The sequence below is a fragment of the Chiloscyllium plagiosum genome, unplaced genomic scaffold, assembly GCF_037043375.1.
Source record: "Chiloscyllium plagiosum isolate Xiang-an unplaced genomic scaffold, Cpla_swu_hap1 HiC_scaffold_28, whole genome shotgun sequence".
NCBI lineage: Eukaryota > Metazoa > Chordata > Chondrichthyes > Orectolobiformes > Hemiscylliidae > Chiloscyllium > Chiloscyllium plagiosum.
Window position 1 is genome coordinate 29,152,597 of NW_028270166.1, and position 144,179 is coordinate 29,296,775.

The 144,179-nt window shown below is 41.4% G+C and overlaps 1 protein-coding gene across 1 annotated transcript; it reads right to left on the minus strand.

Moving 5' to 3' along the window:
- Positions 1-2,295: 2,295 nt before the first annotated feature.
- On the minus strand, positions 2,296-100,844 carry slc1a6 (solute carrier family 1 member 6). Its single transcript, XM_043721091.2, has 10 exons — positions 100,476-100,844; positions 63,180-63,429; positions 56,867-57,004; positions 30,101-30,305; positions 28,792-28,834; positions 24,593-24,903; positions 11,065-11,298; positions 10,699-10,893; positions 6,579-6,713; positions 2,296-4,499 (listed from the first exon to the last, which is right to left on the minus strand). The coding sequence occupies exons 2-10, from the start codon at positions 63,394-63,396 to the stop codon at positions 4,301-4,303; spliced, it is 1,677 nt and encodes a 558-aa protein (XP_043577026.1). The 5' UTR covers positions 63,397-63,429; positions 100,476-100,844; the 3' UTR covers positions 2,296-4,300.
- Positions 100,845-144,179: the final 43,335 nt, after the last annotated feature.

Here is a 144,179-nt window from a genome sequence, read left to right on the forward strand (position 1 = left end):
GGCTTTGAGACCAGATTCTGCCAGTCTGGCCTGAACCACTGCTGTTTCCAAAGTCTGGAGAACAGCCATCAATTCAGGAAAAAGGTCAATGACATTCTAGGATCCACAAAGGGTAAGTGCCACCATCTTCTCTCTGCTACCTCACACCCACGCTATCTCTGCTACTGCACACATCTCCCACCAGACTCATGATCTACCACTCTCACCATCACATGCAACATTTTCCCTCACTTCCTTGCACCCCCTCAATCCACTCACACCACTAAACCTGCTAACTCTCTGTGCAACCTTCTGACTTAGTGAGGATGCGTCACCACCTTTCCTACACTAACAATTGTGACACCTATTTTCATCTCATTTAATCCTTCCCTTTATCTCATTCCAGGAGAAAATGCCCACAATAGAATAGAAAGAGCCAAGATGGTGGGGTGCCCAACATTTGAATTCTCGCCCCATGTGAGTAGAGGATCTTGAAGCTTACTCCCCAAGCAGCTAACTGATTGTGCCCAAACCCCGGGACTGAAATTCAGGTTGCTATTGACTTACTGTGTTAGGACCCCCAGACTGTCTTCCTTGACTGGACTAGAGACTACTTCTCTTAGGCTTTGAGACATGGCCATTTTGGTGAAGCACACGCAGTGAGTGCTTTTTGCCACATACACATGGGGTAGGTGTTAGATTGATGAGTATGATGCCATCCCCTTGACTGACCATTGCAAATAACTATGACAAGCTGCCTGGCTTTGTACCTGAGCTCAAAGGCAAGGCAGGGATGCAGTGAACATCCAAGTAGACAGAAAGTGGACGAGCGCTAAGACAGCAAGTAAAGAACACTGAGATGCACCCTGCTTAAATCCATGAGTTGGATGTTTGTTCCTATGCGTAAAATGTTATGGCAGCAACATTGCAGTGAAAGATGTGTGCTCCAAAGTGCATCAATGAACTGTAGAACTGAACTGTCAGTGGATGGGAAATGTATAATGAGGGTGCAGTGAGGTTGGTGTGTCTCCAGTGCCAACATCTGTGGACTCAGTGGGGCTAAATGACCTCCTTCTGCTTCTGTTTCTTTTAGTCAGTACTTGCAGTCGCTGCTTTGAGATATTGTTGCTTGGTGTCCAAGATGAAAAAGCCAGGTGTTCACTCTGACTTTCATGTCTGGAATTGTTGATGTCCAAGGGTGGGAGGGTGGGAAACTGCATATCAATGAGGATGAGATTAACTAATAATGAGCAAGATTCTCATCTCATTATTCAACACTTGGTTGGAGAATGGGATTTTTTGCTCTCAATGTCAGGAATCTCCTTACTGCTGATCTCAACTGATTTTTCCAACTTTTCTGGGAATGCCCACATAGTTCAATGACTGGGAAGATCCTGCCCATCATATGCCAACTTTCAAAAAAAACTAATTATTTAAAAATCTGGATTAAAAAAAGTCATTTGGTGACTTTAACAGAGATATTGAACACCATTACAAATATGTATTAAGGTCAGATAGTTTGTTCAGAAGTATTACTCAATTATTACTCAGTAAAACACGTTACATTTTGTTGAACAAGCCTTAATTTTTAAAATGTATTTTTAACTGTAATGCTAAAGTGGAAAAGGGGATATTCTCACTTATTCAACTTTTCACTAGTTGCTGGCTCAGGTGGGGGATGTCCACAGCTCAGCTTTTATTGGAAATTGAGTGAATGATAGATCACAACTTCACTTTTCTGTGTTTATTTGTGCTTAAGCTAAACCCCAAAGCTGTTTTCAGATTCAGTGTGCTGAGCGAGAAAGCTGCCAATTTGCCACTAAAACGTCCACAAATTTCAGGCAGTATTCTGTAACATCCAGATAGGATTGATTGTTGTAGCCACCCAGAAGAATAATATCGTTCTCAGAACTAGCCTTCATTCTGGTATGAAAAAATATATGGAGAATAACAATTTTTAAAAATTCCAAAGCACAGGCTGCTTTGTTTAAAATTTCACATTTATTTTCCCTTTTTCAAGGAAAGCCTGATAACCTCTGTTAAACAATAAAGCTTTATCTAATTTTGTGGATGCCTGGGAAGGTATAACATTGAGAAAGAAGCAAGGCAAGTAATGGTAACTTATTCTTGAGCTAGGGTCTACCTATGTCTCAATGCTTTTCAAATTTGTTACCAGCCTAAATGCCATTTGAAATGGACTGAGTGCTCCAAACAACATTATAGAAGACAGGATAAATCTGAAAATTCTAGAAAATACAATGTTTGCAGGAATTAAATATTTAAATAAACTAAGATGCACACCCAAACTCAGTGTAATGGAGGAACAGTGGAGACTTTACTCAGAAGTGAGTCAGTGATATGGAAGTACAATGCCTTGTTTGAATTGAGTACACGTTTCTGATCTTAAGCCACATATCATTTAGAGATTAGAAGTACATCACAGATATTGTACATTTTACATAATCTGACAATGAGAACATCGGAAGGTTTGGAAACATTATGTTTAGAATGTCTAAAGGTTTTCTACCTCTTCTGATGCTGGGAGTGTGCATACAGTTTACTGAGTCTAATTGATGCAGTATAGCTGGAGTTACTCAAAGGATCTATTTTAGTGTTATTATTAGGGCTTCCTAAGATTATGTGTCTGCATCACCCTGGCAGATTAATGAATTGAGGTGTGCCTGCTACAATAACTAGCTAATAATATGTTGTTCAGTTTTATTTTACTTCTCTGGTCTCATGATGGTAAATAACAATAATTGGAGCAGAGCAGTTTTGTGAAAGAGGAGACATTGTGCACTTCCTCCTTTTAGGCCGGATCACCTGAAGAGTATCAGAAATGGGATAGGATGATGTAGGAGAGAAGAAGAGTCATACCAGACTCAAAACATTAACTCTGTTTCTCTTTCTACAGATGCTGCCAGACCTGCTGAGTCTCTGAGTTTATTTGAATACAGAGACTTGTGGGAGGAATTTCCTCAAACATTCCCACTTCGCCACACTTTCAATGTGGTTATAGTGGAATCCACCACGCCTCCCTACCCCTGCCCCAATAAGAAAACTGCAGGAGTTTGACATTAATATGCAGTAGTACTGATCCAAGGCCTCATGTGTCCCTTTCCTCCTCTTACATTGTATCTAAAATGGCAGAAATTAACGCCCTATGTAACTGGATAATTGAGATCCTTCTGGGTTTCAATGGAAACAAAAATTGTAAGCGATATAAAATATTTTTGCCAGTTTACCATCATCAATTTTACACTATAGCACAAAATCGGTCCCAACACTCAAATGGATCTAGCACCACATCTTAACCTTTTAGGCATGACTTGCGTCAGATGAAGAAAATCAGCCCCTTGTTAGATGTCTGCCAAGACATCAAAACTCTGAAAAACATAACCAGCTTGACACAGGAGTATGTCCCAATAGCATTGTGGAAATCTCAGAACAGATGGAGACTATTTCAGTACTGTTTTTTGTTATTGCTCCATATCAGATCTACCTACTACTACCCCATTTCCCTGCACTTTCTCTGTCCCTTTGAATTTTTTTTGTTCTTCATCAAGTATTTTTAATGGAAGTTAATCCTTTTCTGACAGTGGGAGATTTCTTGTGTGCTGAGTATAGCAAAATCAGTGATATTTTTACTATTTCACTGCACCCTACATACAGCAGAAATCATGTCCCAGTTAGGAAAGTGCTACTGAGGCATCCACCTGGTTTAAAAGGCAACCAATTCCAGTTAAGGACAACTCCACGTACATGCATGTATAAAGGCACACACATGTAGAGACCTGTACACATGAATATGTATAAATACTGTCACACATGAGGACACAACTTTCCAAATTCAAACTGACTTGAGTGTGTGTTTATGCTTACATACTGTCTGAGATAGTCTCTATGTGCATGTCTGTGTGTGGATATATGTGTCTTTGTGTGTGCATATGTATGTGTGTGCGTGCATAAATATGCATGGGTATATGTGAGAGAGTGTGAGTGCTTTGTGTGTGTGTGTGTATGTGCATGCGCGTGTCTGTCTGTCTATAATCAAAATGCACACAAACACAGATGGAGACATTCATTCATGAAAATCCACACAAACATGGACATCCATATGTACATGAAAACACTCATATGTATACGCACACATGGGGATACACATGCATACAGGTCTGCTCTTACATTGAGAGTTTCTCACTGAATTAGGCTATTTTAGACATTCTTTTGTTGACTAGTTTGGTTAGAAATGCACAGACACAAAATTTACATGGTGGTATGTTTTTATCTCTACAGTACTAAGCCTGTCTTAGTTTCAGGGTCACATCATGGTCTCGCTATCCAAATGTTTCTGGTTTTCATGCTCTTGGCAGATGAGCTGATAAGGTTTCTCATTTTCTTCAATGACAGAATTTCCAACTTCTGCATCTGTTCTATGCAGTTCATGCCTCGACAGGTGCTCCACAATGCCTGCTCCCAGTGAATCGCCGAGTACATTTGTGGTGGTTCGCAAACGATCCCTGAGAAATAAAAGCAGCATTAATTTCCTTAGATTCAAGGAAAACCTGATAACCTCTGTTGGACAATAAAGCTTTATCTATTTTTGTGTATGCCTGGGAATATGTTGTGAATTAAATTCTGGTAATCTTACACTGTTTACAACAGGAGAATATTCTTTCATTGAGGGCGTCAACGGAAGATAATATTCTGGCCTTTGATTTCATCCATCAGACCTACTCCTTGGGATAAAATCCTTCCTCACAAAAACAACAGATTGGATTGCAGTCTTTCAGCTTTGTGTTTGATGCCAGTCAGAATGTAACTGGTTGAAAGGAAACTTTGTGGCAAGTATATCAATGTCTTCAGAAATGCTGGGTAATTTTGCCATGACAGATTTTTCAGGGTGCCAAGCTTATTTTGTCTATTCCCAGGTAACCTGAACATTAAATGCACTTTTTGATGCTTTTGATCACACCTGCCAATGGCTCTACTGCAGGGTAACTACAGTTTATTATCAAACAGGGAATCTTTCCTTTGGTATAGTTTATGAATAAGCAACTTTGTAACTGAATGATGGGGCTCTTTGTATGTGTTTCACTATTTCTTGTTTTTTTTTCCCTCATAAGAATACCATTGTCACTAAGAATACCATTACCCCTTTAACTTGGAGTTTCAACCCCTGTATCATATGCATTTGAGAAACTGTCGCTGAGGAGCTGAGTCGAGCCGGGAGTTTTCTCTCCGTATTTAAATAAATTAACTCTGAAAGATTCCACTAGTTCATTTTTGCTTTGGATACATAGTAAGGTCATAGAAAATCAGATTCATAGTTCAGACTCCTGTACCAGAAAATTATTTATTGCCCTTCCCTACTTGCCCTTGAGCAGGTCATGGTGAAGCACCTTCTTAAGCTGGTATGTTTTGTGCGGTGAACGTACTCCCATGGTGTTACTAAAAAGGGAGTTCCAGGATTTTAACCTAGTGATAAAGCAGGAATAGCAGTATTCTTCCAAGTCAGCAGAAAAATCGACGTTTCAGGCAATTTTCCTGCTCCTTGGATGCTGCCTGACCTGCTGTGCTTTTCCAGCACCACACTAATCTTGACTCTAATCTCCAGCATCTGCAGTCCCCACTTCTGCCTAAATGATTTCTTCCAATTCAGGGCAGGCTGTCACTTTGAAGCAACCTTTCAGGTGGTGGTGTTCTCATGTGTATGCGTCCCTTCTTGGTGGTAGAAGCCACATGCTTGGTGAACATTGTCGAAGAAGCTTTGGTGATTCAGTGATGGTAATGCCTCTGCATATCAAGGAGAGATGGTGATAGTCTCTCTTATTGGAGGTGGTCATTGCCTGGCACTTACGGCATGAATGACAGTTATCCCTTATTATCCTAAGCCTGAATGTATTCCAAATCTTGTTGCTTAAGGATACAAATTGTTTCAGTATCTGAGGAATCATGAATAGTGTTGAACATTGAGCAATCACCAGTGATTATCCCCACTTCTGTCTTTATAACGGAGAAAAATCATTGATGGAACACTAAACTAAACAAAGATGAGTAGGTTATTGTTGAGTAAATGCTGTTTGATAACACAGACAACAACACCTTCCATCGCTTTGACAATGATTGAAAGCTGGCCAGATTGGATTCATCCTGCTTTCAATGAACAGGTAGACCCTGGGAAATCCTCTTTGTGGTTAGATACCAGTGTTGGAGCTGTGCTGGAATAGCTTGGCGAGAGCTGCAGCCACTACGAGAACATAATGCTACAAGTATTTAATTTGCAATGTGACTATTATGAAAATGCTTCTGAGTACTATCTCTTATCAAGTGTCAGACGACATCATCGTAATATTCCATTCCCTGAGGTACTTGACGTTTAGCAAACTAGCTTAACTGTATTAACTCCAAAAGAAAAATCATGTTACTTCTGTTGCAAGAAGCTATGTTCAACTGGGTTAACAAAATTGTCTCTTATATTAAGTAATTCTCAAGCTGATTAATCACTACAAAATAGTCTCCTGTTGAATCTTTCTAGGTAATAGTTTAGCACAAGTACTGTAAAGTTAAAAGACAAAAACAATACTGAGCCTTCGTACAGGAACCAGTCCACCGCGATGATCAGGGTGATGTCCTCCGTGGGAAGTCCAACGGATGTCAACACTATCACCATGGTAACAAGGCCAGCCTGTGGTATTCCTGCAGCTCCAATGCTGGCTGCTGTTGCAGTGATACTACATAGTGAAATATTTAAGTTGAATAAACACTTCACACAATTGAAATTACTACAGTTTTTATTACAAGAACAGCAATAAACTATTCAATCCTCAAGCATGTTCTGCTATTTAACTAACTTATGATTGATCTGCAACCGACTCCAGTTTCACACTTTCTCTCCATATCCTTTGATATCATTTCTGATAAAACAGTAGAAAATTTCAAGTAATTCGTCATCTCATTTGAGGAATGGGAGTTCTATTATTATTACTATCCATACAGGATGAAAAGAGCTCATGAATTTTAAAGATCATTATTACTGGTTCTTATGGGAACTCCTGTGGCTTAGATCCAGTATACCAGGGTTCCTGCACCAGTGCTGGAAGAGCAGAATAAAGGTATTTCAAGATATTGATAGGTGAAATAAATGGGCACAACGGATTATAATGTGGGAAAATGCAAAGTTGTTCATTTTGGAAAGGAAAGGAAAAGAAATTACTTAAAATCATCAGGAAGTGACATCACGTAGGCACTTGTGCACAGAACACAGAAAGCTAGCACACAGTACAGCCCTTATTTTAAGGGAGTTGGACAATAAGAGGAGGGAAGTCTTAATGCTACTGTAGAAAGTGATGCTGAGACCACGTCTGGAGTACTGTGAGCAATTTTGGTCTCCTTAGTGAAGGAAAGATATCATTTCATTGGAGGCAGTTCAGAGAAGGATCACTAGGATGATCCCTGATATGGAGGGATTGTCTTATGATCAAAGATTAAACAGGTTGGGAGTCTACTCACGAGAGTTTAGAAGAATGTGTGATAATCTCATTAAAATATATAGGATTCTAAAGGGGCTTGACAGTATAAATGCTAACAGGATGTTTCTCCTCATAAGAGAGTCTAGGACCAGAGGGCATCAAATCAGAATTTAAGACAGAAGAGGGGAATTTTTCCTCTCAAGAGGATTATGAGTCTTTGTAACTTGCTACAGACAGCTATGGGGACCAAGTCCTTGTTTATGTTTTAAGGCTGAGATAGATAGATTCTTAAGCAATAGGGAAATTACAAGGAAAGGGCAAAAAAGTGGACTTTAGGAATATTAGATCAGCCATGAAAGTATGAATGGCAGAGCAGGCTTGAAGGCCTGAACACCCTACTCTTGTCCTTATTTCTTATGGTCACCTATGGCTATTGATAGAGACCTTGATCTGGCAACTGGGTCAGCATAAGGTGTCAGAATAACAGCCTGCAGATTTACAGGTTTTACAGAGGTGACTATCCTGACAACAGTTAGAAAATGTTTTTTGTAGAATCTGAGAATGGATTAGAGCAGGAGAAGACCATTATACTCATCTTAGCCATGCCTGATCATTGATAGAACCTCCTTCCTGACATTTTTTTTAGATTAGATTACTTACAATGTAGGAACAGGCCCTTCGGCCCAACAAGTCCACACCAACCCTCCAAAGACCAACCCACCCAGACCCATTCCCCTACATTTACCCCTACACCTAACATTACGGGCAATTTAGCACGGCCAATTCACCAAACCTGCACATTTTTGGACTGTGGGAGGAAACCGGAGCACCCGGAGGGGACTCACGCAGACACGGGGAGAATGTGCAGACTCCACACAGACAGTTGCCTGAGGCAGGAATTGAACCCGGGTCTCTGGCGCTGTGAGGCAGCAGTGCTAACCTTTATGCCACTGTGCCGCCCATTTTCTCTGTATCGATGAAATATCAACCATTTATCTAATTCTCTTTTGAATGATAATATTGAATCTGTTTCAACTATCTTTCAGACAATGCATTTCAGATCATAAGCCCTAACTAGCTTTTTAAAAAAAGATTCCTAATGTCTCCTCTTGTTTCTTTGCTGAACATCTTAAATCTGTGCCCTCTAGTTAATGACCTTATTGCCACGGGAAATAGTCTTTATTTATTTTCTTTATCAAAGTCATATTTGTCCCTTTCCCCAAATGTTGTTCACAATCTTTTAGACTGTGCTGTTGTGATGATAGTATATGACAGGTTTTAGCTATGTATGAAGCTGAGATTTTGAAAGATTTTTGATGTCAAATCTTGTGCAACCCTCACAGAGAAGCTGGATGTTTTGGCCACATCTTGAGTTTTATTCAGCATTTGTACTGCAGCTCCATGATGCTTGTAAGGATAACACTGATTGAGATTCTTTGAGAAAGATATTGTGTTATCCATTGTCATTGATCTCGTTCAATGTTTTCGTCAATGATGTGTTAATAAATGATGGATGGTATGTTTGTTCAAATAGACTGGACACATAAATATGCAAATAAAGGGAACAGAGAACCAAGAAGCATGAGAGAGAATTGTGCACAATAAAACAATGATAACTAAAGTAACAATAACGAAAGAGGAAAATACATTAGAGCAAGACATGAGTTTTAATAAAAATGAAAGCAAATGAAAGAAAATATAAGTGAAATAGGATGGATCTACTAATTATACAAAAGAATAAAGGATCGTATTATAATCCAAACAAAAAAATCTAAAGAATTATGGATGCTGTAAATCAGAAAGGTAAATAGAAATTGCTGGAAAAGCTCTGGTCTGGCAACATTTGTGGAGAGAAAGCAGACTTTAAGTTTTCGGTCCCCAACACTTGCCATGAGTGGACCTTGAGGGTCCATGCAAATGTAAGGAAACGTTATAGAACACATTGAGTGCCAGTGAATTATTGTTTCACTTGGAATAAATATAAGGTATGGGAGAAATTAAATGAATAATGTGCTGTGTCCTCAGCTGCTGCACAGGCAAGTGGCAATAAAATTGACACTGGAACTAAGGATAATCTAAGGAATGATAAAATACTCTTGCTAAAAGTTGAAGCGAAGGAGATATGTGTCTAGCTGTGAGATATTTTGTAAATGGCGGAAGAGGACATGTGAACACAGAGATTGCTTTGATGGAAGGCACAAGCTATGAGAGGGATAATGGATAAGACCAGAGGCTTAAGAAATAGGGTGGACACAGTTAAATATAATAAAGATAGTTGTGGGTGTCAGTGGTTTGTGGTGTTGTCAGCAGCAAGCCCAATCATCAGAATAAACCATACATAAGGTGAAAGAGAATCAAAGAATGGAACAGCTAGAAACAGTTACTTTGCAAAGATTAGTAGAAATGAGAAACGTTGCTAAAGAAACACTCCAAAAAAGGAAGGAGGAAGTGGCACTCATACAACTAGCAATATAATAGAAGAATTTATTTGGAAATGGACCAGTGTCAGGCTAGAGCAATGTTCCAGAGAGTCAACCAAATAACAGGCATGACTGGGTTAATGCAGCTTCCCACAGAAATGCATTTTATCAGCACGATGTGAATGAAGCTACCAGAAGTTGTTCAAGGTAAAAATAAGTTCAGTTAAGTGACGAAAGTGATTGTAGATAGGGACTCGTTCTATGACCGTTCAAGGTTGAAGTGAATGGTCCAGTTGGAGATGGAGTGTATAATGGAACTGGTGAAAAGGAAGTAACAGGCTGGAGGATGTACAACAGCAGAGACAGCCTGGATGTGTGTGACATTCCTAATGATCTAAAAGGATCAGAATAGTTTCATTTCAACATCTAGCCAAATACTTCCTGATACAACCCAGTACTTGATGGCACTAGCTTCACATTAACATCAAGCATTCCTAAATTGATCCCCTTGGTTTAGATGTCTTTGAACAGTTTCAATTCTTTGTTTCTGTCACCTAGATGTATAATTTGATGTCTTAAGTAGATAATGTATCTGGACAATAAGTACTTTCCTGGTATTCTTTTCTGAACATTGGATATAAATTCATTATGTTTATTTCATTTGCAGGAGCTTTCTAGATCACATGATAGCTATACAGCTCAGTGGCACACAAGCAAATGAGATAAGTGTTAGCTGTAAATGTCAATGAACTGCAAAACTGAATCCAAATTGAACTTGAGATTTGGACTAACATTGATTTCAATTCAACTGCACTCTGAAATTCTACCTGATAGTTATGATTTGTCCGAAGTTTAGATCATAATTGTTGACTTGTGCAATAAAAATGGCAGCCAGGGCTTCATAAAGTGCTGTGCCGTCCATATTAATAGTAGCTCCAACAGGAAGGACAAAGCGAGTAACATGCTTGTCTACACCGTTATTTTCTTCCAAACACTTGAAGGTGATTGGGAGAGTTGCTGAGCTGCAAAACAAATGGACTAATCAACTTAATTCATATTGATAGATGCAGAGGATCAGAGATGGGCAATTAGAAAGATTTGCAGAGAGAATAAGAGGAATATAAATTGATAAAGAGAAAAGGAATCAATGTTTCTCGACAGTAACAGATTATATTTAGGATGGACAATCTTACCTGGATGAAGTGCCAAGGGCAGTAATCAAAGCTTGCAACAACCCGCCAATAAAAACCCAAGGATTCTTGTGGGTGACTATGAAATAAAGAAGTGGCAGGACAACGAGTGCGTGAATGAGCAGCCCAATTATCACTGTCACAGTATACATTCCCAGTTGTCCACCCATCACAGTAAGGTCTTTCATTTCCATGATTTTGCCTGCAATCAGGAAGAGGATACCTATAGGGGCATACCTGTAATACAAGAACACAAAGCATTTTCTCAGTTTAGCACCAGCTGAGTTTGGCTATGATTGTAAACAGTAAGGGACACAATGAAGGTTTAAACTGGGTGGAGGTTGGATAGTGGAATCCCTAAAATGATGAGGGAAACCACTTCATTCCTGCCTCTGATCCAGTCAATACTGGCTTTGGAAGAGCCTTCCATGACAGAGTCACATGGTTGTGTTAGGCAGTGGGCCCTTAAAAGGTGCAAATCAGGGTCCTATGATGTTCACAGGTCCTAGACAAATATTTTCAACAGTATTGGTTGGTGCAGCTACAGTGTATGGAGGTATGGCGCAAGAGGTGTCCAGCAAGTGATATTTATTTTAATTTAGTTCCTGGCACCATGAGTATCAGAGCTGCTCCACTGGGAGCAAAAATCTAGCTGGCTCACACTCAGAACCCCATTTCCTAAAGATGGGTTGTCACAGATCTACACTTTTTCGGCCCAGTTTGTCCCAATGACAACAACTCTGAGCCAGTGGTCATCTTAGGACCATTTATTTCCCAGTTGCAGGCTGCCAGCCCTGTGCAAATGAAATTTGGTCCTTAAAATGGACTGGGCCTCCCGTCACTGTTTCTGGGCAGTGTATAGGTACCATCCACTGGCGCAACAACTAAAAACCCACCTGCAGCCAAAAGTCTATCTTTGAAACCTGTGGCAGAGATTCCAGAATTCAGCACTGAAAGCTAACCAGAAATATTGAGAGATGTTGCTGAAATGCATCAGGTCTATATTAAAACAACACATTTGTATTCATGATAATAAGAGCTAATTTATTTCAGTAGCATGACCAGAGGTAACCTTGGAGAGACAGTTGGCATAAGGAAAAAAGAATAAGATTTTATACCCTACCTGAGGCTTCATTCTCTAAAGCAGTCAGAAATGTACCGTGTATAGGGCGGCATGTAAAATTGATAGTGCTCTGGATCCTGTCAGTCTGCTGACTGGCAGAGTTAGGTTAAACTTACCTGTGTGAGACGTACACAAATGGGTGGAATAATTTTAAAACATAAATCTAATATTCAATACAGGGTTCACACCTACCACCTGGAAAAAACAGTAGGAGTCCCAGACTGAACACTTTTGGGAGATGCCAGGCAATTTTTGTAGGAAATCAGTCACTTACTGGGCCATTGTTGGGCTTGCCACTGACTTAAGTCCTAAGGGGATTAGGAGCTGCTAGCCAATCTGAAGCTGACAGGTCTCATGTACCAGCTGTGCCCGTGTGGGTGCTGGACATCGCTGGTACTACACTTGGTCCCCTACCAGGGACTGGCGATGGAGCCCTAGAGAGAAATAGGTGTTTGAGGAAGGGGAATCCCAGTGAGGTGGGGTGGAGTGGTTGGACAGGAAGGGCAGTGAGATATATTTTCTTCCATTCCTGATGTTGGATTGGGAATAGTGTAGCTGAATAGGAGGGCTCCTTGCCCTCAACAGACTGCAGGTGTGATTTTCCCAATGGTGAGGTCCCCACTGGCCAATCGGAGTGCTCTTAAGCAACTGCTTAAAGGAATCAATTGACATCTGGACAGCAAGTGCTTGATCCATCCTGTACCCTCCTGCCCAATCAAATGCCCTTCCTGATTCTAAGGATGTTTGCTGGGGCATGGAATTTCACTTCAATCATGTGCAATCTTGTTCACCTTTTGTCAGTTTAGACATGGAACCATTAAGAGGATTCGTATAGGAGTGACTAGGCTGACTCTCCACCTTGGGACACCGAAGGGCAGTATTTTATACACCTCCTTGTCCCCTGTGAGTACGTTGAAGCCTGCTCATCCTGGACCCACCACTTGGCAACAACCACTTACCGTCCTGGCTGCAGCTGTGCAGATGGCAGCAGGTGGGTGACCACAGTGCCAAGGGAGGAGGGACAAGGTATTGGCTTCAGGTGGGAAAGATGGAGTAAGTGCCTCCTCCATGAGCAGTCTCTTGTAATTGTGTCCCCACCCCCATCCAGCAGTGGCCCCCGAAGGTTGTCTCTTTCAGTGAGTCAGATGTCCAGCAGTTCTTGGAGGCAGGACATCCTCCTTAAATAAGGGCAGGGAGCCCAACTCCAGCCTGGCAATGCCCCTCAGGAGGGCTGAAGTAAGCATCAGGGGTACCTTTCCTACTTGCCTGCTGGTAGAATTGCCAAACCTTGGTAATGGTCCTAAACCTCCAGGAATTAAAGACCAATTTCCAGGGTTAGGCTGACAACAACTCAGGGGAAAAAAATCAGTGGAGCATCCAAATAAAATAATGTTTTCTTTTAATTTTCTTTGTGCTTTTTTGCTTATTTGGCATAAAAATATTGAGATATTGATATAACATTATGAGGGCAAAGGTAAGGTAGACAGGAAGGAACATTTTCCCTTGGTATAGGGATCAATGACCAGACGGCATACATTTAAGGAAAGGGACAGGAGATTTAGAGATTATGTGAGGAAACACAGTGGTGATAGGTATCGGGAGCTCACTGCCTATGGAGGCAGATATCCTCATAAGAAGAATTTGTGAGGTCAAGACATACAAGGCTATGGGCGTAATGCTGGAAAATGAGATTGGAATAGTTAAATTCTTGTTCATGACCGACACGGACTCGATGGGCCAAAGAGCCTTTATCTGTGATATAGAACTCAATGACTCTAAGAATCACCAATAAAATGGCTATGTGCTGTGCAATTGGTATGTGAAGCTAATGCACAGCATGAGGAGGAGAGTTGGACAAGCCAATGGTATGACTGTAGCTGGGGGGGTGGATGGACCAGAGGTAACTGTTCCAGAGATGGTAACCATATTTGTTGGGGCTCACGTAACTGAGAGCAGAAAGCGTGCCCTTTTTGGCACTACCAGCCTAAGTGCAGCCAGTGATAAAGTTGATCAGTTTGTAAGATGTACAGGATGGCAGTTGTGCTCAAGAGGAGGGGAAAAAAACACCATAAAAGAGATCTGTTCCTTGGAAACCACTGCCAGATTGATCAGTGTATTGTTCCTATTTGAGGATGCAGCCTATTGGTGTCTAAGTAGATTATTAATGCCAAATATTTGCAAAAAACTTTGTCCAGTTGTACAAAGGTAGTGGGAGATTAGGACAAGAAGAGAACTCGATCAAAAATTTCAGAATGCATGGTTCAAGTTAATAACAATTGAAATGCTCCCTAAAGAATCTAGGCAGTGAAACATTAAGGAAATGTATTGTGGTGCAGTGGTAATGTCTCTGCCTCTAGGTCAAAAGTTGTAGGTTTGAATCCTATAAGAAGACTTGATTACTGGGGAAGGTGAGTTCATAATGTGGACAAACTGGCTGATAATCAAAACCTAAGTTCTTTCAGTGTGCCTATGGCAGGCAATAGAGCAGGAGACTATCTTAGTCAGCCATGTTTGATGCTGAATGGTACTCTTCAAGTTATAGCCCCTGACATCCAGTTCCAGAATAAACCACGTTTGAAAACAAACATGAACATGTGCTTTAACTGCTTCATGTGTCACCAGACACAGAAAGCTTCTAAGAAACATTGATTTTGTAACTATTGGGATGTTTATGTATAAAACAAATCTGAGCAATTTTAACTTTCCCTTCCAATTTGGCACAGTTGGACACCTCACACTGGATTATGGATGTTCAATGCTCTTTGAACTTGGGCTATGCCTCTTGCATCTTCCATGAAATAGTTGGCTCATTTGATGCAGAGATTGTTTTGCAGACTACTGGATTCCAGGAAAACCAAACTTGACAAACAGAGTTCAATGCAACTGCTGTGAGCATATATGCTTGCCAAAATCTTTGGAACTCCCAATAAGCCTCATGAAAGTAGTGTCTGTGAAAACTATGTAAATAATTAGGAGTTGTCATTATGTTTAACTATGCCTCATTCATCTCCTGCTTCTTATGGCTTGGAGCTGTTTAAAATAAAAACTGATTTTCTCGAAATTTATTGCTGCTTTTCAGCTTCATTTCTGCCTTGCCTTTTTTTTTGTCTTTGTGCTATAAATAAAGGCTAAATATTGCTTAGTAAACTCAATTTTTAACTTCGCAAAGGACACTGTCAGTCTTTTAAGAATGGTTCCAGTACCTAATTTCAACTAAAGTAAAGATTGAGAGAAAATTTGATACAGCTCTTCAAAAGTGATGAAAGATGAACTTGACATGAATATGTGATTCATCTGGTCCAATTAATAGAGTCACAGAGCTTTCCAGCATGGGAAAAGGCCCTCCGGCCATCATGTCTGTGCTGACCATTAAGCATCTATCTATAATAATCTCATTTTCCAGCACTTGGTCTGTAGCTTTTATGACATTTGTAGTGCTCATCTAAATACTTCTCAAATGTTGTGAGGATTACTGCCTTTACTATTCTTTGAGGCACTGTGATCCAAATATCCACCACCCTCTGCATGAAAACCTCTTGCTAAAATCCCCTTCAAACCTGCTACTCCCTACCTTAAAACTGTACACCTGGTTGTTGACCCCTCTACCAAGTGGAAAGGTTTCTCCCTATCTACCCCCTCTATGCCCATCATTACTCTGTACACCTCTATCAAGACTGCCCCCCACCCCACAACTATCCAGAACCTTTTCTGCTCTAAGGAAAACAAGGACAGCTTATCTAGGCTTTGATCTTTGCTGAATCGTTCCAGCCCAGGCAACATCATGGTAAATCTCCTCTGCCCCCTCTCTAGTCAATTACAACCCTCCTATACAGTGGTGCCAGAAACTAGGCACAGTACGTATATAGAATCAGACAACAAGAGCAAAGTTTGGAAGTCCCGAGCAAAGTTGTAGATTACAAAACTTTATACCATCACCAGAATCAGAAAAAATGTTGATGGTTTCAATCTAAATCGACACATTTAAATGCAGCTGATTTGGTTAAGAATCATAGGAATACTCAAGAAACTTTGCTTCATTTTTTTAAACAGGGAACATAGAGGGAAAAAACTAATCTTCTGTGAAGGAGGTCAACAGATGATGGGAATGAGGACTCCAGACAGATTAGTTTTACAGTGATTTTTGGATGGAGTAGTTAACTAGTCGTCTACTGATCTGAATTTTTTAAGGAGCCTCCAAAATGATCTATGTTAGTTTTACCATAGACTGCAGCCTAATATATCTAAGAATAAAGTATCAGACATATTAGAAATTAACTGATGCAGAATAATGGGAAATGCATTCTGCAATACTTTATTAGACATACTGCAGTTCATTAGAAATTAGAAATCTGTTAGAAATACTAACAGATAGACTGCAAATCTGTAGAAGCTGATTGATAATTATCAACGATATGAGGCTTTCAAGTTCGATCCTCTCAGACAGGCTAGGATGAAGGGAGGTGTAAACCTCACGTGCACATATTTCATTGTGTCTACATCTCTGCAACCCCATAATTTTCTAGAGGGTAAAATGCATAATGTCTTAAATGAAACCCATTCAGGCCATAAGACATAGGAGCAGAAGTACCATTTGGTCCATTGAGTCTGCTCTGTCATTTAATGAGACTGTGGCTGATCTGATCATCCTCAAATCCACTTTCCTGCTTTAGCCAATAAGTCTTGATTCCCTTACTGATTAAGAATCTGTCAATCTCAGCCTTAAATATTCTTAACCATCCAGTCTTAATAGCTCCTTGTTGTAAAGAATTCCACGGATTCACTAATAGAACAAAGAACATTACAGTGCAGTACAGGCCCCTTGACCCTCGATGTTGCGCTAATCTGTGGAACCAATCTGAAGCCCATCTAACCTACACTATTCCATTCTCGTTCATATACCTATCCAATAACAATTTAAATGCCCTTAAAGTTGGCGAGTCTACTACTATTGCAGGCAGTGCGTTCCATGCCCTACTACTCTCTGAGTAAAGAAACTACCTCTGACATCTGTCCTGTATCTATCACTCCTCAATTTAAAGCTATGTCGCTTTATGCGAGCCATCGCCATCCGAGGAAAAAGGCTTTCACTCTCCAACCTATCTAACCCTCTGATTATCTTACATGTCTCAATTAAGTCAGCTCTCAACCTTCTTCGCTCTAACAAAAACAGCTTCAAGTCCCTCAGCCTTTCCTCATAAGACCTTCCCTCCATACCAGGCAAAATCCTAGTAAATCTCTTCTGAACATTTTCCAAAGCTTCCACATCCTTCCTATAATGCCGTGACCAGAACTGTACGCAATACTCCAAATATGGCCGCATCGGAGTTTTGTACAGCTGCAGCAAGACCTCATGGTTCCGAAACTCAATCCCTCTACCAATAAAAGCTAACACACCATATGCCTTCTTAACAGCCCTATCAACCTTCATGGCAACTTTCAAGGATCTACATACATGAACACCGAGATCTCTCTGCTCATCTGCACTACCAAGAATCTTACCATAACCCAGTACTCTGCATTCCTGTTACTCCTTCCAAAGTGAATCACCTCACAATTTTTCACATTAAACACCATTTGCCACCTCTCAGCCCAGCTCTGCAGCTTATCTATGTCTCCGTGTGACCTACATCATCCTTCCATGCTATCCACAACTCTACCAACCTTAGTGTCATCCGCAAATTTACTAACCCATCTTCTATGCCCTCATCCAGCTCATTTATAAAAATGACAAACAACAATCGACCCAAAACAGATCCTTGCGGTACCCCAATAGTAACTCCAGCATGAATATTTCCCATCAACTGCCACCCTCTGTTTTCTTTCAGCTAGCCAATTTCTGATCCAAACCACTAATCAACTTCAATCATGTGCCTCCGTATTTTGTGCAATAGCCTACTGTGGGGAACCTTATCTAATGCCTTACTGAAAACCATGTACACCACATCAACTGCTTTATCCTCATCCACCTGTTTGGCCACCTTCTCAAAGAACTTAGTAAGGTTTGTGAGGCATGACCGACCTTTCACAAGGTAGTAGCTGGTCCTTGAATAAGATCTACATTTCAACTGTGCCCATCCCCTGCAGTTTCCTTCCCTATCCTATGCATCCTAAATCTTGCCTAATCACATAGTAATTGCCTTTCCCCCAGCTATAGTTTTTGCCCTGCAGTATATACCTATCCCTTTCCATCACTAAAGTAAACATAACCGAATTGTGGTCACTATCTCCAAAGTGCTCACCTACCTCCAAATCTAACACCTGGCTGGTTTCATCACCCAGTACCAATCTAACACAGCCTTGCCCCTCGTTGCCTATCTACATTCTATGTCAGGAAACCCTTCCGTACACATTGGACAAAAACTGACCCATTTAAAGTACTTGAACTATAGTATTCCCAGTCAATATTTTGGAAAGTTAAAGATCCCCCTAACAACTACCCTGTCACACTCACTCCTATAGAGAATCATCTTTGCTATCTTATCCTCAACATCTCTGGAACTATTTGGAGGCCGATAGAAAACTCCCAACAGGGTGACTTCTCCTTTCCTGTTTCTAATGCCAGCCCATACTACCTCAGTAGACGAGTCCTTAAATGTCCTTTCTGCAACCTTAATACTGTCCTTGACTAACAGTGCCACCCCCCCCACCCCCCACCCCCCCCACCCCCCCTCCCTCCTTTTAGCACTTTCTCTGTTCTAAATCCTGGAACCTGCAATAGCCACTATTGTCCCTGCTCTACCCATGTCTCTGAAATGGCCACAACATCGAAATCCCAGGTACCAACCCATGCTGCAAGTACATCTACCTTATTCCGGATAATTCTGGCTTTGAAGTAGACACTCTTCAAACATCTAAGAAATTCCTTCTTGTCTTTGACTTCAAAAGCCAACTTCCTATCTGAGATTTTGCTATCTGGTCCTAGACTTTTCCACAAGGAGAAACAATATCCCCATACCATCCTGTCAAGCCCCCTAAGAATCTTTTGTGTTATAATAAGGTCGTCTCCCATCCTTCTAAACTCCAATGAGTTTTTTACAACCTACTTAACTTTTCCCCTTAAGAAAATCTTTCCACATCCAGGATCAGCTGAGAGAACCCTTTCGGGAAGCCTGCAATGCTAGTGTTTCTTTCCCCAGATAAAGGGACCAAAACTGTCCCCAGTATTCCGGATATGCTCTGATTAGTGCCTTATATAGCCAGAGTCCCCTACTTTACTTTATTATCTGAGATATGGAATACAAGATCAAGGAGGATATGCTGGAATTTGTATAAAATGCTGGTTAGTTTGCTGCTGGAGTACTGCATGTAATTCTGGTCACCACATTAAGGGAGGATGTGATTACACTTGAAAGGGTACAGAAGAACTTTGCTAGGATGATGTCTGGGTTGGAGGTTCTGAGCTCTGAGGAAAGATTGGATAGGCAGAGCTTGTGTTCCTTGAAGCAATGAAAGTTGAGGGGATCTGACAGAGATGTACAGAATTATGAGGGGCACAATGGGTTGGGTACAAAGGCACTTTTCCTATCAGTAAAGAGGTTAGTTACAAGTTACCAATAGATTTAAGGTCAAAGATAGAAAGCTAAGAGGAAAATTGAGGAGAAATCATTTCACTTGATGCTTGGTGGAATTCTGGAATTCACTCCTTGAAGGGTTTATGAATCATAAAGTCTCATAATATTTAAGTGGCAGTTAGATATTCACTTGCATTGCTTTAGCCTCCAGGAATGTAGGGCAAATGCTGGAAAATGAGATTGGTGTAGTCAGATCTTCGATAACTGGCTTGGATGTGATAGGCATGTTCGTTAATCTTAAATCGCAAATTCTCCTTCAAGCACTGTATTCAATCCTTTTAAAGACCATCGATTTCACTGAACTCACCGCAAACCTTTGCTTGTCCCTCTGCAACAATAAGGTTCCATCCCTTGTTTTCTTTTTCTCTCCAAAGTTCGTGAACAAGTCACCCAACCTTTCACTGTTTGCAGATCTTCAATCCAACTTCCATCCCTTTACAGCTCAATACCAAACTTACCCATTCAAAATCACAAACTACATTATTTGTGATTGTTTTATTCCTTCTCAATCCCTCTGCAGCATTTGATACAGTCAACAATATAATCCTTTCTAAACACTCCTCTGTTGACTAGCTCCTTCAGACTGCTCTCAGCTGTTTAATTATAGCTAGCAATCGCTTTTTCCCTAACCTTATATCTGTTCTCTAATTTTTTTGACGTACAGTATTGTTACATTGATTCCTGTTGAACTTCATCTACTATTGTTTCATCCATGACATATTTTGTCCAAGCCACTTTGTTGATCTGTGTTTTCTCTTTAAATTCAATTGTTCCTTCCTGACTAGCTGTGACTGAGTATTGTTTGACTGCAAGTTTTGTTTTGATGCAAGAGTAAATGTCCAGATGTTCATTAACATTGTCTAACTAGGTAAAACTGAGTAGAGGGCTTCTCTTTGATCCACATCTCTCTGGCGCACATTATATCCTTACCCTCTGAGGGAATACCACAATGTGTGCAAACCTAACATCTGCTTAATGTAAAGAGGTTAGAGAATGATGATGTTATAAGGGTCAGTTTCAGTCTTTGTGGGGAAGAATGTAGAACTTCTGGAAGGGAATTTGGGGCTTATTTGGTTATTAAAATTCCAGGACATTGGTCAAAGAACTGACTGAGCCACTTTCTGAACTGCACAGCATTTTGTGCATCAAAACTTCATGATGGACATGTCTGCCTTTCATATTTTGGAATGTCAATCTGATAAACTGTGATCAAGACTTTCTCATGAACTGTATTAGTAGAGAACGGTTTGTGTGCATGTTTGGGGGATTGTGGGACAGCTCTGCTTACCAAAGATCCTTAGATAGCACCTTCCAAACCCACAACGACTTCACCTAGAAGGACAATGACAGCAGATACTTGGGAACCCCATCACCTGCAAGCTCCCCACCAAGCCACTCAACATCCTGACTTGGAAATATATCACTGTTCCTTCACTGTCGCTGGATCAACATCCTGGAATTCCCTCCGTAAGGGCATTGTGGGTTAACCTACAACACATGGACTGCAGCAATTCAAGAAGGCAGCTCACCACCACTTTCTTAAGGGCAACTAGGAATGGGCTAAAAATGCTGGCTGACCAGTGATACCCACATCCCACAAGTAAATTAAAATAATAAAATCCACGGTATTCCATTCCTACCTCACCTCCCCTGCCATTTGATTAATTGGGCTCAGAGGAATTTCAATATTTCAGATGGGCCACATAGTCAGCCATTCATTGCATCAAAGTGATACTCATTTCAGGTGGTAGGAAGGAATTTGGTTTGACACCCGAAAGCAAATTGGTCTGCAGAACTAGCTAAGGTTTTATTAATTAATAATTTGCCTGTTTCAAAGTCTGGAAAGTGGCAACTTAAAATTGGTTCACATTTTAATATACTTGCCTAACAGATACATCAGATTCCTGTTGTCGCTTCTGAGGAATAATGTAAGAAGTAGTGAGGATCAAAGTACTTTGCTTTGCCCACTATTCTTCCTCCAGCTACCTGGAAATTTTGTAACCATAACAAGCCACATGATTCTAGATTATAGAATGAAATTAATACTTTCAGAAAATCCAATACTTACCTGAAACAGTGAGGCTTAGAATTGGACTTGGAAGCACCCATTAATTGTACACAGCTGATATAAAATGCACCAGAAACCATGTTAGTCAAGAGTTATTCCACATCGCTAAATCCATAGGAAACAGCAGAACCAGGAGATAGGGACATCAATCAGCATACAGTTCAATTTTGGAGCTCATCACTCCCGTTTGATCCTCTCCTAACCTCCCACACACATTGACCATTAAAGACCCATCCAACAAACTCGACACAAAGTGACCACCAACCAGTTATGAATTATTAGCTGATTACTTCTTCTAGATGCTGCTGCTATTCTGCACATTTTGTATTGTGCCATATGTGTGAAAAGTTTCACTTGCTACAAGATGCATTTGAGTCATGGTGAAATAATTTTTTCACAGCTTATGCACACATCTATTTCTTCCATACAGGAGTGGCTGAAAAGAAGGGACCATGTGGGTGGTACGAGCAGAGGTCACACAGGGCAGGACAAGCTGCGAGAAGAGGAAGGAAGAGAACAGGAAGCAGGGTCTTAAGCAGAAGGCCACACCTACCCAGAGTTTTCAGGTCACAAATATACTAACTCAACATCAGTGACTACCAATGTTCGGGATCTCTAAGGGGGTCCTCACTGAACTCTGTCAACTGCTGCAGCCTCAACTCCAACCTCAAAGCAAGGCAAGAATCACATTGTCTTTGCCTGTGAAGGTGACTGTCGCAATGAAGTTTAATGACTGGCCTCCTTCTAAACTGGAGTTTATTAACAACACCTTGCATTTTGCAGGGTACTGCCAACGGGGGAAGTCACTGTAAGAAGACAAATGGTTTCATCAAATTTTGTCTTGCCACACAGAAGATGCCCAGTTTTAACCCAATCAAACCCACCAATGGCACAGGGTTAAAACTGGGTCCAAGCAATCAGAGTGAGAATGAAAGCTGGCAGGTGTTGTGGACTTTAGCAGGCCACATAGTGTCATTAACTGTGTGCCAATGACTCCACATGAATGTTGCTTCTTATTCACTCAAGTCAACACTGTTATATATCTGAACAGAAAATAATTTCATTTCCTGAACATGCAATTGCTATGTTTCTATGCACATTGCATTATACAGGACAGTATCTGGTATCCTAGTCACAGTCAAAATGCATTCAATCTGCAGCAGTCCTCTGTGACTGTTGGCTTTCAATCACTACAGCCTTTGATGATATAATCCATAACGAATGACCCATAGACATGAATGAAGCTGGCAGAAAATAGGAGACATAAAGCCACAAGATACCTGATAGTGCAGATTACTGCACTGTGGACACAATGATTCTACTACCTTTACTGCTGCAGTGTTAGAATACTTGGTTTAACAGGTCTCAAGATTTGGGATCCTTCATGCTGGAAAAACTTGCCATCATCATCAAAGCATATGTTCCAATCCAACTGAATCATCGTACAAGAATAAATTTGAGTATTACAGATAAAAACAGATATGGTGTCAAAACCTTTTATATTGCAGTGTTCAGGACAGTTTCACAAGAATACCAAATTTCAAAGGAAATGACAATTTGTGCTGCATGGGAAGAGGGTGTTGATTGGTTGGCAACTGGACTCCGATTGGTAACGGCATTGCCATGGAGATTGGACTCGGGAATAATTCAATTCCCAGCTATGTTTAAATTTAAACCAGATAAGTCAATTCTGATTGGTCATGGCATTGCCATGGGAAAGTAAAAAGGGAATGGCTGTTTCCCAAGCGAGGATAAACCAATTACCATTGTACAGCTAATAAACTAAAATAGATATAGGGAAGAGGAACATGTGGGATTTTAGAAAGAGGATTAGTGATGAGTGTACTCTCTTCTTCAATGGATTCCGTACCCACTCTGACAATAGCCTCAGAAAAACCCTTCTAATAATGGACTGTCCCCAGCACCATCTCCTCTATAGAGAATAGAATGTCCAGGTTTTTGTGTCCCTGTTTGTTAAGCTCCTGCTGCTTTCAGTTGTGTGACATCCTCTCCTGGAAAAGAAAAGGAGGTATGCCAACAAGTACATGGCTGAATTGCTGACAGTGTGTTCAAGTTGTGAGATGTGGGCATGAGGATTGCAACTGTGCTGAATGTGTGAAGATGAAGTGAACCATACAGCGTTAGTTATAAGTCCTGATTGGGAGCTGAAAGGTGGGATGTGGTGATTTAAGCAGTGATGAGGTAAGTAATGCACTTGGTGGGATATGGTGTTTGGAGATGCATTCACTGATTTTGACCACTCATTTGAGGGCGTTAAGCTTCCTGAGATCAATCCTTGGAGCTATACTCCTGACATTAACCTCTGCAGTTCCTTGTTCCTACTGCCTTTCATCTACATCTCCTCTACCAAGACGAGCAGTGCAGAATCCAAACATCTGGGGATTGGGACTGCATTCTCCCATGGTCTGCACTCTTCTCCCCTTTCTCTTCTTCTACTCTTTCCAGGTGAAGTTCAATTTTGGAATGATTTCTGGCACCTGCTGCAGCCAGAGTGCTCTTTTGAGTGTGGGATAGCTTTAAGAAGTGCAAGTTACCAACAACAGTGCGTCTCCGGCTAATGTGTCAAGTCAATGAACAGTATATGAAGTTCGGTCTGAACCTACAGAGCATCATAATGAGCAGTCGTCAAACTGCTCGCATTCCACTCAACACAACCAGGTAACCCGTGTGCTGTAATCCCCCACCTATTTTCGGATACTAACCAATTATAGCCCTGAATTCTAATTAAACAACAAAATACAAACATACCAGATTATAATTGCAACCAGTCTCATGATGGCTTCATTAAGGCAGTCAAAAAACTCCTTCAGTGCCCGGCCTTGCTGTTTCATATTGCCGATTACCAAACCGAAAGCAATGGAGAAGACAACGAGGCCCAATGCATTCACTGCATTGGAAGAACCAGCAACTGGAATAACCTCCTCAACAAACATCAACTCCTCTAAATTTTTGAATGCTTCAGTTATGTTTTCTATCATGGATGGTTCAGTGGTGGTTGTAAAATTGATAGATGATGATGTCGGTCTCAAGATTTTTCGTGTGCCATAATTTGTTTTGTACTGCAAAAGACAAAATATTATGAGTGTTACCATTCAGAGACTTACATTTCTTCTACTTTTCCCCTATTTATCTCTTTCTTACTTTGGAACATGGGGAAGGAAAAGAACATTCCGTACTCTTGAACCAACTCTATCAGTCAAGTAGATCATGGCTGATCTGTACTTTTATTCCATTTACCCAACTTACCTCCATCGTCCCAACACTGGACTAGCAAAATGAATTAACATTACTCCTCTCTGGAAATTAGTTTCAAGAACTGAAATGGGAGCAAGTGTCATGGACTCACAAAGCACATTAGGTGGCTGGGAACAATATCAACAAATGGATTCAGATGAAAATGAAGGCTAGAACCTGTCTTCCAATTCTTCTTTAACCAGGTTCCCTATAGCACCATTTCTTAACTTCTCAGGCAATTGCCGAAGTTTATTTTCTTTAAACCTCCTGAGAGTATGAAAATAATTTTCTGTCCTGATTTTACATCTTGCCAAACATTTCCAAACCTTGTTTGAATTGTGACACCCACTCTGCTACCCCCTTTCAGGCTTTGTCTCTTCTGTTGCCACTTCTTCCTGTGTTATAGTTTGCCTCCATTTGTCTTGTTGAATCTCAGTGGATTTAACATTGTCGAGGAGACTGTGTATGGCTTGTTTCAGAGGGCATTCTGTTCTCCTTATACTGCCAAACATTGTTCTAATGTGCAAGTGGTTGTTTCTTTAAAGGAAATATAACACACATATTCTATTCTTATGTGTATAGCTGACACTTTCCAGTATGATCATTTTGTTTGGCACAGCTTCTTCAGCGGGCAAGTTCATCATGCTGATGGTAATGATAATAGCTTGCTGTGTTGAGGTTAACTGAAGGCTGCTGTTGATGGAACACGTCTCTCTAGGAGTGTCTGGAGAACTGCAAAGCCCTTTAGATTTTAAGATGTTGTTCATCACACTCTAGTAGAGTCTGAATATGAAACTAATTAATGTGGTGCCAATAACATTCTTAAGGCAGCAAATATACATGTAATCCCCTATGATTGTCTGATCACTCCCTGTGATGTACATATGGACAGTTATTGAAATAACTCAGCTAATACTAAATATTATACAGTCGAGATATGGATTTGAATGTATGTGTTAGATTTCTGTATGTTCATATCTGCAATGTAATTTCAAGGCTCAGGTCGTTTCTCTCTGTTTTTAATTGGCAAAAATGTCACAATTGCATTAACAATAATATCAGGTGCTACTGTACTATACCTGGTTGGGATTATTTTGAATGCATTAATACATGGCTATTACAATGATGCTACAATTATCAGTACTGTACAAGTCGTTCTGCAATAATGCATGTTTCGTTAATGCGAATTTGCTGTAATGCGATTGATAAATTGGGGACACTGTTTCTAAAGCGCAAACTTTTAAAGCATGTATTAGTTATAATGTGATTCCGGTCCCATTTGTTTAAATGGTGCTAATGTTACACAATTTTCTTAGAATTTGGATTTGCTTGAGAATGGAACCACTGCATTATAGCAGGACCAATTGTACTAGTATTTCTGCAACTGTAAAGGACTAAGGATTAAAACATATGGCATGGCTACGGGAAACTGACTTAAAAATTACATTTAGTAAAATCTACAGTAAGATGAATTCTTTCTCAGGATAGAAATGGCAAGGTTTAACATGATTAACTCTCTTCACAACAACTGCTGATAAAGAATACATACACCTAAAAGTCACTATCCTGGAGATCATTATGATAACAGCTAGCACTTGAGTACAATGTCAATTCAGATAAGTAAAACCACAATCTGATAATGGGACCTACGCACCAAGTCTTATTAACTTTTTGGACGCAATGCCTTTGTGAAACAGACTGCCCAGAATGATTGTGGCCGAGCCCTAGTTTTTCAAGAACAAGTTAAAAAAAACTGTTCTTGGAAGTTGGCCAGGCAACTAAATTACAATGGGAAGGCCTTCTCACTCAATGTGGGATAATGATTAGTAATGGTCTATAATTGAAGCAATGACCAAGCCACCTATAATCATACGACACCAAAAGATACATGGCAAAGATCACAACCTAATCTAAATGATTACATATGTTAGAACAGAGATGTAGGTATCAGTCACCTCCAGGTCAAACTCTTTGTGAACATAATAAGTATCACCCACTTGAGCATTAAAATATATATCGCCTTGATGTTTGAGAGCCTTTTTAAAAAAAATCTAGTTTTTGTAATAAGATTGAAGATTCAATTCTCTTGTAGAAATTAGAGCTAATTATCTGCTATTTTCAAAAGATTATTTAGCTTTGTGATTTATACTCTCAGTATAATTATATGCTTTCTTATAATATTAAAGTTCGGTGTTTACTTACAATTTAAATTGTCTCATCTAATCTTCTGTTGGTGGGGGATTTCTGACGACCTTTGCAATGTTTGGGAAAGTTACAATCTAGCTTAAAAAAATGCTTTTCAGACTATAGCGAAGAAGCCTTGACTGATTTCCTTCCTGGGGTGGAGAGCTAATTGGACTCTGAGGGTTCAGATAGCATGTCCTACAGTCAGCTCCTTCTGGCTGAAGTTGTGGGAAATTAGTTGAGAGGTACATCTGATCTTTTTGGCTCCAGGTGAGAACTTATGATTATAAAAACATTTTGCAACAACCTTTCTGCACTTTACTTTAAAATCACCAAAGACTTTTCAGGGGGAGTAAAAGAGGGAAATTTTGATATTGATTGATAGTATAAGGGTATAGTTTGACACAAGAGTTAAAATGATAGGAGAGAGAAAGCAAAATAGAGACAGAACGGTCACAGACAGGAATTTCTGAGAGCACTGCGTGGATTATATAGCCAATGTGCTGAAGTGGGACACTCTGGAGGCCAAGATCATAAGACTGAAGGCTACAGGAAGGAAAGTGAACCCTGAAGAGACGAGTGAGGCCATAGAGAGTTTTGAATATGAGGACAACTATTTAATATTGGATATGTTGAAAGGCCGGGAGCCATGTAGGCGAATGAGAACTGAGATGACTGAGGAGCTTGATTCTACATGGGACAAGGTACAAGTTGGTTGGAACTTACCAAGCGCAGTCAAAGTGAAACCAGCCAGAGGGCATTATAGTAATCAGGGTGAATTAACTGTCATATGTTAAGGGAAATATAATTGAGTTATAATGTTTTCCTGCATAACAACAGTGGAGTACACAGCAATGTGTGAAGTAACGTCAACAAAAACAAGAAACATTTACTGAATAGTTTTCAACGGTAATTTTTTTGGAATGCTTAGAAGAGCTAGATGATGAAATCTCAAGGACATGAAATGTTAACTCTGTTTCTTTCTTTCCAGCTGCTGTCTGACCTGTTGAGTACTTCCAGTATATTTTGTTGTCAGATTGCCAACAACCACAGAATTTTGATTTTTTTTTCCATAAGTTTTCGAATAGTTTCTGGAAGAAGAAATATACTGGGTTCCAAACTCTAATTGGAACTGGAATGGATTATATGCCTCCCTAAGTCTAGATATCCTTAAGCTGCATCTTCAATCTACTGGTGACAAAATCAGAGTTGGAATATGATGTGTTGATTAAAGATAGTGAGCTTTGGAATGTTCAGCAAAAAACATATTTAAAAATGTCAGTGCCCAGTGGACGATCTGTTGAATGTAATTGATTCCTTTGTGGAATCAATACGATTGTTTAGAAGGATTTGGGCACCCTTCCAGGAGGGAAACATTGCCAGTTCTTGGTATAGGTACATCTGAGGACTTTAAAGGGTATACTAGCTTGAACCATCTCAACCCCCCGAGAAGTTTCCCTCCTCAAGAAAAGACTAGGAATCATTTCGAAACAGATAAAAATTTGAGGCTTTGTTTAGTAACTACTCACCTGTTTGAAACAAGCCTCAACTAGATTGGGTGGGAACATATTCCTGTTGAATATAAAAGGGGAGAATTAGTACAGTGATAAGAGTTATGCATTTGTTTTTCAGTCCGTGCTGTGATATGTATGCTGTTGCCCTACACATTGGATTAAGAGAATGATGAGAGCATATTGAGAAGTATAGGGCTGCCTTGGACGGTTATATCAAACCAATCTAAAGCTATCATTAAGCAAGTCTTAAGTAAAATATTTTAAAACATATTTTTTAGATTACTTACGGTGTGGAAACAGGCCCTTCAGCCCAACAAGTCCACACTAACCCTCCAAAGGGCAACCCAACCACAGAATGTCCTGAATTCCAGGAGCTATGCCTGTTGCGAGCAGTGTAAAGTAGGATTTCAATGCAGCAGCTTGCTACTCCATCATTGGAAATTGGCTACAACAAACACAGAAAATGCTGGAGAAGCTCAGCAGGTCTGGTAGTACCTTTGAAGAGAGAAACAAGAGTTAACATTTTGAATCCAGAACGACTTATTCATCTGAAGAAGAGTCATGCAGACTTGAAATGTTTCTTTAACTCTATTTCTTTCTACATAGATGCTGCCAGACTTGCTGAGTTTCTCCAGCACTTTCTTTGTTTGTTTCAGATTTTCAGTATGCACACTTACTTTTGCCAAAGTCATCAATGGGACTTAGTCAATTTGTTGGCTGCTCCTTTATTTAGCTGCCTTTCAGTTGCTGTTTGGATATATTGTGGCACCCATTGCTGTTGTACATCATATACACTTACTTCACTCAGAAGTAAAGAAAAATTGCTAGTGTGATTTTGTATGAAAGCAAGAATTTGCCATTGTTTGCACACTGAGCAGAACTTATAGGTTTTCTGGAGAAAATCCACTAATTCAGCCTGTATTGGGACTGACAATGGAAAGGTTGTTGAGTGGAAGAAGCACTCAGCTCCTGTCCGGTTGGAATCTCTCCAAGTCACCAGAAGGAGGCACAAACCTGATAGAGTCATAGAATTGTAGAGTCATCCAGCATGGAAACAGACCCTTCAGTCCAACTCGTCCACGCTGACCATGTTCCCAAATCAAACTACTTCCACTTGCCTGTGTTTGGCCCACATCTTTTCAAACCTTTCCCATTCAGGTTCAGCCCCAAATTCCAGTCAAAAGATCAAAGGATCGCATCTTAGTGCCTTAAGTCTGTTCTTCAATTCAAAACCAGCTCCACAAAATATAAGTCCATTGAAGCCGCTAATTATATACTTATCTGATTATTACACAAATTACTTTTCATTTAGAGATTCACTGACCTGATTAGGTCCATGAAAGCATCCGCAGCCTGCACCTTCTCAATCTTTCCTTCCCGATGTAGGTCAACTTTTGATCCTTTGCCAGGATGGATGATCATTACCATGACAATTCCAATAAACACAGCGATGATAGTGGTTACCATGTAGAAAACAACAGCTCGGATTCCCATTTTACCAGATGCTTTGCTGTCCAGAGCTGCCATTCCTGATCGATAAAAGGTCAAGACAACAACTCAGATGTAGACTAGTCTGGAAAGTACTGGCAGAAACTATAGGGTTACATTAACACTAGAAGCACTCGATCATTATTACAAAATTACTTGAAGCTTGCTCATTACATTCACTATAAAGAGTCGAAAAGTGTGGTGCTGGAAAAGCTCAGCCAGTCAGGAAGCATCCAAGGAGCAGGAGAGTCAATGTTTCAAGCATAAGCTCTTCATCAGGAATGTGGGGGGCCCCCAATGGGGCTGAGAGGCAAATGGGAGTGAGGTGCGGCTTGGGGGGAGATAGCTAGGGAATGTGATAGGTAGATGAAGGTGCAGGGTGATGGTGATAGACCAGAGCAGAGGGTGGAGTGGATAGGTGGGAAGGAAGATGGACAGGTAGGACAATTCAAGAGAGCAGTGACGAGTTGGAGGGTTGGATCGGGAATAATGTGGGGGGATGGGAGATGAGGAAACCGGTGAAATAGATATTGATTCCATGTGGTTGGAGGGTCCTGAGATGGCAGATTAGGTGTTCTTCCTCCAGGCGTCGGGTGGCTAGGATTTGGCGGTGGAGGAGGCCCAGGACTTGCATGTCCTTGGCGGAGTTGGAGGGGGAGTTGAAGTGGTCGGCCACAGGGTGGTGGGGTTGTTTAGTGCACATGTCTTGGAGATGTTCTCTGAGACATTCTGCAAGTTGGCATCCTGTCTCCCCAATGTAGAGGAGACCACATTGAGAGCAATGGACACTGTAGTTGAGATGTGTGGATGTGCAGGAAAATCTCTGCAGGATGTGGAAGGATCCTTTGGGGGCTAGGATTTGGTGGTGGAGGAGGCCCAGGACTTGCATGTCCTTGGTGGAGTGGGAGGGGGAGTTGAAGTGATCAGCCACAGGGCGATGGGATTTCTGCCTTTGGACCCTCCAACCACACGGAATCAATGTTGATTTCACCAGCTTCCTCATCTCCCCTCCCCCCACGTTATCCCAGATCCAATCCTCCAACATTGCACCGCCCTCTTGAACTGTCCTACCTGTACATCTTCCTTCCCACCTATCTGCTCCACCCTGTGCTCCGACCTATCAACATCGCCACTCCCCACTTTCATTTACCTATCGCATTGCTAGCTACGTTCACCCCAGCCGCACCTCCCTCCCATTTATCTTTCAGCCCCCTTGGGACCCTCCACACTCCTGATGAAGAGCCTATGCTCGAAACTTCGACTCTCCTGCTCCTCAGATGCTGCTTGACCTGTTGTGCTTTTCTAGTGCTACAACTTTTGACTCTGATGTCCAGCACCTGCAGTCCTCACTTTCCCCGACATTCACTATGAAAGCAATCTGTTTTGTAACCTGTTCAGAATTAGCCTTGATGGAACTGATGTCAATGTCACTGGAGTAATAATCTCAGAACCAAAGGCTCATGTTCTAGGTGACATGGGTACAAATCCCACCATGGCAGATAGTGAAAATTGAATGGAACAACTGTCTGGAGCAAAAAACTAGTGCCCACATCCACGAATAAATTTAAAAAACATTGCTTTCCTAAACAACCCACTCACTATCACACAATTTGTAGAATCATTTACACTTAGCATGAGGTAATTTGGGCCATCAAGTCCATGCTGTCCAGTCCAGTTTGTCCCACCCACCTTGATCATCTCAACTCTGCAACTTCATTTCCTTCAACCCCTCTCCAATTTCCTTTCAGAATCAATGATTGTGTCCGCTTTCAACATCCTCATGGGCAATCAGTCCTGGCTCCTTGTGTAAAAAGTTATTTCTCACATTACCCCTTGGCTCTTATTCCATCATCTCAAGGGAAAAGATTTTCCTCATCTAGATTTTATAAGCCTGTCATAAGCTAGTACACCACAATCGAATCTTGCGTCAGTCTCCTTTATTTCAAGGAAAACAGCTCCAGCTTCACCAACCCCTAACTTATGAATTACCGGCCTCTCATCCCAGACATTATTTTTGTAAATCTCCCCTGCGTTCTCTCAAGCACTTTCATATCTCTGTTGAAGTGTGGTGGCAAGAACAGTGTACAATACTCTAGTTGGTACCTAACTAGAGTTTTAAGTTTCAGCATTTCTGCCTGACCTTTATTTGTATAAAGGTGCAAGGGCCCGAAAGGGTTACTGATGAGGAGTGCATTAAGCATCATCCAATATGAGGATGTCACATGAAACTGGGACAAAAAATAGAGCTGGATCTTGAAGGAAGTTGATGTAACATTGTAGATCTCCCCCAAGTCTCAGTTGCAGTGACTATCACATCAAGGTAACTTGAACTAATTATTATTATTTAATCAACAATAAACTGTTCAAGACTAAAGTGTCTTTTCATTAGGCTACCAACCATTTTACCTCTGCCAGACTAGATTGAGCAGACCATGTAGATCCTATCCAGGAAAGAGAAGAGTGGCAACAAATCTACCAGATGGATTGAACAACATGAAGAGCTACGCTGAGGATTCATCTTACAACATCTTTGACTCATTGTCCAAGATCCCATAAAGTTTACCAACAACTCTTCCAATATCTCCTTCCAGCTTCAAAGATTGATTGATACTCATGAACCCACTAGTTTCTTGTGCATACTTTTTATAAATCTATAATTAAGTCTCTGTTGCTTCTTTCCATCTCAACTGCCAAACTGCATCACCTCACATTTCCCTGTGAAATTCAGTTTGCCTTATAAAATTAATATGATTTACTTAAATTTTTAACACTTAAACTTAAACACTATCATTTAACTTTCACCCCTAACTTAAACTTATGGATTAGTACCATACTTCCCTTTACAATTGTGCTTCCCTCCAACATTATCTGGTTGCTGCTACAATATACTCAAACACAATTTGCTGCTATGAACTAACTGACACAAACTGTATACAAAAGATGTAACTCTATAACTCTACACATCCAAGAAATAATGTTGTAGCTTTAGGCATGGGTACCAAACAGAAGGAGCTACTTACTGTAATTCTCAAAAAAAATATTTTTCTTTGTCATTGATCTCTGTTTCCCATCATTTAAATAACTACTGGAGACTATTACATTTTCGATTGAGGAAATGATTTATAATGAGAAATCTTTGCTTCCTTACAGAACAGGGAATGTGCAAATGGAAGAGCCCAGATTGGGAGAAATGTAAAATGAGGCACCATATAAAATATCTGGTTCCACAAATTAACTTCTACCGCTGATATCAACTGACTTAGAAGGTTTGATTAGATTTCTCTGCCTGTTAATATCTCAAAATAGCCTGAGGCGGGAATTGAACCTGGGTCTCTGGCACTGTGAGGCAGCAGTGCTAACCACTGTGCCACCATTCTGCCCAGGGCAATTCACAGGAGAAATATTAAACAAACTTTGAGATCTCAGCTTCCTTGCATTTTTGCCACTGGATCTTTCCAAATAGCTTCAGGTGACCTCTGTCAAATTTGCCAGGCTATAGTTCATTACTATCTAAAGGGCATTAATGTTTTATAGCTCATAACTGTATAAATGAAACCTGTAAAACAAAAATATTGCACAGTCAAATTCTACGTATTGACGGTGTACCCATGTTGAAAGGCATACTGTCTTGGAAGTTTCAATATAACAACCCTCTATATTTCTGGCCCTGGCTGACCTGCTCTTTGTTGAGCAGTATACCGTGAGGAACAAGGATTGATTTGGATTGGCGAATTGCAACAGGCAAACTAGACAGCCCTGTCTTTCCTCAATGTATCGACCTCCTACTGCTCTGAAGTTCAATTGGCTTTACTGGAGGCACCCCAATCATGCCAGGGACTGCAGTGGTTCAAGAAGGCAACTCCCCACCACCTCTTCATGGGCAACAAGAGACAGGAATCAACACCTGCCCAGCTAGCGATGCCCACATCCCATGAGTGAATTAGAAAAAAAAGGTGCTCATTGTATTCTCAAAACCCCAGATTTGGGATGGGATCCGGCCAAAGACAAATGGGTAGATAGAAATCTTGCCTCGCTGTACTTATTCTGGTGGAATATAGCATGTGGAATGTATACACTGTTGAATGTTGAGATTACCTAACATACCAAAGGATGAACCTTTACAGTTACCACTGGGCGGAAAGTGACTGTTACAGCAGTGTGCCCCAAAATGAAAATTAATCACCTTTGTTACTTTCAATTCCATCCTTAACTAGTTTTGCCTGTTTCATGCTGTACATGAGCTGCCTATTTTAGCTTCTTGTTTGTTTTTAATTAAATCAGTCATTGTCCAAACAGAAATCTTTTTTATTCAATACATTATTTAACTTCTGAGTTACTTCTGCTCATTCCATGGACTCTCTTGGTTTAGGAACATCTTAAAAATGTAGTGAATTCACAATGAGTTTCTGAATCCAGTTCATTAGTGTAAACTAGAAATAGAGATATTTCCACTGCTGAGCCTGGGTCTCTGCATGAGTATTTCCCCCACCCTGATTTAATTTCGATAATAAGTAATCTTTGTTTTCCATCCTTCAGCCAAGTTATTATTCATTCCAAACACATTAACTCTCAGCTACGAAGCATAATAACAATCATTTGGACAGTAACGTTGTCATCCATAATCTGTAATAATGACAGTTTTTTGGAGAGTAACACTGACACATTTTGAAATAAAGACAAATATTCAGATGCTTGGAGTTGGCTTTTCTGATCCAGCAGGGTTCCTGCTAGAAATGGGTCAGGGCAGGCCCCAATTTGATTCTAGTAAATTTTATGGGGTCAGATTCTTTATTGCAACAAGGGCACAGCACCAGCTCTTTTAGCACTGACTAATGGAGGGAGGCATGGGAAATCCGGTGCTTTTGAAGTATTAACATAGGCAACAGCTTATTTAGCAGCTGGGAGTATAGACTTTGGACAGTGAGATAAAGAGCACTGTGGCTGTGGATCCTGCAGCAGGACACTGAGCTTCAAGTTCAGAAGCTGTTTTGTGGAAACACTTTGTTCCATGTAAGAGACAGAAGGCAGCAAATGCTTGTGGAGCATGGGAGGGAGCCACAAGGTGGAATTGATCAGATTCAGAAGGAGGGAGGTCAATTGGTATTCAGTGCCATCTCCACCAACATCAAATGGCAGTTTCATTGTCAGAAATCTTATGATCTTGCCAGGACAGATGAGGGCAAAGAGGTGTTCAAACCTTGTGACTATTTGCATCAATCAGTATCATTGGAAGGAGAGTGCCCAACACTTGTGACATCCAAGCTGGATGTCAGGCAAGATTGGATGTTTTAGCATTTTTCTTAATGAATCAAGTTTCTCACTCATATAGTCAACATGGTAACGTGTCGGGCATTGCACTGCCAATCCCTCCTTTGCTTATCCTTGCCATTGATTGCTAACTTCTGTCTCTTACTCCTTTCTAGATCCAAAAGTCAATTTAGGCAATTGTAGGAGTCTTTTGACAGGAGGAAAAAAAGGCAATGTTACTGCTCTCATTCTTTAAGAAGTAGACAGATCATAGTCATAGAGATGTACAGCATGGAAACAGACCCTTCAGTCCAACCCGTCCATGCCGACCAGATATCCCAACCCAATCTAGTCCCACCTGCCAGCACCTGGCCCATATCCCTTCAAACCCTTCCTATTCATATACCCATCCAGATGCCTTTTAAATGTTGCAATTGCACTAGCCTCCACCACTTCCTCCAGCAACTCATTCCATACACGTACCATCCTCTGAGTGAGAAAGTTGCTTCTTAGGTCTCTTTTTATATCTTTCCCCTCTTACCCTAAACCCTATAGTTCTGGACTCCCCGACCCCAGGGAAAAGACTTTGTCTATTTACCCTATCCATGCCACTCATAATTTTGTAAACCTCTATAAGATCACCCCTCAGCCTCCAACGCTCCAGGGAAAACAGCCCCAGCCTGTTCAGTCTCTCCCTGTAGCTCAGATCCCTGGCAGCATCCTTGTAAATCTTTTCTGAACCCTTTCAAATTTCACAACATCTTTCCGATAGGAAGGATTCCAGAATTGCACGCAATATTCCAAAAGTGGCCTAACCAATGTCCTGTACAGATCAGAGTGGTGCTGGAAAAGTACAGCAGGTCAGGCAGCATCCGAGGAGCAGGAAAGTCGACATTTTGGGCAAAAGCCCTTCATCAGGAAGGGCCTTCAATCCTGATGAAGGGCTTTTGCCTGAAACGTCGACTTTCCTGCTCCCTGGATGCTGCCTGACCTTCTGTGCTTTTCCAGGACCACTCTAATCTAAACTCTGATTTCCAGCATCTGCAGTCCTCACTTTTGCCCAATGTCCTGTACAGCCGCAACATGACCTCCCAACTCCTGTACTCAATACTATGACCAATAAAGGAAAGCATACCAAACATCATCTTCACCATCCTATCTACCTGCGATTGCACTTTCAAGGAGCTATGGACCTGCACTCCAAGGTCTCTTTGTTCAGCAACACTCCCTAGGACCTTATTATTAAGTGTATAAGTCCTGCTAAGATTTGCTTTCCCAAAAAGCAGAACCTCACATTTATCGAGATTAAACTCCATCTGCCACTTCTCAGCCCTTTGGCCCACCTGATCAAGATCCCGTTGTAATCTGAGGTAACCTTCCTTGCTGTCCACTACACCTTCAATTTTGGTGGCATCAGCAAACTTACAACCATACCTCTTATGCTCGCATCCAAATCATTTATACAAATGATGGAAGGTAGTGGACCCAGCACCGATCCTTGTGGCAATCCACTGGTCACAGGCCTCCAGCCTGAAAAACAACCCTCCACCACCACCCACTGTCTTCTACCTTTGAGCCAGTTCTGTATCCAAATGGCGAGTTCTCCCTGTATTCCATGAGATCTAACTTTGCTCACCAGTCTGGGATAGCAATATAAGTGTTGAGAGATAAGTGTCTAGAGATAAGGCGTATGTGTCAGCAATGGCTCAGTCGATAGCTCTTGCACCTCTCAGATAGAAACCTTTAGGTTTAAGTCCCACTTAAGAATACAAAATTAAGGCCGGCACTCTAATGCAGTACTGTGTGAGGGCTGCATTGTCATGAATGTTGTCTTTTAGATGAGGTGTTAAACTGAGGCCCTATTGTCTTCACAGGTGTCCTGGTCAATACTTACCCTTTGACTAACAGCAGAAAAATCAATTTGTTGGTCATTATCACATTGTTGTTTGTGGGAGTTTGCTGTATGCAAATTTGCTGCAGTGTTTTCTCCAACAGTGGCCATGCTCATGGATATTCTGCAATGCAAAGTGATGCCAACAGTGCAGGTTCAATTCCAGTACTGGCTGAGGTCACCATGGTGACTGTGCTTCTCTCCCTCGTCCCTCCCTGAGGCACTGTGACCTCTGGGTTAAACTCACCACCAGTCATCACTCTCCAATCAGGGAACAGCAAATGGTCCTCTGGAAAGTGGCAACTTTTACTTTTATGATTAGTGGTGCTGGAAGAGCACAGCAGTTCAGGCAGCATCCAAGGAGCTTCGAAATCGATTGGTATGGCGAAAGATGCTATTTAAATACAAGTCTTTCTTTTGATGTGATCTCCTGGACTGGGTTCAATCACCTGAGGGAATTGGAAAGGAACTTTCCTGAATATTATTTCTGTTATCACCCTGACATTGTGTCTGTGAATTTTAGTTTTGTCCCTTTTGGGGGATGGGTGAGAGAGAGGAAGGAAAGAAAGTGTTCATCATGGTATGGAGTTGGGGTAGTGAATCACTGGTTTCCCACAATTCCTTAATTTTGTGTTCTGAGGAAAGGTCACCAGACACGAAACGTTAACTTTGATTTCTCTTCATAGATGCTGCCAGACCTTCTGCGCTTTTACAGCAATTTCTGTTTTCAGTCATACAGTCATAGAGATGTACAGCATGGAAACAGGTCCTTCAGTCCAACCCGTCCTTGCCGACCAGATATCCTAACCTAATCTAGTTCTACTTGCCAGCAGCCGGCCCATATCCCTCCAAACTCGTCCTTATTCATATACCCATCCAGATGCCTTTTAAATTTTGCAATTGTACCAGCCTCCACCACTTCCTCTAGCAGCTCATTCCATACATGCACCACCCTCTGCATGAAAATGTTGCTCCTTAGTTCCCTTTTATATCTTTCCCCTCTCACCCTATGCCCTCTAGTTCTGGACTCCCCCAATCCAGGGAGAAGACCTTGTCTGTTTACCCTAATCCATGCCCTTCATGATTTTATAAACCTCTAAAAGGTCACCCCTCAGCCTACACACTCCAGGGAAAACAGCCCCAACCTATTCAACCTCTCCCTATAGCTCAAATCCTCCAACCCTGGCATCATCCTTGTAAATCTTTTCTGAACCCTTTCAACTCTCACAACATCCTTCCAATAGGAAGGAGACCAGAATTGTACACAATATTCCAAAAGTGGCCTTACCAATGTCCTGTACAGCTGCAACATGACCTCCCATCTCCTATATTCAATACTCTGACCAATAAAGGAAAGCATACCAAATGCCTTCTTCACTATCCTATTCTACCTGCGACTCTACTTCCAAGGAGCTGTGAACCTACACTCCAAAGTCTCTTTGTTCAGCAACGCTCCCCTTAAATTTTGTGTGTTCGTTTGTTCTAAGCAGCAACACAGCAATCAGCCAAGCATCCTGCAGTGACTAAGAAGGATTGATGGTCGATGATTCACACAGTAGAACTGAGCAAGGGCACTAACAAGTGAAAAGAATGGCGCAGCAATCAGTTCACTGGAGGACAAAGTTTGTGTTCTAGTGCTGCTGAAAGGAGAGTGATACAGGATTTTGGAGCCGAGACATTAAAAGAAAGTGCCTTTCCATGGACTCACAATTGCTGAATGTGTTGGACTGCCAGCTAAGTCTGCCAATAACTGGTCAGTCAGAAAACCTGTGTCCTCGTGACAACAAGTATTACCAAGATTTTCTTCCTTCTACTTTGAAATCATTTAATGCATTTGCCTTTGTCGCGCTCTCTTGTTCAAGTGCTCCTGTTCATCTGCACATCTAAATGTCATTTCCATCCCTCCCAACCTATGGCAAGAAACCGTAAAATAGCTGGAGATACAAGGACCACCTGATAGTATCACATGTGGCTAGATAAAAGCCCACCTTGCTACTACGTTGGCTACTATAGGAAATCCAGCCACAAACCACCAGCTTGAACCTTTCAGGTTACCCGTGCTCTCAGCAGAAGTTGCTGTCTATGGATCTCACTGCAGAAAGCTTTCAGTTGCACAACTCGAGTGAGTGAAAGTGCACGGTATGCTTCCGATGGTGCATCTGCAATAAGGAAAGTTCAATCGCACCACTTTCACCTGCAGTACATAATGGGTCTGTTTCCATGCTGTTTTTCTCAATGACTATGACTCAATGACAGGTATATAACCATGAAGGGGGATGTGACATAAACACTCAGCCTGGCATTAGGCAATAAGAGAAATAATCAAGATAAATTCAGTGTTACTCTTCCAGAAATGTTTTGTATATTGTCCAAAGTGTTAAGATAGAAGATTTCCTGACAACTCAAAGACAGCAGACATCGAATCAGCAAGCATCCAACCGTTCTGTACACCATAGCCATATGTGATTTAAATTAAACCTGATTCTTATGAATGAAATATTTATCGGTCCAGCGCTGATTAATGTAATTGCTGCGGACTCTCTGAATGTTAATTATCGTTTGGAACAAAGAATTCTGTACGTCTGATTGAGGACAGTCAACGTTTGAGGCTGTGAGAAGCTTGCCTACAAAAGCCTGATTGTTGCATGAGGTTCTGGGGCACTGCCAGGAAAACAATTCCACACTACTGTGTTCTTCAGCAAACATTCCCAGGGGATGGTAAGAAGGGATTTGGCTTTGAGCCCAGCCACTTTGACAACTCTTCCTTGCTGAGGCAAAAGCAGCACTCAAATTTATTGATACTCCTGAAGAAAGGGGAGAATGACAGAACGAGAGGGGAAGAGAGAGAGGAGAGAGCAGAGGGTATTTCAACCAACAAAACAGGGTATTCAAATACGAAAGCCAAGACACTGAAGAAATAAATGATTGGGTTTAACTTTTGATCTTTGCAGAGGGGTGATCTTAATGTATTGTTACTGAGATGTAGGATCAACTGAGTTTTTAAAAAGAAACAAAGAATTATAGATGCAGGAGGTATGAAACAAAAACAGAAATTGCTGGAGAAAATCACCAGGTCTGTTAGAATCTGTGGTGAGAAAGACAAATTAACAGTTCAGGTCCAATGACCCTTCTTCAGAAGCAATTGAACTTGCTATGTTATCAAACTATGTTGATGGTAAACTATTTGAGAATTCACTCTAACACACCAGTGAATGATAAAGGAATAGTTAAATTAATGTTTTAAACAACCTAATGTAAAGTAGCATGCCCCTGTATACTTTATAAATATCTTGTGTGGACAGGTTATGGTTTCAATGTAACTGATGGTTTAATTGCAAGGTATTCATTCTGGCTGTTCCAAATGAGATATATCAAGAAATGTATTTGTAATGTAAAGGGAAACTTCAGATTCCTAAATCATGGATCCCAGGGTTGGAGGACGTTGGACGTTGCTTGAATCAAACTGGCAATAACATCCTTGCTAATATGCAAAACAGACTAATGCTGCTCCACTGTCCTCAGAGAACAGAAGGAAAAATGCAGCAAGTTAAAGACTGGAAAGAATAAATTCTGAAGGTGGAAAGGTTATAGAAAATGATTGTTAGCAATAAAACATAAAAAGCAATTTAAAGGCTAGGCTTAACAGTCTTTACAAAAATACAGGAATGTCAGGAAAATCTTTTTAATTAGAATTAGACAAATATAGATGCCATTAGTAGAATCGTAGAGGATGACGAAAAGACCAGTGGGAATAAATCTGGAGCTGAGAGGTTAAATACACCTAGAAAGTGGATAATGTCTAAATTGGGGAATAATACTTCAGTACATTAAATGTACTATATGAATAAAACTTTTCTCACGGAACTAAATCCTGAAAGTAAACAAGATTTTAAAATTTGGTGTGAAAATTGCCTGTAAAGATTTCACTCTAATTAGCATTGTTAAGAATTTGAGATGAGCACCCATTAGCTAAATTGGGTCAACGACTAGTGTGTGGATCAAATGAAGACCAACAACATGACTCTCAATCCCTGTTCCAGCTGTAATGATTGTAAAAAGGTCAGCCAGATGGACCTCATAGACTATGAGTTCGCTGATTAAGGCTGTTAATCTGGTCAAATCAGGGAGCCCTGGCTGACAGATAAGAACAGGAGTGTACTCTGAGAGTTGGCTCTGAGGGAGCTGGATCAATGTCAAGGACTTTTTGTGTGTAAATAAAGGGTGACTTGGTGATGGGTTACCAGCCTCTGTGGAGTTATTTCACAAAGTACCAAAAGCAATCTAGATTTATTTTTAAATGTTGTAAGGCGTAGTATCAGGAGGTTAAAGGAAAAAGGAAAGATAATCTCCAACCCACTAAAAAAGAAAAAAAAATGAACAGGAGTATTAGACATCCTGTTCACTCAGAGCTGGCTCTGACAGAGCTGGATCAGTGTCAAGGACTCTCCCCATGTAAATAAAGCATGACTTGATGACAAGATACCAGCATCGGAAGAGTTATTTTGGACTGCTTCAGATTAGCCCCCTTAAGATAATCACTACGCAGTTCAGGAGTTTTGTTACAGCTACTCCTTCCTATAATGTGAGCCTTCTCTCAATGAATGGTTATGCACATTCCTCTTGCTCTTTCTATCCATTTCACTGCCTTGGCTCTAGCTCTTTTTCCTCTCCTGTAAATGCCAGCAGATCCCAATTGGAATATATCGTACTGTTTCAGGTGTCCCACATTAAGAAAAATATGTGAACCCAGGGAAAGTCCAATGGAAAGTTAAATAGGATGATGAAATTAATTAAGATTGAATAGCAGATAACAACTATAAATCTCATTCTCTTGAGGGTAAGGGATGACCTTATTGAGAAGTTCAAATAATGAAAGGAGTTAACAAAGACAGACAGGGAATGTTCTCTCTAAAAGAGAAATTTAGAAGGGGGTGGCAGAATAAAAAAAGTACAGGAGTGTCACCAACACCCTTGAGTTGTTCCGGGAGAGGTGGGCACCGCGGGAAGTGGAGTATATTGTTTCCCCGTCCAATTCTATTTTGATTTAATCCCTGCCCTCCCCATCACTGTTTGATCACACAGCATTGCCCTTTGATGTGAAGGGCACTGCTTGTCACAGGCCACTCGGGTGTTTCCTTTCTTCCTGGTGGTGGAAATTTGAATAAAGTTTCATGCACCTTGTGTCTTTCATGGGTGCTGGGGAAAAAAAAAGCACTATCGCAGTTAGGCGGTAGTGGGGGGATAAAAAAGGAGTGTCTGGACTCTGCTGCAAGACATAGCGAACAGGGCAGCGCTATTCGTCCGGTTCGTGGCCACTGCCATTCGACGCCTTAAAACAGCACCAACATAGTGCACCAGTTGGAGGATGGTCAGGTGTGTGATGGAATCCACCTGCACTTACCCCTGCCAGGATGGAATTTCACATTACCAAAGGTCCGTACTTCCCGCGGGAGCCTGTGCCCCACAATCTGAGCCGCCTCTTTAGTTTTAGTTTTATCCCTTTTAGGGACATCAAACGGCGGGCCCTGTACAGACTGCTGCTGCACACCATCCACCTCTTTTCCCTTATCCACCGCCCGGACGTGCCTTGGCGTGCCCATTTGTCACCAGGTGGTGGAGATCCCCAGTGGAGGGCTCTCTACGTGGGAGTCCTCCCTGTTTCTCTTGGGGATCTAGGGTGGAGGGTGCTGCATGGACCGCTCCCCTACAACCACAGGTTGTGGTGGTTCATGGACTCCCAGCCCAACTGCTTGTTCTGTGGCGCTGTGGAGTCCGTGGACCATGTATATATGGGGTGCTGGTGTTTGCACTCAACTTTTGATTTTCTCAAAAACCTTCTCACCTGTTTTTGGTTGCACTTCAGTCCCATGCTCCTGATCTTTGAGCACCTGGTGCGGAGCGGGGGAGGGTAGGTGAGAGGACCTCCTTGTGGGTCTACTCCTGGGCCTGGCCAAACTGGCCATAATCAGATCCAGGCAATAGGCCATAGAGGGGGTCGTTAGGGCCGATTACCTGCCCCTCTTCCACAGTTATCTCAGAGCCCGGGTGTCCCTGGAGAAGGAGCACGCAGTGTCCACCAACACCCTCGAGATTTTCAGGGAAAGGTGGGCACCGCAGAGTGTGGAGTGTATTATTTCCCCTTCAAATTCTATTTTGATTTAATCCCTGCCCTCCCCTTCACTGTTTGATCACGCAGCATTGCCCTTTGAGAAGGACACTGCTTGTCACTGGCCACTCGGGTGTTTCCTCTCTTCCTGGTAGTGGAATTTAAATAAAGATTTACACACTTGTTGTTCTTCACTGTGTCCTACACTTGCACACACATGACATGGGTGCAGGGGAAAATAAGCAAAGAGAAAAAAAACAGGTTAAAAAAAAAACAAGAAAGAAAAAAAATCAGGGGTGTCAGGCATCCTGTTCACTCAGAGCTGGCTCTGAGGGAGCTGGGTCAGTGTCAAAGACTATCCATGTGTAAGTAAAGCGTGACTTAGTGATGGGATACTGACCTCTGTCAAATTATTTCATCTGGTCCCAGCATAATTCAGGTGGATCCCTACCTGTCGGAACAGCTCCCTCCTTTCTGAGTACTGATGCCAATTCCCCTTGAATTCGAAGCCATTGATTCCATACCAACCTTTCCAAAATAAAAAGAACAGGAGTGTCTGGACTCTGCTGCAGGATATAGCGAGCAGGGCAGCGGTAGACATCCGGTTCACGGCCACTGCCATTCGACACCTTAAAACACCGATGCTCAGCACCGACATAGTGCACCAGTTGGAGGACGCTCAGGTGTGCGATGGAATACAGTCTGCACTTACCCCTGCCCGGATGGAATTTCACATTGGCCCCAAGTTCACATACTTCCCCCGAGAACCTGTGCCTCACAGCCCAATCCGTCTCCGGAGTTTTATTTTTACCCCTTTTAGGAACATAAAATGGCGGGCCCTGTATAGACTGCTGCTGCACACCATCCACCGCTTTTTCCCTTATCCACCGTCCGGATACACCTTGGCATGCCCGTTTGTCACCGGGCGGTGGGGATCCCCAGTGGAGGGCTCTCTACGCGGGAGTCCTCCCCCTTTCTCTCGGGGATCTGGGGTGGAGGGTGCTGCATGCTGAAGTCCCCTGCAACCGCAGATTGTGGTGGTTCACGGACTCCCAGCCCAACTGCTTGTTCTGTGCCGCTGTGGAATCCGTGGACCACGTATATATTGGATGTGGGAGCTTACATTCCCTTTTTGATTTTCTTGAAAACCTTCTCCCCTGTTATTGGTTGCTCTTCAGTCCCACGCTCCTGATCTTTGAGCAGCTGGTGCGGAGGGGGGAGGGTAGGTGAGAGGAGGGAATAGAGTGCATTATTTCCCCCTCCAACTCTATTTTGATTTAATCCCTGCCCTCCCCTTCACTATTTGATCACACAGCATGGCCCTCTGAGAAGGACACTGCTTGTCACTGGCCACTCAGATGTCTCCTCACTTCCTGGTGGTGCAATATATTGTTTTTCACTGTGTCCGACACCTGCACATACACAACATGGAAAAAAAAAGAAAAAAATCAGGAGTATCAGGGCACCTGCTCACTCTGTGGGCTAGCTCTAAGGAAAAAGAAAGATAAAAGACAAAAAAGAGTATCAGAAAGAAAATAAAAGAACAGGAGTATCTGGACGCTGCTGCAGGATAAAGCGAGCAGGGCAGCGGCAGACCTCTGGTTCGTGTCCACTGTTATTCGATGCCTTAAAACGGCAGCGCTCAGACCCGACATAGTGCACCAGTTGGAGGACGCTCAGGTGTGCGGTGAAATTCTGTCTGTGCTTAACCCTGCCAGGCCAGAATTTCACATTGGCCCCAATGTCCCGTACCTCTAGCGGGAACCTGTGCCCCACAACCTGAGCCACCTCCAGAGTTTTACTTTTGCCCCTTTTAGGGTCATAAAAGGGCAGGCCCTGTATAGACTGCTGCTGCACACCATCCACCTCTTTTTCCCTTATCCACTGCCTGGACATGCCTTGGCGTGCCCGTTTGTCACCAGACGGTGGGGATCCCCAGTGGAGAGCTCTCTACTTGGGAGTCCTCCCCCTTTCTCTCGGGAACCTGGGGTAGAGGGTGCTGCACGCAGCAGTCCCCGGCAACCGCAGATTGCGGTGGTTCACGGACTCCCAGCCCAACTGCTTTTCTGTGGTGCTGTGGAGTCTGTGGACCATGTATATATCGGGTGTAGGTGCTTACATTCCCTTTTTGATTTTCTTGAAAACCTTCTACTCTGTTTTTGGTTTAACTTCAGTCCCATGCTCCTGATCTTTGAGCACCCGGGGGGAGGGCAAGTCTGAAGACCTCCTTGTGGGTCTGCTCCTGGGCCTGGCCAAACTGGCCATAAACAGGTCCAGGCAGCGGGCCCATAGAGGGGGCTGTTAGGGCCGATTGCCTGTCCCTCTTCCACAGTTATCTCAGAGCCCAGGTGTCCCTGGAGAAGGAGCACGCGGTGTCCACCAACACTCTTGAGATTTTTAGGGAGAGGTGGGCACCGCAGGGAGTGGAGTGTATTATTTCCCCCTCCAACTCTTTTTTGATTTAGTCCCTGCCCTCCCCTTCACTGTTTGATCACTGCTTGTCACTGACTACTCTACTGTTCCCTGGTGGTGGGAAATGAATAAAGATTTACACCCTTGTTATTCTTCAGTGTGTCCTACACCTGCACACACACGATACGGGTGCTGGGGAAAAGTAAGCATTACCGCTGTTAGGCGGTAGTGTTGGGGGAAAAGAAATAAAAAGAGAAGACAAAAAAACACATGAATGTCTGACATCTTGTTCACTCTGAGATCAAAACCAGGACTGTCAGAGGTTCTGTCTCTCTGAGAGCTGGCTCTCATGAAACTGGATCAGTGTCAAGTAGTATGCAGGTGTAAATAAAGGGTGACTTGGTGATGGAATACTGACCTCTGTGGAGTTAGTTCACTCTCTACAATAGCCAGCTGGGTTAACAGCAGCAAAATGTAACGCATTAAATAATCTGTGATTTTATGAATTAATTCCTTTGTCTCGTGAACATTAAAAAAAAAGAACAGGAGTGTCAGACATCTTGTTCACTCTGTGCTAGACGGGTCAATGTTATGTACCATGCACATATAAATAAAGGGTGACTTGGTGACACCAGCCTCTATTGAGTTATTTTGTGGCGACAAGAGAAAAGCACACTCCTGAAGAAAGTTGCTCACAACAGCCTTTGAGTTGGGGTAAGCATTTCTGATACCATGCCGTTATTTGGGAAGCTTGACTTGTTCAAGTCTGCCATTGAAGACTGGGCCCAATATGTCAAAAGAATGTATTATTTTTTCTGGGCAAATGACATCAGGGCAGATGAAAAGCAATGAGTGGTTCTCCTGACAGCTTGTGGACCCGCAATGTTTCAGTTACTAGGAGCCTAATATTCCCTGAAGCACCAGATATCTCAAGAGTTGATGGATTTAGTTAAGGAATATTACGACTTCAAGCCTCATCAAATTCTGAGACGCTATTGGTTTTGCTCAGCAACTCGAGAATCAGGGGAATCTGTATTGGGTTTTTAACTAAAGTAAGTTGATTGGCAGAGACGTGTGACTTTGTATGAACCCTTAATGAGATGCTGAGAGACAGTTTGGTAGATGGGGTTAATGATGTGACCATGCAAAAGCACCTACTAACTGAAGCCCAACTGGTCTTCAAACAGGCGCTACAACTGCCTTCATCATTGGAAAATGTGGCATGTGGAGGATGAGTTGCAAGGTATTCCAATGGAAATAGACACCCTTGCCAGTCTGACTGAACTTGGGGAACACTACTTGAGTGAAGGCAATTGCATAGCCTCACTCAGGACATGTCCTAATCAGAGGGACTTTAGGTCAGCCTACAGCAAAACTCCAAAACAAAACCAAGCCTTGGTCAAACGGATCTCCATATAGGTTTTACATTTTCTGAACACACTTTCAGTCACAGCTGACATTATCAAACCGCTGTCGAACCTGGCAAAACTGAAACAGCCGGTGGCGATAGGAGAAACCAAAAGGCCATCACAACCAGATTTGAAACCTTTCGGATCAGGAAAGACCAGATCAAAGTAGAGGGCGGCATTTTATCATGGATATCAAGAGTGATTGTCCCAAGCAAAGATACTGGCTGCACTTCACCAGGGTTATCCAAGGGGTTCCAAAATGAAGACATTGGCAAGGAGTTATGCCTTGTGGCCAGGATTGGATGCTGACGGAGCTGCGTTGGTGGGGCAATGCCAACAAGGACAAACCTTACTGCCAGCAGATCCCCCACATTCATGGAAACGACAGGGTAAACCTGGGACTCAAGTTACATATGCAGGTACTTTCGTGGACTCAATATTCTTATTCATTGTGGATATCCATTCAAAATGGCTGGTTGTGCATAGCATTTGTTTTTCAAACATGGAGAAGACAACAGAAAAACTGTGCACATCTTTTGCATTGCATAGACTCCCAAAAGTGTTGGTCACAGATAATGACTCATCATTTACCAGCAGGGAATTTCCTAAAATTGAATGGTATTTGTCTTGGAGGGACAGCTATATATCATCTGTCATCTTATGGTCTGGCAGAAACAGCAGTCCAAGCTTTGAAGGCAGTCTTAAAGAAATAGCCTATAGCTTCACCAGATACCAAACTGTCCCGGTACCTGTTTGATTATAGGACCACCCCTCATACAACTACAGGGATAGCTCCAGCAGAGTTGGTAATGGGAAGCACACTCAGCACCAGGTTAAATCCTGGATTTGGGATGCAGGGTGCAACAGCATCAGGAGCACCAGTGCTGGACACAAGACTCCGCTAAGTGAGAGAAACAGCTTACTTCAGGGGACAGAGTTTGGTGAGGAACCACGGGAATGACCCTGAATGGGTAAGAGACACAGTCGATGCGAGGTTCGGTCCAGTGATGTATAAAGTTTAGGTAGTGGTGCAATGGTCCTGAACAAGCACAGGATCATATGAAAGCTGCAAACTTGCAAATGGTGTGGGAATAAAACAAGCCTGACTGCTCGATATTGTTTCCAACTGTTCCAGAAACTGTGGACTCTCCCTCTCGGTCAGGTGTTGAAATCTGAGATGAACGTAGCTGTCACCACTTTGACATCTTTACCAACTGAAGAGGAGAATGAATTTCTTCTGAATCAGTCTGGGTGCAAGAGGCGAGCTACTGTACATTACACACCACCCAAAGCAGAGTTGTAAGAACCTGGTCCCGTGCTAAAACTGCAGGAGGAGCTCAAAGGGTGAGGAATGGAGTAATTGTAATGAGGTCGGTCAGGTGGACCTCATAGAATAGAAGTTCCCTGATTAAGGCTGTTAATCTGGTCCAATCAGGGAGCCCTGGCTGACAGCTATAAACAGGAATGTTCCCCCTCCAACTCTATTTTGATTTAGTCCCTACCCTCCCCTTCACTGTTTTGATCACACAGCACTGCCCTCTGATGTGAAGGGCAGTATTTGTCACTGGCCACCCGGGTGTTTCCCTATCTTCCTGGTGGTGGTATTTGAATAAAGATTTGTGCACTTTGTGTCTTCCACTGTGTCTCACACCTGCACACACACACCATGGGTGCTGGGGATAAAATAAGCACTACCGCACTTAGGCGGTAGTGTGGGGGTTAAAGAAAAAAAGAAAAAAAGAAAAAAAAAAGAAAAAAAAAATCCCTCCTGTGTATATTAACAGCCAGGCTTTTCTGATTGGCCCAGGTTAGCAAATGCAATCAATGACCTCTTAGTCAATGAAGTCAACCTGATTCCAATCACTATATTCCTCCCCCCATCACAGGGATGTCCAGGGGTGTCAGCTGAGCCTTTCGTTTGTAGCTTTTCCTGTAATGTTTTCATCCCACATCTAGACCCTCTGATTCAGACTCTTTCACAGGCAGCATGTACTGGACTATGGCCTGCCTCTTGTGTCTAGAACATCTTCAGAGAATTTCTTCCTCTTTTTCCAGCAATAACAGTATCAAGGCTCAATCCATCTCAGAAAAAAAAAAATAAACAGGAATGTTCCCCCTCCAACTCTATTTGATTTAGTCCCTACCCTCCCCTTCACTGTTTTGATCACACAGCACTGCCCTCTGATGTGAAGGGCAGTATTTGTCACTGGCCACCCGGGTGTTTCCCTATCTTCCTGGTGGTGGTATTTGAATAAAGATTCGTGCACTTTGTGTCTTTCACTGTGTCTCACACCTGCACACACACACCATGGGTGCTGGGGATAAAATAAGCACTACCGCACTTAGGTGGTAGTGTGGAGGTTAAATTTAAAAAAAAAGAAAAAAAAAATAAACAGGAATGTTCCCCCTCCAACTCTATTTTGATTTAGTCCCTACCCTCCCCTTCACTGTTTTGATCACACAGCACTGCCCTTTGATGTGAAGGGCACTGCTTATCACTGGCCACCCGGGTGTTTTCCTATCTTCCTGGTGGTGGAAATTGAATAAAGATTTGTGCACCTTGTGTCTCTCACTGTGTCTCACACCTGCGCGCACACACACCATGGGTGCTGGGGAAAAATAAGCACTACCGCGGTTAGGCGGTAGTGTGGGGGTTTAAGGAAAAAAAATAAAGAAAAAAAAATAATAAACTTGAGTGTCACTGCTAAAAACAAAATAAACAGGAATGTCAGACATTCTGTTCACTCTGAAAACTGCCTCGGAGGGAGCTGGTTTAGTGTCAGGGACTCTCCATGTGTAAATGAAAGGTCTCTTGGTGCTGGGATACTAGTCTTTGTGGAGTTATTTCACCAGCTGAAATAAATTTGTGGCCTGCCTTCCCAGCCTACCTGTAATAAACAATCACAGGAATTTTGCCATGGTTAGGTCAGGACTTTATCACCAATTAGCGGCCTTCAGGTGGAGAGAGCCGAAAAGGAAGGTGCAAGACCTCAGCAATATATACTAGAATGCTGCTACAACTGTGGGACTTAGCTCAGATTTCCCATTGCTTGCACTGCACTGGCCTCTCGAATTAAGCACACGGAGGTCACTGCTTAATGCTGCTTCCCCTGAGCTTTTATTAAAATAATCTGGATTTGGACTTTTGACTATTTTGCAAGTTTAATTTCTCACACCACTTAGTTTCTATATGCTTTTGATTTTATGCAATTATTTCATTTATAAATACGCCCACTAATTTTGGACTGAGATCAGAAGAATATAGCAGACAGCCCATATAGTCCCTGGCACAATCTAGCAAGACAGAAGAGTAATATTCAGTTCAGTGCTATTCCGATATCCTCACCAAGTACAGGGTTATAAATTTTAACAAAATAGAAATGCATCTTCTTTTTTTCTTCCCAAATCTATCTGGGTTTGCTTAACAATACGGCCTTTTTGAGCTAAGACTGATGGTTTAGTACCTATACCGCATTAGTTACATTTGGAATATTTTAATAACAGGAATCAATCTGCTATAGAATAGCTGCTAAACTAATACAGTAAACAATATAATTTATAAGATGTGGGCATTGCTGGCTGGTCAACATTTATTGCCCCATTCCTAGTCGCCCTTGAGAAGGTAGTGGTGACCTGCAGTCAGTTTGCTGTAGGTAGACCCACATTAGGGAGGGAGTTCCAGGATTTTAACCGAGTGATACTGAGTAATATATTTCCAAGCCACAATGGAGAGGGGCTTGGAGGGGAAATTACAAGCAGTGGAGTTCCCATGTATTTGCTGCCCTTGTCCTTCTAGATGGTAGTGATTGTAGACTTGGAAAGTGCTATGTAATGAGCGCTGGAGGATTTCAGCAGTGCATCTTGTAGATGGTTCACACAGGTATTACCAAATATCAGTGATGGAGGGAGTGAAAGTTTATATATAGTGATGCCAATCAAGTGGGCTGCTTTGTCCTGGACGGTGTCAACCTTCTTGAGTGTTGATGGAGCTGCACCCATCGAAGCAAGTTGGGAGTATTCCATCATGCTCCTGACTTGTGCCTTGTAGATGGTGGGTAGACTTTGGGGAGTCAGAACATGAATTACTCATTGTAAGATTCCTAGGTCTATGGCCACAATCCTTTCACAGTTAGTCCAGGATGTTGTCAGTTATGGTGATGTCATTGATCATGGGTGATGGGGTGATGATTACATTCTCCCTTGTTGAAGATGGCCATAGCTTGGAATTTCTGTGGTATGAATGCTACTTGCCATTTGTCAGCCCGGAACCTCCATATTGTTCAAGACTTGCTGCATTTGGACATGGAATGCTTTAGTATCTGAGGAGTCACGAATGGCGCCGAACATTGATGAAGCAGCTGAAGATGATTGGGCCTAGAACACAAATCTGAGGAACTCTTGCAGAAATGTCCTGCAGCTGAGATAACCAATGTCCAAGAACCACAACCATCATCCTTGTTATTATTAATAGAGTGTGCATAAATTACAGAATAATCAGACACACACACACACACACACACACACACACACACACACACACACACACACACACACACACACACACACACACACACACACACACACACACACACACACACACACACACACACAGTTTTTAAAGCAGTACTGTCCAAGTGAAGTCAGTAACTAGCCACAAGTCTGGATGCAGAGCCTCGGTTTCAGCAAAAGGACCTCCTTCTAGGTGAGAATGCCTTAAATACAACACAAGTAAATATACTTCAAAGGACACTTTCTTGTCAAATATTTACCACTATTCAGTGTGAAACTTTGCTGTCTTTCTCTTTTGCCAGTTTAAACTCTGTTGTGAATTTATCAAATCTGAGCCCAGGTTTTTGTCCAAAGTTTACAAAGGTTGCCCATTGCCAATGCCATTAGATGGGTTCACTTTCTTCTGCTTGCCTGCAATGGTCATTCTGATCCCTTGAGCTGACTACAAATGATGGCTCCTCTCTCTGTACAATGTTGCTAATGCTTCTATAGTGTTAGAATGTTGTTTCTAACTGCAGCACATGTCATTTCCACATGACACCAGTAAGCAGTAACAAGGAAGTAAAGCACATCCAAACATCAAAAAACCTTTACCAGTCATGCTTTTTATTTTACCATTTTGTGAACAAACTGGTCACAGTCCAAATACATCCAGAGAGCTGGATTTTACAGGGCACCCCAGTCCCTGCCTCCTGGCCTAGATGAAAGGTTGGTGGAGATCCATCTACAATGCCATTAGCTACCCATAGTTTAACACTGGATTGCAAATTGCTTTAAAGCGAGACTTCAACCCTTTTCCCAGGAGGATGTCCTACATTAGAGATGGCGGGCAGCTCTACAGTCCCAGCCAGGAGCAGTGGTCATGTATGGGCCTGCATGCAACCCCACCATGCCAAGGAGCCCAGCAAAAGCAGTGAGGGGATGGGGCTCCAGATTCAAGAGGCAGGTTCCAGTGTTAAAAGGGAGGGAATAACATTTCTGTGAGGAGGGGAGATGCTTCGAACAGGGCTGCAAGACCTCCAAAAGCAGGTCTCCCCCCTACCCTCACTCGGCACCAGCCTGCGCAGTTACAGCACATTCCCTAGTGGTGTAGGCCTCCCTCCCATTGTGGGTAAAAGACAGGCAGTAAGATGAGGGCCTCTAAATGCCTCAATAGATCTGGGGTGTGTAGACCACCCGTACCTGCTCCCCCGTCGCTATAAAGGTTCAGGCAGCTCCGAGGCAGATGAGTAGCAGGTGGGAAAGCCACAGCTAGATTTTCGCTCCCCCTCACCTCCAAACATGCCAGGTGAATATTAAATCCGGTCAACAATGTAAACATGAATAACCCTAACCCTATTCCCTGACCACAAGCATTGCTGCTTATTTCTTATTTCTATTTATTTATCAGAAATGTATATAACCACGTCTGGATTCCGAGTTAGTCAACTGCGGCTAGGAACTAATATGTTAGACCACACTGTACAAAAGTACATTAGACAAGACAGAATGCAAAACCCAGACTTGATTCCACTGGGGAGTGAATTTTAAAAAAGTGACTTTTTTTTATTCTTTCCTGCAAGATGAAACAAGCGAAGAAACCAGTGAGGTGTATGAAATCTTCTATGTAAGAGTTTTCACTGGCAAGAAAAAAACTGCATTTAACTAATGCCTTTAACATCCCAACTGCCAACTGACTTTGTTGTAATTTAGTTTTTTTTGTTAGCTTAAGTATCAGACAAACAGCAAAACAAGGCCCCTGAGAATTCAGAGGTAAGTGACCATGTAATGTGTTTGTTGATATTGTTTGTGGGGTGAATGCTAGGCATTTTGTTCTCCTTTGAATAGTGCCACTTTATATATTCTATGCCCATTTGAACTGACAGATATTAATTTAATATTCCAACCCCTGAACCTGTGATTCCCTCAGTGCTGCAATGAAATGTTAGTCAAGGTTCAAATGCTTGGAGAGGAGCTCTGAACTGAACGCGTTTTAATTCAGAGGTAAGAATGCTGCCATTAAGGCAAGGTTATGTCAAAGGAACGGTAGAAAAAAAGAGACAAAAGGTCATTTACGTGAAACGTTAACTCTGTACTCCTCTCCAGATTGCCTGAGCATTTGCAGCAATGTCATGGTTTTATTTAAAAAAGAGGGAACTGTGAGGTTTTGAAGAGCCTTCAGTGTTTAGGAGCTTCTATTTGCTCCTCTTAAAAATCACTCATTACTCATGTAATGCATATTATCAGTCTGTAATGAACAGAAGGGAAGAGAAAAACCCCTGAACCGTTGCTGTAACCAGAAGGGCAGCTGGGATGTGCGCATGTACAATTCCGACAATGTGCTTTCCAACAATGATAAGTTATCTGACCTATCAAGCTGGGCAATTACGGAGTCTTCTAGGACAGCCTAAGAAGAACTAGACAAATATGTTTCCCAAGATAATCTCAGCTGAATGGAGCAAGCCTGAATCCATACTGCTTGCAAGTGACAACAGAGACAAGCAGATACTCAGTCCAAAGTACTGACAAACTTGTACAAAAAAAATTAGCATTTGTTGGAAAACTGCAAGGAGCCTGTTTCTGTTTAACCCAGAGAATAATCAGCGCAGAGATACTGAACCTGGAATATGAAAAGTACAAGAATAATTGTCTAACTCTAGCAGCTGAAAGTTAAATTTCACCTGACTAAACAAAATCAATACATAATTAAACAGAATCTATCTAACCTTCCAACAGCTGTGACATGAACAGATATTCTCCTAACGGCAGTCCCCTCAATATTTAAAAAAACCCCTCCAATCATTGCTCCATGTTTGTATAGAGATCAAAGAATAGAATGTCCTACTGGAAATGAAAATACGTACAAAGTCACAAAAGTATAGAACGCAAATAGTTATGCAATCAAACTGTACAAAGCTACCATCAATAGTACATTTTGAGAGGGCTAGCCCAGGATAACGCAACAAGTGTAATGCAAGAGAGAATTTTCTTGATATTATATCCAAAAATACAAAATCCCATACACATTCTGGTTGTTCACCTCTATTCTGTCATGCTAGGTAATGTTCCTGCAGTCTACTAATACTCAGATTCCCAAATCTATGCCCACTGAGCTTACTACTGGACTTTGAGTTCCCTGGCAATATGTACAGCTTTCACTGGTAACGGGAATACATGCTTCACTCTGCTGACGTGCAGTCATCTCTTTAGCAAACATATGGTCAAAACAATGATGGTTTATATTATTGTTAATCAGAATTGGGAACTTAAGGATTTCAGCTGAAAGCCCATATGATCACAACAATTGCCACACTTCCAACTGCTCCAAAAATGTCACAACATTGAATGACCCTGACCCAGGTCACTGCTTTAAATACTCCCCAGAGTTCTATTTACATTTTTGTAAGATTATTGATACAATACAGATACATTGAAGATTGACCCATATGAATGGTTCTCTCTGCCACAGCTTGTCCCAGAGTCGTGGACCCTTTCTTTTTCAATATTATCTCTCCAATCATCCATTAATATATATTATCTATTCCAAAATGTAGCATCAGGAGTAATTCCACAATAACTGTTCTTAAGATCTATCACTTTAATATTCTAAAATATAATTCTTGAACTGTGTCCACAAGTCTTTATACTACACTTTCTTGTGCATTGGTCTCTAGTATACCATGAATTCAGATTGTTCTTCTCCCCTTTCCAGAAGTTTATTCACTAGTTCAATTTGGTTCTGTACCTTGACACGGAAAAGTAACTCCTGATTTGGAACTCATAATTCAAGCTGCAGATCAGGCTATCCCATGGTGACTCCCTACTTGTTCTGTTTCTCATATTCTCAGTATACTGTCCCTCGCTTCTCCATGTTCGGTTCCTTGCTTTTTGGTGGTGCTGGTCTTGATTACTGTTTCATTCTTATTGATGGGGTTCCTGTTGTCATAGAGTCATAGAGTTACACAGCACGGAAACAGACCCTTTGGTCCAACTCCTCTGAACTGACCAGATATCCTAAACTTATCCAGTCCCATTTGCCAGCATTTGGCCCATATCTCTTTAAACCCTTCCTATTCATATACCCATTCAAAAGCCTTTTAAATGTTACAATTGTAACCGCCTCCATCATGTCCTCTGGCAGCTCAATCCATATTCATACTACCCTCTGCGTGAAAAAGTTGCCCCTAAGGTCCTTTTTAAATCTTTACCCTCTCACCTTAAACCTGTGCCCTCCAGGTTTGGACTCCCCTTCCTTGGGAAAAACACCTTGGCAATTCTACCTACCCATGCTCCTCATGATTTTTATAAACCTCTATAAGGTCACCCCTCAACCTCCAGCACTCCATGGAAAACAGCCCCAGCCTATTCATCCCCTCCCAGTAGCTCAAACCCTTCATTCGCAGCGACATCCTTGTAAATCATTTCTGTACCCTTTAAAGTTTAACAACATTTTCCTTATGCCAGGGAAATCAGAATTGTATGAAGTATTCTAAAAGTAGCTTCACCAATGTACTGGACATCCGTTGCATGATATCCCAACTCCTATACTCAATGCACTGACCAGTAAAGGCAAGAGTACCAAATGCCTTCTTCACTATGCTGTCTACCTGAAACTCCACTTTCAAGGAACTATGCATCTGCACGCCAAGGTCTCTTTGTTTAGCAACACTCCCCAAGGCCCTACTATTAACTGTATAAATCCTGCCCTAGTTTGCCTGACCAAAATTCAACAACCCATATCTATCTGAATTAAACTCCACCTGCCCTTTGGCCCATCTGATCAAGGTCCCGTCGGACTCTGAGAACTTTCTTCACTGTTGCAATTTGCATTTTCCCTCCATCGGCATGATTTATTACATTATGAAACACATTTTGCAGAAGTAAAACTTTATCCCTGTCTAATCATTGCTTCTTCTGCATTACTTCATCTCCATAAATTCTTTGATTGTCATTAGGATTTGAAATTGGAGACCCTGTATTTTATAAAGCCATACAAATATTCTAGACATTATTTTTGATTGACATCGGTAATAGTTTAAACCCTCTTACCTGAAACCAGACTGGAAACAATGAGTGGGAGCACCAGCATCTGCAGCATTCTCATCAGCAACTCACCCGGGAAAGAGAAATACTTAATCTCACGATAGGACAGCTTGTAGGGACGGAGGGTAAACCCTAGAATTATACCTGCCAAAAAGTCAAAATAAACTGAGTTTCCTGCAAAATATCAGGGTAAACAGAATAATAATGCTCGTGACTTTCTGTATTAATTAATAAACTTGAGACAAAAAAAGAAGAGTTTGGAAACCTAAAAGTCATCATTTTCCAGAGACACAAATATGAGCAGAGGGGAAAGAGAATGGGTCGGGGGAATACAGGAGGTGGGAAGAGATGAAGGGATAGATATGGAGAATATCATCTTGTTGCCGTTCCTTGATGCAGTCCTTTCAAATATTAAAGATGAATAATAACATTAACATGTTTGAAGTGTGTTGCACGAGAATCAGAACTAAGGGTCTGACTGTCCTTCCAAATCTAATTTTCAACTAGTTGGCAGCAATAGACATGTGGATACATGTTTGAGGTTGTACTGATTGAGGTCTCTAAGGTTCAGAAAAGGTTTAATAGAGTAGACATAAATAAAATGTTTCTACCAAAGACAGTGCAAAACTTTAAGGCCTTAACAAAAAGCTGTCACCAATTAATTAGAGAATTCAAAAGAAACTTCTGTGCTCAATGAGTGATAAGAGTATGGAATACACTACCATATTAGAATTTGGATTAGAAACTGGCTTTCTGAAAGAAGGCAGCGAGTGGTGGTTGAAGGAAAATATTCAGTGTGGAGTCCAGTTACTAGTGGTGTGCCACAAGGATCTGTTTCAGGACCACTGCTGTTTGTCATTTCTCATTGATAGAGGGATTGAGTTCCAGAACCGCAATATCATGCAGCAAATATACAAAACGCTAGTGTGGCCACTCTTGGAATATTGTGTACAGTTCTGGTCATTCCATTACAGGAAGGATGTGGAAGCATTGGAAACGGTACAGAGGAGATTTACCAGGATGTTGCCTGGTCTGGAGGGAAGGTCTTATGAGGAAAGGCTGAGAGACTTGGGTCTGTTCTCATTGGAAAGAAGAAGGTTAAGGGGGGATTTGATAGAGACATACAAGATGATCAGAGGATTAGGTAGGGTAGACAGTGAAAAACTTTTTCCTAGGATGATGGCGTCAGTTTGTACGCGAAGACATAACTACAAATTGAGGGGTGATAGATTTAAGACAGATATCAGAGGCAGGTTCTTTATTCAGAGAGTGGTAAGGACATGGAATGCCCTACCTGCTAATGTAGTCAACTCAGCCACATTAGGGAGATTTAAAAAATCCTTAGATAAGCACATGGATGATTTTTGGATAGTGTAGGGGATGAGATGAGATTGGTTCACAGGTCGCCGCAAAGTCGAGGGCCGAAAAGCCTGTTCTGCACTGTATTGTTCTATGTTCTATATGGTGTAGTTCAGGTAAGTAGATGTATTGGGAGGAAGTTAGGTAAATAAAGAATGGAAAGATATACTGATAAGGTTGGATGAAAGGATATGGGAAGAAAGTTTATGTGGTGCAGAAATACATTGATCTGAATGGTTTGTTTCTGTGATGTGGAGTTTATGTAAATTATAATAATAAACATATTTAGAATTGTGAATTAAGTGATTCGGGATATCTCAAATTCACATACTGCAATGGAAAATAAATTAGTCTGGACTTTGAATGATCCCATTGCTATTCATATTAGGGATGGAAGAGCTTTATTCTCCGTGCTCTGAACAATCTATTATAGATATAGATATAGGTATTATATATGTAAAGATATAGATTGAGGGTGGTATTGTGGAGGAGTTTACTGTTCCAAAGTTTTAAAAAAGGTATTTGTAACCATGGTTAAGCACTAAATCCAGATTAGGCTACTTAGATCATCTTCTGTACATTACCAGGTACCAGATGCCAAGAAATTGCGGGCTGGTGCAACTGTGATCTATTGATAGAGCAGAATATTAGGAAAGCTCCTGTAACATTGCCCATAGTGTTGGGTGCATTGGCCAGAGGGAAATGGGACTGGGTGGGTTACTCTCCGGAGGGTTGGTGTGGACTTGTTGGGCTGAAGGGCCTGTTTCCACACTGTAGGGAATCTAAAAAAAAATCTGTTCTGGTACCGAGGACCTGCTTCTCCAGAAAGGGCCTGGATTTTTTTCTAGATTCTGAAAGAAATGATTTCTGAATTTTATTAAAATTGGCCATAATTTTCACAGGAACTGAAATTGTCAAACAATGAGAACAGAAAATTCTAAAATTCCATAGTTAACACAAACAAAATCAAACTCATCCAATCAACTTTCTTTTGCACTTTTTAAATGTCTTCATTAGTTTTTACTTGACCTTAGATTCTTTTCAAATATTCTAACTTGACTTTGACTGCCCTGAACTATAACTCTTGAGTTGAATTCTGTTGTCCGCGGAGTCTGAGTATGAAAGTATATTTGGTCTTGCAGGATGGATTGTCCTTTTGGCCAGATGTAGCAATGGAACAATTTTGTCTAGCTTCTAGAAATTTTTGCTCAGTAGAAGTTCTTCAAATAGTTTTATAAAACGGGAGGCTGAATCTCAAAAGGTTTACTGGAGGATACATTAAATTCAGTGTGTTTAAACTCTGTGTAAGAGGGAGAAATAAAGAGAGTGAGAAAAATAGAAGAAAATTATAAGTGTTCTGGTGACATGCCTGTCATCATTTTTCATTTGTATCTGGATTAGTGGTGCTGGAAGAGCACAGCAGTTCAGGCTGCCTGAACTGCTGTGCTCCTCCAGCACCACTAATCCAGAATCTGGTTTCCAGCATCTGCAGTCATTGTTTTTACCTATTTTTCATTTGTAGTCCAAAAACTTTAGAAAGAGCATAAAACTGAGAGATAAGTTAAAGGAATGAGAGAGATTGTGTTTTCTTCTTTAATATTGTTTAAATTTTCAAAAAATGACTTGAGATTAAGTCATAATTTCATCGTGTGCTTTACTAACAGAAAAAGGTTTTTGTTACCACTTATTTGTATCCGAGATACTTACCTCAACCATCTCTGAAGTGGAAGATCAAAATAAAAACAAATAGAAAGAAAGATGGGTAGTTCATACCTCATTGAATTTTTTTTTAATAAAACAAGTTGAAATTTGAAAGCAATTAAAGCTGGGAAAGAGACTGGGAAGTGAAGAAAAGCAGGAAAGAGCAGGGTTGAGGTTGAAGGTGTGTGTCAGCTTCCTTTAGATATTCAAGAGAAAGCAAATGAAAATGTGGATTGGATTCAGGTGAAATGAGAGATAAACATGCAAGGGGATAGTATATCAGCCTAGCAGATAGTTCAACTGGGGTAATATGGAAAAATTGAGAGTCAAAGGTGCGAGGAAAGTGATACAGCAACAGTGAGAAGCTTAGCAACCAACTTTACATCTCTTTTTCTTTTATTTCTATTGAAATCAGTGATCTTCTCCTTAGGTATCTGTCCTGATTCCTCCCACACCCACCAATGTCACTACCATTCCTGACCCCTGATCCATCACACCTGACACTGGCCCCTCTTCAGAATTTCAATCCTCTGTTACAGGTTTCTTCTCCTGATCATAGACCTTTATCCCTCTCTGGCTCTGGTCCCAACTCAAAGTCTCCTCTCCTAAAGCATGATCCTTTCCATACACCAGTTCTGTTCCACTGTCCAACCCCAAACTCCAATTCTTCCAACTACCAACTTCAGCTTCTAAGGCCCAGCCTCCACTCTTGAGCAGTGATTCTCCTTCTCAGATTCTGCTCCCAACTCCCGGGTGCAGCCTTTATTCCCATCTTCCACCACAATTGCTATTGTTTACAAATTCTGAATTTTTCTGCATAAATTGAATAAATAATTCATTTTTAAAGTGAATGATTTGAGGGTAACATTATTACATAGATGTAGAAAACAGAAACACGCATAAAAGAGGAGCAATATATCAACAAACAATCATTGTTCCAGAGAGTAACAGTAGCCTGGCTGGGTCGTGCAGCTTGCCCTATGATGCTATAATATTGAAGGAGCCTTTACTGTGTGTTCATCAATGAAACAAGCTTTTTTATAAATCAGAACACAGAACTTTGTGGAAGATTGAAAGTCAAAGACTATGGGGAGACAGGATCTACCCTGAGCTATAGGACAGCATACACACTGATTATTCTGTTTTACTTAACTAAAATAACCACAGTGAGCAAAGGTAATGTGTGTTCCTTATTTCATAACATTAGGTGAATTCTGATCATTCGGTTTTGTTGCTTCACTTTACTTGGAATAAAGCAGTTTCTTATTTAAACCAAGCTTTGTCTCATCCATTGTTAAGTGGGTCCAACTTCCGAAAGACTGAAGAAGTGCTTTTGCATTTAACAGTGATCTCTTGCAGATAATGATGGAGTTTCATTCTTACAGTGTGGAGTTCTATAATTCTACAGTTAGAAATGATCACACAACTAACTTACATAAAAATAAACTGCTCAGATTGCTTATGAGAGGGACTGAAACCACAAACTCAAGTACTTACCCACCACAGAATGAACTTTGTAACATGCAGCACCAAATGGTGATGTTACACAGATCAGTGATTAGATTAACCCTGGAAACCAACATGGATAGATCAGAATTATCTGTCGGTGATAAGTGTGGATATTTTCATTTTCTGTAGGAAATGTTTATATGGCTGTTGCAATGCAGTTACATGCATGTACCTTTTGGAATATACCATAGGTATATGATTATATACATATGTTTGATTATGTATCCATATGATGGATGTGAGTGCTGACAAAGGAACATTACTGTCCTAACAAGCAGGCCAATCTCATCCTTAGCATGGTGAAGACAAAGTCAATTTCCCTTACCACTCTTTCACCAAACACACCCTGATTTCATATAACCTAATTACTGGAGAGTTAATCTCTGCAGTCATCACCAAATTGTATCAGGTCAGGCAAGGCACAATTTGATGGAAAGTCAGATCCCCTCTACACTGCTAATCATGCACTCCCAGGTCAATAATAGTATGGATAGATAAAGATATGTCTCCATTCTGCTCCATCAAAAGACGCTAGATTAAAGTTTTCACAGATGCAGATGAGGTCTTCCTTTCCATTAGGTCAGCCACTTGAATATTTAGCTATGAAGTACAGATTATTCTGCATTGTTGAATCAAGGAATATTGCAGAGCAATCTAGCAGATATGGATTTAAAGGTCAATGTTGTGGGGGGTTTGTTTAGTCTGAACTTGTAACTTCAGTTGGAAATTAGTGGAATGTTGAAAGAAGTAGCATCGTCAGTCAGTTTCAACTGAGATTCTGGTTCTTTGTGAATGGGACCTACTGAGGGCTTACCAAAATTATGGTGAAAGATCGAGGGGATTTCTGTAGAGTTCCAATCAAGTACCTTTAATGTAAGTTGACCAACATATAGCAGTTGTACTTCAACATGGGTCTAACATGATTAGTAAGGAGCCAAAGTGAAGCATAATGTGGAAAAGTGGTGTGTCATACTGATTAAGAAAGTCATATGTTTGTAGAAGATAAATCAATGAAAATTTCAACACTGTATTAATAAGCACTGGATTGCATGAGCTGTAGTACAAATTTATGTGTTTGTACTTCTGCATTAGGCATCTTTTGGTCAAAATCGAGAATATTGGTCACTGGAGGGTAACATTGTCTTCTAAAAGGTTCACTGTTGAACAAACTGTCATTCCAAGTCAGAAGACTGCATTAGAAAAGTTGTGCTCATATCCTTTTGAAACAAAGAGAATGCTTGTATTCCAGCTTTTATCCAGATGGTGCAAAACTAAATGTTTTGAACTGTGCTGAGCTATTTCCCTGCAATACTTTAACAGTCCCTTCCCACCAGGATCATGAACATTTGTGTGGAATGGTACAGGCAGGTTAGGGGAATGTGGAGCTAAACTTGTCATCTGGAGAAGTTGTGGGAGGCCAAACCATTGCTGATGGATCTGTTCTCAAAAGGAATTTGGCTGGGCCTTTTGGCCATATTTTTGAGTATATTGAATCAACCGTTAAGAGTTTTCTTTAAGAGATCACATTAAATGCAGTCATGATTGGAGATGCCGGTGTTGGGCTGGGGTGTACAAAGTTAAAAATCACTATAACCTGGCGTTGTGTGATTTTTAACATGTATATCAACTTTGGTCAAGCTGTTTTTATTTGTTATGTAATTTGGATAAAACCCAGACTGTCATGTGTCCAAATGTTTCCAAAACACGATTAGCCGCCTCTTATAGAATCATACGTAGCCGAATTTCTTACCCAGAATGACCGCAAAGATAGTTAAAAGGACAAAGGCATTTTTCTTGAGGAAGCTGAGCACACTTTGGCGGCTGATGTTGCTCAAGCTCTTCTTTGCTCTTCCAGCTCGGCTGCGCACCGCCTTCTGTAAGCGCTGCACTCGGCTGTCCGCGGCGCTCCGCTTTCCCGACTCCTCGTTCAGGAACAGGCTGTTCACGTTGGTCTGCCGCTCACTCATGGTCAACGCCAGTGCTCGATCCGACCTCCAGCACTGCTTGGGGGGGGGGGGGGGGGGGAAGAAACAAAAAACAATGATCGAAATCACATTTGCAGAGTATTCTGAACGGAATCCAACGCGCACACACGCACTAAGTTAGAAGCATTAATCAAGTCTTTGAGATCAACTGGACGGAATCTTGTACCTTCCTGTTACTGATGCAATCTACACTTAGTGGGGAGCCCCGGGATGAGGTACGGCAGTGTCATGTCTGTTCCCTCGCCAGGGTTACATCTGCGTTTGTAAGTTTTGATTTCACTTCCTAAAAACGAATGTATGATCCAAACTCTCTCTCCTGTTTCTCCTGATTATCTGAGAATTGCGGTGAACCGAGCTCCCTGCCTTAGCCAAACCCTGCAGGCTGGATTTCAATCCCGCTTTCCAAAGAGAAAGTGACCAGTTGATACTGCGGAAACTCCCACCACCCCCGTGGTTCAAGTTTAAAGGCCGTGGTACAACTCTCGGTGTGAGTGAGCCAATAAATACTGTCCTTTATGTTTAATTATTACTGAAAGCAATAGGTAACCGAAGGCGGGCCGCTGTGCACACAACGCTGCACTGAACACTTGCAGGGGGAAACATCGACGTTCACACATTCACACTTTATCAAGTATGAACTATTTTTAAATCGGTACAGCCCTTGTGTTGGGCAGTAATTGGTTAATCCTTTGAATTTATTGTCTGAAAATAGATTTTGCAAGCAATTAACATTTGTAACGGAAAAGGCGCTTTCGGATCATAACCCTTTCTTTCGCAATACCGTTACTATGAGGGAGAGCAGAGACTGAGTGCTGGACCCATTGGTGATATTCACGCGTCTGCTACTTTAGCGTCATTAACCCACTTAAAATATAAACTGGATTAAACATTCATCAGTTAAAATAATTTTCAGATCATCGCCACATTCAAAACAATTTCAGGTTCGACTAAATTCACTCCTTAAGCATAGACCAAAAGATGCTGATCGTGTCTTGCTCCTGGTATAGTTTGGATCTTCAGTGAAGTGCCCGGATGATCAAATCCATATGCACTGGTTTGTAACTTCAGAATAATTTTAATTAATTATTCCTCCATATAGTACCCTGTCTGCCACTTCCCTGTCAGCTGCTGAATTTCTTACTGGATTTTGTTGTGGCATAATTATCGCATGTTCTAAACTTGATTACTTAGTCTATTTCTGAATTCTATGTATGTTTCGATGTAAACGACAATGCAACTCAACCTTTGAACATAGGAAGTGTGTTTTGATACCATTAAGGTATAGAGAGATTCACAAAATATAGGAAAATTATTCACACGTAATCATTTTTCAACACAATTATGGGATATGGCTTCAATCTTATCTATAAGTCAATATTAAAATCTAGTTGATAACCGCTTCCAATTTAGTTTCATACATGATGATAATTCTTTGCTTGGCAGTCCCTTAGGATTAATGATGACCTACCTCCAGTACAGTGCTATGGGTTCTGAGATAGCTGATAACAGTTCAATATGCAATCTGCAGACTTCACTACATGTTAGGCAGGTAGTACTTGGAAGGTTGAGAAGATGAGTTATTGGGAAGTTTGTGCATGGGCTCCTATGCCTCAACTTTGCCCCATCCTAATGATTCATTAGGATTCATTAGGATCATTAGGATTCATTAGGATCAATTCCTAAAAATTCACCTGCACCTCCACCCACATCATCTACTGCATCCGCTGCAGCCGGTGTGGCCTCCTCTATATTGGGGAGACAGGCCGCCTACTTGCGGAGCGATTCAGAGAGCACCTCTGGGCCACCCGGACGAACCAACCCAACCAACCTGTGGCACAGCATTTCAACTCCCCCTCCCACTCCACCGAGGATATGCAGGTCATTGGACTCATCCACCGCCAAACCACAACAACCCGACGGTCGGAGGAGGAGCGTCTTATCTTCCGACTGGGAACCCTCCAACCGCAGGGGATGAACTTGGACTTCACCAGTTTCTTCATCCCCCCTCCCCCCACCTTGTCTCAGCCGGATCCCTCCAGCCCGGCACCGCCTTCCTGACCTGCAGTCTTCTTCTTGACCTCTCCGCCTCCATCCTACTCCGACCTATCACCCTCACCTTGACCTCTTTCCACCTATCACATTTCCAACTCCCCTCCTCCAAGTCCCTCCTCCCTACCTTTTATCTTCTCCTGCTGAACACTCTCTGCCCATTCCTGAAGAAGGGCCTGTGCCCGAAACGTCGAATCTCCTGTTCCCTGGATGCTGCCTGACCTGCTGTGCTGTTCCAGCAATAAAGTTTCAACCCATCCTAATGAAGCCTCTCAGTGTATTTCTTGCCTTCCCTAATGAATCTTCTCTATTTTGGTCAGTCCCAACCCAGGGACTCATGTGAATCAATGGGAATGTATGACCTTTATAAGTAAGATGTTTTAATGACATCTCTAAAAAAATTTGTTGTCCTCCAAAGAGTCTCCCGTCACAAGTGAGTTCTAATTAGAGCAATTGCTTTGGGACTCTGGGTGTCAGACATACAAACACAATGTCCTGCACAGCAGAGATGGTTTTGAGTGATTAGCACCTCAATTCCAAACAAGTTAGCTGAGGAGAGGACAATGCAGTTGGATACTTTTTTTGCCACTGGATTTGGAAGATTTTATGAGGGCATCTCCAGTGCTTTGATGCAGCTGCCTTATGTTGTTCAGGTCTCCAAACTATATAGGAATACAGGGATCCCTGCTTAGTAAACAATGATTTTGAGTCTCATGTTTGAGATCCTGGTGCTCAAATACTTTTTTCTTCAGTTGGATAAAGACTGAGCTGGTACATTGGATGTGATGAAGAATTTTGTCATTCATATCAGTCTCAGTCTAGATGAGGATCCCAAGATATGGGTTTATGGACAATGTTAATATAAAAGGTTGCTTTTCCAATATAAGGACAAAATGGGAAGGCAATCTATCTTTGCAGTTTGTATTGTCATGTGGAATGTAAAGTCTTGGATTAATTCCAATTACTTTTCAATCTGATCATACAATTTTCTTGTTCTTCTTTGCTAAATCATGCAGCTGTACTGTGTTATACAAATATACAAAATGCAAAAATGGCCATTAACTGTTCAAGATGAAGGCAATTTCTTTAGCAGTTACATAGCACACCTCTTTTCCAAAACCAAATGCAATCCAAAATTCACACATGGTAGGTTTGCTAATATTCACCACAGAAAGAAACACCATCTATTTTAATATATAAATCCCATGGCCTCCTTATGAAATAAAATGATTGTTGTTTTTAATATTCTTGTTGGCTTTTGAACAAAAAAAAACACTGCGCTATACACCTCCTTGTCATATGCTACACACTGTTTAGACAGTTGATTGGTTTATGATTCATTCTCATTAACACAAAAAATAACTATTTTCAGTTTTTTGACACCTCTGTTGTGTAAGTTTATTGCTGGAATTTGCCTTTGCCAATCATATCTGGTAATTACTTTTAAACCCTCTGGAAGATTCTGTCTGTTCAGATATTTATGTAGATTAAATGTGGCAAATCATAGAAGCTTCAGTTGCTCCCAGTGACCACGTGTGCAGAAAGTATGTTCAATTGTCGCTACTGGCAAACCACATTTCAAAGCTAGAGCTGCAGGTGAAGTCACTAAGGAGCATCCATGATACTGAGTATGTTATGGACAGCACAGTTAGTGAGGTGGTCACACTGCAGGTGAAGAATAAACAGCAGAAAGGGCATGGGTAACTACCAGACAGAGTAGAGGAAGACAGGACCATCTGCAGCCATCCCCCTTTCTAAGAAACATACTGGTGTCAGCCAACTCACCCGCATGGGCCCCAGCTATGCCTGCCTCTTCATAGGATATGTGGAACAGTCCATCTTCCGCAACTACACTGGCCCCACCCCCCACCTTTTCCTCCGCTACATCGATGGCTGTATCGGCGCCGCCTCATGCTCCCACGAGGAGGTTGAACAGTTCATCCACTTCACCAACACCTTCCACCCCGACCTCAAATTCACCTGGACAGTCTCAGATTCCTCCCTCCCCTTCCTCGACCTTTCTATTTCTATCTCAGGCAACCGAATCAACATGGACATCTACTACAAACCGACCGACTCCCACAGCTACCTGGACTACACCTCCTCCCACCCTGCCCTCTGTAAAAACGCCATCCCATTCTCCCAATTCCTTCGTCTCCGCCCCATCTGCTCCCAGGAGGACCAGTTCCAAAAATGTAGAACCCAGATGGCCTCCTTCTTCAAGGACCGCAACTTCCCCCCCGACGTGGTCGACGATGCCCTCCACCGCATCTCTTCCACTTCCCGCTCCTCCGCCCTTGAGCCCGTCCCTCCAACCGCCACCAGGACAGAACCCCACTGGTCCTCACCTACCACCCCACCAATCTCCATGTACAGCGCATCATCCGCCGTCATTTCCGCCACCTCCAAACAGACCCCACCACCAAGGATACATTTCCCTCCCCTCCCCTATCAGCATTCCGTAAAGACCACTCCCTCCGTGACTCCCTCGTCAGATCCACACTCCCCACCAACCCAACCTCCACTCCCGGCACCTTCCCCTGCAACCACAGGAGGTGCAAGACTTGCGCCCACACCTCCCCCCTCACCTCCCTCCAAGGCCCCAAAGGAAACTTCCATATCTGCCACAGATTCACCTGCACCTCCACACACATCATCTATTGCATCCTCTGCACCCGATGTGGCCTCCTCTATATTGGGGAGCCAGGCCGCCTACTTGCGGAGCGTTTCAGAGAACACCTCTGGGACACCCGGACCAACCAACCCAACCACCCTGTGGCTCAACATTTCAACTCCCCCTCCCACTCCACCAAGGATATGCAGGTCTTTGGACTCCTCCATCGCCAGACCACAACAACACGACGGTTGGAGGAAGAGCGCCTCATCTTCCGCCTAGGAACCCTCCAACCACAAGGGATGAACTCGGATTTCACCAGTTTCCTCATTTCCCCTCCCCCCACCTTGTCTCAGTCAAATCCATCGAATTCAGCACCGCCTTCCTAACCTGCAATCTTCTTCCTGACCTCTCCGCCCCCACCCCAGTCTGACCTATCACCCTCACCTTGACCTCTTTCCACCTATCACATTTCCGACGCCCCTCCCCCAAGTCCCTCCTCCCTACCTTTTATCTTAGCCTGCTGGACAAACTTTCCTCATTCCTGAAGAAGGGCTTATGCCCGAAACGCCGATTCTCCTGTTCCCTGGATGCTGCCTGACCTGCTGCGCTTTTCCAGTAACACATTTTCAACTTCATGGCTAATGCCTGGGTCTAATGCACAAGAGGGGAGGAAGAAGGATGACAGACTGATAGTGGTAGGGATTTAATTTTAAGGGGGAACAGACAGGCATTTCTACAGGAGAGTACGTTGCCTCCCTGGAGCCAGGGTCCAGGATGTCACTGAATGGCTTCAGAATATTCTGAAGTTTTGGTGGGGGGGAAGGAGGTGGTGGGGAAGGACAAGCAAGTAAGAGATTGTGGTACATATTGGTACCAATGATATAGGTAGAAAAAGAGAAGAGATCCTGCCAACAGAATTTAGGGAGCTAGAAAATAAATTAAAAATCAAAATCAAAATCAAAAAGGTAGTAATTTCTGGATTACTTCCAGTGCCATGTGAGAGCGAGTGTAGGAATATGAGGTTAGTTCAGATGAATGTGTGACTGGAGAGATAGTACCATGAGGGAGGACTTTAGATTTCTGGGATTTTTGGAGAAAGTGGGATCTGTACAAGATGAGGGACTGCACCTGAATTGGAATGGGATCAGTATTCTATTGGAAGGTTTGCTAGAGCTTTTGCGGAGGGTTAAAATTACCTTGGAGGGGTGGGGAGGTGCAATTCAGACAGAAGGTTCAGTAGGTGGAGATGAATGGCTAGAATGAAAAGAGGCTGCAAGTGAATCAGGAAGACATAGACATTCTGGGCCAGCTGAAGTACAAGGGAGGTTGGTGATTGGATGATTTCATGCAAGGAGTCTGACGGAAAAGACAGATGGGTTCAGGGCACAAATTACAACATGAGGTTATGCTGTTATTGCTATCACTGAGAGATAGTTGTAAGAGGGGCAGGATTGGAGCTCAATATTCCACGATATAGGGTCTTTAAGCAAGACAGGGAAGGAGGGAAAAGAGGTGGGGAGTGTTGCAGTATCGATCAGGGAAACAATTACAGCAGTAAGGAGGGATGGCATCTTAGAAGGCTCCTGAAATAAAGCCATATGGGCATAACTTTCAACCTAAAAAAAAAGCAATCACATTGCTGGAAATGTCTATAGGCCCTCTAGCAGTCAGACAGAAATAGAAGAGCAAATATGGAGGCAAATTTTAGAGAAGTATACAAGTAATGGAGTCATGACAGTATGGGATTTCAAGTACTCCATTATTAATGGAGTAGTCAAAGAGACAAAATTAATCTGCACTTGGGGATGCAGGGATTAATAAAGAACAGTCAGCATGGTTTTGCTAAGGGGAGGTCATGTCTGACTGACTTAATTGAATTTTTCAGGGAAGTTACCAGGTGTGTAGACAAGGGCAATGCATTTGTTGTGGTCTGGGATTTCTGCAAGACTTTTTATAGGATCTTGCATGGGAGACTGATGACAAACATAAGGGTCCCGGGGATCTGAGGACATTGGCTAATTGGATCCAGAATTTGCTGAGTGGCAAGAAGCAGAGGATGATGGCTGGGGTCTATTTTTGTGACTGGAAGTCCGTTTCCAGTGGGGTTCCACAGGGGGATCAGTAATTGGGGCATTGGTGTAGATATAAGTGATTTAGATTTGAAGGTATGAGGGTTGATCAGTAAGTTTACAGATGATATGAAAATTGGTGAGGTGGTCAATAACGAGGAGGGTAGCCTTAGATGACAGGAGGATATGAATGGGCTGGTCAGAGGGGCTGCTCAGTGGCAATGGAATTCAATAAGGATAAGTGTGAGGTGATGCACTTGGAGAGGACAAACAAGGTAAGGGAATTCAAGATGAACAGTAGAACATGGGTCAGAGGGATCTTGGTGTGCATGTCCACCGGTCCCTTATGATAGCAGAACAGGTAGGTAAAATGATTTAGAAGGCATAAGGGATACTTGCCTTTAATAACAAGGCATAGAGTTCAAGAGCAGGGAGGTTGTGCAGTAACTGTATACAACATTGGTTAGGCTACAGCTAGAGTATTATGTGCAGTTCTGGAATCCGCATTTTAGGAGGAATGCGATGACACTGGAAAAGGTGCAGAGAAGATTTATCAGAATGTTTCCTGGGCTGGAGAATTTCAGTCATGAAGAGAGATTGCACAGACTGTGGTTGTTTTCCCCTTGCTAGAGAGATCAATGACAGAGACATAGATTTAAGGTAAAGGGCAGGAGATTTAGAGGGGATATGAGGAAAAACCTTTTCACCCAGAGAATGGTGGGAATCTGGAACTCACTGCCTGTAAGGGTGGTTGAGGCAGAAACCCTCATAACATTCAATAAGTGTTTTGATGTACACTTGTGATGTTAAGCCATACAAGGCAATGGGCCAAGTGCTGGAACATGGGATTAGAATAGTTAGGTGGTTGTTTGGACCACTGCGTGTGATCACATCCTTACCATTATTCTGCACAACTTTTATTCCCAAAATTCTCTCACATGGTACTTTGACAGGTGACTTTTGAAAATCTACCTAAATCAACTTAACTACAGTTTGTTTTATCTAACATCTGTGTTGCTTCCTCAATTAATTCCTGAATGTTGGTTAAGACAGGGCTGTCATTCAGAGTTTTCTCAATAATTTCTCCATCTACTGAAAAGAAATTCTGTGTTTTGAAATTTAGTTTTTGTGGACTAATAATTCAATTAAACCTACCCTGTTTATAATTCCTTGGCTTACCCCTTTCTCTGCTTTGAAGAGATAAAACACAATTTCCTCATTTCAAACCTCTTTTCCATTTTCTTTTCTATTGACCTTCAGAAAACTATATTTTAGCTTATTCTCTAACCTTCAGCGCACAGTGATTTGTTTTATTAATTTCTTTAGCACTGTCTTGCTGCAGATAATAGCCTCCATTAGTTATCCTACACTAATTACTGGTGGTTCCACTCTTTCAATATTCACATCATATCTTGGCAATTTTTACTGTATTACCTTCAATTAGTTATATTTAAATTTATATTATGATAATATTATAATGGCTCACTCCTAGCCACGCACGATTATAAAACAATTTAGAGCACTTCTTAGAATATCTGACTGATCAAGCCATCCAACCTCATTGGCATGTTTTGCCTGTAATTGAGCCTGTTTCACATACCTTGGCACCTCATCCCTTATTATATTTGGCAATCAAAAATCTATCACTTTGAGAACTAAAACCATCACTGGGCCAACATTAACCGCAGTTTGTGGGAGAGGGTTTCACACTGTTACCACCATTGTCTGAAGAAGTGTTTTCTAACTTCTCTCCTGAATGACCTGCCTCAGACTTTGGACTTGGTGAAAGTGAGGACTGCAGATGCTGGAGATTAGAGTCGAGGGTGGTGCTGGAAAAGCACAGCAGGTCAGGCAGCGTCCGAGGAGCAGGAGAATCGACGTTTTGGAAAAAGCCAGTCATCAGGAATGAGGACTTTGGACATCTCCACCAATAAAACATTCCTCTCCATCTACTTTAACAAATCTATTTAATGTCTAAAATAATACTAGCCTTCAATCTTACACATCCTATGGAATACAAGCCTAAATTGTCTTTTCATTATATAACCTTAGAGCACTGATAACATTTTAGAGATTGTACATCGTATTCTTTCCAATCATTTTGAAAGTGCAGTGCCCAGAAGTGTGCACAGTACTCTGATGTAACCAAACCAGGCTGATGTAACCAAACCAGGCTGATGTAACCAAACCAAACATAACATCCGCCCATTTTAGTTCGAGTCCTCTACTTATAAACCTAAATTTCCATTCGTCTTTTTTTGGTTATATTTTGTGCTGATCACTGGGAAGATTGCTGAACTATTCTGAAGGCAGATGGGAAGGTCATATTGTTTTAGCATTGTGACAATGGGGGTTATTAGATTTGGATCTATTTGCTATTAGTGCAGCTGTAGAAAGTGATTTTTTTCCAATGATCTCTTAGCTTCAGTAATTTCCCTCCTTATAGCTTTCCTGTTTATTTTTATATTTGCTCATGATTTCTTTCATATATGAGTCTTCACTGTATCAAATTTTAGTCTCTGACAAAACAAAAAAAAATCATTAAGCCTTTCCCAGCTGCATCTGCTAAAATGGGCAATTAACTCAGAAACTAAAGTCACCAAGACAAAGATAACTTTTTGAAAATCCATAGGTTAGTCTGAACGCATGTTAGCACATTTGAATTGTCAAGCTGACCCACAGTTAAGTCAGGCAGGGGATAAAAGACGGTTTAACACAGTTTGACTGGATCAAAATATCAATCATTCAAGATAAGAGGGGAATTGCCTTTATCATTATGCCCCATTTGTGCTTGTTCAGCATATTCATCTAAAGAAAACGGAATAAGGATCTGCTACACTCTCGTAAAAAAACAGACAAAATTAATGGACAAGGAAAAAAGTCCCAGTGGTTTTCTAGCCAGTTGTATAATAGTTATGCCACCTTATCTAACACACTGTGTACATCTCCTACTCAGCAGGAGTCATATAAATTCCTGGCGGATTATAAACCTTGGACAGTCATGAGAAGTAAAACTGCAAAGTTCCTCTCTGATACCTTTAGGTGATTAAAACTGTTCCAGGAGATCATGTTGACTGATTTATATTACAGTATACTTGCCTCCAACATGAGGTGGTATTATTCTCAGTCAGGAAAATGTTCAGCTCTCCCTTAAAGAAATACAACCAACGCTCACCTCATGAACCTGCAACCTACTCCATTGATCCCTGGGAAAAGAAGAAGCAGATAATTTAACATTGCTCTTCCATAATAGTAAATGTGACTCCTGGTCCTCCTGCTCCAAGTCTGTTTTCTAATGTGTAAAAGACCTGGTTTGTTCAGGTACTGATTTCTCTTGCTCCAGACATGTGTAGTAAAATGATTGTACAGCTGATTAAAGTATCTACAGACCTGGCCTTTTGAGCCTATCTGAATAGCTATAGTGATTTAAGCTAGGAAATCATTCCTGTGGCGTTCTTCTGTACTCTTTCCAAAGTCACAATATCATCCACCATAATAACTCAAAAATCACATGACACCGAGTTATAATCCAACAGGTTTATTTGAAACCACAAGCTTTCAATGCCCCTCCTCCTTCCTCAGGCAACTATAACTCGGTGTTGTGTGATTTTTGGCTTTGTCCACCCCAGTCCAACACTGGCACCTCCACATATTAGCAAACCAAGTCTGGACTCATTATTCAAAGTGAATCCTAACCAGGTATACCAGGTCAATTTCTTTTGTATTTAATTCTCCTACAAATTAGACTAGGAGCATAAGGCTGGAAGAAATGAAAACAGGAGTAGGCTGTTTGGCCCTTCGAGCGAGCTCTGACATTCAATAGGATCATGGCTGATGCAACGTTCCTCAAGTCCACTTTCCTGCCGTCTCCCCATAACCCTTGATTCCTCTACTGAACAAGAATCTCCCTGTCTCTGCTTTAGGTATACATAGGGATTCTGCCTCCCCACCCACCCGCAACGCAGCTCTCTGTGGCAAGGAGTTCCAAAGACTCTTAACTCTCTGAGAGAAGTAATTCCCTTTCATCTCAGTCTTAAATTGGGGCCCCTTTATTCTGAGACTATATCCTCTGGTCCTAGACTCTCCCATGAGGGGAAACATCCTCTCAGCATTTACTCTGTCAAGCCCCTTAAGGATCCTATGTAGAGTCATAGAGATGTACAACATGGAAACAGACACTTCGGTCCAACCCACCCATGCCGATGAGATATCCCAACCCAATCTAGTCCCACCTGCCATATCCCTCCAAATCCATCCAAATGCTCTTAAATGTTGCAATTGTACCAGCCTCCACCACATCCTCTGGCAGCTCATTCCATACACGTACCACCCTCTGCGTGAAAAAGTTGCCCCTTAGGTCTCTTTTATATCTTTCCCCTCTCATCCTAAACCCATGCCCTTGAGTTCTGGACTCCCCGACCCCAGGAAAAAGACTTTGTCTATTTATCCTATCATTGCCCCTCATAATTTTGTAAACCTTTATAAGATCTCCCCTCAGCCTCCAACCCTCCAGGGAAAACAGCCCCAGCCTGTTCAGCCTCTCCCTGTAGCTCAGATCCTCCAACCCTGGCAACATCCTTGTAAATCTTTCCTGAACCCTTTCAAGTTTCACAACACCTTTCTGATAGGAAGGAGACCAGAATTGCATGCAATATTCTAACAGTGGCCTAACCAATGTCCTGCACAGCCGCAACATGACCTCCCAGCTCCTGTACTCAGTACTCTGACCAATAAAGGAAAGCATACCAAACGCCTTCTTCACTATCCTATCTACCTATGACTCCACTTTCAAGGAGCTATGAACCTGCACTCCAAGGTCTCTTTGTTCAGCACCTTTCCCTAGGACCTTACCATTAAGTGTATAAGTCCTGCTAAGATCTGCTTTCCCAAAATGCAGCACCTCGCATTTATCTGAATTAAACTCCACCTGCCACTTCTCAGCCCATTGGCCCATCTGGTCCAGATCCTGTTGTAATCTGAGGTAACCCTCTTCGCTGTCCACTACACCTCCAATTTTGGTGTAATCTGCAAACTTACTAACTGTACCTCTTATGCTCGCATCCAAATCATCTATGTAAATGACAAAAAGTAGAGGGCCCAGCACCGATCCTTGTGGCACTCCACTGGTCACAAGTTTTAGTGAGATCACTTTTCATTCCTCTAAACTCAAATGCGTCAGTCGCAAATGGTTTAACCTTTTACTTACAAGCCAATCCCTCCATATGAGGAATCATCCTAGTGAACCTTATCTGAATTGTCACCAATCAAATGATGTCTTTCCTTGAATAAAGAAACCAAAACTGTTCACAGTAGTCCAGATATAGTCTTACCAGCACATGTATAGTTGCAGTAAGACTTCACTACTGTTTTTTTAGTTACAGTTTAACAATATTGATCACAAATCTTTGGAAATTATGCTTGACCGTACCCTGATTGTTCTTTAAACACTGGTTTGAAATCTATTGCCTCCCCATTGCCAACTTCATATTTTTCACATTGGATCTGCCCATACATACTGTATAAGTCCACATTTCCCTAAGTTAAACGTCATTTGTAAAGTGTAGAGTGATCTACTTGCACTGGTTAAGCAGCCTCTGCTGGTCTAATCTATGTACATTGTGTGTACACATACAACACAAAGTTGGTGTTCATTTCTCCACACATTTCACTGTGCTCACCATAGTACAGATCTTTAAATACTTTTCTGTGTTATCTTTAACAGTATTTTATCCCTGAATTACACCCACTGTTATTTTAACAGGGAAATAAAGGTAAGCAACTTTTCTTAGATGGCTACGTGGGAAAATAATCCAGTGACAGTCAGGACTTTAACAATGCAAATGGATTCTGATTGTGCTGTGACCTTTCATTCACAGTGATGTTTGAACCTTAGGCAGTTTCAGTATGTAAATTGAGGAACAGGAATGTTAGGCATTTTATTATAAATTAAAATTAGTACCAAAACACACAATGCACACTCCTGTAGAAACAATCATAACAGTTACAAGTTATTAGAACAAAGTCAACCTCAATTTAAAAAAAATTATTTTGAAAAAAGCAGAATTTTATTCCATTGCAATCAGTATCTAATTATTCTGAGAGGAAAAGAAAGGAACAGAGGTAAATTAGACTTATTTATAGGGTAACAAATCCATGCCACATAATAATACACTCCTCTAAAGTTAGGAGCATTCAGTTTTTTTTCATTATTATTAACCTTCATGAAATACAGTTTTGAATACTTTTGGCTAATAGTTTAAGGCCCAGAGCATTACTAAAAAGTAGTAACCTAGGAATTTCAGGAAAAATAGTAGTGTGATGGGACAGTACTTCATGACATTTAAAGTAAAGGAAAGAATCTGCATTTATGTAGCACCTTTCCTGATCTCAAGGTGTATCATAACATTTTACAGCCAATTAAGCATTTTTGAAACATAGTCAATGTTGTACAGCAGGAAACATGGTTGACACTGTATGAATATCATTGTCTCACAGTATTTATAAAGCGTTTTTAACAAACTCAAGACATACCAAAGAGTGTTCTGATCTATTAAGTGTTTTTGAAGTATAGTCAATGTTGTGATATAGGAAACAGGGCAGTCAATTTTGGCATAGCATGGTTCCCCAAACAGCAATGGGATAATGACTAGAGAAACTGTTTTATCTTTAATCATGTTGATTGAGGTATAAATTTTGGACAGAAGAACTTCTCTCCCATTTTTTAAAATCATGCCATGGAATCTGAACTGCCAGCAGGATTATATGGTCAAGACACTGAGTGAGACATGAGTCCACTGTCTTCCAACACAAACATAAGGGCATGTTTAAATATCAAAGGAATGATATCTCATTACAATGCAATGATAATGACCTTGCCGAAAATTTAACAGACTGAATATTAACTACCAAGGGATGTGATTTAAGGACCTGAAAGGGGAAGTCCAAGATGGAGGCAAAGTAGGACACTTCAGCTGAAGCTTGACCATACCATCCCTTTCTTTCTCTCTCCTGGTGTTTCTTTCTCTTTCTTTTTCTCTCTTGGTGTTTTGTTTCTTCACTCCTAGCCTCAGCGCAGACCTGGCGAGGTGTCCTGTTGGCCTGGTTGGCGATGTCTCGGCCTATCTCTTGATGGCCCATGGTGGTTTGGCATGATGATATCTCAGCGTGTCAGTGGGTCCTGCCCGGGCATGAACTGGAGGAATTGGGAGGAGATCAGGGAGGTGGCAGCTTCAGCAGCAGCGATGGCATGGTAGCCCAGTGAGGGAAGAGTGAGCAGTGAAGAAGGTCCCTCAGTATCTGCAGCAGCATCGGCATTGAGAACACGTCGCTGAGCTCTCCTGGAGAGTGAGCTAAGCGGAGGACACAAAGACTGTTGAACTTTTAGCTTTATTCCTTTATTTTACTGTTTTATTTTAAGAAGGACTTTAATGTTAACTATTACCTTTTTTTTATTTTTCTACTTATTCTGTAAAGGTAGTGCTTAACTGTTTAATTTTGTTTCTGTTTCAACTTTGTCCCTATGATTTTTGTGTCTAGGTTCTTTTGTACCCAAGATGGTGCTGTGTGTGGCGACATTAGACATTTTTCACTGTGCTCCTGTACTTGAGTACAGGTGACAATGAAATTTAAATCTAAAAGACAATCACAGACCCAGAAGTAGAAATAAGTGGGAACACTGTCTACTTCAGGGCTTACTCTGGGCAAGTTTGCAGGAAACCTTGTGGAGCTGTAAGGTAAGTAATTACAATGTTCAGAGAGGCAGTTAGCTGGAAATATAACCTGGCAGTTTGGTTTACACAGCCAGGCCATGAGTTTATTGAGTTGTGTGGAGCTCACCAGGGCCAACAAGGTACTTACCTGGTCTGGCCTACAAGTGACTCTAGACATTGACTCTGGATTCCATGAAATCTCAAGGCATCAAGTCAAACACAGGCAAGAGAACCGCTTGCTGATTATGGTCCTGCCAATCTCCCTACTCTCAGCTGATGAATCAGTACTTCTCCATGCTGAACACTACTTGGAAAATGTACTAAGGGTGACAAAGGGACATAATGTACTCTGGGTGGGGATCTTCAATGTCCAATACCAAGAACAACAGCACCACTATTGATGAGCTGGAGGAGTCATAAAAGACATTGCTGCTACACTTGGTGTGTGGCAGATGGTGAAGAAAACCAACACGGGAGAAAAGCATTCTTGACCTCACCTTCACCAATTTGTCTGACACAGATGTGTGGTCCTTGTGGAAATGAAGTCCCTTCTTCACATTTAGTGTGCATTCCATCATGTAGCACTTTCATCATGCTAAATAGGAAAGATTTTGAATAGATCTAGCAACTCAAGACTGGACATCCACGAGGCACTGCGGGTCAGCAAAAGCAGCAGAATTGTACTCCAATACAATCTGCAACATTATGGCATGGCATATCCCCCATTATATCATGAGTAGGTGATCAATGCTGGTTCAATGGAGAATGCAGGAAGGCATGCCAGGAGATGTATCAGGTATATCTAAAACTGAGTTGCCAGCCTGGTGAAACCACACACAGAGGACTATTTGTGTACCAAATAGCATAAACAAGTGATAGAGACAGAGCTGAGTGATTCTGCACCAATGGACAGATCTAAGCTCTGCGTTCAAGTCATGAATGATGGTGGACAATTAAACAACTAATTGGAGGAGGAGAATTCACATATATCCCTTCCTCAATAATGAGGGAGCCCAGCACATCAATACAAAAGATAAGGCTGAAACATTTGCAATAATATTTTTACCAGAAGTGTTGAGCAGATAATCCATCTCGGCCTCCTTCAATGGTCCCTGGTATCACAGGTACCAATCTTCAGCCATTTTGATTCACTGTATATGATATAAATAAATGGCAGAAGGTATTAGATACTGCAAAGGTTGTTGGTCCTGACAACATTCCAGCAATATTACTGGATGAATGTGGTCTAGAACTTGCCGCACCCATGGCCAAGCTGTTCCAGTGCAACTACAACACTGGCATCTACCCAGCAGTGTGGAAAATTGTCCAGGTTTGTCTTGTCCACAAAAAGCAGGATAAATCCAACTTGGCCAATTAATACCTCATCAGTAAAGTGATGGAAAGGGAACATAAACAGTGCCATCAAGCAACACTTACTTAGCAATAATCTGCTTACTAATGGTCAGTATGGTTTCCTCCAGGACCACTTAGCAACTTACCTGATACAACCTTGGTTGAAATATGGACAAAAGTGTTGAAGTCCAGAGGTGAGGTGAAAGTGACTGCCCTTGACATCAAAGCCTCATTTCACCAAATGTGGCATTGAGGAGCCCCAACAAAGTTTTGAGTAAATGGGAATTGGGGGAATTCTCTGCTGATTGGAATCATAGCTACCCCAACAAGAAGCATGGTTCTGCAGTCATTGGCAGTCAGACATCTTAGCTCCAGGATATCTCTGCAGGAGTTCCTCAGGGTAGTATCCTAGGCCCAACCATCTTCAGCTGCTTCATCAATGACCTTCCTTCCATCATAAGGTTAGAAGTGGGGATATTCTGTGATGATTGCACAATTTTCAGCATCATTAACAACTCCACTGATACAGAAACAGTCCATGTCCAAATGCAGCCAGACCTGAACAATATTCAGGCTCACGTTGACAAATGGCAAGTAACATCTGTACCACACAAGGGCCAGGCAATGGCCATCTTCAAGACAGCATTTATCCACCATCTCTTGACATTCAATGGTTTTACCATGGCTAAATCCCTCATTATGACCAGAAACTGAACTGGACTAGCTATATAAATCCTATTGCTACAAGACAAAGTCAAAGGCTAGGAATCTTGCTCAAAAATCTTCAGCTGCTTCATTGATTACCTTCCCTCCATCAAAGTCAAAATTGGGGATGTTTTCTTGTGACTGAAAAATGTTCGGTACTAATCACAACCCTTAAGACGCTTAAGTTGACTGTGTCCCAAAATAATATTAAGGCTTGTGCAACCTCGTATAAGACTTACCTAAGCTGTAAGTCACATTTGCAACACACAAGTGCCAGACAATGATCATCTCCATTCATTCGTAGAGGACTAGAGTACAAGAGAGTACTGCTAAGAGAGTTTAAGGCTCTGGTCAGACCACATTTGGAACAAAATGAGCGATTTTGGGCCACCTTATCTCAGGAAGGATGTGCTGGCCTTTGCAAGTGGGGGTGTAAAGAAAAAAATAAATAAGGAATGAAGAAACGAGGGGAAAGCCATTCTATGTCTTCCTGCCATGTTCCTGCCACCAGTAGTCTTCATGAACAAGTTTTCCTGTGTTTATTGTAATCCTTGTCACTGTAAATAGCAATGTGCAAGCAAGAAGCTAATGCTTTGGCTGGTTAGATGCTATTACAATGCCCACTGACAGAACAACCTGCTACCAGAGTTCCTGCTCCATGTGGATTTGTTATAAAATTTCAGCCAAGTATCTAATAGTGTGCTGGCTGTACAAATTCGGTCTGCATGGTCAGGATTATGCAGCAGGGGTGAGGTAACGTGGGAGGGATGGATTAAGAATAAGCGTGTTCTGAATGATTGGAGCATAGTGAGAGTAGTTTGAGGGAATCAGACACTAGATGCATCAGGAGATAAAATTTCATGCTGCTTAAATGGTCAGTTTAAGAAAAAATAAAACTGAGAGCAGCAAATCTTTTCCCCGGTCTTTCTGCTCAAGTTAAGGCAAATTAGGAGAATCTCCATGGACATTGACTTCCTTCTTACTCCGTAGATAGTGTTTTCAGTGTCCATACTTAGATATTTAGAAATAAATACTTCATTTATTCAGTAAATCATGTAATCTTGCAAAGCCATGATATCCCAAACATATAAAAGTCATTTTTAATCAGATTATGCCTAATTTATGTAGAAACTTACCAAAGTACATTAAAATCTTAGAAATTCTGGTTAAAGCACAATTGAAGAATAAACTCAGTTTTGATTAGCTTGAAGATGATAAAATTAACCATGCACATTCACTAGTCGCTCCTTCCTATTTTACTGTGTTCTATATCTGTGATAACGTGTAATCCTGTAATATCCACACAGGTCACCAGAGCAGCAGAACCAATAGCAGGGATTAGTACTTGAACTGTGTTGATAGCCAGTTTAAATTTCTGACATTGCACAGGAGAGCCCAGGGTAACTAATCACTCAATAGTTTATCTCAAGAATGGACTTTATAGACAGAGGAACGCAGAATTTGTCGATCAGTTACAAAAAAGAATAAGACAGGTAAGCTAAATGTTATGGAGTTGGTGCCTTTCACTTCCCCCCCCCCCAAGTTCCTGGTACAGCAGACATGGAGTCAATACAATGATGAAATGGGGATTTTGTTAGCACCTTCAATGCAGGAAACATTTCAAAGCACATACAAACATATGGACAGCCCCTCACGTTCACTTTACCATTCAATCAGATCATGGCTCATCTGAATACTTCATATTTCCACTTAACCTAATAGCCTTTCACCTCCTCCCTTATCAAAAATCTATCTCCCTCTGCCTTAAAACATTTCATCTTCACAAACTTTTGAGGAAGAGAAATTCCAAAGAAATTTCTCCTAATCTCTGGTTCTAAACTCTCCACAACAAGAGGAAAATCACTCTCTGCATCCTCCCTGTCAATACTGTTTGTGACCTTGGATGTTTCGATCAAATTGTCTCTTATTCTTCTGAACTCCGGTTGATACATGTGTACCCTGTTCATCCTTTTTGCAGAAGACAACCAATCCATTTTAGTTATTAGCCTCATAAACCTTCACTGAAGTGCTCCCAATGTGTTTACATCCTTCCATAAGTACAGTGACCAATACTATGGACAGTACTTCAGATGTGGTCTCATCAATGCCATGTATAATTGAAACATAACTTTCCTACTTTTGCAGTTTTCTAACAATCTATTAGCTTTTCTAATTACTTGCTGTACCTGCATACTAAAATTTTGTGATTCATGCACTAGGACTCTCTGCGCCTCAGAGCTCTGCAATCTCTCAACATTTAGATAATATGCTTCTTTTTCAATCTTCCTGCCAAAATGGACAATTTCAGATCTTTCCACATGATACTCTATTTAGCAAATCTTCGTTCACTCACGTATCCTATCCTATCTGCTCTATATCTCCTTGCGACTTGTTTATTTCCTCTTCACAACATATTTTCCTACCTATCTTTGTACCACCATCAAACGTAGGAATCAAACCTTAGGTCCTTTTATCCAACTCACTTTTATAAAATTATACAAATTGATACCTGTGGCATTTTGCCAACTGAAAAACAACCTATCTTGTCTATTCTGTTTCAACGTTCCCGCAAATATATTTTCTGCTGTATGGACCTTTGAGGTTTGTGTATGGCAGCTGCTACTGGAAGCAGAGGCCAATGCTTTGGCACACCAATTGGCATGTGCAGAACCACCCAGCATTTGTAGTCTGTTTCCTATTAGCTAGCCAATCTTCTATTCATGCCAACAGCGTGAGCTTTTATTTTTTGCAATAACCTTTAATGTGGCACCTAATCAAATCCTTTTTTGGAAATCCAAGTAAAGTATATGCATTGATTCCCTTTTTTTACTACAGTATATGTTACTTCCTTAAAAGAACTTCAATAAACTAGTTTAAAATATTTCTCTTTGACAAAACCTTGTTTACACTGCCTGATTACCTTGAGCCTTTCTCAATACCCTGCAATAACAATTTTGATCAAAGTTTCTAATATCTTCCTGATGACAGGTGTTAAAGCTAACTGATCTGTAGTTTCCCATTTCCTGCCTCTGTGTTTGAATAAAGGAGTTACACTTGCCACTTCTTTAAGCCCCTGGTTTGCAATTGTAGGGTTATACCCTGCAGGGTGGTTCATGATCCCAATGATGAGCTCAGCTTCAGGTTGGGAACCACTTACATTGCAGCAGATGACACAGTTATCTGTTTCCTGTTTAATTAGATTAGATTACTTACAGTGTGGAAACAGGCCCTTCGGTCCAACAAGTCCACACTGACCTTCCGAAGAGCAACCCACTCATACCCATTCCCCTACATTTACCCCTTCACCTAACACTACGGGCAATTTAGCATGGCCAATTCACCTAACCTGCACATTTTTGGACTGTGGGAGGAGACCCACGCAGACACGGGGAGAATGTGCAAACTCCACACAGACAGTTGCCTGAGGCGGGAATTGAACCCGGGTCTCTGGCATTGTGAGGTAGCAGTGCTAACCACTGTGCCTCCGTGCTGTTAATTCCCTCCATTTCTGCCCCTAAACTACTTCAAGAAAAAAAAAAATCCACTGCAAGGACTTTTAGAATATTGCGTACAGTTCTGATTGCCTTGTTCTAGGCAGGGTTTGAATTATAGGGAGAGGCTGAATTGACTGGGACATTTTACACTAGAGAATTGGAGTTGGGGGGTGGGAGGGTGTTAACCTTATAAACATTTATAAAATCATAAGAGGCACAGACAAGGTGAATAGCCAAGGTCTTTTTGCCAGGGTAGAGGAATCCAAAACTAGAAGGCACAGATTAGATTACTGACAGTGTGGAAACAGGCCCTTCGGCCCAACAAGTCCACACCGACCCGCCGAAGCATAACCCACCCAGACCCATTCTCCTACATTTACCCCTTCACCTAACACTACAGGTAATTTAGCCTGGCCAATTCACCTAACCTGCACATTTTTGGATTGTGGGAGGAAACCGGAGCAAACCCGCACAGACACAGGGAGAATGTGCAAACTCCACACAGAGGGTCGCCTGAGGCAGGAATTGAACCCGGGTCTCTGGCGCTGTAAGGCAGCAGTGCTAATCACTGTGCCTCCGTGCCGCCCATTTTAAGGTGAAAGATTTAAGGTGAAAGTGGAAAGATTTAAAAGGGACCTGAGGGGAAATATTTTCACACAGAATGTGGTGCATGTATGGAACAATCTGCCAGAGGAAGTGGTAGAGTCCAGTACAATTACAACATTTAAAAGACATTTGGATGGATACATGAATAAGAAAGATTTACAGGGATACGATCCAAACACAGGCAAATGGGACTAATTCCGATTAGAATACCTGATCTTCATGGACAAGTTGGACTGAAGGGTCTGTTTCCGTGCTGTATGACTCTATGACTGTATTGCAGTGGTTTATGTTTTCACACGGACACTGATGCAGATTGGAGCATGTAGCTTCAGGGAACCTGCATGCTTTTCCTGCAATGCTTGAAAATTTTTTACATTTTCGATCCATAATAACATTTCAGGGCTTTAATGAGTACCACAAATATTTGTAGAAAGGAACTTATTCCCCAATCAGAATATCCGTGTTCCTGTATCACGAAGCAGAAGCTGAGAAAAGCATGGGAGTCATCATACAATGTGTCATAATGCAAGTTGTTCCAATCCAGCTTGAAGACCATATTTTCACAGTAGCAGAATAGTAGAAGACTACATGTGTCCTTATGCCAGCTGAGGGTTGCAAACCTTCAGCTCAGGTCAATAAAGAGAACATTTTATCTTAAAGGTTTTACTCAATCAGGTCCTAACATTCATTAATCTCAGCCATGCCAGCAATCTGCTGTTCAACATTGCATTACAAAATTTATATATGTCCTGCCCAGGTGGTTAAGTTATAATCTTCACCCAAGACAATGCGCAGTCAATTTTCATAGACTTATTCGGATTTTCCAAGTGTTGTTGATGGTATCGTGGAGGAAACCTTTCTCAATTTTATTAACATGAATTCTATTAATGTGTAGTTGGCTTGATGTCAATCATTAAGTTTGCCTACAAATGCAGGAATCATAAGTTTTCAGTGCAATGTTACATTACAGCTGGCATGTTGGCCAATGGCTGCAAGTTGTGAAAACAGGCCATTCGAATTGGGTTAGTCTGCTCACATGGGAATGAAGACAATGAAAAGGAAAAAGAAGAGGAGAGATGGTAGCAAATTCACCAACAATTGCTTTCAATAAATATCATCACAGCATTCATAAGAACACCATGATCACCTGAATGCCCAATGTTGACCACTATCTCCCAAAACTATTTGCTTGATGAAGTCATATTACAATTGCAGTATAATTATGAATGATCAGCCTATTCAAACAGAAAAGTAGACAATCAAACACTTTGACAGTTTTTAAAAATTCCATCATCTAATACCTGGGACGTTCATGGACTAAAATGACTTGCAAAAAGGAACTAAAAGAGACACATTATCATCTGATCATTAAATGTGGATTAGACAACAGGCAGCTAAATTGAAAATAGCATTTTATCCAAGGCACTGAAAGCAGCCAGCAAGATCCTTGCCTTCTCCCCACCCTCATTTCCTGGAAAGTATGAAAAAGCCCTTTCAATTACACCTTTAAGAATGTTCACATGTTGGAGATGAAAACATCACTTGGAATTATCAAGCTTGGAGACGATGAACACAGACACAGAAACATGTAAACAAATGTGCCTGCTTGTAGCAGAAGTGAGAAGATGGGTATTTAGTGCAGAATGAAAAAGGCACAAAAAGAACAAGTGCCTGGTGACAATATGGATTACAAAGAAACATCAAAATACTGAGAACTGGAAGGATAACTGTAACATTCACTACTGCTAGTGGGCTACAACATGAACTAAACAGTGGTCTCAGGTTAAAACCTTATGCCTCAAAGACACCGAAAAGAAATTGCATATTATTTTGTCTTCCATTTTATACTGGATGCTATCCGTTTTGTAACACTGTACCTGTGTGTGTATGTGTGCCTGACATTTAATCTTTATTATTAATAAACTTGCTCTTTATTAATTTAAGAAAACCTTGTAATTGTCTCCTTCACGTTACAGTAGAAATTAGTAAATTGCATTCTAATTGGAGATAGGTATAGCCCTGTGCTAAAAAGAACTTAGATCTTTTTTGCAGCCAGCCAAGCACATTGAAAAGAAGGCAGCTGATTCACTAGTCCACACTACATTGTAACATGTTTATAATTGTTTGATTGAAAAAATAGCTTTTCCTAAAATATCAGGATAGCACTAAGAACTGCAGATAATAGTAACTATTACCATCCTGTGACTTGCAGCAGATTTCCTACTTTCCCATCTTCCCCACTGTCTTTCTACATAGTCATACTGTCATATAGCACGGAAACAGATCCTATGGTCCAACCAGTCCCTACTGACCATAATCCCAAATTAAACTAGTCTCACCTGCCTGCACTTGGTCCATATCCTTCCCTTCTTATTCATGAACGTATAATAACTGTAAGAAATGCAGAAGCAAATCTAGAAATAAGTTTGACTCTCAGGAGCAGCTGCAAGATCCTCACCACTCTTAGTATGATTGCCAGGTAACTGAAAGCTTTGTCTTGATGATCAATCAGTGCTTTGAGAGCAGTTGGGCATTCGGAGTATTCATTAAGGTTTAATCTCTTTCACAGTGAGGGCATGGTGTACATGCAGGTGAATCATACAATGTTTCAAGATTTTCTTGTGCCTGTTTGCATCTTAACCCCATAATGTTTTTCAAACTTTTTTTTGCACCAAGTCCAAAGCACGGGAGATGAAACCAAGTTTCTGAATTATTCCCTCCACAAAGTTTAGCCCTTTTTGAATTGTTGCCAATTTTTCCAGTCTGATTTGGATGTGAACATAGGAGGTATAGTTGGTAAGTTTGCAGGTGACACCAAACTTGGAGGTGTAGTGGACAGCAAAGAAGGTTACCTCAGATTACAATCAGATCTTGATCTGATGGGCCAATGGGCCGAGAAGTGGCAGATAGAGTTTAATTCAGATAAATGAAAGGTGTTGCATTTTGGGAAAGCAAATCTTAGCAGGACTCATGCACTTAACGGTAAGGTCTTCGGGAATGTTGCTGAACAAAGTGCAGATTCATAGTTCTTTGAAAATGGATTCATGGCTCCTTGAAAGAGGTTTACAAAATTATGATGGGCATGGGTAGGATAAAAGACAAAGTCTTTTTCCTTGGGTAGGGGAGTCCACAACTAGAGGGCATATGTTTAGGGTGAAAGGGGAAAGATATATAAGAGACCTAAGGGGCAACGTTTTCACGCAGAGGGTGGTATATGTATGGAATGAGCTGCCAGAGGAAGTGGTGGAGGGTAGTACAATTGCAACATTTAAAAGGCATTTGGATGGGTATATGAATGGGAAGGGTTTGGAGGGATATGGGCTGGGTGCTGGCAGGTGGGACTAGATTGGGTTGAGATATCTGGTCGGCATGGACGGGTTTGACCGAAGGGTCTGTTTTCGTTCTGTACATCTCTATGACTCTATAACTTGAATAGAAACATCGGAGAAAGTGGAGGTCTGGCCACACCACTAGAGCTATTCTGTCTTCTGCCACTTTGCAATCTTCCCCAGTTTCCTGTGGTTTCAGCCCCGAAGTACAGTAACAGTGCTTTTACACACTATGGCTGCAGTGCCTCATATTCTCTCTACAATTAGGCAGACAGCAGGAAGAGGACTGAAACCATCTCCCTGTGTGTATAAATCAAGGCCATCCTTCTCCAACCAACAAAAGTGAGCCAAGTTTCCAATAGATTGACGTGGATGAGCAGAAATCCTGTCTGATCACTTTCCCAGTGGACAGAAGGAAAGTTCATCACGCCGTTTTGAGGCAGTGATATGAGAAGCTTCGCAAAATGAATTTCTGACACAGTACATACAGCTTAATTCAGTAAAATTTCCATTATATCAGTCTGTGTGTTTTATGTTGCATAATTATCAATTTGTATTATTCGTATGAGAATTTGTATTATTTGAAACTCATGTATTATGTATATATTTCTACTTCCCTATACAGTCCATGTCAATACTTTCTCACCCCTTTCAGAAATACTTATGTTTTTACTTATTCAGAAATACTTTGCTATCTCGGAATCCTGCCATATTTTTACTTCAACAAAATTTTGAGAGTCAGTTCCAATGATCACTGGGTGTACCTGGGTGGGTGTATTTAAATGAGGTGTTAATAACTTCACAATTCCATATGTTGCTTTTTTTTTAATCACTATTACCTCAGTTATCCTGGTTGCTAGGCTTGCCAGCTTGCAACATGTGTTTAGTGTTGAGTTAACTATCTTACAAAATTTAAGTTAAGAGCTCTTGTGGTGCAGTGGTAGTGTCCCTGTCTCTAACCCAGTAAGCCTGGGTTCAACTCCCACTTGCTTCAGAGGAGTATCATAGCATCTCTGAATGGATTAATTCTTAAAACAAAATCTTTCTTTGCCCAGTGGGGAATTGGCTTCTGAACAGGGGAAGGGAAGAAGGAAGCTATAGCTTTAACTTCACGTGTCATGTGGTACTGTGATAGTATTCCTACCTCTGAACTGAGAGACTAGGCTCAAGCCCCACCTGATCCAGATGTGTGTAACAACATCTCTGAACAGGTTGCTGAGAAAATATCTACAAAATTTAAATAAACACTGTGGGCATATCAATCAATTCAAGTTTCACTCTGTGTATATTTATTTCTTGATTCTTCGGGAGAGGCTACATAGAGTTGCTATTATGTAATGTTCCTTGACTCTTCAAGCTGCTGAGGGTGCTAATTTCTGAAGCAGCAGTAGCCATTTGAATGCCTTTTTACTCTGTAAATGCAAATAAATTTGGAGTCCAACAGAATTATTGTAAATACCCAATTTCAGGGATTGTGACAGAGAGCACAAACTACAAACAGCAGATGAATGGTTCACACCACCATATTTGTAGTGATTGCAATAAGGTGAGCCAAGTGGACCTTATTGTGTAGGAGTTCCCTGATTGGGGTTGTTAACCTTGTCCAATCAGGGAGTTCTGGATGACAGTGTCAGGAGTTCTGCTCACTCCAGGAGCTGGCTTTATACTAGCTGGACCAGTGAGAAATACTATGCACATGTTTATAAAGGGTAACTTGGTAAAGAAATACCAGCTTTTGTGGAGTTATTTACCAGTAATCATACTGACAACATAGAGCTTAATGTCTGTATTAGTTATACATTACTTCAGCTTATATAATATGTCATATTATTTATGTGTTATTTGTAATACAGACAGGTTGCACGCACGTTGTAGCAGCCTGTTTACTGTTAAGGTTGAATCAAACAGAACTCATGAGGCAGTCATATGCTTGTCTGAGTTGTTACTACTGACAAAATGTTTGTTTAGAAAGTTAATTTTCACAACTTTGTGTCACTTTCCAAATACTTACACTCCTTCACTGTCTCCGTCCCTGTGAACTATTTATATTTTACTTACCACTTCACTTTGGCGTGTAATCATCCATGTTGAAAACAGCAGATGTTCCTTTGTTTCTTTTCAGTGAAGAAATGCTTTGACACAGCGTTGTTACAGGCACTGCACCAAAAGCTGGGCATGTCAAGAATGTCAGGTTTTGCACAGCACTAACAGACACCAACATAAGAACAACGAGTGATCAATGTTTGCCTGAAAGTACCATCCAGTGAATTTGTACTCTGTGAGTGACAAGGAAGAAAGTAGGTTATAGCAAGCCTTGAACTGCCTTTGATCCCCTTTTCACTCATCTTCAAAAGAAAAATCAATTCCTGGTGTTTCAAGTTCATCAGAGAGTGCGTGCATCTTTCAGACCAGCTCACAGTGGTCTGTAATTGCTGCACTTTCAGGATTTCCATTGAGACAGGAGGGTGTGGAGAAGAGGCAGATGCCAAACAATTCAAGTTTATGATACTTTGATCCCATTGCTTGTTTTCTTGATGAATATCAAAACCGATCATAATTAATTTTGGTGTAAAAGGATGTAGTACATATTCAGAGTAGATTCATGTTATGAAACAAACTCTTTATGATAAGAACTTAAGAAATACAAAACTTTAAGGATTTGCATTCCATGCACCAGCTTTAAAAGTATTTCAGTCAGCTACACGCTCAATCATTTCATTCTGTTTTAAAATTTTCCACATGGACTGCTGTCACTGTGTCTTTGGACCATCAACTCCATATATTCATAATTCTCTTGGTAAAGCATCAAATCTAAACATTGTGCAATTTCCATTTTCTAAATTTGCATTGAGTTCCATAGTTATCGAGCTTGGGGCAATCTTATCAATGTTCAATTTATTTATTTCCCTGCGAACCTGAGCCAAATCTTCTGTACAGTAGACTATCCCAAAAACATCACCCTCTCAAAGGTCAGATAATTTAAACTCAGTGTGACTTAGATTGCAGGCTAGAAGTAAAATTGCAGTGTTTCAATGCCCTTGCAGCTACAATGTTCAGAACTCTGTCGAACATGACAGGTATAGCCAAACCAGTGGCTTGCAGAGACTCTGGCACCTCCTGGGGTTTGTGATTTATCCCTCCTGCAATACATCAATGGTTCAGTTATTTTTCATTTTGATTGTCAGACACTGTGTTGTTGCTTTCAGTGAGGTGTCCAGCAGTAAGATTGAACAGCTTGAATATTTCTGGCGTCTTTCATATTTGAAGGATGTCTCAAAGCATTTGAGAGCCAAGGAGATGCAGTCACCATCGTAAAATCAGCAAATAAAACAGCTAATAATCACATGGCAAGGTTCCACAAATCACAGTTGCCAGATCATCTGTTTTTAATACTGGTGGTTCCAGGATAATGTTTGTCCAGGACACTTGCAACTAAGTGTGAGTATCACAAGTCTCTGTCTCTTGGGGTTTGATCAGGGGGCCTAGAAAGGGGCAGTCACTCAATCCCAGGAGATGGTGAGCAACCCAGCAGGGATAGGCTTCATTGTACTGGGTTGCTGAGGGAATGGTCACTTTCATGGAAGGGAATTCGAGATAAAACAGTGGGGCCTGATAGAAGGAGACTGGGAAGGTCCGGAACTTGGTTAGGGCTGAGGGGATGTTCTCAAATATCATGGTCATTCTAACCTTGTGACCTCAACCTGGGGTGGTTAAAGGACCATCATGGGCATGGGAATTTCCAAATGTATGGGCTCTGGGGGTGCAGCCTATCGATGGCTTACTAGCAGAATTCTACTCCATTAAAACTTTAATTGTGCAATGTATGATTTGATAATTAGAGCTCAACGTTCGTGGCATGGCACTGACCTCCTGGGTAAGCCTCCACATCACACTGTGTAGAGACATAGCACAAGGCTTCATTGTGATGGATGTGAGGGCTGAGGAGCTCCTTCAATAACATTGTGTTCTATTTCTGAAATTCCCACAGATTATCTGCTCATGGAGGTCTCCATGGCTGGAGTCCTGAGTGTTATAGGTTCAAGGAATCCTGATGTCTGAGGCATTCTGCAGCCAAGGAGTCAGTAGCTGGTGAGAAGTGAGGTGATGTTTGGAGATTTCAATTTCTTTCATTCTTGGAATGTCTGAAGTGGCTGCTTATCTCGCATTTCTTGTGACTTTCTGTGCACTCAGGAAGTTTACTTCTTCCTTTGCCCGCCATTACTCTTAAGGGCAGTTTTGACTTCTGCAGATTGAGCCTGTTCTCTAGCTCCCTCTGTAGGCTTTGAAGATTTGAACAGTTATCCCTTCTGTCTTCCTGTCTCAAGTATCCTTCCTGCTAAGAGTATTCTGTCCAGATGCAAGCTCACCCTCCTTGGCTTGAACCTCTGCAGGCTTTACTATCACAGGCAAGGGGGATGTAGAAAAATTAGGAACCTCTGAGTGTACTGAGAAGAGCTTTCTGGGGTCCTGTGTGTAGTTCCTCCTCCTTCTGCATGTCTGCTGGCACCAACCTATTTCCATGCGAGGAAAAGGCACCAGGGGTGAGGTCAAGGTTCCTTCCCCCTTTTGTCCTGCATTGATGCTGAGCACCTCTAAAGAGAGTGATGGAATGCTGGTCTGTGCATATATTCAGCAGACATTGAGTGTGCTGGATGTGGATCTTCATAGCAGCATTGGAGACAGTCAAATGTATAGATGGTGGAGCCAGCTTACCGAGTGCCTTTGACAAACTGCCCTGCTGTTCCTCTCATATTAATACAGTCATTAATTGCCGAGACTATGGGATTATCTTCTGCCAGGGGTTCAGCAGGTGTCTGGGATGTTTCTTCCTCAAATAGCTGCAGAGATGAGCCCAACAGAATTATTGTAAATACCCAAGTTCAGGGATTGTGACAGAGAGTTATACCAGTTATACCTGCACCAGAATGTGCTTGAGTTGATTCTAGAAAGAAAACCCACCCAGTTCAAACTCCTGAGCTGGTGGAGGGAGCGGGTGAAAGCTGTGTTGGTGCATTCTCTGTGAATTAGCGTCTGAAGTGGAGCTGACAGTCCCTGGCTTTCATCTCTTTCTGGAACCTTGAATACTTACAGAAGAGATGAGAGGGAATTAGTTGTCTAAGGTGGACAAATACTTGTGCCATTTAAGAATGTTTCTGTAAAGGTGTTAATGGAAGAGTAATGCAGGTTAACACAATGAAGCTTATTGAGTTAGTTGGCTATGAAGGTCCCACAGTCCCCATATGAGCACTTGTGCTATTCACTCACTATTTCCATGAAACCTTCCCTCCATTTGATTTTGGACTGGTTTATCTGGCAACAGAATAAACAGAGGGATGGAAGTGGATGTGAAAGCTGTTGGTGCTGATGCAGGAGCAGGAGAGGGCTGAGATGTCCTTAGTAAATGAGTAAAGAATGCAAAGGGCTATATGAGATAGTAGTTTGGATAACATGGTTAAGAGCTGGTGAGTGAACATAATGCACGCAATAGTGAGTGTTTTATTCCATGAGTCTTGATGAGAAGTGAATGCAGTGACACAGTTCTGAGTGTGAGGTAGCAAGGAGAAGATGTTTCCTTGCAGAGTGTAGGATCTCATTGACCTTTTCCTGCAGTGCTGGGTATCCTTTCTGACTTGGGAGACTGCAGTGACACGGGCTACCAACTCAGTCCAGGCTGCCCTGGTGGTACGGCCTTCGATAGTCATTGACAGGAGAAAGGATGACTCTGCTCCCCTCCATCCATCCAGCTCCCTGCCCAACATGTGGAAAGTGAGCATTCCTCCCCTCTGTGCCAGTAACAGTCAGGCAGCACAAGGTGAGGGCCAGTTCCTGTCACAGTGTCTGAAATGATATGCAGCTTGGGTTTTAAAACTCATCAGTGACTTGACCACTGCTAGCTCCCAGCAGAGGTGAGCACTCCCTCCTCTTTCATTGCACAATTCAAACTCCCAGCTGCTTAATCAATGAGGTGAACAGTGGAAGATTACCCAAGAAAGGTCACTCTGAGCTATGATGGACATGGTGTCATAATCTCACTGGAACAAACACTTTCAACTGAAAATGAAGACATTCTGTTCATTGAGTTGGATAGTGTTAGACACTGTCCATGAGCTTCACTCATTCACTGTTCCAGGTTCAGAGGATCCATCGAGGCCTTTTTGAAGGAGAGTCATCAACTTAACATTTTGGTGGCATCCTCTACTTTAAACCTGCTCCTTTCTTTATCATGGTTTATGGAGGTGCTGGTGTTGAACTGGGATGTACAAAGTTAAAAATCTTTCTTTAACCTTTCCGTCTCAGCATCCTGTTCTGGAAGTGGAGACACTGTCTTCAGAGAGTGCATGTTTAAAGAGCAAAGAAGGAAATACATGTTGGAAAGTCTGCAGTTGTGCAGTTTGTTAGGAAGAATAGAGGCATAGATTATTTTCTAAATGGGGAAGGCTTTGGAAATCTGAAGCACAAAGGATTTAGGAGTTCTCGTTCAGGATTCTCTTAAGGTTAACATGCAGGTTCAGTATAGCCTGTTCACTTTTGCATAAGTGACCGTAGATCAGGAAGTTAAGTTGTAGTAAAGGACTCGATGTGAGAACTACCTCAAGGATTTCATTGTGACAATAATTTCACTTGTAAGCTGCAGAGTGACCTTGTGCCCTATGCAGTGCTGACATGCATGGCAAACAGCTAAGGGCTGCCAAGTTATCTAAAATTGTTTTGGATGTGGCAGCAGTAAAAATGGAGCAGATTAGGTGGAAACAATTTGTTCCATGCAGGACTACAGCACCTAATTGATTCTGGGAAGCTGCTGGATGGCCTTTTCTCTGTGATCTTTTTCCTCATGAAGAGCCAATTTCCGGCATGTCGTTAACAGTCACCATTTGACTGCAGCCTCCTTCAAGGAGTTTGAACATCTCTTCTCCAGTGTGCCCTTCGTTCATTAGTAACCCCAGTAGGATTTCAAAATGTAAATATGAATGTGCAGTATTCCATCTTTCTGTAACTTGGTGGCCTATAAGCATTCATTCTCTGAATTCATCCATCAATCTTTTATATTTTTATCATTTGTGCAAGTGATCACTTTGGCGACATATTACACGGCTAGAACTTGCCAGTGCAGGAGAGTTGACAAAAGACCATAAGATAGAGGAGGAGAATTAGGCTATTCAGTTCATCGAGTCTTGTCTGCCATTTGAGCATATGTTTCTCAACCCCATTCTGCTGGCTTTTCCCCATAGCCTTGATCCCCTTACTAATCAAGAACCTATCCATCTCTTTATTAAAGATATTCAATGATCTGGTCTCAACAGCATTCTGCGGCAATGAGTTCCACAGATTAACCACCCACTTGTGGAAGAAATTCATCCTCATCTCAGTTCTCAAGTGTCGACCCTTCACTCTGAGACTGTGCCCTTGGGTCCTTATTTTTCCTAACAGTGGAAACACCTTCTCTGCATCAATTCTATACAGGCCTGTCAGTATTCTTCAAGTTTCAATAAGATTCCCCCTCATTCTTCTAACTTCCATTGCGTACAGACCCAGTGTCCTCAATTGCTCTTCATATCACAAGCCCTTCATTCCTGGGATCACTTTTGAGAACCTCCTTCGGACCCTTTCCAATGCCAGCACACCCTATCTTAGATAGGGAGCCCAAAGATGTTCACAATATTCCAAATGCAGTCTGAGCAGAGCCTTATACAGCTTCAGCAGTATATCTTTCCTCTTGCATTCTAACTCTCTAGAAATGAATGCTAACATTGCCTTCCTCACTACCAACTGACCTGCATGTTAACCTTAAGAGAATGCTGAACGAGAACTCCTAAATCCTTTGTGCTTCAGATTTCCAAAGCCTTCCCCATTTAGAAAATAATCTATGCCTCTATTCTTCCTAACAAAGTGCACAACTGCAGACTTTCCAATATGTATTTCCTTCTTTGCTACTCTCCTCGCCTGTCCAAGACCTACTGTAGCCTCCCCTCCTCTTCAACGACTACTTGTCCCCCAACATATCTTTGTGTCACATGTAAACTTAGCAACAATGCACTCAGTTCATGCATCCAGATCATTAATATATAATGTGAATAATTGTGGTCCCAACACAGACACTTGTGGAACTCCCCTAGTCACTGACTGCTATCCTGAAAAAGACCCTTTTGTCCCCACTCTCTGCCTTCTTCCAGTCAGCTGTTCTCTTTTAATGCCAATACCTTTCCCCGAACGTCGTGGGTTCTTATTTATCGGTTTCCCGTGTTGTATAATCATTCTCAATACAGTTTCCTTCCTACCCCAAATTATAACTCCCATAATCAATTTTAAGTGGAATAATTCAATTTCTATTTTGTTTACAAACAAATATTTAAAAATACAATTTAGAATTTTTATTCCTTTGTGCGATGCGACAATCACTGGCGAAACCCGCATTTGTTGCTCATCTCCAATCACCCTTATAACACTTAAAAGCAGGGAGGTCATTTTAAAGAAAGTCACAGTTGAAGATAAATGAAATACCTTTGAGAATATTTGTCTGAGAATGTGGGATAAGTACATAATAACAACTAGTGAACGGCGATTAAAACAACTTTGACCTGAAATGTATTAATAAGGGCATTAACAGTCATTACAAAATGAGTTCTACATACCTGTAGGGAGAAAGGTAATAATGATCATTGTAAACAACACGGAGATCTTAAAACAAATACAAGGCAATCAAACGGGAAAAAATGAAACCAGAAATAAGTTCAACAGTAATAAATTCTTCCTCTGTTTTAACAGCAAAATGTTTCTCTAAACAGAGCTGAGATTCCCTAAATAAAGGGTTACATTTTGAACCTTGATTTTGGCTATCAAAACTGATATGTTTTCCTAGTTTTATATTTTATGTTATATCAATCAATACTCCTAATCTTATAATTTCAGTAGACTGCATATTGGATCTTCAATGTTTTATTGTTGTTGCCTTTACCAAATAAACTAACATGATATACACATGCTTGGAATTATCCAGATTCAAAAGCATCAGACAGTATTTATCCAAATGGAAAGGCATCAGACATATATGGGTTTGTTTCCCAAATACTTCTGAATTAATGCATCACTTTTATAATATTTAAATTAAGCTATGTATGCTTTCCAAGTGAAATCACTTTAGACTGACTTAATAAGAAAACCTGTTGGAAAAATATACTTAGCACTCTAGTGGTGCAGCATGGAGTAGACACATTTTTGGTTCCTTCAATACTTACCCCACTTATTCTCCGTTAACCTGAGCATGTCAAAAATATACCATCTTATTGTTCCTGACCATAACCTCATTGTTCTTAGTCTGCTTTGATTTTGTCAGATGAAAATTCAATTTTAGATCACCCATTCTTCCCTAAACATTCTGTTTTTCTATTGCATGTTTACCATTACTAGGTTTCAAAATTTTGAACTAATTTTTAAAACTTTTTTTAAGGTCAGGGTTATGGGACTAAATAGGACTTCATTTTCAAAAAGTGAGCACATTGGCAAAATGGCCACTTTCCATGTTCTAAGTTTCTGTGAGTCTATAATTTTTGCATCACAGATTGTTTCATATATCTTCACGACTTTATCAGTTTTAATAATACTATATGAGCATATGATCTGTCATCGGCATCAGCAGTTCTCACTGTCTCCATCTCTATTATCAGACCATGGTGAATTGATGAAAATTAGGTCAAGAAAAGCCTATAGCTATTGTGGGCTATTCAACATGCAAAGTAGCAATCATACTACTTCTCTGCAAATAAAATCTCATTCTTGATGAATGAATGAATTAGCTTTATTGTTACATGTGTTCCAATGAGTACAGTGAAAAGTTTACAAGTCTGTTGTATTTTAATTTAGTGCCTGTGTGATTCAAATCCCTTAGAATTTGAATTCTAATCTTTTAGATCATCTGATGTCTCAAGCAACAACTAATATTTGGTTTACTTCCTTTAATATCTGTAAGAGATTGTATATCCTTTGGTACACTCAGTCATCCAGGAGAATTGTAGTTAATATTTCAATTTGGATACATGTGACAACTAAATGTGACCTAATCAAAATTCACCACTGAAAACCAAAACAAAGGGTGCAAATTTACTAAGGGAGTCATGAATTGCCACAAATTGCTGTTAGTCTCATGAAATCGCAGTTCATGAACAACCTCACCATCAGTTTCAAGAAATTATTGTACTCATGCTACTGAAATAAATTAAACTGAGCTCAGAAAGTTAGGCCTGGTACTTACTAACATTAAGGGACATCTAATAATGAGATTTATTTTCATACAATGTCAATCAATCTCAGAGATCCAGAAAGGAAATGTGAAATTGTTGGCTTGCTCCTACAGGTCATAAGATGTTTTCAAAAGGTAAAATGTTTTAATGTTGTTTTCACACTTCTCATTTCTATCCGTTTCTCTCTAATCCAATTTGTCTTCCTTTTTTCCCTCTCCAACAGCTGATTAGACTCTAAGTTACCTGCTGCCTTTTTCCATTGTTCCTTTGTTTCTTTCTCAATATTTAAATTTCAATTGTTAAAGACCGAGACAACTTGTCTCCAAGAAGCCAGTCATCCAGCAGTTAATTGCACTAATCATGAAGGTTCCAAATGTTATTTTTGGGGGTGTTTGGCTGTTCAGTTCCACATCACAATTACCTTTCCATTGGAACTTTATGATTTCACTCCAAAATGACTTAATTCTAATGATGAGATTACATCATCTTATTCTGGATCACAAACAGCCCCAACACCAGCCTACTCATCACCACCATCATATCACAAACAGAGGGAATAGTTTTTAAATAGTGGTGTGAAGAAGAGTCATAACAAACTTGAAATTCTAACTCTATTACTCTCTTAAAACATGCTGCCATGAGTTTCTCCAGCACTTTCTATTGATATTTCTGATTCCCAGCATCTGCAATACTTTTCTTCATTCTGGATTAATGGTGCTGGAAGAGCACAGCAGTTCAGGCAGCATCCAAGGAGCTTCGAAATCGACGTTTCGGGCAAAAGCCCTTTCACCCTAGTTCCAACAGATTTACCCAATCAAACCCCTATGATGTGAAAAACTCTATTAACGCAACTCTGAATTTTCTAATTCAGGAGAATAAGAGCCCAACTTTTTGCAAGCTGTCTTTATGTTTTAACCCTTTATATCATGGGATCTCTATTTTCCTGTAAAGAGATCTAATTTCCCTGGTCTTTTCTCTTAAATAAAGCCTTATAGCCTTTTCACTACAGTGATAAACCTTTATATGTCCTTGATATTTCTCCAAAGGTAGGTTGTCTAAAGGATACACAATATTTAAATCGCAATTAAGCCACCAATTGGCTTAGAATTTGTGAAGTTTTGTTCAAAGTACCCAAAACAAAGCATCAATATGGTTTTGCTGACCTGTGCTATTCAGCTTTGATTGCTGACCTGTCTCACTTGGATTTTGTAACCTTGGTCTCTCCATTTCGCTTAGATTTTGTGACTTGTGTGTTTTGGTTTTACTTCATTTACTGATTTGCAAACATCAAGAGGTGGCACCGTGGTTAGCATTACTGCCTCACAGCCCCAGGGCTATGGGTTAGATTCTAGACCCAGGTGACTGTCTATGTGGATTTCTGCTGGGTGCTTTAGTTTTCTCCCACAGTCCAAAGATGTGCAGTTTAAGTGGATTGGTCATGATAAATTGTCTGCAGTGTTCAGGGAAGTCTAGTTGGATTAGCCATGGTAAATATGGGGATGTGCTTTGGAGGGTCAGTGCTGACTTGATGGGCCAAATGTCCTCTTTCCATACTGTAGGGATTCTGTCTTACATTTGACAATTTGAACATTGGAAGTGGTAAGCTTTGTGGACCTAAACCTATTCATCCCTCAGATTTTACACCCTCTCTTTGTCTCGCTTTTTGATTTGGTGACCTACATGGTTAAATAGGTTGGATTTTATAACCTTATCATGTAAAAATCTCTTAGATTGGAAATGTACCTTTAAGTATTTTGGAATTGTAGTTTGCATTTTTCAATTTCTCTTAGATTTGTAATCAGCACCTTTTTGTGTCTGTTCGATTTCATGACCTCGACCTCCAAGTTTCTATGAGATTTGTGAACCTGTGTCGCACAGTATTAGGAGCTTGATTTACATCCCACAGGATATCTTAGATTTCTAAACATGTGTAATTCTATCTCTCTCAGACTTGGGTAACATGGCCTCAGTTTGTTCAACTTGACAATATATTTGATCTATGACTTGGAATCTGCATTAGAATTGATGATCCACATTTCTCAGTCGCCCAGATTTGATCATTTGCATCTTTCTGTTTCAACTCTTTGCTAGATTTCATCACTTTCATCTCTCAATTTCCTAAAGCATTGATGACATAAGTCTCAACCAATGGATTTGATACACAACATTTTTAGCCTTTATTATAGTGGTGACCTGTACCTTTCTGTGCCACTGAGACTTCAGAACTTGCATCACAAGATCTGATGACTAGCTCCCCTCATTTCAAAGTTTCTTGAACTCTCTAACATTTCTGGAAAATTCAGTCAGCATTGTCCAGAGACTTATGCAAATTACAATAAAGGCAAAACGTTATTGAAAGCCATGCAGTAAACACAAGAGATAGCATTATAAAGTGAACTGAACACAACAGAATAAGCACTATAATAGCTTCTAGAAAATAGAAACTATTCCTGTGATTATTTGAAAATTACATAAAGTGTTAACAATTGGCTTGACAGTCTTGGAATTTTGTTCTTGTTCCAGCATTTTAGATTACATTTCCCACAGTATAGAAACAGGCCCTTCGGCCCAACCAGTCCACACCGACCCTCCAAAGAGTAACCCACCCAGACCTATTTTTCTAACACCATGGGCAATTTAGCATGGCTAATTCACCTGACCTGCACATCTTTGGATTGTGGGAGGAAACTGGAGCACCCCCACACAGACACAGGGAGAATGTGCAAAGTCCACACAGACAGTTGCCCGAGGCTGGAATTGAACCTGGGACCCTGGTGCTGTGAGGCAGCAGTGCTAACCACTGTGCCACCATGCCACCTTGTTCTGTTAGTTTTTACCATTCAGAACAAAAGTCAGCAGTCTGAAAAAGTCATTCATTTTTTTCATCTTACTTACATGAGCAGTCACACAGATGCTGGCTTCTTTATTCCACTAATGGACAGGAGACAACTGTTGCATTAGCTGAGTATCACTTGTTGTTCTCTGTTGTTGAAGTTTTCAGTATGTGTGTTAATGATGCACAGGGAAATGAGGCTGGTTCGGGAATCTCTTCACACTGGTTTCAAAACCTTTTTCTTTTGTCCTCTGTTGGCACAGAATGGCATTACAAATTCACCCTTGCAGGCTTCTAGCTCAGTAAGCAACAGCAGTAAATCGTACAGGAATGCAAAGTCTCTGTCTTTTCCTTTTGCTAGCACTCTCTCTGTCAGACACTCCAGAATGGTTCCACAGAGGACAGTCAAAATGCATGGTAAGCTCCGAAAACAGAGCTAAGCCTTTCAGTGATTGAAGTGGGAAGCCCATTAACAGTAGATGCTTATCAACAGCCAATCAGAGAGTACTGGAATTAACAGCTGCTACAATGCTCATTATCCCCCTCTCGCTCTCAGCGCTGGAGGTACCTCAAAGGGAGGGTGATAATGAAGACAGAATACCACTGTGAAGCAGACAAAATGTTACTGTGAGCTTCTATTTACGAAACAAGTGAATATTTCCCTCCATTCAGAGCTTTGTCACTCAGCCTCCATTTAAATAAATTCTAAAACTGAAAATAAGAACATTAGAACATTTAAGACCTGAACACAAAATGGATATTTGCACTGTTTTGCTATTTATAGTGGAAAATACAAGCCGTGATTTTAACCTGGGTAGCAGTTCTTCCAGGGTCGTGGTGTGTGTTGTTGGGTAGCAAATCATCCTGATTTCAACAGCATGCGACTCAAGAAAGCTTAACCCGTTGGATTTATTTGCATGTGCAAATGGTGAGAAATGTTCTGCTGAAAGGTCATCAGTCTGAAATATTAACTCTGTTTCTTACTCCACAGATGTTGCCAGGTCTGCTGAGTATTATCAGGAGTTTTAGTTCTGATTTCAGAGAATACTGAAACCTCTAACTCTCAGGTTTGTGGGAGATGACTCTCAGTCTCTATTTGATTTCATAATCCATTTTAGATGCTGATCTGTTGCCATTAATTCTTGAGACTTTATGACCTGCACCTCAAAGTGCTGTTTATATTTATTGACAAATGCCCAAAGAGGAAAACATTTTACAGCTTTCTCTATCCTTGACTCCTCTTCAAACATCAGGCCGTTCCCAAGTACAGTTCTCTGGTTAAGAGTATACTCATGCCCCAAACACATCATCATAACACAATGTAAAAACGGTCCTGGCTGATTTCTGCTTGATATCCTGCTTATCTGTTTTAAATTATAACACATGGAAAGACAGCTGTGCCAATTGGTAAGGTCTAAATGAGATTACAACTGTCTTTCTGCTATGTTTGTGAAAGATTGTTCAGCTCACAGTCAGAACTGAACCTCCCACTTCACTCAATTTCATGTAATACTCGATTTTAAAGGAAAAGTAATAAATTACAGACAATTTTATAGAATCCATACAGTGTGGAACCTGACCATTCAGCCCATCAAGTCAACATCAACGCTCTGAAGAGCACCCCACCCAGATCCACCCCCCATTCTCTGACCTGCATTTCCCATGCCTAAGCTCCTTAGCCTGCATATTCCTCAACATTATGTCCAATCCACCCAATGTTCACATCTTTGGACTGTGGGAGGAAACCAGAACACCTAGAGGAAGCCCATGCAGACACAGGGAGAATGTATAGACTCTACACAGACAATCGCTCAAGGCTGGAATCGAATTTGGGCTCTTGGCGCAGTGGGACAGCAAAGCTAACCATTGAGTCAGCTTGTCACCCTCAGCTCAAAGTGAAGGGAGGAAACATTTACACAAGTTCATGTTACAGGAAAAATCCTGACAGGAGAAGATGCATGGTTATGAGAAAGAGACTTATTTTAACTGAGATGATTTGTTCTTGGTAACACAGAAAAGCCGAAAAAACCTCTCGTAATAGCATTTGGCAAAACATTTCTGGGAGTCAGTGGTGCAGTCTGTATAGGAAAAGATTGGTTTCCACACAGTAACTGCACTTTAAAATGAATGCTTAATCCTTCCATATGATGGGCAGAAATTTCTTCAGATTGCTGACTTGCCCCCAAGCCTAGGCATATTATCGCAGGAAGAAGCAAGATTGACACACCCGATTAGATATATCACAAGTAGTGGGAGGTGATAGCCTAGTGGTATTATTGCAAGACTATTAATCCAGAAAACAAGGCAATGTCCTGGGGAAAACAGAAACAGAAATTGCTGGAGAAACTCAGAACGTCTGGCAGCATCTGTGGAGAGAAAGCAGAGTTAATGTTTTGAGCCCAGTGACCCTCCTTCACAGTAAAATGTGGTGCTGAACCCTTGACTGCACGCAATGTCAAGGTCCCTCAGCTTTGTGGAGCACTTTTGTCTGAGTTGAAACTCATTTGGATGGAATTTCTAATTGGTCCTAAGCCCAAAAATCATCTCCAGGAGCCTTAGTCCAATAACCGATGCCAACTTTAAGTACATTTAAGTCGTCATTGGACAAGCATATGGACGTACATGGAATAGTGTAGGTTAGATGGGCTTCAGATTGGTATGACAGGTCGGTGCAACATCGGGGGCCGAAGGGCCTGTACTGCGCTGTAATGTTCTATGTTCTATGTTCTAACCTCAGTCATCCGAGCTTTGATGGAGGTTTTCAAAATCCTGAGTAGGCTGGATAAAGCGGATAGGGAAAAGTTATTACGACTTATAAAATAATAAGATGTGAATATAGAAGGAATGGTTAGTAAGTTGGACCAAAATAGATGGTATAGTGAACAGTGAAGGTTATCACAGAGCACAACGGGACCTTGATCAGATGGACCGGTGGGTCAAGGAGTAGCAGATGAAGTTTAATCGAGATAAATGTGAGTTGTTGCATTTTGGAAAGGCAAATCAGGGCACGACTTAGACACTTAATGGTAGGGTCCTGGGGAGTGTTGCTGAACAAAGAGACCTTGGAGTGCAGGTTCATAATTCCTTGAAGGTGGAGTCACAGTAGATAGGATAGTGAAGGCAGCATTTGGTGCACTCGCCTTTGTTGGTCGGTGAGTTGAGTGTAGGAATTGGGAAGTCATGTACAAAACATGTTCACAAAAGATTTACAAAGATGTTGTCAGGGTTGGAGGGTTTTAGCAATAGATAGAGGCTGAATAGGCTGGGGCTGTTTTCCCTGGAGTGTTGGAGGCTGAGGGGTGACCTTATAGAGATTTATAAAATCATGAGGGGCACACATAAGGTAAATAGACAAGGTCTTTTTCCCAGGGTTCGAAGTCCAAAACGAGAGGGAATAGGTTTGAGGTGAGAGGGGCACCTGAGGAGGAACTTTTTCATGCAAAGTGTGTATGGAATGAACTGCCTGGGGAAGTGGTGGAAGCTGGTACAATGACAACATTTAAAAGGCAATGGATGGATATATGAATAGGAAGAGTTAAAAGAGATATGGGCCAAATGGTGGCAAATGGAAGTGGATTAATTTAGGATATCTGGTCAGCATGGACAATATGGACTGAGGAGTCTGTTTCTGTGCTGTTTCTGGGTGGCACGGTTGTACAGTGGTTAGCACTGCTGCCTCACAGCGCCAGAGACCCGGGTTCAATTCCCGCCTCAGGCGACTGACTGTGTGGAGTTTGCACATTCTCCCCGTTCTGCGTGGGTTTCCTCCGGGTGCTCCGGTTTCCTCCCACAGTCCAAAGATGTGCATGCCAGGTGAATTGGCCATGCTAAATTGCCCTTGGTGTTAGGTAAGGGGTAAAGGTAGGGGTATGGGTGGGTTGCGCTTCGGCGGGGCGGTGTGGACTTGTTGGGCCAAAGGGCATGTTTCCACACTGTGAGTAATCTAATCTAATCTAATCTAATCTATGAATCTATGAGAGGACAAGTTTACCTGGTTTTAAAGTAATTTGCAAATGAAGCAAGGGTAATGTGAGAAGACATTTCTTCCCACAGCAAGTACTTACGGTCTGGAATGGACTGTCTGGAAATATGGTGCAGGTGGTTCAATCAGTGCATTCAAGAGAGGGGCATTGGTGATTATTTGGATAGAAATGGTATGCTGAGATATGGGGAAGAGGAAGGAGATTGAGGCTAGGTAAGAGACCTGAGCAGGTATGGTGGCTCAAATGGCTTATTTTTGTGCAGTAATAACTCTCTGTTCTGTCTCTGGAAATTCCCCCTCCCCTTACCTTCCACTACATATTAGGGTTTACTTTACAAACTCCTCTTGCAAACCCTCCACTTCCCCACTCTCATTAAACATACCGTTGATATTCCATTGAATGGTCTGGCAGGGGAGGGTTCTTGGTGGGCGCCTTTCTGTGCTGGAAACTCCTTTTGCCTTTTGGGGATTTGGTGTGGAGCGTGTAACATACACTGGTTTTCTGAAACAGATTGTTCAGTTGATTCATGAAACCTGGGGATACCTGTAATTTCTGTGTACTGGAGGTGTCTATGTTTGATATCTAGGTAGGATGTGAGAGGTTACAGCCCTCCTCAATTTCTGGCTGTACTTAAGTCCCTCACTCCTAACCTTTGGCTACTTGGTGTGGGAGAAGGTAGGCAGATTAGATGACGTTCTCATGGGACTGCTGTGGACGTGGACAAAGTGCCCATCAAAGATTGAGGTAGCATGCAGCCAAAGAGTTTGATTGCTCTCAGTGCTTGCCTTTGTCTGTGTGACTGGAGAAGGTACATGTGTCAACCAGTACACTTTAACCCTTCCGCAACTGGCAGACACCAGTGGGACTGGAGTGCATCATCAATCTTGGGTACCTAGTTTGTGGGGTTTTCTTAAAAGGTTTCTTTTTGTTGCAGTATATCAGTGGTGCTTCTTTCAGAAGGAATACTTAGTGCCTAGCTACTGGCAGCCACCAGTTAGAAAAAACACAGAGATGGAAACTATGGTTTTTAGCACATCCAGCACCTTCTCCTCTGTAATATGGAAATTTTTCAAGATGTCACCATCTATTTCCCCACATTCCTTTTCTTCCATGTCCTTCTCCATAGTAAACGCTGATGCAAAATACTTGTTTATTATCTCCCCCCATCTCCTGTGGTTCCACACATAGGCTGCTGTGCTGATCTTTGAGGGGTCTTATTCTCTTCCAAGTTACCCATTTGTCATTCATATATTTATAAAATCCCTTTGGATTTTCCTTAACCCTATTTGCCAAAACTATTTCATGTCCCCTTTTTGCCTTCCTGATTTCCCTCTTAAGTATATTACTACTGCCTTTATACTCTAAGAATTCACTCGATCTCTGCTGCCTATACCTGACATATGCTTCCTTCTTTTTCTTGACCAAAACCTCAATTTCTTTGGTCATTCAGCATTCTCTACACCTACCAGCCTTGCCTTTCACCCTAACAGGAACACACTGTCTCTGGACTCTTGTTATCTCATTTTTGAAGGTTTCCCATTTTCCAGCTGTCCCATTACCTGCAAACATCCATTCCCAATCAACTTTTGGAAGTTCTTGCCTAACACCATCAAAATTGGCCTTCCTCCAATTTAGAATGTTAACTTTTTGATCCGCTCTATCCTTTTCCATCATTATTTTAAATCTAATAGAATTATGGTCACTGGCCCCAAAGTGCTCCCCCACTGACACCTCAGTTACCTGTCCTGCCTTATTTGCCAAGAGAAGGTCAAGTTTTGCACCTTCTCTAGTAGGTACATCCACATACTGAATCAGAAAAATTTCTTGTACACACTTAAATTCCCCTCCATCTAAACCCTTAAAACTATGGCAGTCCCAGTCAATGTTTGGAAAGTTAAAATCCCCGACCATAACCACTATTCTTGCAGATAATTGTGATCTCGTTACAAATTCATTTCTCAATTTCCAGATGATTATTGGGGGGTCTTTAGTACAATCCAAATAAGATAATCGTCCAGTTATTATTTCTCAGTTCCACCCAAATGGTTTCCCTAAATGTATTCCCAAGAATATTCTCCCTAAGTACAGCCGTAATGTTATCCCTAACCAAAAATGCAACTCCTCCTCCTCTCTTGCCTCCCCCTTTTCTATCCTTCCTATAGCATTTATATCCTGGAACATTAAGCTGCTAGTCCTGCCCATCTGTAAGCCAAGTCTCTGTAATTGCCGTGATATCCCAGTCCCATGTTCTTAACCATGACCTGAGTTCATCTGCCTTCCCTGTTTGGTCTCTTGCATTGAAATAAATACAGTTTAATTATCAGTCCTACCTTATTCTCTGCTTTGTTCCTGTCTGCCCTGACTGCTTGACTTGCTCCTTTTCCTAACTGCACCAGTCTCAGACTGATCTCTTTCCTCACTATCTCCCTGAGTCCCACCTGCCCACCTTACTTGTTTAACTCCTTCCAAGTAGTTCTAACAAATCTCCCTACCAGTATATTAGTTCCTTTCCTATTCATGTGCAATCTTCTTCTTATACAGGTCACTTCTACCACAGAAGATATTCCAATGATCCAAAAATGTGAACCCTTCTCCCTTGCACCATCTCCAAAGCCACACATTCATCTGCTCTATTCTTCTATTCCTACCCTCACTAGCTTGTAAGATTTGTGTTATCTGTGATAACAGAGAGTATACTAAGAGACAGCTGGCTTCTTAGAAAGGGATATATTACTTGCATCAGAAACAACACCAGTAATTGCTGGAAAAGCTCAGCAGGTCTGGCAGCATCTGTGGAGAGAAATTAGAGTTAATGTTTCTGACCAGACATGCTGAGCGTTTCCAGCAATTTCTGGTTCTGTTTCTGATTTCCTGCAACTGCATTTCTTTCGGTTTTTATTTTGATGTGGAGGAACCGGTGTGGGAGTAGACAAGTTGAAAATTACAATACCCAGTTATAATCCAACAGATTTATTTGGAAGCACTAGCTTTTGAAGCACTGCTCCTTCATTAGGTACATGTGGAGCAGGATCATAAGACACAGAATTTATAGTAGAATTTATTTTATAATACTTGCATGTTTCTTTATAAATGGTGGAGATGGAGTCGGAAAGATCAATGCAATTGAAAGGGATAGTGATGGGAGATGCATATTCTGAACTTAAAAGAGTAGAGTAAGCGAGAGAATTTAAGATACTGAATCTTGAATTGCAATGGGAAATAGAAAAGAGGTAATGGAGAATGAAAGCGAATACTAGCTTAAAAGATTAAGAAAGGAGCATGAGATGTAGGAGAACATTCTGATGAGGAAAACTCTATTCATAATCTAAAATCTAATAAGGAAAATATTTAATATGTATAGATCCTACCAAAATGTGAGGAAAAGGAGACAGATCACTCTTTATGTCAGTTGAAAAGGTTGCAATACAAATTAAGTAGCAGATGGAAAACTGGACATTCCCCATGCAGAGCATGTTGTCATGTACAGCACAGGTGCATCACAGGCAGGGGAGCTTTCTATGGATTGTGATGCTGCACAAAAGGCCATTCTGGGTGCGTATGAGCTAGTTCCTGAAGCATACAAGCAAAAGTTTTGCAATTTAGGGAACAGCCTGGACATACCTACATTGAATTTGAAAGGGTAAATCCATGTAATTTTGATAGGTGGGTATGGGCATTAGGAGTAATTTTGACATATGAATCTCTCAGACAGTTCATCCTCTTTGAAGAATTTTTTTAAAAAATCCTTATTTTGGTAATTAGAATGTTGAAGATCAGAGAGTTGGAACTATGAGATAGCCAGCAGAAATAGCTGACAATTGTGTGCTGATTCATAAAATTAAATTTTTTTCTATCACCACCCTCCTCATAAATAGGAAAAGGGTAGAAGGTTGGAGAGTGAAAGGAAGACAAGTAGCCAGAAGAAGTCTCGGTAAATTGGGAAAGGGGGAGGTGGAACAAGATGTTGGGTGTCCTTGTACACCAGTCACGGAAAATAAGCAAAAAAAGTGCAGCAGGTAGTGAAGAAAACAAATAATACATTGGCTTCATAGCGAACGGATTTGCACGCAGGAGCAGGGGTGTCTTTCTGCAATTGCACAGGGCCTGGATGAGGCCACATCTAGAGTATTGTGTGCAGTTTTGCCCTCGTTATCTGAGGAAAGACGTTCGGAATATGAAAGGAGCTCAGCAAAGGTTTCACAGACTGATTCCTGGGATGGCAGGATTATCGTATGAAGAGAGACTGGATCAGTTAAGGAGTGTACTCACTGGAGTTTAGAAGAATGAGGGGGACTCTCAAAGAGACTTTAAAAATTCTAACAGGACTCGACAAGGTAAACACAGGAAGAATGTTCCTGATGACCAGGGAGTCCAGAACCAGGGGTCACACAGTTTAAGCATAGCCCATTTATGACTGAGTTGAAGAGACATTTCTTCACACAAAGAGTGGTGAGTCCATGGAATTCTCTGCCACAGAAAGTGGTTGAGGCCAAAGCATTTAATGTTTTCGAGATGGAGTTAGTTATACTTCATAGGGCTAAAAGGATCAAAGAGTATGGGGAGAAAGTAGGAAAAGGGTACTGAGTTGGATGATCAGCCATTATTATATTGAGTGGCAAAGCAGGCTCAAAGGGCTAAATGAAATACTCCTCATATTTTCTACTTTTCTCAATCCTCAGATCTGGTGTTGAGGGTAGAAGTGAGAATCATCACAAAGAGAGGAAGTGTTTATTCAGAATGTGTTCACATGCACACACACACACATAAGTCTATGGGGTGAATTTGCATTTGCAGAATTGTATTTACAGATACATTCTATTTTTGCTCAAAAAGCACACAACCTGCAGGCAGTCAAAGCAGGCAGTCAGTCTATATAACAGTTTATAAATTCCTACTTTGGAAATTGAACCAGTCTGATTCAAGTTTGGGATACAGACAGACTCTAACCGCATACCTTTAATACATTGTCTGAGCTGAGATGTCACCTTTTTAAAATAAAACTTAAGTTATCCCGAGAATGTGATTTAAAAGAAGTTCTGGGATTTACATATTAATTAACCAAAACCTGCAACCCATTCTAAAAGATGAAAAATTTAATAGCAATCTAGGTTTGTTCAACATATCATTTTAATTGCACGGCACTATGATCTTTTTCCTAAAAATTCCGTGTCTTATGATCCTGCCCCACTAGTTACCTGATGAAGGAGCAGCACTCTGAAAGCTAGTACTTCCAAATAAACTTGTTGGACTATAACCTGGTGTTGTGTGATTTTTAACTTTTTACAACTATGAAATCAAAGGTAAACCCTGCTGTGAGTGCAGGAGAGGTGAATAAGGTGGTTGAGAGATATAAGAGGTTCTTGTTAAATAGAAAGGTGGCATACATGTTAGGTCATGGGAAAACCTCAACATAAAATCAAACTGGCACACTTAATGCCTACTCCAGTTTTTGAAGAACCATTCAGTAAAGTATTGTTAGACTGTGCAGGACCATTACGTAAAACAAAAGTGGGATACTAAGATATCCTTACAATTCTGGACATGACAACCTGATTACCAGAAGTTATCCCTTTCGGGATAATTACAGTCAGAGTAGTAGAAGAAAAATAAATGCATTTTTTAACATGGTATGGATTACCAATAGAAATACAGTCATACCAAGATTCCAAATTTATGTCTAATAAATAATTGATACAAAACATTTGAAGCACCCTGCCTATCATCAACAAACACAGGAAACCAACGAGATGACATTATTCTATCGAAGCAGTGATTAAGGCATATTGTCATAAAATCCCATAAAGGATTGATTTTTTTTGTTATTTGCCAACAGAGATTCCGCAACTGGTTTTAGTCCATTCAAATTGACTATGGTCACAAGATAAGACATCCATTATTTTTAACAAGGAAATATTTTTAAGACAAAAAGACAAATCCCAAATGTTGGATTATGTGTCCATTTTTTTAGAGAAACACACAGGAGTAGACAAAATAATGCAAGAGTTTTTAAAAACTTCACATGCAAGGGTGAAAGAATGGGCACACAAACATGCTGTAACTAGAATATTTCAAACAGGAGACAAAGTGTTAGTGTTATCACCTTTACAGGGTGAAAGTGAAATTCAGTGGTCAATAATTAAGAGGGTTAGTAAGGTATCTTGTTTGGTAGATACTCCAGCTTGTAGGAAGAAGAATTGATTATGTCACTTAAAAATGTTAAAAACATTATCATTGAAAGGGAGATAAGAAAGAGCAAGTATATCAAGTGGTAAGAATAGTGAATAGATAGAGACAGAGGTAGGAGAGCTGGATAGTTCACAAAGTAAGCTTCCTATAATCTGACTAACCAATGCTGAAAAGTACACAGACAGTCAGATAATCTTGTAATTCGAGGAAGAACAATGGGAAGATGTAATCAGATTACTTAGGAAATTCAAGGAAATCTCTAGAGATACATTATAATGTACAGTGTTAGCTAGGCATGATTTGGGAAATCAATAAAACAACATCCTTATTTTTTTAAGCCTGTGAAAACAAGCTCAGGTGGAAAAAGAGATGTAATACATGCAAGAAAATCACTTAGGTGAACCTAGCCAAATAGCTGGAGTTCACTGGTTGTGTTCACTCCTAAACTGACTTGGCCGACCAGATTCTGCACAGACTACAGAAATGTAAATAGAGTTATGAAAGCTGACTCATACCCAATTTGTCAGAAGATTGGATCTGGAATTCTAGTCACACTTGGCAGCTATGGACTGCATCAGATGACAATAAACTATAGGAACGTTAGCAGATCTGGGTTCAGCCAGAGAGTAATTGGACACCAGAGGCTCCACGAGTAAAGTTGAAACTCCTAGTGGTCAAGGGAAAAACTTTGTTAAAAATGCTCATTTGCAGACTGAGCAAGCTAGAAGTAAGTAAAATACTTATCGCTGAGAGAGATCATTGCCACCAAAGTGAGCAATGGTTACAATAGTGGAAATCAAGGGGCATGGGTGTAATTTAAAATTAGGTCACAACACTGGGAACCAGCAAAGCCAAATTAAAAAGATAAAGATAAAGGAGCAGTTTAGATTTTGAAGCAGAGTCTAATTGAAGAGAAAGTTAACGAGAGTGACAGAGCCCCAATTCAAATTGTCCTAAAGTCAGGAAGAACTTTTTGAAGGTGATTGATTCAGAGAAGCTTTGGCCTAGTGGCATTATTGCTGGGCTGTTAATCCAATGACCCAGATAATGTTCTGGGACCATGGGTTCATAATCCTACTCCCACAAATGATGGAAATTGAATTCAATAAAAATTAAGAATCTAATGATGACCATTACAATTCATTGCCAATTGTTGAGGAAAAACTCATCTAGTTCACTAATGCCCTTTTGGGGAAGGAAACTGCCATCCTTATCTTGTCTGGCCAACTTGTGACTCCAGAACCACAGCAATGTGTTTGACTCTTAGCAGCCTTCTGGATAAGGGATCGGTAATAAATGCTGGCCTGGCTAGTGACACCCTCATCCCATGAAGAATTTTTTTAAAAAGCTTTTAAAGAGAATAGAATCTTACTGAAATGGTAACGCCACTGTGTGTAATTAGCAGCACTGAAGACACTGTGAATCATCTAGAGAAAACATAAGGAGAACAGGATTAAGCGTAAAACCACAGAAATCAGGATTAATTCAGTGATGCCATTAAAGAGGGCAGGAATTGTTTATTAGGCCGCCAAGGGTGGGAATTATCCACGTTATTCTCAGAAGGTGGGAAGTCTCCATTTTGACTGCAAATAGAGGAAATTTCTCCAATTCAGCAGTACAGAGAAGGAGTAGGCAAAATGCCTTTACAGTGAGAAGAATGAAATAGCTTTGTTTTGCAGCAGAACTGAAACTTTTTAAAGTAAGAAAAATAAATAGTCACATCAGAAATAAATTAAAGCAGAATAATATTTGCTGGCAGATAAAAATTTGGAGATGGGCAAAATAGAAAGTAGAACATCTTGAAGAAAACAGTTTTTAGGATATAGAAATCCTTCCAAACTAGGCATTAAATCAAAAACTGAACATGTAAACATACTTTTGTGATTATTTGAGACCACAGCTAATGATGTCATAACTCACTGCAGGAAAGCAAGCACAGCTCCTTTGATTAAATTCTTTATGTTTTGTATAACTATTTTAATCTTAGAACAAAGAAAATTCTTTAAAGAACAAGCTATAACAGAAGAGGTTTAGCACTTATGGAAATTCACTGATAATGTCATGAATAACCTCCGTAGATCGGTAAAGAAATGTGACTATGGAGCTTTGAAATCAGAATTTATAAGACACAAAATTATTGTTGTTAGATTTGTTCCACTCAGTGAAGATTTGATTTTGGAAAATGCCATTCAGATGGCTCTGGGAGCAGTACACAAAAGGAACCATAGATAAATCCTAAGAGGAGAAGGGTAATCTTATAATAGGAAAGTGACAGAATTCATTCACCTTTAAGGTACAAATAAAAACCCAAAGACCCAATGAGAAACCAGTATGGAAAGTAAGCTCGACAGCAGAGATTAAAAGTCAGTGTCAGATCTGTGGAGCAAGAAAAGCTCAGAAGCACAAGTAGTGACCAGCTATTCAAAAACAATGGAACTGGATTTTCTGAGGAGTGCAATCAATCTCAAATAGCCGCTCCACTCCGATTTTATGTTATGAAAGAACTCCATGTTTTTCACAGCAAATTTCAATTATGGCTCTTTGTGAACTGTGAAGCCAGATTTTAAATCCAACAGGTCCCATGTAGCATAGGATAGTTGGGAAGAAAAAAAAAATCGTACTCCATTTTTCACAGCAACCATTAGTCGTATTTCATGATTTATATATCTAGCATCACAGGCAGCCACTTGGACAGCTCCTGTCAAAGAGTAAGTTTACTTAAGTATGAGGTAAGGATGCCAGGTGGCGAGGTGAGCAGTGTCTACTGTGGGTTGGGATAGGTGAGACTCAGAAGGTATTGGATTTGACAGGGCTTGTGGGTCAGGATCTGGAGGGTGGTTAGAGATTTGGGACCGGTAGGGGGTGAAGGAAATTTGGGGAGGTAATTTTAATAGTTTATCAGGTATTAAATTAGGTTTTAATATTCTAAGTTTTCTTGAGTAATTATTTAATTAACTGCAGCAGAACCCTTTGAATTCTTTAAATTGAATGGATACTTTCAGAGGGTTCCAGGTGTCAGGGGATTGCAGTGGAATCTTCAATTCCCAGGCAATTCCTTTGGGATCTGCTATATCATGGATTCTGCAGTGTCCCACGTACAACTCTCAGTATGTTGCAGAAACAGCTATTTGTCCATCAGAGAAACAAGCCATTGCTTTTCATCTGTAAATCAATAGGTCACTTCCCAGTAGATTTGCAGAAGTAGGATATGGTTGTATAGCAGCAAAATATCGAAAACCTACTTAGGAAAAGAAGTTTGTGAGCGAGATCAATCTACAAAGAAGAAAAATTGAATGTATTCATAGGGGAAATTCACAATCCAAGCAAATTATTTTGGCAAGAAAAGGAATTAATTTAAAGGTTGATACTAAGGCAAATGTCATGATATTATCAGATCGTGTGGGTAAAGAAACAAAGATTACAGCCTGTAACATTAAAATTGCATGGTCCAGGGAGAAATTGCATGATCTCAAGATTAAAGGTATGGTACAAGCAACTTTCCAATACCAGCCATATCAGAGATTACAGAATGTGTATTTCAAAATCAAGAATGATCACTTTTAGGCATGAATATATGTTTAGACCTCAACCTTCTTCAATGATGAAAGGAGTTAAATTAATTATAATTGATAACGAACTGGCACAATCGAGTTGTATGACGCCAGTCAAGAAATAGCCAGTCATGGACAAGGAAAGATTGGTTTTTGAACAATCAGTTGAAAGAAAACTGGTAGGAGATTTCATTGGGCCTCTTAGAAGATGGAATCCCTGAGATTACCTATTTTGGCATCATAGATTTTTTTCATTATTACCATCAACAGAACTACACATAGTTGGCTGAAATGTTTTCCATTCCTGATAACACTGAAGAGAGTTCAGATGACAAAAATCAGCAAAGTTTGCAATAAGTTACAATGGTGATGGAAAGAATGAGCAATATGATCCATTTGAATGCATTGGTGAATTCTTAACTGAAATTGTTCAGACAGCAACACAGCGTGGTGATTAAACTGCTGTGATAGATTCTACTCTGATGTCAGGCACCACATAATTTCAAGGGGAACATAACAATTCTTCAATTTTTCGAGGAGGTAGCATCAGTATCAGTGACAGAGATCAGTGGTAAGTAGGCAATCATTCTCAAATAATATGATCGAGGAAGTGAACACGTGGGTTCAATAGGGAAAGAATGCATATAGCTAACTTTATAAACAAGTTGAAGTGTAGAGCTTACACACTTCTGCACAGATTTGCTTGCAGAATGTAATTAAGGATTAGCTCACATATATCAAAGATATGATTTGGAGATGCCGGTGTTGGACTGGGGTGTACAAAGTTAAAAAATCACAGAACACCAAGTTATAGTCCACCAGGTTATAATCACACAACCACCTGATGAAGGAGCGGTGCTCCAAAAGCTAATGCTTCCAATTAAACCTGTTGGGCTATAACCTGGTGTTGTGTGATTTTTAATAATGAAGTTAAGCTGAATGTTACTCCATGGAAGCCACCACTGAACAAGGACATCGAATGTTCACAGATTCAGGACACAGTCAAGGAAAAAAAACGTTTTGTTCAGAGATCCAATGACATAGGAAGGAAGAAAACATCTGTTTCTACACAGCACCTTGCTTCCACAAAGAACATTTATCAGATTAAAAGATCCTCCAGGTGACATTGTAAGGCAGTTACCTGTTTCTGCAGAAGAGAGGTCCTTTGCGATGAAAGGTCAGGAGATTAAGGATCCTTTAGTCAAATAATGGACCAAATGTTTGGTTCAGCAGCAATGATGTCCTCTAAAGAACATGCAGAAAATAAGAAGTCCCCCAGTTTAAAGTGATTTACAGACTTCACATGGTGAAGAACACAAAAGAGAACACAACTGGAACAATAGGAAGAGCTCCAGACCTGCCGAGCTTATAAAGACAAAGACTTGGGGCAGATAGAGCAGTGGGTAATGTAATTATCTCTATGTATGTATCAATGACAATAATGGGCAAAAAGCTTCTGCGAGTTGGTGGAGAAGGTGTTTAGTTTATAAAAGGCTCGAAAGGTTGCTGAGTTATGTATAAGGTATGCTTAAAATGATGTCATCAGAACCTGGGTGTCAAGAACAGTTCTGGATCTCGAAGGAGATAAACCTCATTGTTACTAAGACAATGTCTATTATGTCAATATATCATGTACCATATTATTATCATGCAATAAATTATCACTTATTTTAGACAAAAGTTTCTTCCAAGCCATTTTTCTCCACCATATCAGACAAAGCAGACAAAACTGAAGTGATGCTGATTTATTGTGATGGCTATAGTTAAGTGTAACATTGTACTTAAAATAATTCAAATTCAGCTCATTGGGCAAAGTACTTATTACTTTTTATTGCAGTCATAAATGCAAAATTTTATGGTGGCACAATTGTTTATGTAAGAGTTCTATCAAATTTACCTCTTGATTTGATTAAGATTATTGCAATATCTTTGCTGCAGATATGGGTGGGAGGCTGATGCACTTTGACGCTTGGTCATTAAAAAAAGGGCAAAATGTCACCAAGGACAGACACAGGCAGAGAGCCTTTGAAGCAGATTCAGTACAGGCAGATTGATCTTTGAAACTGAGAGTCATAGAGGCTCAGAAAAAGGCTGGGGAAGAATAAAACGTGGCGTTATATACTAATTTTCAGGAAAGCAAGATAATCCACTGATGTGGGGAAATGTATCATATTCATTATTTTATATTTTCATACAAAGACAAGTGGTATCAATTGACCAAGGTCAATGCATGTTACACTATATATGCAGTTGCTGTGAAATAAAGCTGCTTCATTTTTATTAATCCAATCTGGTTTTACCAATTGTGTTTGTTCACTTCACTGTCAACAGAGATTACAGAAGATGTAAATCATCATTTCACAAGGTGAAACCCATTCTACATTATAATATATTAGGAATTGGTTGCTCACTTTCTCAGTAGTGTTGTACTGAATGTGCATAGAATAGCAGATACCATTGAATTGACATGGTATGTACAGATGGCTCAAATTTGGAACAGTGTCTCTTGACATATTTCATGAATAATGTCGCAATAATGTTGTATCTTGCAATGGGGCAGCACAGACACTAGAGAGAAAACAGAAATGTACACAGTGTACAACCTTCAAACTTCCTATTCCATTCTATGGCTATTTGAATTAGGAGGACTTCTTTGGGCTTTGCTTCACAGGGAGCTTTTCATTATAAACATTTGCTGAAGACCATTGAAGTGTTTTGACTTTAGGCTTTACTTTACCTGGAACAGATTATATGAACTTATTTTGAAAAGACAGAAATTCCGTAAATGTATCTGATTTTATGATTTAAAATTACATTTAGTGTTAAATATTGATCTGTCAGTATAATGTTATCTGACAGCTGCATGTATCAGGAATGTACCATTGTTAAGATTCCAGCTGATACTGAATATTTAACAAGTTAGTTTTCAGAGTGAAATCTGGCTTGAAATACCATAAATTCTACTTGTGTGATTTGTTTACTGTTGTGGTCAGCTACTGATTATATTCACATGAGGCTGCCAACATATTTTTACTAAAAGAACAAAAGTTTATTACAAAAAAGAAGAAAACAAAGCATGGTAGCTTAGTTAAAGAATAGGTTTGCCTGTAATAAATGTTTTTTCAGCTTATTGTTAAACCAAGTGAAAGTCTCTCTTGTGTTAGTTAACAATAATAAAGAGAAGCAAGCTGACCATTTTTGGTGATTGTGTAAGAAATTTAGATTTTTAATATGGCTCATGTCATAGTGGGCCTTGATTTCTATTGCACCCCCCCACCAGAATCAGAAAAAAAAATCTTACTCAACTGACAAGTGCACAAGCATTTCCTTTTACATTCTATACATTCACCAGATCTGTCTCTCCCTGAGATACACAGCCATAGCCTAACTCACTGACCTTTCTCACTGAATTCTAAAAAAAATGTCAAGGCTTTTTCCAGTTATGGCGACTACTTTGAGGCTGTTATCAGAAGATTTTTCCTTCTTAACTGAATCTCCTTCTGGCTTCACCTTTTCTGGGTGTTGACAGCACAATTTAACAAATGCTTCAGCAATTATCTCACGAGGGAGCTTTCTAGTTATTTAGCTTAAGTCATAAGATTACCTGGAGGTACTGTTTCGTCCCACTGCTAAGAAAAATGAGTTTCTAACTCTTAATAAAGACACACAAGCTTTTCTTCAAAGAACTGAATAGAAAATAACGTTTATCTTTATTTTGAACCCAAGTTCTTAAATAATTATATATTATAAACATTCAGCACTATTTATAATGTGGCAGTGGCAAAATGATTATCTATTTGCCCAAACCCTGCTACACTGAATAATGCACACACCAAGAGAAGCTTTCTTTGTTAAGAATTGTAGGCTTATCTATGAAAACAGTCTTAATGTTAAACATGAAAAAAAGTATTGGGAGAGACCCATTTTGTTCTCTTTCCACTCCAAGTGCGTATTGATTTGGTGTTGATACTTTCCCTTCCTTTGGTTGCTCCCTGTGTAGGCAAGTAGTTGAGCATTTTTATTTTAGCTTGTTCTCAATGTTTCCAAATTCACAGCATGAAATGTGAACTGCCAGCTGTGATGCGAGAGAACTCATTTCTGTTCATCAGGTACCATGCACGATCTGTTTTGTATGAGCATGTCTTAAACTACAACACATCATCTTGGCAGAATGGTTGATATCGCCAGATCCCATGCAGTGAATTATAATCCTAACCAATAATCTCTGACCTGAAAAATTGAGAACAACTCTTTATGTGAATCTAACTACAAATATACAAGTATCAGGTGAAAAACAACCTAGCTTAACATTTTGCCAAGTATACGTTTAATCTTGCATTTTGGCCCGAAGAGAGTAGGATGTTGGGTGTATGGAATATGGGGATCACTGATCCATGGAGAATTGTAGTATAAACTTCCTCTAGTCTAACAAATAACAGTTAATATGAAGCCTTGTTTTTTGCCACTCAACCAATGATGTTACCAATGTTGTCAGGTAAGCATGAAGTTTTAAAATGTTTTGGCCTTAACTTCTTTCTGTGGTAGCAAATTCCAGAGGCTCACCACTCTCTGAGTGAAGAAAATTTTCCTCATCTTCGTCCTAAACAGTTTATCCCACACCCTTAAACTGTGACCCCTGGTACTGTGCTATTATTTTGTGCAGAGGCTTTAATAGCACCTTATCAAACTATTTTAGGGAATCCATACACACCATATTTGCTAGGTAAAAACAATGACTGCAGATGCTGGAAACCAGATTCTGGATTAGTGCTGCTGGAAGAGCAGCACAGCAGTTCAGGCAGCATCCGAGGAACAGTAAAATCGCGTTTCAGGCAAAAGCCCTTCATCAGGAATAAAGGCAGAGAGCCTAAAGGGTGAAGAGATAAACTAGAGGAGGGTGGGGGTGGGGAGAAAGTAGCATAGAGTACAATAGGTGAGTGGGGGAGGGGAATGAAGGTGATAGGTCAGGGAGGAGGGTGGAGTGGATAGGTGGAAAAGAAGATAGGCAGGTAGGACAAGTCATGGGGACAGTGCTGAGCTGGAGGTTTGGAACTAGGGTGAGGTGGGGGAAGGGGAAATGAGGAAACTGTTGAAGTCCACATTGATGCCCTGGGGTTGAAGTGTTCCGAGGCGGAAGATGAGGCGTTCTTCCTCCAGGCGTCTGGTGATGAGGGAGCGACGGTGTAGGAGACCCAGGACCTCCATGTCTTCGGCAGAGTGGTAGGGGGAGTTGAAATGTTGGGCCACGGGGCGGTGTGGTTGATTGGTGCGGGTGTCCCGGAGATGTTCCCTAAAGCACTTTGCTAGGAGGCGTCCAGTCTCCCCAATGTAGAGGAGACCGCATCGGGAGCAACGGATACAATAAATGATATTGGTGGATGTGCAGGTAAAACTTATATGGATGTGGAAGGCTCCTTTAGGGCTTTGGATGGAGGTGAGGGAGGAGGTTTTGCAATTCCTTCAGTGGCAGGGGAAAGTGCCAGGATGGGAGGGTGGGTTGTAGGGGGTCGTGGACCTGACCAGGTAGTCACGGAGGGAGCAGTCTTTGCGGAAGGTGGAAAGGGGTGGGGAGGGAAATATATCACTGGTGGTGGGGGCTTTTTGGAGGTGGTGGAAATGTCAGCGGATGATTTGGTTTATGCGAATGTTGGTAGGGTGGAAGGTGAGCACCAGGGGAGTTCTGTCCTTGTTACGGCTGTTCCCTTTATCCACTGTAAATGTTACTTCACCAAAAGCCCCAATAGATTAGATAAATATAACTTCTCTTTCACAAAACTACACTAGCTTTACCTGATTACTTATGAGAATTGTATAGAGCAGTCCTCTCCAAAATGTTTGTGGGTGGGAGGAGAACATTTCTCAGTCTCATATACTGGTACAAACCCTTATGGGTATTCATTGTAGCATATCTCTGAAAATCCTCATTTAACTGCAATTGCAAGTTGAAATGGCTCATATCCAGCTTCATGGAGGACAGTTCTTCCCCCTGCCAATTTTACATATAAATCCTCTATGTGAATGTTTGAGTATTTATCCAGCTGCAAAAAACAATTTATTATTTGTTCAAATCCCCACAAAGGCAAACTGAATTGGGCTTCACAATCAGTACCACTGGTGCTGCCCATTCTGCAAACTGTACTAGTTTGATGATTCCTTCGCTTTCCAGCCTCCTAATTTCTGCCTTTACCTTTGTCCAGGAGGCAAATGGAACTTGGTAGGCTTTACTGAATTGTGGAATTGCTTCCTGGTCAATATGCAAAGTGGCCTTGGCTCCTTTCATAGTCCCTAAACCTTCCTGAAAAACTTCCAGGTATTTAGTTAGGACTTCACTCCAGCAGCCATTTTCTCATCAGAAAATGCTGAACCAATTGTGGTGAATCTTTTTCAATCAATTTTGAAACTTAGGCCCAAGCCTTTTCATACAATCAGAGGTAACTGAACTAGCTACTTCTCATAGGAGAACGGAACCAAAGTTGTACCCTTGTGATGAAGGTGTACCGGTGCACTGTACCTTCAAGAGAGTTGAAAAGCTAGCAAGGACTGATAAAGCACCGAGAGTATTGAACAAAGTAAGAATGTAACACTTTTTTCTAAGAAATAGCTGCAGATGAATTGCCATGAAACAAAAACTAATTCAAATTAAGCCAATCAGTTTAAATTATGCCCCAAGATACCAAACTCCAATCAAATTTGAATTTAGTATTTTGATATTATTAAGACCAATGAAATAATCTGATGTTTTGGGGTATAAAATCAGACATTTTGAATAGGTAGAAGGAGAACTACCAAGGACATCCACAAATATAGACTGCTCGTTAAAGAGCTCTCGGAAAGGTACCTGTCTTTAAGACATTTGCGCACCAGAACATTGAAACCAACCTAGAGAAAATTCACAGAGGAAAATCTACAAAGAAGAATCAACAAAGCTGCTTGGTTTTTCAAACATGATTTTTTTTTTGGTAAATCTTAATTGGGATGTTTTATCAGACCAGTGTTGTAGAGTGGGAGGTAAAATATAAGTTTAAGAGAAAGGAATTGTAAATAGTTGTTGGTTTACTATTCTCTGTTGGACTTACATAATAAAATTGTTAATTTTTACTTTAAATAGTGACCTCTAGGATAATTCTTTGCCTCTTGAAATTTAACAGATGACGGTACAAGGTGAGCTTCTCTGTGTGTCAGGTTTAAATTAGCAGAGGGGATTGTCCCACGTTGTAACACCCTTAATGTGTAAAGGTTCCCTGGGGGGCATAAGTTCTCAGTCTAGCAGAGGTCTCATGCAAATTTAAAGATTGGAATCCAGAGCAAATTTTGTTAAAGACTGATTCTACCATCACTGAAATGGCCGCACAGATATCGACTGGGTGACCATTTAATTGGATGTTTATTTTGATTGGTTTTGAGTTGAATGTCACTGAGCAATCTAATTATTCGAAACCAGATGTAGGTGAACTTCCCAGGATGTGCATTCGCCTGGATATTGGCCGATGCATTGTCTTACTCCATTTAGGTTGAGGGGGACTCTTTTGCTGTCTCGGGTCCGCGTATCAGCAGCAACTACAATGGTTTGCTGGCCTGGATCCTGAAGGAAATTTCAAATGTTTGGCCTTGGCTTAGCTTTGTTTTGGGTTTAGTTGTGGGCTGACCTAGAGTCCCTCTGAGGCTATGTAATTGTCTGTATTCAAGTGGTGTTTCCCAAGCTCAGTGGGACTGGTGAGGGTGTCCACTTGCATCGCAATACCCTGCAACTCATATGCACCACTTACTGCATTTTTCCAATGATGAAGCCAGCTGTAGTGTCCAATTGGGCTTCAGCTAGTAGGTGCTTTTGCATGGTTACATCATTAATCCCACATACTAAATGATCTCTCAGCATTTCATTAAGTGTTAAACCAAAGTCACATGCCTCTACCAGTCATCTTAACCTCATCAAAAAGCCTGATACAGATTCTCCTGGTTCTCAAATTGCTGAGTAAAACTGATGGCATCTAAGACTTAGAGGAGGCTTGGGGTAATAATATTCCTTAACTAAATACATCTATTCCTGAAAGGTTTTGGTACCTGGTGCCTCAGGGAAAGTTAGGCCTCGAACAACCGAAAAAGCTGTAGATCCACAAGTTGTCAGGAGAATTACTTGTTGCTTTTCTTCTGCCCCAATGTCATTGGTTCAGAAAAAATAACACATTCTTTCCACATACTATAAGACCATAAGACATAGGAGTGGAAATAAGGCCATTCGGCCCATCGAGTTCACTCCGCCATTCAATCATGGCTGATGGGCATTTCAACTCCACTTACCCGCATTCTCCCCGTAGCCTTTAATTCCTTGCGACATCAAGAATTTATCAATCTCTGCCTTGAAGACATTTAGCGTCCCAGCCTCCACTGCACTCTGCGGCAATGAATTCCACAGGCCCACCACTCTCTGGCTGAAGAAATGTCTCCACATTTCTGTTCTGAATTTACCCCCTCTAATTCTAAGGCTGTGTCCACGGGTCCTAGTCTCCTCGCCTAACGGAAACAATTTCCTAGCGTCCACCCTCTCCAAGCCATGTATTATCTTGTAAATTTCTATTAGATCTCCCCTTAATCTTCTAAACTCCAATGAATACAATCCCAGGATCCTCAGCCATTCCTCGTATGTTAGACCTACCATTCCAGGGATCATCCTGTGAATCTCCGCTGGACACGCTGAGGTGTGGGGAGCAAAACTGGACACAGTACTCCAAATGGGGCCTAACCAGAACTTTATAAAGTCTCAGTAGCACAATGGTGCTTTTATATTCCAACCCTCTTGAGATAAATGACAACATTGCATTTGCTTTCTTAATCACGGACTCAACCTGCATGTTTACCTTTAGAGAATCCTCGATCCCTTTGTACTTTGGCTTTGTGAATTTTCTCACCGTTTAAAAAGTAGTCCATGCTTGTATTCTTTTTTCCAAAGTGCAAGACCTCGCATTTGCTCACATTGAATTCCATCAGCCATTTCCTGGACCACTCTCCCAAACTGTCTAGATCCTTCTGCAGCCTCCCCACTTCCTCAGTCCTACCTGCCTGTCGACCTAACTTCGTATCATTGGCAAACTTCGCTAGAATGCTCCCAGTCCCTTCATCCAGATCATTAATATATAACATGAACATACTGAGCCCAATCATCATCAGCAGGATCAAATAAATCAAGCTTTCGAAATCATGGCATGATGACAGTAGTGCTTACCCCAATTTAAAGATGACTGTTGTGAGTGAATTTCTTCAGGGTGTGCTTTTCTCTTGTCGCCACTGAAATAACTGCACTGAGGCTGGTAACCTGTCACCAAGTCATTCTTTGTTGAAAAATGTGGTGCTGGAAAAACACAGCAGGCCAGGCAGCATCCGAGGAGCAGGAGAATCGACGTTTCGGGCATAAGCCCTTCTTCAGGATGCTGCCTGGCCTGCTGTGTTTTTCCAGCACCACATTTTTCAAATGTGGCCTCCAGCATCTGCAGTCCTCACTTTCACCAAGTCATTCTTTATTTACTAGGAGACAGTAAGGACTGCAGATGCTGAAAGTCAGAGTCAATAGATGTGAAGCTGAAAGAGCACAGCAGGTCAGACAGCAGGTAAGTCAGTGTTTTGAGCCCAAACCCTTCATCAGTCCTGAAATGTTCACATTCTTGCTCGTCAGATGCTGTCTGACTTGCTGTGCTCTTCCAACTTCACATCCTTTATTTACACATAAAAGGTTCTTGACACTGTTCCAGCTTCCTGAGAACCAGCTCTCAGAGTGAGCAGACCCCCGACACTCCTGTTTTTTTTTTACAGTGAAGGGGAGGGTAGGGACTAAATCAAAACAGAGTTGGAGGGAGAAACTATGCACTCCACTCCCTGCGGCACCCACCTCTCCATAACCAATCTTTATATATTTTTTTATTTTACCCCCACACTAAGTGCGGTAGTGCTTATTTTATCCCCAGCACCCATGGTGTGTGTGTGCAGGTGTGAGACACAGTGAGACACTCCTGTTTATTTATTTATTTTTTTTCTTCTTTTCTTTTTTTTCTAGTTTATTTTTTTTTCTTTTTTTTTTCTTTTAAACCCCCACACTAACACCTAAGTGCGGTAGAGTTTATTTTTTTCCCCAGCACCCATGGGGTGTGTGTGCAGGTGTGAGACACAGTGAGACACTCCTGTTTATATCTGTCACCCAGGGCTCCCTAATTGGACCAGATTAATAGCCCCAATCAGGGAATTCCGATTCTATGAGTTGCACCAGGCTGACTTCGTTACAATTACTACAGGGGTGACACAGACAATTGAGACTTTTGAAAAGGAATTGAACCAATGTCTTTAAAGTAAGAATTTTCAGGGCTATATTTAAAACGCAAGGGAGTGATGTTAGGTGAATAGCTCCTTCAGAAGCCTAGCCCAGGTATGATGAGCTGAATAGCTTCCTTCTGTTCTATAATATCACCATGTTTCTGTTGTATAATTCTATGGTTACGGCTGCTACACTATAGAGTCTTTATGCTTGTATCAGCTGGGACTCAATGCATGACACTCTTGCCACCCATCTAGAAAGTGATGGGTTCAAGTGCTACTCCAGCACTTGATGAAAAATAAAGTTGATGGCCATTGTAATATAGAGGGAGTGCTGCACTGTTACAGATACTGAGATTTGGGGAAGATGTTAAACCAAACTGTTCCACCAGGTGGATACAAATGGCACTCTTATTCACAAAGAGTACCAGCTATCCACAGAGTCTTGGCCAATATTTATTCCTCAATTAACAACACTGAAACAGATTATCTGATCATTATTAAATTGTGTTTGTGGGATGTGGTTGTACTCAAATTGGCAGCTGCATTTTGTGGATTGCAACAACACACTTCAAAAGTTCTTAATTGTTGTAAAAAGCTTTGCTCACTCCTTCCTTTGGAAAGTACCATATAAAAAAATAAGCCACTTATTTGTTATGCTCTGTACAAATCTTTACTCCAGATTGAGATGTGTGTTGATAACTAATATAAACATTCTACAATGTTAATCACAAATTCTTAATTATAAACAGTCTTTCTGTTTGGATTTGCAATTTATTTGTAAGGGTTGTTTTTCTTTTATCTGCATTTTTATTCATTTATTTGTTTTAATTTGGGAGGTGAAAGGAAAAGAGAAGCCTGTGAACATGTCAAAATACGGTAGGTGAATTACTAGTAAGAGCTTCATCAGGATGGTCAAAGAACGGATTACCTCAAATTCAGAGACTCATATTTCAGTCCTGTGAAATATTGTACTTCACTTTTGTTCAGAGATGGTAACCTCAGCAACTATACAAGACCAAAGGGAAGCTATTGTAAATTGAGCTCCATTGAAACAACATAGTTTGATATCTTAAAAACTTTGTGCCTGATGGAGGTACAATAATGCATTGTGTAATCATGAAGAAAGAAATAAACCCATTAGCGGCCTGGCTGCATGACTGAAGATAATGAGGGGGAACCTTATGGGTGCCCAGTCACTATAATAAATAAAGCTGAAGTGAAGGACAGAGGTTTTGAAATCTGAGAATCTGCTGCAAAATGTCACAGGTGCAGCAGACAACTCCATTAATGAATTAATTATTAATAAGAGGCCTGAGGTGTTGTTAAGCCTTTCACTCACAACAGGAAGGCAGTATAATGGGAAATGAATGCTTCAGTGAAACATTCACAGAAGCCACCAGACTTGCCAAAAACATTAGTTTTAATTTTGAAGATCGCGTGTAAAAGCTAGTAATTAGAAATTCATTCTGGTGTGTCAAGAACTGTCAGAAATTACACATGAAAGGTGAGATACAAATAGATAGGGATGTATGCCAACCTTCCACATCTAAACCTTTCTTTTGCGATATGCAAGTGTGCATAGATAAGATTTAACACAGAAGTCATGCTTGCACTTACCTTTTTCCACGTTAAATCCTGTAGAGCTTCATAAAGTAGAGCCAAATCAGCAGCAATTCTGATAATCTAAAGCCAATCTTGGGGATTCCACATTGGGACTGCAAGCTGACTTATGCTTTTGCATGCAACACATGTGCATGCACATTTTATATGTATCCATGTGCTGATTTTTTGCAAGCATGTAGGTCAGAATTTTCTACTGATGCCCAAAACCAGATAGTGGAAGCCAAATAGTGAACAAGCAGACTTTGGCATGACTTTTTCACATAACTGTGTATCCTGCTTCTGGTTTCCCAACCAATTAGGGAGAGAGGGCAAGATTATGAGCTTTAATAGGGATCTGAATGGTTCCAGATCATCTTGCTGTGATGATTTGGAAATGCCGGAGTTGGACTGGGGTGTACAAAGTTAAAAATCATACAACACCAGGTTATAGTCCAACAGGTTTATTTGGAAGCACTAGCTTTCGGAGTGCTGCTCCCTCATCAGGTGGTTGAAGGAGCAGCGCTCCGAAAGCTAATACTTCCAAATAAACCTGTTGGACTATAACCTGGCATTGTGTGATTTTTAATCTTGCTGTGGAAGGAAGCAAACTGCTGGTTAATGGAGGTGGAACATGGAAAGGCTGCTTCCTGGTTCTTTGATTCCTCGCTGGAGACAATGATGGATGAAATGAGGGCTGGATGGAAGTTCTGTCAGTTAACAATAGAAGAAGGACTCTCGATTATGGATTAGTGGTGCTGGAAGAGCACAGCAGTTCAGGCAGCATCCAGGAGCTTTGAAATCGACGTTTCGGGCAAAAGCCCTTCATCAGGAATAAAGGCAGTGAGCCTGGAGCGTGGAGAGATAAGCTAGAGGAGCGTGGGGGTGGGGAGAAAGTAGCATAGAGTACAATGGGTGAGTGGGGGAGGGGATGAAGGTGATAGGTCAGGGAGGAGAGGGTGGAGTGGATTGGTGGAAAAGGAGATAGGCAGGTAGGACAAGTCTGGACCAGTCATGGGGACAGTGCTGAGCTGGAAGTTTGGAACTAGGGTGAGGTGGGGGAAGGGGAAATGAGGAAACTGTTGAAGTCCACATTGATGCCCTGGGGTTTAAGTGTTCCGAGGCGGAAGATGAGGCGTTCTTCCTCCAGGCGTCTGGTGGTGAGGGAGCGGTGGTGAAGGAGGCCTAGGACCTCCATGTCCTCTGCAGAGTGGGAGGGGGAGTTAAAATGTTGGGCCACGGGGCGGTTTGGTTGATTGGTGCGGGTGGCCTGGAGATATTCCCTAAAGCGCTCTGCTAGGAGGCGCCCAGTCTCCCCAATGTAGAGGAGACCGCATCGGGAGCAACGGATACAATAAATGATATTAGTGGATGTGCAAGTACAACTTTGATGGATGTGGAAGGCTCCTTTAGGGCCTTGGATAGAGGTGAGGGAGGAGGTGTGGGCGCAGGTTTTACAGTTCCTGCGGTGGCAGGGGAAAGTGCCAGGATGGGAGCGTAGGGGGTCGTGGACCTGACCAGGTAGTCATGTAGTGAACGGTCCTTGCGGAAGGCGGAAAGGGGTGTGGAGGGAAATATATCCCTGGTAGTGGGGTCTGTTTGGAGGTGGCGGAAATATCGGCAGATGATTTGGTTTATGCGAAGGTTGGTAGGGTGGAAGGTGAGCACCAGGGGCGTTCTGTCCTTGTTACGGTTGGAGGGGTGGGGTCTGAGGGCGGAGGTGTGGGATGTAGACGAGATGCGTTGGAGGGCATCTTTAACTACGTGGGAAGGGAAATTGCAGTCTCTAAAGAAGGAGGCCATCTGGTGTGTTCTGTGGTGGAACTGGTCCTCCTGGGAGCAGATACGGCGGAGGCGGAGGAATTGGGAATACGGGATGGCATTTTTGCAAGAGGTAGGGTGGGAAGAGGTGTAATCCAGGTAGCTGTGGGAGTCGGTGGGTTTGTAAAAAATGTCAGTGTCAAGTCGGTCGTCATTAATGGAGATGGAGAGGTCCAGGAAGGGGAGGGAGGTGTCAGAGATGGTCCAGGGAAATTTAAGGAGAAAGTGAGGTCTGCAGATGCTGGAGATCAGAGATGGAAATGTGTTGCTGGAAAAGCGCAGCAGGTCAGGCAGCATCTAGGGAACAGGAGAATCGACATTTCGGGCATTAGCCCTTCTTCAGGAAGGGCTAATGCCCGAAACGTCGATTCTCCTGTTCCCTAGATGCTGCCTGACCTGCTGCGCTTTTCCAGCAACACATTTCCATCAGGGAAATTTAAGGTCAGGGTGGAACGTTTTGGTGAAGTTGATGAATTGCTCAACCTCCTCGCGGGAGCACAAGGTGGCACCAATGCAGTCATCAATGTAGCGGAGGAAGAGGTGGGGAGTGGTGCCGGTGTAATTACGGAAGATCAACTGTTCTACGTAGCCAACAAAGAGACAGGCATAGCTGGGGCCCATATGTGTGCCCATAGCTACCCCTTTGGTCTGGAGGAAGTGGGAGGATTCAAAGGAGAAATTGTTAAGGTGAGGACCAGTTCGGCCAAGCGAATGAGAGTGTCGGTGGAAGGATACTATTGGGGACGTCGGGAGAGGAAAAAAATGGAGGGCTTGGAGGCCCTGGTCATGGCGGATGGAGGTGTAGAGGGATTGGATATCCATGGTGAAGATGAGGCGTTGGGGGCTGGGGAAACGGAAGTCTTGGAGGAGGTGGAGGGCGTGGATGGTGTCTCAAACGTATGTGGGGAGTTCCTGGACTGGGGGGATAGGACAGTGTCGAGGTAGGTAGAGATGAGTTCAGTGGGGCAGGAGCATGCTGAGACAATGGGTCGGCCAGGGTGGTCAGGCTTGTGGATCTTAGGAAGGAGGTAGAACCGGACAGTGCGGGGTTCCCGGACTATGAGGTTGGAAGCTGTGGGTCTGAGATCTCCTGAGGTGATGAGGTTCTGTATGGTCTGGGAGATGATGGTTTGGTGATGGGGGATGGGGTCATGGTCGGAAGAGGTATCCTCGAGTTGGCGTTTGGCTTCAGCAGTGTAGAGGTCAGTGCACCAGACTACCACTGCGCCCCCTTTATCCGCTGGCTTAATGGTGAGGTTGGGATTAGAGCAGAGGGATTGGAGGGCTGTGTGTTGTGAGGGTGAGAGGTTGGAGTGGGGGAGGGAGGTAGACAGGTTGAGGCGGTTAATGTCCCGGCGGCAGTTGGAAATGAAGAGGTCGAGGGCAGGTAATAGGCCAGAGCGGGGTGTCCAGGTGGATGCAGTGTGTTGGAGGTGGGCGAAGGGGTCCTCGGAAGGTGGGCGAGAGTCCTGATTGTGAAAGTAAACTCAGAGGCGGAGGCGACGGGAGAATAGAAGAAGGACATCTGACCTCATGAAGTAGACATGACTGGAAGTAGCAGAAGACTGAGGTGCAAGAGAAATGGACAGAGTGTTTTAAAAAAGAAGGAAGCATATGTCAGGTATAGACAGGATAGATCGAGTGAATCATTTGAAGAGTATAAAGGCAGTAGGAGTATACTTAAGAGAGAAATCAGGAGGGCAAAAATGGGAAAATGAGATAGCTTTCGCAAATAGAGCTAAGGAGAATCCAAAGGGTTTAAATGAATACATTAAGGACAAGAGGGTAACGAGGGAGAGAATAGGGTCCTCAAAGATCAGCAAGGTGGACTTTGTGTGGAGCTGCAGGAGATGGGGCAGATACTAAATGAGTATTTTGCATCAGTATTTACTGTGAAAAAGGACATGGAAGATATAGACTGTAGGGAAATAGATGGTGACACCTTGGAAAATGTCCATATTACAGAGGAGGAAGTGCTGGATGTTTTGAAATGCATAAAAGTGAATAAATCCCCAGGACCTGATCAGGTGTACCCTAGAACTCTGTGGGAAGCTAGGGAAGTGATTGTGATGCCTCCAAGTGAGATATTTGTATCATCGATAGTCACAGGTGAGGTGCCGGAAGACTGGAGGTTGGCTAACATGGTGCCACTGTTTAAGAAATGTGGTAAGGACAAGCCAGGGAACAATAGACCAGTGAGCCTGACTTCGGTGGTGGACAAGTTGTTGCAGGGATTCTTGAGGGATAGGATGAACATGTATTTGGAAAGTCAAGGACTGATTAGGAATAGTCAACATTGCTTTGTATGTGGGAAATCGTTTACAAACTTGATTGAGTTTTTTGAAGAAATAACAGAGGATCGATGAGGGCAGAGCGGTGTATGTGATCTATTTGGACTTCAGTAAGGCATTTGACAAGGATCCCCATGGGAGACTGGTTAGCAAGGTTAGATCTCATGGAATACAGGGAGAACTAGCCATTTGGATACAGAGGTGCTCAAAGGTAGAAGACAGAGGGTGGTGGTGGAGGGTTGTTTTTCCGACTGGAGGCCTGTGACCAGCGGTGTGTCACAAGGATCCGTGCTGGATCCTCTACTTTCCATCATTTATATAAAGGATTCGGATGCGAGCATAAGAGGTATAGTTAGCAAGTTTGCAGATGACACCAACATTGGAGGTGTAGAGGACAGTGAAGAAGGTTACCTCAGATGACAACGGGATCTTGATCAGATGGGCCAATGGGCTGAGAAGTGGCAAATGGTGTTTAATTTAGATAAATGTGAGGTGTTGCATTTTGGGAAAGCAAATCTTAGCAGGACTTATACTCTTAGTGGTAAGGTCCTAGGGAGTGTTGCTGAACAAAGAGAACTTGGAGTGCAGGTTCATAGCTCCTTGAAAGTGGAGTCGCAGGTAGATAAGATAATGAAGATGGCTTTTGGTATGTTTTTCTTTATTGGTCAGAGTATTGAGTACAGGAGTTGGGAGGTCATGTTGCGGCTGTACAGGACATGGGTTCGGCCACTGTTGGAATATTGCGTGCAATTCTGGTCTCCTTCCTATCGGAAAGATGCTGTGAAACTTGAAAGGGTTCAGAAAAGATTTACAAGGATGTTGCCAGGGTTGGAGGATTTGAGCTGTAGAGAGAGGTTGAACAGACTGGGGCTATTTTCCCTGGAATGTCGGAGACTGAGGCGTGACCTTATAGAGGTTTATAAAAACATGAGGGGCATGGATAAGATAACTGGACAAGGTCTTTTCCCTGGGATGGGGGAGTAGAGGGCATAGGTTTAGCGTGAGAGGGGAAAGATATAAAAGAGACCTAAGGGACAATGTTTTCATGCAGAGGTGGGTACGTGTATGGAATGAGCTGCCAGATGAGGCTGGTACGATTACAACACTTAAAAGGCATCTGGATGGGTATTTGAATAGTAAGGGTTTGGAGGGATATGGGTCGGCTGCTGGCAGGTGGGACTAGATTGGGTTGGGATATCTGGTCGGCATGGACGGGTTGGACTGAAGGGTCTGTTTCCATGCTGTACGTCTCTATGACTCTATGAGAACAGACATTGATCTTCCTGTGGCAGCCATTCACCTAGATCAGCAAATACCCACAATCCGTGTTCATTTCAGCTGGTCATTTTATTGCTTCTGGACTCACTTCTCACAGCCCTATTCTGAACATTGCCTGGAAGTCGCTTCCTCAGTAGTGGCTATGCATCTGTTGGGTTAGAGTTACTTTTACTGATTGACATTTTCAGCTAATCACCAGACCCCAAAATTCATGCATCTACCAAATGATTGGCTCATTAAACCAGCGAACTCAGGCTTTTGTTTAAGCGGTTATTCCCTTAAATCACGTGGAGCTGCTTCCAATAAATGCTCTCTTAATATTAACTCTTCTTAGGCTCTGCTGACCTCCTATGCACTATATTTAACTTTCCTAATTTCAAAACAAATCAAAATCATGTTTGAATTCTGAATGAACTATGTGTAAGTTGAAGAAAGGGACATAGACAGAGAGGACTGTCAGGGTTATTTTAACCACGTACTCAAATGAGCAGCAGAAGGTTGGAACTGTGTGGGAGGAGGATTATCTTGAGAAATTTTTGAAATTTAACTCTCCAGCCTGTCATGAACTTGTCCTGTTGAACAACACAATTTGGTGTAACTGAGTCAGCCACTCTATATAGGAATGACAATATGTAAATGAGGATTCATCTTTGGTGTTTTAACAACAGTGTGAATTTGATGCTTCCTGCACAGGCTTGGCCAAGAGGAGCATAGTTCTGCTGCATGTATCAAAGAATTTCTATAGTGTGGCATCAGGCCATTTGGCCCATCGAGTCCACACCAACCCTCCAAACTCTGGACCTACCCCATTCTTGTAACCCTGCATTTCCCATGGCTAATCCATGTAGCCTGCACATGCCTGGACACAATTTAGCATGGCCAATCCTCCTAACCCGCACATCTTTGGACTGTGGGATGAAACAGGAGCATCTAGAGGGAATCCATGCAGTCACAGGAGAATGGGTAAACTCCACACAGACAGTCGCCCAAAGGTGGAACAGAGCCCAAGTCCATGGCACTGCGAAGCAGCAATGCCAACCACTGAGCCACCATGCCACCCTCTCAAACAAATCTCTCTCTCAGCAGTATGAGCACATCACCACCCCCTTGCCTCCTCACTACCCCCACTGTTGGCCACCAAGTCCTTTGCCTCTCAGTTCCATTCCCTCCTAATCGCCAGTAAAACACTACCCATGTTAATATTTGAACTATCCCAGCTGCAATGAACTATCCTTGTCTCCAGCCTTCCACTACTGAAGCTTTCTCACCAACTAGCTGGCCAGTTTACTAATCTGGCAGAGAATCGGATGTAATGATGAGGTCATGCTATTAAATTCATGATGACCTCTATGTTGCCAGAATTTATGATGCCCCCACCCAGCTCACTTCTTTCCTTTAAACAATGGGGCCCAAATATCCTCTTTATTGAAAAATGCCAAACTGAACTTTCCACACCACCTATAACATCTGTCTGTACATTGACGGTTTCAAGTCATAATTAGAATCATATTAAATTCCTTATTATCCATCAGATACTTCTGTGAAAATACAGAAACTGCTTTACCAGATACTAGCTTCTCTGTATAAATTCCTTTGTTCAAAGTAACTAATTGCTGTCCTTAATAAAACTATTATGCTCATGAACTTTCTTTGATCTAAGGCTTGAGGCAATCTTTTGCAGCATTGTTAGGCTGTAGCTTTAGAATCTATGAGTAAATCTGCTCGATATACTTCATGAAGACAGTCTGCATTGGGAAACATGCAAAGAAGCAGGAGAAGGATGATCACATGAGAAAAAACTTCGTTATAAAATACTAGAGAAGTTTAAAACTACCATTTAGTGAAATGTTTAAAAGATAAACCCCACTGAGGAATATAGATTATAAATTGACTGGATAATAGAAAAGCAGAATAATGCTTTCAATTGAGTCAAAGCAGTGAGGGTACTGAACTATAGGGCTGCCCTCCCATTAGATAGATAGATAGATAGATAGATAGATAGATAGATAGATAGATAGATAGATAGATAGATAGATAGATATAGAGATATAGATAGATAGATATAGATAGATATAGATAGAGAGAGAGAGAGACGAAAGGTGGTGCTTTAATCTGAGGGTCACCACATCTCACATGAGGGGAGAGGTTGAGAAGTATGTCTTTCACGGCAACCTCAGCCAGTGCAGGAATTGAACGCATGCTGTTGGCATCACTCTGCATCACAAACCAGCTATCCAAGTCAGCTGACTGTCTTCAGTCAAACCAACACACCCAGAAAACACCAACATGCCAGTAATGTTCCCAACCCACGAATGAGTAAAGGAGAGATATGGACTGTAAATCACTCACAGGGACCACAAATCCCCCAGAAAGCAAAATACTTCAGTACAAAACAGCATTCACTTTACAAAGGAAAAGAGTACTTTGCTGTTACCACGATAAGAAACATTTTCTTCTCTTTAGACATTCAGAAAGTCGTTAGTTATCAGAGGCTTACAGCTAATACACTCTGCATTACTCACTGCTCAGTAAGAATTCTCCAAACATTGGCATGAGTGTGAAAGTTCTTTTCAACATATGTTTGTCACTTTTACTCTTCAGTTGTAATATAATGTATTTGTTTCCTCAAAGCATCCCACAGACACTAACAGGCTATGCTGTAGATAAATTATTTTATGCTCAGGGCCTCATTACACTGGACGGTTGACAAATATGTGGCTATTTAAATTCCCAAATTGTCCAGCTGCTGCAAATTGGTTGATTGACAGAATATTTATACACTAATCCAACTAACCTGTTCTTAAACCACACATTCTCAGCCACACTCAAGAGTTCATGAAGTTACACTTACAGCGATGAAAGATTCTTCTGTCAGTCATGTCATCTCTTTATTCTCACAAAAGTCTCTCCACAGAAATATGACACCCTGCTGCACAACACAGTCTTTGATTGTGCAATGCAGAGAACCAACTAACAGCTCATTTAAATGAGGTACTGGAATGATATAAAGCTCTTTTGAAAACGCTTTTCAGTTGGGCAATTCAAAGCAATGCTGTGAAGTAACCATTAGATCTGATCAGATTGCCCAAGGTCAGGTCTTTGGCAGGAAGCTGAAAGTTTTGAAAAAACGATCCATGTGTTTTTACCCGGTGCTGCCACGTCTTACGGAGAGTTTCTGAGTTGTGCAGAGGTGTGTCAACAGCCGCCTGACAGGTTTCCAACCAGCAAAAAATTACAGGGATTACAATTTAATCAGGTGTCAAAGCAGTTCCTTTCAAAGCACTGCAGTTTTGAATAGTCATAGATCTCTCAATTTAATCTGTTTGCTAACATATAATGGTGGCAAACTGAGTTACAAGTATGTGTTCATTTTTAAAAATGTGGATACATCAGACATGCATCACCATCAATGTAGGGGAATGTTGGAAAGTTTGGATTATGTACTGTTGCTGATCAACATGGTTATCTGAGCCTTACAGACATGCATTCTATCTCCAAACCTTCCTGGTGGATCTGGAATGTGTCACTTGATATTTCTCTGTATTTGTTAATGGAGGGTAAGAACCAAATCCAAGAAGGAAAGAAATATGCTAGTTTTTGAATTGAAGGTTATAAGCCACTAGCCCCAGCACCATAAAGGTTCAGAACTGTGGCATGTTTCACTTCAGAGTTAATTGAAACCAAAAAGAATTTAAATGATCATTGGTATGTGTAACTTTATTATTTACGTCTCCTGCCTTAAAAGTTGAGTTATGCTCTGCTGTGTGTGGAAAGAAAGAGCAAAGAAAATGTTCTGTCATTAAGATCAGTGTCTTTATCTTCATTCCTTCCAGCAGCAAATTTTACAACGAAATGATTGTTTATATGACAAAGAGGAATTTACAATGTCATGTAAATGACTAGCCCCTGCAGATACATGTCTGTCGGCTCAATTATATAGTTTTAAGTATAAGATAACTGATATTCCTCTTCTGTCACAGTGTGTGTGTGTGTGTCATATAAGGGTTTTGGGTCTGAAAATATTAGCATGCTGAGCATGCATTAAGCACCATCCAATATGATGATGTCATCTGGATTTGGGCAGTGAAATAGCTTTGGAGCTTAAGATATATCTGACATCAAGGTGTCTCTCATTGACTCATTAAAAATGTCTTTCACACCAATGTAACTTGAACCTAATTGTTATCAGGGCCAAAATGAGGAACGCAGATGCTGGAGATTAAAATCAAAATTAGAGTGGTGCTGGAAAAGCACAGCAGGTCAGGCAGCATCCGAGGAGCAGGAAAATCGATGTTTCGGGCAAAAGCCCTTCATCAGGAATGAATTCTGATGAAGGGCTTTTGCCCGAAACGTTGATTTTCCTGCTCCTCAGATGCTGCCTGACCTGCTGTGCTTTTCCAGCACCACTCTAATCTTGACCCTAATTGTCATCATAAAAACTACATCTTATTTAAGTCAAGAACCTCTTCTCATTAGACTACCAGATAGTTTTCTTCTACCCTACTAGACCATGCTTGGACCTTACAACCCTCCCAGGAAAGAGGTTGGTGGGTGGCACAGTGGCAATGGGCGGCATGGTGGCAGAGTGGTTAGCACTCCTGCCTCACAACGTCAGAGACCCGGGTTCAATTCCCACCTCAGGTGACTCTGTATGGATTTTGCACATTCTCCCCGTGTCTGCGTGGGTTTCCTCCGGGTGCTCCAGTTTCCTCCCAAGTTAGGTGAATTGGCCATGCTAAATTGCCTGTAGCATTAGGTGAAGGGTCTGGGTGGGTTGCGCTTCGGCGGGTTGGTGTGGACTTGTTGGGCCGAAGGGCCTGTTTCCACACAGTAAGTAATCTAATCTAATCAAGTCCATCAGGTGGATCTTACTTCACGATGAGCTGTGGTGAGGGCTCATCTTAGACGGGCAATACTGACTCCAGTGCTTGATCTCCCATCAGGTGTTAGTACCATGGAATGTTGGATGCAGAGGATACTGTGTTGGAGGAAGTAGGAGCAAGTCAGTACATCATAGGCATCAGTAACATTCAAATGCCAAATAGGCAGCCCTACAGAATCTTTCATTTTAAATTTATGGCACATTAATTGTTTTTGTTTGTGAATTGACAAACATTTTGTATCCTGCCCAAATTTTTAATCCACTGAAATCAATTAAAAGTAAAGTCAGGAGTGTAAAGCACTGCAAATTTGCTATCTCCTATTTTGCACTACTGCTGAAGCACAATCTATATTCTAATACATCTAAATTTCCAAAAGGCATTTGTCAAATTCCTACATGAAAGGCTATTAATTAAATTCAAAGCTGTGGGAAATCTGAGCAAATTGCTGAAATAGATAAGGAATTGGGTAAATGATATAAGACAATGAATACTCAAAAACAGTATTATGTTGGAGAATATTACATTGAATGCTATAGGATGTTGTGAAAGTTAAAAGGGTGCAGAAAAGATTTATAAGGATGTTGCCAGGGCTGGAGGGTTTGGGCTATAGGGAGAGGCTGAATAGGTTGGGGCTATTTTCCCTGGAGCGTCGGAGGCTAGAGGTGACCTTGTGGATATTTATAAAATCATGAAGGACATGGATAGGGTAAATAGATAAGGTTTTTCCCCGGGATGGGTGAGTCCAAAACTAGAGGGCATAAGTTTAAAGTGAGAGTGGAAAGATTTAAAAGGGACCTAAGGGGCAACATTTTCATGCCACGGTGGTGTGTGTATGGAACGAGCTGCCAGAGGAAGTAGTGGCGGCTGGTACAATTACAATATTTAAAAGGCATCTGGATGGATAAATAGGAAGGATTTAGAGGGATATGGGCAAATGGGACTCGATTAGTTTAGGATATCTGGTCGGCATGGACAAGTTGGACTGAAGGGTCTATTTCTGTGATGTACATCTCTATGATTCAATATCGGGATGACTTTTGTTTATTGTTTGTCTAATTGGCCTAGATCTTAAAGACCTAATGTAGCATTCACAAATTCACTGATGCTATACAACGGAGAGCAACAGTGGTAAAAATTCAGAAATTATAGACTAATTTGACAATATTATTATGTGGCTCAGATAAAACATACTAGTGACAAGTATAAGGTACAGCAGCATGAATGAAAAAGTAAACAAAATAGCCACTCCATGAATGATATTGAAATAGCTGAAGATGAAGCAAAAAGTAATCTTGGTAATGTTAATACAGCGATTGGTAAACATGCCTAATCAATCTGCAACCAACAAGCAGGTAGAAAGGTAAATATAAAACAAAAAATGTGTTGGACAAATTCAGTACCATATCTCATTTTGACAGCAGGGAGCTTTTCAAGCATTGGATGGACAACAGAAAAGAGTTACCAGGTTCATTCCTAGAATCACATATTATATTTTGTGAAAAGAGTTTGGGAAAAGATTTTTCAACTTGGAAGGAAATACGTGAGACATGATCATAAGAGGTGCATGAGAAACTAAGTAGAAAAGACAGAACAATATTACTACTTTAAAATACATGGCAAAAATAAATAAAGAGGTGCAGGTTCATTTTCATAAAAGATGATTTTATGACTTATAACAACATATCCCTTATTGTAGACAGCGATTAATGCGTGGGATGAAATGGTCCAAGAGGTGGACTAGGCGCTTTTAAGAAACAATTGTGTGGGGTGGGGGTGGAGGGGCAGGGTGGCTGCACTGGCAGCTCAAAAGGGTGATTCTAAAATATGGGTTGAATATTTTTCCTCTTTTTTAACCAACTTGCGATCTTGTGAAACTTGTGACGATTCTCACGTCAGCAAGTTTTATTTTCAACACAGCTTATCATTAGTAATTAAAAATGCCCCCATGAAGCTAAAACAAGACAGAACTGTTTCATTTTTATCACACTAGTTGTGTTTCCAATCTACTGGTGCCTCCCAAGTATTACAGTTCTCAAATGCAGCACTGTTAGAATGTTATAAACTTCATTCCTGGATTCCACTGACGTCCAAGGTGGCAGACTAGGAATTCAAAAGGAATGATAAATAACTGAAAATAGCTATTAATACTTTCCTCCAGGAGTTCTAATGGTTTCCTCATACTTATAGCTGCAGACTGGAATACAGCTATGCAATTCCAGCATCCATCAATGTTTTAAGCAGTGCTTCCAGAAGTCAGGGTCATGTTTTAAAAATGAGGGGTTGCATATTTCAGACAGAGATCAGGAAACATTCTTTTCTCTCAGAGGGCAGTAAATCTTTGGAATTCCCTTCTTCAATGAGCAATTGATGAAAATCTTTAAATATTGAATTGAATATTTAATTCACAGTGAAAAGCTTTGTCTTGCGAGCAATGCAGGCAGATCACTGAGTTAAGTAGCATAGATAGTAAAAAATAGGTAAACAGTGGCAAAAACAAAAACACAGGTACAGGCGAATGTTAAGAGTTTATGAGTCCATTCAGTATTCTAACAACAGTAGGGTAGAAACTGTTGCAAAACTGGCTGGTGTGTGTGTGTTCAAGCTTCTGTACCATCTCCCCAATGGTAGAAATGGTAGAAAAATATTGCCAGGGTGGGATGGATCTTTAAGAATGCTGGTGGCCTTTCCTTGGCAGTAGGCTTGGTAGATGGATTTTATAGATGGGAGGTTGGCCTTTGTGATTGTCTGGGCCGAGTTCACCATGCTCTGTAACTGTCTCTGATCTTGAATGGTACATTTGCCATACCAGGTGGTGATACATCCAGACAGAATGCTCTTGATGGTGCATCTATAAAGATTGGCAAGGGTATTCACCGTCATGCCAAATTTTCAGCTGCCTGAGGAAGAAGAGACATTGTTGGGCCTTTGTAAGCAGTGCGTCCACATGAAGAGTCCAAGAAAGCTTGTTGTGGATGAGCACTCCCAGGAGCTTGATACTCTCCACTCATTCCACCTCTGTGCTGTTAACGTATACGGGAGGCATGAGTAACATCTCGCCGAAAGTCAATAATGAGTTCCTTGGTTTTGCTGGCATTGAGAGCTAGGTTGTTCTCAGTGCACCATTTTTCCAGGCTTCCACCTTCCGTCTGTGGTCTGTTTCGTCGCCATCTGAGACTCGACTGATTATGATGGTGAACTTGTAAATGGCATTAGTCTGGTATTTGTTGTCGCAGTCATGGGTATACAGTGAATACAGTAGGGGGCTGAGTACGTACCCGTGGGGTCTCCAGTGTTGAGTATTAGTGAGGATGAAATATTGAACCCAATCTTCACTGATTGTGGCCTGTGGGTCAAGAAGCTGAGGATCCAGTTGCAGAAAGTAGGGCTTAGTCTGAGATCAGTAAGCTTAGTAATCAGTCTCGGGGGGATCATAGTGTTGAAGGCTGAACTGCAGTCAATGAGTAGGATTCTGACGTAGCTGTTCTTGGTGTCAAGATGTTCTAGGGAGGAATGAAGGGCAAGTAATATGGCATCTGATGTGGATCTGTTGGTCCGATAGGCAAATTGGAGTGGGTCAAGAGTAGTGGGGAGGTTGGAGTTGATTAATGTCATGACCAACCTTTCAAAGCACTTCATGACCACTGAAGTTAGGGCCACTGGGCGGTAGTCATTGAGACATGCTGCATGAGCTTTCTTAGGCACAGGGATGATGTTGGCCCTCTTGAAACATGCAGGGGCAGTGGCCTGCTGCAGGGAGAGGTTGAAGATGTCTGAGAAGACCTCTGCCAATTGATCTGCATATGCTCTGAGTGCACGGCCTGGTACTCCGTTTGGTCCCATCGCTTTCCTTGGATTCATACGAAGGAAAACTGATCTGACCTCTGATGCAGTGACTGTTGGGATAGATTCGTCAGGACTCATCAGAATAGGTGTTACCTCTCTACCGAAGTCCTGCTTAAAGTGAGCATAGCAGCTGTTGAGATGAGCTGGGAGAGATATGTTATCGTCTGCTATCTTGCACTGTCTCTTTTTAGAACCCGTGATGTCACTCAGTCCTTACCATAGTCACCAGGTGTCTGTCGGGGTCTCTAGTTTGGATTAGTAATGGTCCTTGGCTGTCTTAATGGCTCTGCAAAGGTCATACTTGGATTCCTTATATTTGAGTGGGTCTCCTGATCTGAAGGCCTCATGCCTGGCTTTTAGCAGGTTCTGTATGTCCTGATTCATCCAGGGTTTCCTTTTGGGGAACACCCAGATTGACTTCCTCGGTATACAGTCCTACATTTTTAAGGCAGAGGTATATAGTTTCTTGATTACCAGGGGAATGAAAACTTACTGGAGATATTAGATTAGATTCCCTTCAGTATTTAGATTAGATTAGATTAGATTACAGTGTGGAAACAGGCCCTTCGGCCCAACAAGTCCACACTGACCTGCCGAAGCGAAACCCACCCATACCCCTACATTTACCCCTTATCTAACACTACAGGCAATTTAGTATGGCCAATTCACCTGACCCTGCACATCTTTGGATGGTGGGAGGAAACCGGAGCACCTGGAGGAAACCCACGCAGACACGGGGAGAACGTGCAAACTCCACACAGTCAGTCGCCTGAGGCGGGAATTGAACCCGGGTCTCTGGCACTGTGAGGCAGCAGTGCTAACCACTGTGCCACTGTGCCGCCCACCTGTGCCACCGTGCCGCCCACTGTGCCACCATGCCGCCGTATGGAAACAGGCCATTTGGCCCAAAAAATCCACACCAACCATCCAGAAGAGTAACCCAACCAGACCCATTCTCTTACCCTATATTTAACCTTGACCAATGCACCTATCACTATGGGCAATTTAGCATGACCAATTCAACTAATCTGCATATCTTTGGACTGTGGGAGGAAACCGGAGCATCCAGAGGAAACCCACGTAGACACGGGGAGAATGTGCAAACTCCACACAGACAGTCACCCAAGATGGGAATCGAAGCCAGGTCGCTGGCACTGTGAGGCAGCAGTGCTAGCCACTGAGCCATTGTGCCACCCAGGAATGTAATGTTGAAGTTAAAATCAGATCAGACCTGACCTTATTGAATGGCAGATCAGATTTGAAGGGCTGAATGGCCTACTCCTGATTCTTGTTCATATGTTTGCATGCTTAGGTAGTGACCTTGACAAGAAGGATTAAAAGCCTGTTGGAAATATAATATTAAATGGAGGATTTTCATTTGCATGCTGTTGCCATACTTCCAAAGTTTTTCTCATCAACTCCTTCAACAAATTCTCAGCTCTGAAGGGTGAGTTTTGTGAATTCATAGAATATGGAGTCCATTAGTATGCGTTGACCACAATCTTTCCCGGTTCACTTTCTGTGGCTGTGAGCAGCTTTTGCCAGTAAACAGAAAACATGTAAGAGGATGTTTTCAGATACCTAAGAATACAAAACATATTCTGATGCTACAATCTTTTCCAGAGCAAACTCTGCAAATTAATTAGCCTCGTGTTTCTGCTCGTAGTAATATTTACAAGTTGAACTGAGTTGCGAAATATATTTCTATACCTCACTGTAATTAAGCCTTGTATCTCCTATTCTATGAAAGCATACTGCAAAAAAGATCTTCAGGAAGAGACATTTGCATTTGTGTCATGCTTTCACAACATATCTTCTGACTTGTTCTGAAGAATAGTTACTCATTATTAATGTTCACCCTGATTTCTCTCCACTGATGCTGCCAGACCTGCTAAAATTTGTCAGCTATTTCTGTTTTTATGACAAGACATCTCTTTATAGCCACTGAAGTACTTTTGAAGAGTAGTCACAATTGTGTTGTACGATATACAGCAGCCAATTTGCATGCAGCAAGCCTCCATAAACATCAATGAGGTCATGAGTAGATATCCCATGAGTTGAAGGATCAACTGTTTTAGCACCGGGGCATGAGATTCTACATCCCAGGATGTTAAAGGTGGTGGCCATGGAAAGAGTGGATGCATTGGTTGTCGTCTTCCAAAATTCCTTAGACTCTGGAACAGTCCAGTAGATTGGAGGGTTGCAAATGTAAACCCAATCAGGTGAATTAGATTAGATTAGATTCTGTACAGTATGGAAACAGGCCCTTCGACCCAACAAGTCCACACCGACCCTCCGAAGAATAATCCACCCAGACCATTCCCCTACCATATACTTACCCCTGACTAATGCACCTAACACTGTGGGCAATTTACCTGGCTTGCAAATCTTTGGATTGTGGGAGAAAACCGGAGCACCCAGAGGAAATCTATGCAGACACAGGGAGAATATGCAAACTCCACACAGACAGTTGCCCGAGGTGGGAATCGAACCCGGGTTCCTGGCGCAGTGAGGTAACACTGCTAACCACTGAGCCACCGTGCCACCCCATGCTAAATTGCCCATAGTGTTCAGGGATGTGTAGGTTAGGTGCATTGGTCAGGGATAAATGTACAGTAATAGGATAGGGGAATGAGTCTGAGTGGGTTACTGTTCGGAGGGTCGGTGTGGACTTGCTGGGTCAAATGGCCTGTTACCACGCTGTAGGGATTCTATTCTATTTGAAAAAAGGAGAGGGAGAGAAAACTGAAAGTTACAGACTGATTATCCTAACATCAAAATGTTAACTCTGCTTTCTATCCACAGATTCTGCCAGACCTGCAGTTTCTTTTTTTGACTTAGAAAATACAAATGGGATTACACAAAGTCAACATGGATTAAAGAAAGGGAAATCATGTTTTGAAACTAACTGGGTACATAACTAGTAGAACCAGTGGATGTGCTGTATTTGCATTTTCAGAAGGCTTTTGATTAGATCCCACATAAGAGGCTACTGTGCAAAACCAAAGCACCTGAGACCAATGGTAATATGGACTGAAAATTGGCTAGCAGATCAGAAACAGAAAATAGGAATAAATGGGTCATTTTTGGAATAGAAGGTGGTGACAAGTGGAGTAACACAGAGATCAGTGCTTGAGCCTCAGCTTTTCTCAATACATGTCAATTATTTTGATGAGAGAATCAAATGTAATATTTGCAAGATTGCTGATGATGCAAAACTAGATCGGATTGTGAGTGGAGTTGAGGAGCTTCAGGGTGATTCATACAAGTTGAGTGAGTGGGCAAATGCATGGCAGAAGCAGTATGATGTTGATAAGTGTGAAGTTGTCCACTTTACTGTGAAAAACAGATTAGCACAGCATTACTTAAATCCTAATAGATTGAGAAATCGTGATGTACGAAGGGACCAGGGGTCCTAGTTCATTGAAAATGAGCATGTAGGTTCAGCAAGTTGCTTGGAAGACAAATGTTACGTTTGTCATATTATCAAGAGGGTTTAAGTACAGGAGTAAGATAATTCTGTTGCAACTCTATAGGGCCTTGGTGAGACTACACCTGCAACATTGTGTACATTTTCTCGCCCTTACCTGTTTTAGACTTGCGATGAGCAAGTGGAACAAAGTTTCACCAGTTGCTTCCTGGAATGGCAGGATGTTCTATGAGGAGTGATTGGATTGATTGAGCCAATATTCACTGGAGACTAGAATAATGAGAGAGGCCTCATTGAAATGGATACTATTCTGGCAGGGCTGGACAGTCTGGATGCAAATGTGATGTTTTCCCTGGCCAGGGTTCCAAGACTAGAGGTCATGGACTCAGGCTAAATGGAAGGCCATTCCAGTCTGAGTTGTGGAGAAAGTTATTCACTCAGAGGGTAATGAACCGGTGGATTTCTCTTTTGAGGCCAAGTCAGTGAATATATTTAAAAGAGAAATATATATATTTCCATAAGCTATAGGAGTCAAGGAGTATACAGAAAGCATAGGAACATGATACTGAGATAGAGGGCTCAGCCATATTGTATGGGTT

What these genes read in the sequence shown, in the direction of transcription:
- slc1a6 (XM_043721091.2), bottom strand. Translation starts at nt 63,396, where the DNA reads ATGAGTGAGCGGCAGACCAACGTGAACAGCCTGTTCCTGAACGAGGAG. An exon ending in TGTTTCCAGTCTGGTTTCAG is followed by an intron (nt 30,306 to 56,866) that starts GTAAGAGGGTTT and finishes TTTATCGATCAG; the next exon opens with GAATGGCAGCTCTGGACAGC. An exon ending in CTGGTTGCAATTATAATCTG is followed by an intron (nt 11,299 to 24,592) that starts GTATGTTTGTAT and finishes CTTGTATTACAG; the next exon opens with GTATGCCCCTATAGGTATCC.